At 45.1% G+C, this 144179-nt stretch overlaps 6 protein-coding genes across 6 annotated transcripts; 2 read left to right on the forward strand and 4 right to left on the reverse strand.

Annotated features, from left to right (window-relative positions):
• Nucleotides 1-13554: 13554 nt before the first annotated feature.
• LOC131289650 (integrator complex subunit 3 homolog) lies at nt 13555-18197 on the reverse strand. Its single transcript, XM_058318947.1, has 2 exons — nt 18104-18197; nt 13555-18016 (listed from the first exon to the last, which is right to left on the reverse strand). The coding sequence occupies exon 2, from the start codon at nt 17190-17192 to the stop codon at nt 13695-13697; it is 3498 nt and encodes a 1165-aa protein (XP_058174930.1). The 5' UTR covers nt 17193-18016; nt 18104-18197; the 3' UTR covers nt 13555-13694.
• Nucleotides 18198-19731: 1534 nt separating this feature from the next.
• Nucleotides 19732-21054, forward strand: LOC131287451 (vacuolar protein sorting-associated protein 37A). Its single transcript, XM_058316499.1, has 3 exons — nt 19732-19862; nt 19949-20141; nt 20199-21054. The coding sequence occupies exons 1-3, from the start codon at nt 19819-19821 to the stop codon at nt 20913-20915; spliced, it is 954 nt and encodes a 317-aa protein (XP_058172482.1). The 5' UTR covers nt 19732-19818; the 3' UTR covers nt 20916-21054.
• An 8476-nt stretch (nt 21055-29530) lies between these two features.
• On the forward strand, nt 29531-41969 carry LOC131284919 (uncharacterized). Its single transcript, XM_058313777.1, has 3 exons — nt 29531-29863; nt 41040-41733; nt 41812-41969. The coding sequence occupies exons 1-3, from the start codon at nt 29531-29533 to the stop codon at nt 41967-41969; spliced, it is 1185 nt and encodes a 394-aa protein (XP_058169760.1).
• Nucleotides 41970-43399: 1430 nt separating this feature from the next.
• LOC131287106 (serine/threonine-protein phosphatase Pgam5, mitochondrial) lies at nt 43400-44599 on the reverse strand. Its single transcript, XM_058316124.1, has 3 exons — nt 44418-44599; nt 43950-44346; nt 43400-43870 (listed from the first exon to the last, which is right to left on the reverse strand). Exons 1-3 carry the CDS (start codon nt 44597-44599, stop codon nt 43589-43591), a joined length of 861 nt encoding a protein of 286 aa, XP_058172107.1. The 3' UTR covers nt 43400-43588.
• Nucleotides 44600-46397: 1798 nt separating this feature from the next.
• On the reverse strand, nt 46398-65686 carry LOC131285652 (myophilin). The gene is made up of 3 exons (XM_058314509.1): nt 65506-65686; nt 65187-65404; nt 46398-47164 (listed from the first exon to the last, which is right to left on the reverse strand). The coding sequence occupies exons 2-3, from the start codon at nt 65238-65240 to the stop codon at nt 46652-46654; spliced, it is 567 nt and encodes a 188-aa protein (XP_058170492.1). The 5' UTR covers nt 65241-65404; nt 65506-65686; the 3' UTR covers nt 46398-46651.
• A 4440-nt stretch (nt 65687-70126) lies between these two features.
• On the reverse strand, nt 70127-112648 carry LOC131288598 (protein split ends). Its single transcript, XM_058317745.1, has 12 exons — nt 111937-112648; nt 86085-86141; nt 85520-85612; nt 84205-84598; nt 83988-84118; nt 82302-82472; nt 80406-80531; nt 78660-79169; nt 77015-77191; nt 74903-76212; nt 74150-74802; nt 70127-70251 (listed from the first exon to the last, which is right to left on the reverse strand). Exons 1-12 carry the CDS (start codon nt 112646-112648, stop codon nt 70227-70229), a joined length of 4359 nt encoding a protein of 1452 aa, XP_058173728.1. The 3' UTR covers nt 70127-70226.
• Nucleotides 112649-144179: the final 31531 nt, after the last annotated feature.

The raw sequence follows: 144179 nt of genomic DNA on the forward strand, positions 1-144179 counted from the left end.
AGTAAACCGTTGAAAATTAAAAAAGAAGAAGAATTTTTTCATTTTCAAGAAAACGGTTTGGGTAAATTTATAAGATTTAAAATGGTTCGAACTTGGTTGACAATGAAAATGCAGACTCCTCAACCGTCTCTAGGAGCACCGGAGATCCTGGAGCCAGAAACAACTACCATGTCTTAAAGCCAACAAGAAACTGAAATAATTGTTTCAACTTCAAATTTTGATTTTGAAACTGTTGCAACATGAAAACTAATCTTTTCCGATGTTTTTATTGACCACGTAATAAAAAAAAACTTGCAGATTATGGCAATATCAAGAGTTCTAAAACCTCTTTATAAAGATGAGGATGACGTTTACTGCAGAAAGTTCAATACAGAACATTTTTGACGAAAAAACCAACGGAGCATCAGAAGAAAGCACTTGGTTGTTATTTTCGGAAACTACCAAAGGTGTTAATTATTACCCTTGGATCAAAAGAACACATCACATCTATTTGTAAGTTGTACAAAAGGTTTAGTATACCGTATTTTATCGAGTATGGTTCGCAGACGAGTATAGTGCGCACCTAAACTAAAACAAAAGTATTGGGAAGTTCATCTTGGTTACTTGCTAATGCTAATAATCGATCTTTTATTTGAGAAAAAATGCGCACTATATTCGATAAAATACGGTAACCCAAACTAAAGACACAAAGTTAATAAATGAAAGGGGAAAGAAACACAATTATTGGAGAGAAGTACTAAGATCTTATAAAAAACTGAAAACAAGAAGTAAAAACACAATAATTATGGATATTGCAAACTGTAGAGCACAGTCATTTGACGTTGCAATATGTCTGCTAAATACCTTCGCGCAAGCATTAAGCGGAACAGTGCAGGTACTATGAGTGGAATATACCATGTGCAAATCACTCATAAAATTCAATTTTTAATTTTACAGCTACAAATTATAAGGCAACAGTGCAATTTTTTCAGCTAAAACGCATTTTTACCTCTTCAACTCATCGTTGGAAAATTGTAACAAAAAAAAAATTAAAAAGGAAAACAATCATTCAATGACTCGGTGGTCAACTAGAGTCGACGCGGTCTTAGCTTTAAAACCCGGGTTTGGAGAAATCAAAAATGCATTGCAAAAAATGTGTAACGGTAAAGATGAAAAAGCAATAACAATAGATGAAACAAACACGCTTTTCCATCAAATCAAAAATTGTTCACTCGTCCTTACTATTCAATTCCCGGAATTGCATCGCCCCACAACAGCACGGGTTTTGCCCTAAACGCTCAACCCCAACTAATCTACTCTCTTTTTCAACTTTTATTTCCACCAAATTTGAAGCCGGTTTACAAGTAGATGCAGTATATACTGATTTTAAAGCAGCATTTGACCGCATCCCTCATGCGCGTCTCCTTGATAAGCTGTCCAAGATGGGATTCAGCATATCCATTGTTGGATGGCTCTTTTATATGCAATCGTTCATTTCGCGTCAAACTAGGATCTCATCTCTCTCAACCTTTTTCCCCAGCAGCTGGGGTCCCTCAAGGAAGTGTATTAAGCCCTTTACTTTTCGTTTTATATATTAACGATATCAGTGCTGTCCTTCCCCCCGACTATTTACTTGTGTTACGCAGATGACATCAAGATTTTTATGCCAATATCATCTCTCAACGATTGCATGAGTTTGCAAAGGCATCTCAATCTTTTCAATGTATGGTGTGCAGAGAACAATCTGACCCTCTGTCCAGAAAAATGTAATGTTATATCCTTCTGCCGCTCTCGTTCCCCGATCCTTCATACGTACTACCTAGACAACAGTCAAGTTAGTCGGGTTAGTACGATTAAAGACCTGGGTGTGTTACTCGATAGTAGATTAACCTTTTCGGCACACATCGATGCCGTCATCACTTCGGCCCGCAGAGTTTTGGGCCTAATTAAACGTATGGCAAGTGATATCTCCGACCCACTTTGTCTCAAAACTTTATTCTGTTCGCTGGTGCGCTCAATTTTAGAATATTGTGCTGTTCTATGGGCCCCTACTACAAGATCTGGTATCGACAGGTTAGAGGCGATCCACCGATCGTTTTCTCGATTCGTGTTTCGTAGGGCGGGGAACACCTCCCCTTTGCCACCCTACGAATCCAGATGTCAAATGCTGGGTTTAACAACATTGGTTCTCTGCGTCTTTTCAATACTCATAGCCATTTGTTTGACTACCATATCACACTATCCTCCTTCAGAGCCTGCCTCCTGGAATCTCTTATATCCTAACCCACCCTTTACTCCTATTTGGAACCTTCTCCCCTGCGGAGTTCTAGCATAAGTAAGTTGTTAAGTCTGCTGGCGGACAACTTAAATACTGTAATAAACAAACAAACAAACAAACAAACAAACAAACAAACAAATGAGTAAATATGAGGTTGTTTTAATGGCCGTAATTTGGAACACGCTGCTTCAGAAAATAAATGCTACAAGCAAGACGCCTCATGAGGCATGTTTGATCAAACAGTTGAATGTGAACTATTGCAAGGATCAGTGTTGTTGCAATCGTTAGTAACATTCATCCAGAGTTTTCCCGCAGATTTTGCAAATGTAGGAGTAACAGCTAACGAGTCATCTTATAGTTCAGTTATTTCAGAAGAAAATCGTGTGCGTAAGCGAGACGAACACAAATTTTCTATCAATTAAGAATTTGTAATTAATACATTCTATGTCATTTGTGATAATGTAAAATCTCTAACATTACAAAGGGCTCAGAAATACGAGTCAGTTTTAAAACCATTTAAATATTATATAGAATCTGTCCCCTGATGATAGAAAGAAAATTTTAAAACTTTTGACTTAAATTTATAAAATGTCATTAATCACAGCATGCTTTAATTGCATAATGTTATATATTAAGGTACCTTGTAAATTATATGCAGCATGAACCAATGAGTTTGGCCGAAAAAATGAGTTTGAAACGGCGGCGCGCCCGCAGCGAGCGCAGCGAGCGGACTGCGCTAGGTCTACCGAAAAAGGGAGTTTGTTATAAATTTGTGAAATAAGTAAGTAATTGCATAAGTTTAGGTATATCATCGCACAAGAAAACGAAGGCAGGGGTCTCATTTATTCTTTCATCGATAAAAGTTTGACACGACACCTAATACAAACAATTCACATAACGGTATTTATATCACCCATTGTATACCTTTAGACTGCATTGTATACCCTTCGTCGCAGAATAGGTGTAGCTACAATCTAAACCAAGCCAAATCTGCCAAATGCTCCAAATGCAAAAAAAATTATCTCACCAATTAACTCCAGCATTCAAATGCAGCTTCTGCAAAAACGAGTGTCGCGAGGTTACCACTTGAGCATTCTACCGGGTACGCTCGAGCTACAAGGAGCATTCACTAGCCAATTCGAGCTCCTGGAAAATAACACTGTTGCCCCCTCACATATAACACCGTCCTATCACTAGAAAAATTATGTATGGAAACACATACCAACCTTATTTCTAATCCAAAACCGACAAACTAACTGCTACTATCACTCTACTACCATCAAAACAGACAAACTAACTACTACTATATATCTCCCAAAGGACGAACCCCTATATAGAACTTCGGACAGAGTCGGTACGCCTCTGAATACGTGAAAGTGAACATAGTGTTCGAATCAACGTAAGAGGATATACCCCGAATTTTGTTAATAGAAAATACTATTTGTGAAAAATGATTCTCTTGGATAGTTCGCAAATATGGTTTGGCGTGAAATATGATTTTGAAAACAAGGCTTTTAGCATTTAAGAAATGGGATAATATTGAGGAAAATGTTAGTTTGTAACGTAGTTGAAATATAATGTTGAATGTTGAATGCAATGTATGCTTTTGGGGCCTTCAACTTGTAGCTGCTTGAGGCCTCTAGAACACTTAATCCGCCTCTGCACACATGCCATATGACACGCCGAGAAGACGCCGAGCCAGCGGAACCACCGGGACGCGCACCACGGGTTGCCAGGGCCAGTTAGGGAATAATAAAGTCAGTTCAGTTTAAGCAACTCATGAGATAGGACGTAGTCAAGTAAGAAATAAAGATTATTATCTTTTTTTTTTAATTGAATTCCTCGTTCATAAATCATAATTATACATCTCTCCGAGACTTTACTTTGATACTGCAAAGATCAAAAACGACCTCGAAAATCTTTGTACTAGACTACAAACACCCTTTTTATATCTTAGGCGATTTAAACGTCTTAATCATCATGACCTGTGTGATAAGTTCAGACTATCCATGTTCAAAACCGGGGAACATACGAGAACAACATCACCCAGGGTTCCAGGTAGTGCCCTAGGTATATTCCTATGCCCTGGACACTCAATTGAAGGTCATCCAAGACCAATTCGGCAGCGAATTTGGAGGTCATTTAAGATTGCAATGCCGAAGGCTTCCCATCCAACCAATCCGACACTAATGACTCACGACCTAACATAAAACATAGACTGGGTCAAATGCGATAAACTTATGACCGAAAAGTTCAGTATCGCGTCTCCAAACTCCTCCCTAGCGGAAGATTGTAGATCCTTTGGAATAGTTGTAAACGTATGTGCAATTGCATTTCAAACAATTGAACAATCAACAAAAAATAATTTAACAATACCTTCTAACTCCCCGGTGGGACCTAGAGGAAGGAAATATTCTCAGCTAAAAATAGCTACTGGTCAAAAAGCTCCACATAAAAAGAACGGTTTGTTTTAGCTGTGAACGACTTATGATTTCTTATAAGGCGCACATTTCAAACACCGGCTATAATTACTTATGGATTATATATTGAAGTACTTTTAAGTTGGATTAATAAAGCAATGGTTCCAACCAAACGAACTCCACATAATCATATATAGAGAAATAATCCGTGGATATCATGACACCCACGAATAACATACCTGCTGTGCCTGCAACGGTTGTTGGTCCTGCTCTTGTTGCTCCTGGTGTGCTTGCAACAGTCGCTGGGTTTGCTCTTCTATTTGCTGCTGTTGTTGCTGAATCTGCTGCCATAGTAGCGTATGAGCCTTCTGCTGCATGCTGCGTTCTTGGAGTAGTTGTTCAATTTGGTGTTGTTTTTGAGCAACTTGTTGCAGCAGCTCTTGTTTTGTCAGCCGATGAGCCATTTGCTCTTCCAAAAGTTTCTGCTGCAGTATTTCCATTTGTTTCTCCTTTTCAGAAAGTTGTTTCTCCATCATTTTTATTTGTTTCTCCTGCTGTTCTTCTTTAGTGAGGCAGTGAAGCTGCTGCTTTTTAGTAGGCGAAGACCCTTGTGCGGCCGAAGTGGGCACTCGCTTCTGCTGTACATTGGGAATTTGTGAAGACATATCTTCTGAAAAGTAAAAAACATCATCAGAAATCCGCAAAGTGTTAAAACGTAAATTTAACAAGATAAATTTTAAGATGAAGCAACCTCGGGGGTTTAACAGATTTATGAAAAAAATTAAGGAAACATTATGAAGTTTTTAACAACACTAACGTAGGCTTAGAGTTCATTTAACTAAATTATTCATCTCGAGGGGTTTTCATTCCATTTTTCCCTCATACTACCCAAAGAATGAATTTAAAAATATTATGTACCCAAGTAATTTTTATGTTTTATCATGGTTCTAAAGATGCCGAATCACTTAGTATAATTTTAAGAGTAAACATTCTTATTAAAAGCTGTGATAAAACCTTTATAAAATGACCAAATATGGTGGTTGATCTGATACAGAATAAGGAACCTGACATCACCATAAAACTTAAAAAGGTTTTTCACACTTTAGTTGGTGCAAATCGGCCATAAAATGTTAAAAATGAAAAAAAAAACAAACGGAGAACCTTATTTACCAAAGAAAAACTCTTTAGTATACGAATTTAACTAATTCGTTTCTCGGTTTAGTACTTACAAACAACTTCCACGATAAAACATTTGTCTCAGTTACATGCTTTTACGAATTTTGATTCCGACAATCTTCCCGTTTAGGTATCCCGGATTATTCTCGGGCAGAGCTTTGAATGTTCATAGATAGCAAAATCGATTCAACTAATCACAACTTGAGTAACATTAGTAACGTTTCCCTACTCATACTATGATAGAATTGCTCTTTAAATCTATTAATGAAGCTCATAATAAGTTCGTCCCATTAATGCACGCTGATTATTATAACCTAATTCTTCTCAATGACATAAAAGCTAAAATTAAACTCAGAAACATGATAACAAGAAAATGGAAGAAACTTAGCTCCGAAAACCAGGCCAATAACTTCGCTAACAAAGTAAAAAATAGCATTAAAAAATCAAGGAATCTAGCATGGACAACAAACTGGAAGAAAAGGAACACTGACAAAAATAGCTGTAGAATTGTGAAGTTTACGAAAATAATCAAATACAACAACACAACTATCCCTACACTAATTTCAAATGATCGACCTCTCTTCATAGATAGCAAAACGTAGGACGTTTGTTAGAGCTGTAGCGGACGGACCATATGTTCGTTCGTAACCAAAACAGACAGGCGCGAACTTGAAAATTGAGAAAGGAATGAAGGAACTTGCAACGCTAGCAATGTGGAAAAAGGCCAGAGAATGAGGAAAGGATCAAACTTAAACAACGAAAGAAAGTTAGAAAGTAAAACATGAACAATTCCTTAGAAGTTAGAAAGTAAACCACGCATCATGGCACAGTTCTATGTTAAGTTCAACCCGCGAAAACTGTAAACTTTTGTAAACAGGTTTAAACAGGGATTGAACGTAACTCGCGAACGCGATAAAATACGGATTCTGGAACGAGATCTTCTTTCTCGCCCACACTTCTTAATCGATAGGAACAACTTAGGTATATAAGCCGACGAAATTATTGAATAAATCATCATCTCAACCTCGACACTTGTGAGCATGACACTTGTAGCAATCCGAAAATTTAGCGGTCCCAATCCCCTCCTTACCCAAAGGACTTAGGAAATTTTGAGAGCGTCCCCTCCGGCGTAGGCATAGTCGCGGCACTGACCAAACAATCGGAAGATCCGCAAGTTCAATTCCCAACCCGGTTGCGATTTCTCCGTTGTCGGCGTAGTCACGGCACGGACCGATCGGACCGAAACAACCTTCCTATCCCAGTCCGAAGGAGGAAAATTCTAGAGCGTCTCCTCCGGCGTCGGCATAGTCACGTCGCGGACCGAATTCTCGGTTATCTTCAAGTCCAGGTCTTAGCATCACACGTTGTTTTCTCCGGCGTCGGCATAGTCACGGCCCGGACCGAACACGTTGATACTAAAACCGAAGGAATTGAGTAGAGAGTAAAAGGTTTTCGCGTTGAAGACTACCGACGCACACGATCCAGACCACTACAACGGAAAACCAGCTCGTTACACGCGCGTAGCACGTTTTTAGGATGATATTTCGAGCTGCCTAGCGGGATCTTTTTATTATTCATCCTAAATTGCTGTTATAAAGTAAATTACTTTCCGGATGCATGGAGCAAAGCCAAAACAATACCTATTATACACTGTACGATATAGGTTCCCCATTGCGGAGCCCTATTTGAGGAGTGTCCAATCCTCGAAACTGCTGCTTTTTGCAATACACCGTAACGGACTTCATTGAAGCTGATGTTAATGTAATTTATGCTTACCTCCGTGATTTTCCGAGATCCACTGTATATTCGCTCTTCGAATCAACGAAAAATTGCTCGATCGATCACTGGTGATGATAATTAATTATCTTCAAAGAATCTGCTCGTTGGAGATTACTTCTGGTTTGGACATGGAGGGCCCACGGGCCCCCCTTATTTCACAAATTTATAACAAACTCCCTTTTTCGGTAGACCTAGCGCAGTCCGCTCGCTGCGCTCGCTGCGGGCGCGCCGCCGTTTCATACTCATTATTTCACTCCAAATCATTGGTTTATGCTGTCCATCTTGCCCAGTTCAACCGATTAGTTCAAATCATTACAGCTTCTAACGGAAATTCAACAGTTCAAATATTCAAACTGAATTGATGTGCCACCTACTACATTAATTCCACGCGCTAACATCGAAAAAATGATGACGATGCGGCGACTAGGGGGCCTCATTTGGGATTTTACCTTCAATTTAAATGAAATCTAGTATACCACGGTCTGGCAATAGCGCGTTAAGCGTTCTCTTAGTCTCGTTGAACCGACAGAGCCGTTTTTGTAGGGAAACCAGGTCCCAATGGGACCGGCAGGAAATTCATAAGGAATGTTTGAACATGCAAGCACTGCTCACTACCTACCGTCGATGGTCTATGACGAATTAACGACTTAACGGAAAGTAGTGAAAATGAACGGAGCGCTTAATGTGTTAATTCGGAATGTCCAGTTAGTTCACAACATAGATCGAAAGGCGTTAGAGACAACCTTTGACGAGAAAAACGAATCGTTCGATTGCATGAGTCTACCAATGAGATAGCAAAACTTGTGGCCAGACCTAGTTTTAAAGCTCAATCGGCAATTGATCAATTCTTCGTTTCAAAAACATTCGACAATAAGCAACGAAAAGGTGGAGCCACGAGCATTAACCACATAAAAAATGCAATACTGAGATGCAAACAAAGAATCTTGTTTCAACGATGAAATATGGTGAAAGTTCCGACATGGTTTGGAGGTGCATGAGTGCAGCAGGAGCGGTGCAGTTGCACTTCATTGATGGAGTAATGGATCACAAAACCTACGTTCAAATTTTGAAAGACAGTTGTATAAAAAGCGCCGAGAAGTTAGGATTTCAAGTAAGATTCCTATTCCAGCAAGATAACGAGCCTAAGCTCACAGCCGTAAATACCAAGTTGTGGCTTCGTTATAATGTCCCAAAACAACTCCATTCGCTTCCCACAGAGTCCAGATATGAACCTGGTAAAACACCTATGGAAGATTTTAGATGATTTCCTTCGTAAACGGACAATCTCCAAACACGCATGCAAGATGATTGGAACAGAATACAACCCACGGGCGGCACCGCGTGGCAAATTGTTAATAACTATTGATTCTTTCAACCGATTTTCACGATTGACCCCTTAAATGAAAGGTCTTTCAAGTTAGTTGTTAAAAGCTGATCTATTCGAAAATCCTCCTTTTGGAATTTTAGATTCCTGTCGTTTTTATTTAAAGTATGTTTGTGCCTATCGCACTTCAATTGTAGCCATTTTTCGTAGGAGGGCAGTTTTTTAAACAAATACTAGCTGATTAACCCGATTTCATCCGGGTAGAAGGAAATTCCAAACGAAAAAGTGTTTTCATTCAGTATCTTGAGTTTTGCAATCTTAAATTTAGCGTTTTGGGGATAGTGGTATTTTTTAGTATTACCTTTAGTCGACGAAACCATGTTAATATACATTTTGCATTCGCTATCTTATTGTGCTTCCACCTTGGTTCAACCATTTAAAATTAATCAATTGAAGCAAGTATGAGAAATACCCCAGTAAAATCGTCACCCCACGATATGCACTTTTTTTTTTAAATTCGTCGCATCCTTAGCAATGTGGCATTACATTGTTTTACTTAATTTCTATCGTCCAGATGATAGAAAGTTATAGGCAGGAAGGAGGCATTTCACACTTGAAAATTTGCCTTTCTTATGATTATGTTTAGTATAAATTGATTAGACCGATTTTGTGTGAATGAGAATATTTGTTACGTAAGAGAAGATAGAAGAAATCTGGGATGTCTGGGTTCGATTTAGTTCGAGAAAATGAGTTATACTCCAGCCAAGTTTGGCACAGATACACTTAGTAGATTTTTCGTTGCATACTTGTGATAAGAATTAACACTTTTCGTTTTGAGCTATGCTATTGATTTGCTGAAGATGAGGAGGAGGGTAGAGGGAGTTTGGGCTAAGATTGAACATTAATAGTGAGGTCATTCGATTTAGAAACCATAAATACTGCGAAATTGATACCCATATTGCATTTTAACCATTTTTAAGGTAGGGGGTAGTATGGGAGCCCCCCTTTCCCTTTCCCCTAGGAAGATGAAATTTTAAACCATGGTATGTCCCTATGTGAGCAGTATGTGTACTAATTTGTGTGAAAACTCGTTCAATAATTGTTGAACTATAATTGTTTTTCATTAATTTTAGAGGGGAGGTGTTCTGGAGGGGTAGGTATATATATACACAGACAACGGTGACTTTTCTATATCAGATTAATGTTTCTATTATGTAATAACGATGTTCAAAATTCCAAAGACTGGATAATGTATTCCTATCCATAGGATAGGATGGTAGTTATGGAATGGGTACACCAAGGAACCAAAGAACGGTTCATACAAATTATTGGTATAACGTGATGACTGTATTATTTGGTAAAACTTTACTGTGGTACCACATTTTTTTCTGTGTCGTGTGTGGTGCTGTGTGTGTGTTGGGTAGCACAGTAGCACACGACCCAATACTACATACCACCATTATAGGAGCAACCAACTCGGAAGAAATATACGATTTTTTAGTATATTTTTAATGTTAACACTTATAAATTACATCATATTGTTAGTTACTTACAAAGCGCACCACTATTGGTACCGTTACCCTTATTTAATCGTTCCACCCAGCGGGTGTTCACCGCATAACCCATTGAGTCGTCGCGGAAGACACATATGACCACATATTACAGTAAGCAATATAGATTAATTATATACGTTTTCCAAACGTTTTTCATACAAAAAAAAAACGAAAACTTAAACATTCCACACTTACCACAGGTTCCGAGAATGTGACTGTTGGTGCATCTTGGCACAATATCCCGTCTGGTACACTGCTTTCACTATTGTTTCAATTGCATTGCAAAGCATTCACCATTTGAGACATATTTACACCAATTAAACTTCACTTTGCTTTGAAAACGATTTACGTTATCGTAACGTTAACGTTCGTCTGCCAGACCACAATGGTTCGATTGTAAGAATGGCCTTTCAGGCGACAATTTTACGCTGTGATAGATGGTTTTGCGCTGTGCCAACGTGTTAAAGTTGGTAGCTTTGTTGAATGGCCAGGCTGGTGAATCGTCATTGTCGTGAAATTCATTCAGAAATTAAAGATTTCAAATTGAAACAACCAAGCTGCCTTATGAATGGCTGAAATAGCTAATTTGTTAATAACTTTTTAGTGGCTTGACCAATTTTAGCGCCAGACCCCTCAAATGAAAGGTCTTTTAAAGACTGATAACTCTGTGCAACAAAGACTCTTCCGTAGTTCTCAGTTTATGAAATTCTGAGGCGTAGGTGCAGAAACTTTGGTTGGTATTTTCTGCTGAAATAACCAATTTGCTAATAACTTTATAACTGCTGAACCGATTTGTACATGTGACCCCTTAAATGAAAGGTCTGCTCAAGACACACAATTTTGTGTAACGATAGATCGTTCAATATTGTCTAGTTTTTGAGAAAGTTTATTTTTCGAAAAGCTTCGGAAATCTCCGGAACAACGTACTCAATATTTCGAATAGCCATTTAGGCAAAAAGTTGCCAATTTGTTAATAACTTTTGATTCTTTGAACCGATTTTCACGATTGACCCCTCAAATGAAAGGTCTGCTCAAGACACACAACTTTAACGATAGTAAAATTTCCAGGCTACTTAGTTTTTGCAAAATGATTTTGTATGGGAAAATGGCCGAAACAGCCAATTTGCCAATAACTTTTGATTCTGTTGACCGATTTTTACGAAAGACCCCTCAAACGAAAGGTCTTTTGCAGACCAACAACTTTGTCGAAGTAAAAACTTATCCATCGTTTCCAGTTTTGGAGAAATTAATACTGCGACACATTGTAAACATGGCCCGGTCGACCGAAACTCTTCGAAAATATCAAAATGTCATTTTCATATAATCCCAGGAAAACCCAGTTCGAAATTAGCTCGATTTAGCCTTTGGATCAATTCAACCATTGATTGTACAATTGTTAAAGTAACAAATAATACGAAAAATCGGTAAATTTGGTAGGCACGCATGATATGATGGATTGGCACTCGGATTCGAAGATCCGGATCTCAGAATGGATTTGAATCGAAAGATTCGAATCTCTGTAGGGATTCAGTTTCCCCATCACTACTTCCTGACAACGCGCAAATGTGACAGGCGCTGCAAAAACATTTTGCATCAAAACAATAAGATGGAAACACCTTGGTCACAATTTGAAATAGTGGCGGAACCAGCTGAGTAGTTAATAACTTTTTAGAAACTTTACCGATTTGAACAATAGACCCCTCAAATGAAAGGTCGTTTCAAGACACGTATCTTTGTTCGGAACAAATTGTTACCATATTTTTTTGTTATTGAGAATCATACGCCAGATGAAAGTGTTTCGAAAATGTATCAAGTTCGAAACAAATCAAATTCGAATTTACAATCCTAGTTCACCCAAGGTTGCTAAATGACAAGTTGTAGCTAGAGCTTTTCATTCAAAATTAAGCGTTTTTCGTACTTGAAAGCTTAACCAAATCAAAAATTGTAGCAGTTTGTTGACATAAAGGTTAACAAAAACCGATACTACAATACATCAGACAGAATTTTACATCAATGTTCGCTTTATTTAATCTATAAACATTTTTTTTAGAAATACTATTACATATTTGACGCAATTTCTAAGTGTGTATATTCTTTTGTATCTGTGCTTCCCTTATTCTTCCTAAGATCTGCATACTTTTGGATACACGGATTTCCCTTCCCCTATTCATATCCCATTTCATAGCGGCCATCCAATTCCCGGCTCGCTTGGTCTAGGATATGCTTCCACAGCAACTCCAATAAAACAACACAAAAATGTACGATTTTGATTACACGGCGGCTTAAGAGTGAACACGGCTTTCATCCTCGTGCAGGTGAATTAAAATGAGTTCGCGCGCTATTACTATTAGTTGCCGCGTGATGATGGCTTAGGATGAAATCCGGCTCTCATCTACTCGATCACGGTTGCGCCACGCGTTGTGTCCCTGTTGCGTCGGCCGATTTTTTCGCTTGCTACCGACTACTGTCCTTATATTTCAATGTTCTCCTTGCAGCGACGTTCGAGTGGTTTCCTTTTCAAAACAAATTGAAACTAATTGAAACAAATATTCTAAGCCGTTTTCGTCCGTACCCAAACACATCACGTGAAAGCTTTTCCCCTTTCTTAAACACTACTTCCCCCCCTTGCCCCATGGTGGTCCAACGTGACACGGTTACCGATAATTGCCTATAACGATACTTTCTACAGTTTTTATTTTTTTCGTTTACCCCTCGCGCCATCGAAAAACGGCGATTTTCGGCCAAAAAGAAACTAACAAGCAGTTTCGCAAAATTAAAACATATCAAACAGAAATGAAGGGTACGGCGTGGAAAGAACAAAAAAAAACTTCGTTCAACAACAGTCCTCTCTAGGCGTAAGTCAAGCAAACGTTACGCGAATAAACGAATGACCAATGACCGGGATTGCGAGTGTAATGGGAAGCGGAACCCACCCAAGTGGCTCAAATAGCTGCGAAACTCATGTTTAACTTTGCTTAGAACAAAACTATTGATCTCAGTGCTTCCTTCCGGCCGAACACAATCCAGCAACGCAGTTCCCCGCCGCCGCTCCTCTCTGCCGCCATTTGTACGGCCATCCGATGGATACACATGGCATTGGCAATGGCCACAGCAAACTGTACAATACCGAAGGCTCCTGCTCCGGTGGTAGTGGCCGATGCCAGAAAAAAAACCAACGAACGGTGTCAATCGGAATCGCTAAGCGTTTTCCTTCGCTTCGAAGCTTTCTGCTTGGACCAGTCTTCGTCGCTCGAGTCGTCACTGTAGTAGTTGGAGGCGGCCTCGGCCGCTTTTTTACTGTTGTTGGCATGGGCGGCCGCCGCCGCTGCAGCCGCCTTCTCCGCGGCCGTTTCCTTCTTGTTCGACGGCGCTTTCCGGCCGCGACTACTCGTACCCCGCCGGCCCACGGTGGTGGACGTTTCGTCTTCCGCCGCGAGGGCAAACAGATCACTGAACTGCTTCCGCTGGCTCTCGGAACTGTGTGCGAATGCTTGCTGGAGGGCGCGCTGCATGTCGTTCTGCACGAACAGCCCCGTCCCGGTGCCGTTGCCGTGCCGGCAGCTGCGCCGGAAGTGCTCTAGGTGGTTCAGCAGGTGCTCGGATGTGGGGGCCGTGTTTTGCTGGGCGCTTTTCGAGGGCCGTTTGCGCTTGTTCGGCGAATTGGAGGGGTACTTCGAGGTGAGCAGGGCCGCTATCAGTTCCGAGAGCTTCTCCTCGAACTCCTGGCACCAGTAGCGCAGGACCGAGGTCACGAACGGGTCGCCCCGATGCTTCGTCTCCTCGCGACTGAGCAGCAGCCGGACGAGCTCGGTGGTGGGCTTTTCGCTGCGCAGCAACAGGAGGATCGCGGTCAGTGCTTCCGCGTGCGAACCCGACTCCAGCTCCGGGATCATCTCCTGGAACGTCTCCAGCGTGATGTCGTGCGCTTGTACCAGCTGCCAGATGCACACCTGCTCGAACGTTTCATACTCGAGGCTCTTCCGCAGGATGTCCCCGATGCCGTCCTCGTCGAAGATGATCAGTTTGCCCTGCGTGATGCTGTAGATGATGTCGCGAAGATTGGTCGCGTCGATGCAACCCACCAGCAGCCGCAGCACGGTCTCGTTGTTCAGCATTGACTGCTTGAACTCCCGGTACATGTCCGGCAGGATCCAGAGGAACATCTGCGTGTTGTGTTTCTCCAGCAGATTCAGGTCCTTCTCGATGCACTCGTCCACCGAATCGGGCTCATCGAGTGCCTCACAGAGCACGGTGTAGACGGACGCCTTGAAGGCAGTACTACCCGAGCCGGAACTTTCTTTCCGCCGACACTGCAGCTTGCCATGGACCTTGAGGAAGTAAAGCAGCATATAGCCGGCCACATTGATCCGGCTGACGATCGCCACCAGCAGCGCCATGACACGCTTCTTGCACGATTCCTCCTGCTGGTACAAAAGGCGGTAGGCCGCGAACAGCGGATAGTTGATGCTCGCCGTCAGGATCTCGTCCGTCTTCGACTCGGGAAAGTAGCTCCTATCCGGCAGTGTCTGCTTGATCACCGATATCACACTCTCCGTGAGGTAGTTTTCCTGCTCCTGGTTGAGCGCGGACTTCCCGCAACTGCCCAGCGCTTGCAGGACCGGCTCGAACGATTTGGCGCTCTTTTCCCGCAAAAACTCGTCCAAGTGCGCACTCAGTGCGTCCGGCAGGGCCACCTTCGCTATCGCCGGCTTCTCTAGCAGTCGTACCTTCGCCAGCGGCAGATCGTCGTCATCCGAGACGTCCTCGGTCAATTTTGACGTCGTTGCCGTTGGTTTCTGTCCGTCCGTGTCCTCTTCGTCGTCGCTGAATTTCGGCTCGTCGGCCGTGCCACTGTCGCCCTGTTCTGGCTTCACGAAACCTGGCATTCCTGCTGTGGTCGCTCCTTGTCCTCCTCCTCCACCACCACCTCTAGCGACACCTGCACCTTGTGCAAGCAGTCCAAGCCCAAGTCCGGTCCCTGGTGGCATCATGCCCATCATCCCAGGGGGGCCCCCTCTACCCAACCCACCGGGTCCTCCACTGTCGTGCGCTTTCCTGGAGGGATCCATCCGATTTAGCAACGTGACGTCTGTCTGGCCCGGGTGAAGTGTGTGCGGTGGATGACTAAGGTGAGCGGCATGCTCCACCATCCCGTCCATCCCAATTCCTCCGGGAGGATAGTGCATCATCATCATCGGTGCCATCGGTGCCGCATCCATCGGCATCGGGGGAACCTGTAACCCTTGCCCGGGGTACATACTGTTTGGTGGCACGCAAAACTCGCGGAAGTTTTCCCGCAGCATCGCCTTCAGCTCGCGATCGAGCTTCGGTGATTCGAACAGCGGGACCAAGTTGGGGATCACCTTCATGTCGAGAATCTTTCGCAGCGAATTGTAGATCCCGGTCCGTATACGATCTTCCCACTTGGGGTAGAAGTTTTTCATGATGCGACAGAGAAAGTCCAGCAGTGTGCAGCTAACGAGCGGGTGGTTTTTGATCGAGTGGTACATCACCAGAATACCCGGCTCCACGTTCATGATGTTGTCCTTCATCGGGTCAAAGAACAGCCAGTCGTAGAAGAGGGCCAGTTTCGCATTTGCCAACGTTACGCCGTTAGTGCAGGACGTCAGCAACCACCCGATGATGGCCCAACGCGGAATGATGTCCGAGCAGAGCATATCATTCGTCGGATGAATCGCACTGATGATGAACCGTATCAGGTCGCACCGGAGGCTCTGCGATTCCGGTGTGTTGAAGTACTTCTCCTGGAACCAATCCTGGTACCGCTTTTGATTGCCGAACTTGACGTTGCTCGTGAGAAAGTGTATCTTGCGCTCGATCTCCGGCGTCAGTCGACCGCGTAGAAACCGTCGGCTTGTGCGCGTTTGCAGCAGCTGCCACACGCCGGCAAAAGTAGGGCAGAGCGATTTCGGGTTGTACAGCATGTCCTTCCACAGCTGATCGAACTCCGGTATTCGCCCGATGTTCTGCAGCAGCCGCACAAACTCGCGCCCGAGCGGGATGATATCGTTGAAGCGATCCCTTATCAGCCCGATCACAAACTTCACTTCCCGGCTGCGCAGATGTACAAACTGTGGCCCGCAGTGATCCTCGATTAGCCGCACGAACGTGTACGCTACCGTACCGACCAGAAACTGGTCCTTCTCCAGCCATGTCCGATGCTCGATGAATATCTCCAGCAGGCCCTCGATAAGGGCGATGTTCTTCGGGCTGATGTCGCCACCGCTCGCTTGGCGCAAAATGTTCCACGCTAAGTTGTCCACGTTCAACACCTGGTTCTTGATCAGTTCGCGCAGTAACCAGAGCAACTGCTTGCGCCCGATGTCGGTCAGCTTCTGGTACTTTTCGGCCACCAGCATGGCCAGATTGTTGGTGACGAAACCGAGCCCATCGCGCGTCAGCAGCGTCAGATCACGGTACGTTTTGGGGGCCGCGATCGGATCGGTCAGTATGATGTACACCAGGGCGAGCGAAATCTCCTCATGCTGCTTCTCCTTGCTGACCAGCGCCGACAACAGATCGTGGAAGTCTTTATCACTCAGCCCGGCCGTAATCTCCTCGAAGCTGCGGTACGCCCGCATATACTTTTCCTCATTCTCATCCCGAATGTCGATCGTCTGGATGAAGAGCTTACCCTCGAAGGGTTTCACGCCCGCGTCCATCCGTAGCAGTACCGGGTGCCGTGCACGCTTGGCGGTGGCAACAATCACAAATCACTCCGCCACCAACGTACGGCGGACGGAAGTACGGGTTGCAGATGCAGTGGTCCCTTTAATCGCATCCACCTTTGGAAGCAGCAGCAGTACCGCGAGCGTTTGGAAGAGAGGGGGGGGGCGAGATTGAGCGAGCGAGAGAAAGCGAAACCGTGCAGCCCCAAACAGAGCAACAACGACGCGTCCGTGACACGCACGTCACAGTTTACTCGCGCCGCACACGTACACACTAACTCACACCGTCCCGCCAGACACGACCCCTCCGCGGAACGGCAGAGGTCGGTGCGGTGAGGTGAGGGAGGGTGGATGGACAACGGGACGACGACAGGTTGGTCAATCGTTCCCGTTCACGAGAGCTGTGTGCTCTTTTCTTTCTTGCCTGTGTACCTTCGCCGATCCGCTAAGCACCACTTTTGCCTTCTCGTTTGCTTTCTCACTCTCACGCGTATCGCTCACGCTCTGTTACTCGCAGCAAGTTGTCTCACCACTATCTGACTTCGATTCCGTGCAAACGGTCTTTCACCCATTCGCCACAGCACCACCGCCGCTGTCTTCGCTTCCACTATCACACCCCGCACACACCGGACCGAACAACCGACCGCTACTATTTCTTCTTCTCCAACACACACACTCCCTCCTTCTGCTACTGCTGTCAAAAGCAGCGCTTCGCACCGAAGCTGTCAAACGTCCGACCTAGATGTAGAGCGAGAGGGAAAGGATGACGAACGGTACTGGGCAGGAGTAGCAGCAGCAGAGAAATGCAAGTGAAAAACCTAAAACAAAACATACGATTAGGACCGCTGCACTAGGATTGCCGGCGTGCGTGGGCACCAGACTATCAATGGTGTCAACATTATTACCAAACGGGCACCAATGTGGGGCAAAAATTCTTCTTTTATTCGGAACGCGCCTCGAGCGTGCGTCCGCCTCGAGAGCACTCGGAATCGCACAACTCGCTGTTTTGACAATGTCGCGAAGACTGACGAAACTGCCGATCTGCACAATAGTGTTGACAGAATTCGGAAGATCCGCAAATTCGTTCCCTACACGGATTCCACCGATTCGAATCGCAGTTGACGGATTCTAAAAATTTGATTCTAATGAGATTTGCTTGGTACTCGATTTCATTCGTTTCTGACTTGATCTGAAGTTATTTGAATTCGATTTTGAGTCATTCTAGAGACAATGCAATTGATTTCCGTTTACTCAAATTGAGGTTTTCGCGCGATTTCCCTTAGGTTTGAGAAAAAGTCATGAATCTATTTTTAACAAGGAAACATAGTAGAACGTCGATTATCTGAGATGTTCTACCTTCACATTTAGCTCAGGGAGTAACAATGATCCAGACCAGGGCCTGATCTTCATTTTTACCGGATTTTGAATAAAAATATCACTCTCCATTGAGCATGTTTTTCAGCCAGTGTTACTCGGGGTCCACACTACAGCGCGACGTCGCCTGACAGAAGCTGAACTCCATATAAAAAAAACCTTGCGCGATGTCGCGCGAATCGCGCTAGGTTTTTTTAGCATGGAGTTCAGCGCCTGTCAGGCGACGTCGCGTTACGCGACGGTGCAGTCTGGAAAGCGTGTTACATCCAAAAATAACTGTGCCTGATTTTAAATGAATACGAAGAACATTGTGTCCATATGTTAGTTGATGTCTAAGATCAACAGAACTTCTTACAGCGGTGAACCTCAAAACGGAAATGTATGGTACATTTTTATAACGGAAAAAGCGAGTTATCAGTTGTAATTTGATGCCGATTTAGATAAGGATAAACGATTTCCTGACCGACACTGATTGGTTTGCTTTATCTAGCGACTTTTTTATGGATCGGGAATCGGTTTTCGAGTCCCTAGTAGGGATTGCATCAATTCAACAATTGATTGTCTAATTGATACTTTCAGAAATGGTATGAAAAAATGGCAAGTTAGGTAAGCACGCGTGATATGACGAATTGGGATTCGGATTCGAAGAACTGGATCTCAGAATGGATTCGAATCCCTCCAGGGATTTAATTTTCCCACCACTACTACACAGCACCTGAGGAGCTAGAATTTTGACAGCTTCACTGTGAAGTGCCGTGAGCAGCACACGTTTACAGTACCGAGTTTCCGACTCCACCTCTGTTGGTGAATTGAATATCAGTAGAGTTTGTTTCAGTTCACTCCCACTGAAGCTTAGAAAACCTAAAAAAAACCAAACCGCACTTGCACATAAAAGGTTCACTATAAATTTTAACGAAAAGCAACCACTGAAGCAAAAAAAAAAATTATAAAACTAAATCCCAACTCACCAACATTTCGAATGTTTCGAAGATAGTCTTTCGAAATATCACATTCTGACGTTTCGAGTACAAACAAGAGGAAGAAGTAGAACATGACCTCACAAACGTAACCAAAACAAACCAACTTCTCGCACGATAGCTACTGTAGGATTGTTTTACAACTTGCAAATCGAATTATCTATCGTCGATGGTATTATCATTGTAGGCCAAACTGGTTCTTCGGGGGTGCATCGTCGTCATCAACGTTAACAAGGATCACGGACGATCGAGTGTCGCCGCTGGGAACGATGCGTAAACGGCAAATTGATACGTTGAAAATTTTTAATCACAAGTAAGTATTTCTTAGCATGAGCAAGTCTGGCAAAATGCTATGTGTTTTGTAACCGGACGATTCTATAATTTGTTTTCATGCTACAGCGTGCAGGAAGTTGTAGAGAATGAGGAATATTTGGTAAACTTTGACTGTGGAGGCCGAGAAATCGCCATCAACATACTCCTTGGGAATGGGTTCCCAAACGAGAAGCCAAAGCTAATTGTCAGTCCAATTTTAAAGCACCCATGGGTTAATGCAACTACCGGTGAAATTGAAAATGCTCCTGGAATACTTAACGTAAGTTTGTACCTTGCGGGAAAAGAAAGAAAAATCATTAACCACATACTTTTACAGTACACCATCCATTCCGACCTGGGTCGCGTAGTGCAGGCAGTGGGAAGAGAGTTTGAAAAACATCCACCGATGTTCGTTAATGAAACATCATCAACACCGCAACATCATTCCCACCAACAATCATCTTCAATGCAGCAACAATGCCGAAACGGAAACATTCATGACTTCAATGCCGAGAGCCGCTCCGCCGTCCCGGCCCAGGCTACCCATGAGCAGGACCCGTTCGGTTTGCAAAATCTCACCACCGAAGAGCTGAACCAGCTCAATGCGGACGAAGACTATCTGGAAGATTTCGTCGAGAAACTTCCCTTCGTGCAGCATCAGAACGATGAGATGGACCAACTGATGGGGCGCATTGAATCGCTCGTTTTGGACAATCTGGCCCGCAAGGAGACGGTCGAGGAGCAGAAGCTAAAATTGGAATCGTTAGCGCTCGAGTTCAAGGAACTGGGCCAGCACTGGGATTCCATGAGTCAGCAGTATCAGCGAAAGGCGGAAGATTTCTCGCCCCAGCACATCAAGGAACTGCTGCAGATTGCCGTGTCAACGGCGGACGCAAAGAGCGATGACGAGGCGCAACGATTTCTGGCTGGCAATAGTGACGTTAGTACCTTTTTGCAAAACTTCATCGAAACACGCAAACTCTACACGCTGCGTAAGGCCAAAGAGGAACGGCTCGTAGAGCAGCTGACGGCACTGGAACGTGCCGCCTTTTGAAGCTGCTCGATGATGAATGCCGAAATGAGAAATGAAAAGTTGTGATAAACATGGATAATGCTGTATTCCTTATATTAGCCACGTACTATTGTAATAAAAAAATCCTGTCATCAGTAAATGAAAGAAGTGCTGTTGGACGTACTACAACCCGTGCTTTCCTTCCTACAACTCTTCTACAGCGCAGACTCGTTCCGCACAGCAGCGTTCGTTTTTCCTTCCCATACAAAGGAAGCTCAACTCGTGGTACAAACTTTAGCCACATGGCATTCCGCCGTACCAGCGCCACGGGGAGCGTACGCAACAGTGTTGTTGAACACGGTTATCCGCAGCGGATTACATCCGAGGACGAACACCAATGCGTTAGGCATGTTCGGTAATGTTAACAAACTTGTTCCCTGGTGAGAGCTACTCACGGTCAGTGGCACAATTGCGCCACTAAGCCAACCTTGCCCCCTCTGATGGAGTGTCATCATATCGCTGATCCAGTATGGAAGCAGATATTGCATTATTTAAGAAATATTATATGCCGTTTAATATGTATACATAAAAAAATGAATTTATTTATATAGCATGATTCAAGAAGAACTGCTAAAAATTTATAAACATAAGGAATCTTTCAAAAGGAAACAATGGAATAAAAAAAAAGTTTCAATTATATTTTTAGGGGATTTAATAAATTATCTTATATTTCACCTCGTTTTCAATCGTTCAAGATTTCTTTGCTTCGAATATTCCGCAAGATTCCAAAACCTTCTATCACCTCCCAGCCAGTAACGTCTCACTTTCAAGTGCTATTTCCAACGGCATTTTTACATCCTTCCACAACAATCTGTGGCTGCAGCCATGAGCCATGTCCCTAAGAACTTTCCGGCACCCCCAAGTGACCGCTAAGGCACGTACGTTACAGCTCAGCATGTGAACGAACCACCCACCGAGCCACAGGACTGTTGCCACCGGATACGATTTCCAGCTGAGCACGACTTGCAACGACGGTTTTCCCTCGGTTGAAGCTTTGATGCGAGAGAAAGCATGCTAGTGTGTGGGTGTGTGAGAATAAAGGATAGAAAACAAAGAGAAAAAGCGCGCAAGAGAGTGTGCGAGCATAAAAGAATCCTCGCAGCGCGTGGAAAGCTCACTGTGTCTGCCCCATGGGACTACTACTACGGGCGTTCGGGATAAAATCAACAGCCCCGTCTCGAAACGCGCTCATTCTCGGTGTAAAGTTCGTGTCGAGCAGTGGCAAAGTCGGGAGGTACCCCCATCCGGAAGCGAAACGGAATACTACTTGTGAGAAGGTTATCGCAAAGTGCAAGATTCCACCTGATGTCCTGTGCTAACATTTATGCAATAGCTTTCTAGTAAAAATGCACCAGCATTGTTGTTTCAGGACGTCACGAAACTCGTCGATAAAAAAAGACCCGAACCTACGCGAGTGTGTTGTTTAGTAGTGGCAGCAAATCTCAGTGTCAAGTGTGTTGACTTTGTTGGCCCTGGTGGAAAACGGAAGCTGAGCGATAGAAGAAAAAAAACAAGGAAAACGCGTCAAAAAAGACGATGGACTCATAATAAACTTGCCACAAAGCGAAGTGAGCATATGACCATCCTTGACGTTGTACAACAATGTGCTTAGTCCTGAGCAGACCTAACCTATACCACGTCAACAGGATACTCGTTGGGTCCCCCTTTGAAAAGAGTTAAAAAAGCAACGAAGAATATAAAAGACTAAACACAACAAGTATCCTACAGTACCAAAGCACAAAACAGGGTGGTGTTTCACGGCTTAGGTGGCACAGATTGTGCGGTGTTTCCGGTAGTGAAATCATTTGCACGCCACGTTCCCTAGTAGGCTTGGTAAATTGGTAAATAGAAAAACAGTGTTGAAACGATGGACACCAAAAAAGATACGACTGTTGTGAAGAATAACCATAAAAATGGTGAACCAAAAGCGATAACAGTGTGCCGTGCAACATAAAATAACCGTCTGTCTCTTCTTTCGCTTCACATAAAACAACTTAAATGCAACTTAGCCCAGCATCGCAGTGATGGAAAACATTCTTTCATGCTCATTTCCCGCGCAAAAACGACCGAAAAATCGTTTTTCGTTCCGTCGTTCCGTGGCGGAGCGCGAATCGTGGTAGTTTTATCTTGTTTTGCGTAAATGGGTGCATCCTTTTTTGCCCTCCCCCAGCGGCAGCGGGTCCCTCAAAATACAAACACAACAAGCGCACACCGCCGTTTTGGCAAGCTCAATTAGTCCCTCCTACCCCGAAGCCATTTCCCTATTCGGTGTTTTTGCCTTCGTTTTGGGACTATTCTTTCCTTTTTATCACCTCTTACACTTTCTCAAACACGCACGCATTGCTCTTCCGCCACAAATTTCAACGACAAAATAAAATCTTTTCCCACCCATCCGCCCACTTGGCTGCGGGGCGCTTTTCGGGACGAAACACTGTGGCAAACCTTTTTTCCACCGGATAAGCGGTTGTGAAGCGAAAAATACCATAACGGTCCCACCAAACCCGAACACGACGCCCTTGTTCCACCCACCCCCCCATGACTGTCGCCGTCCTTTTCGGGGGATTTTCTGAAGCGTAATCCCATCAACCACCCAGGGCATTCCAGCGGAATTTCTCCGGAACAGAAGGTTCCGACGGTGCTCTTTGTGTTCGCGCGAAAGGGCTCGGTTTGCCCGGACCAGATTGGGTTTCCCTCCCATTCCGCCGGTCTTCCGCCACCACCGTTGGAACCGCCCAACACTCGAGTTCGGGTTTCCCGTTTAAATTGTGATCATCCATCTCTAGCGCAAGGCAGCGTCATTGGTATTTTCAACAGCCTTGCCACTAGGTAGGATGCACAACCAATTTTCCCACCCACCCCCACCCAGCCGTTCGGGGCACTTGCAGAACAATTTGCTCATGTTGTCGCTTTCGAGTTGATTTGACTGAATTTCCTGTTCGTGGCAGCCTTTCGTGCTTCGGCACCAACGTTCACCCCGTTCGTGGAGCCAGGTGAAGTGTTTGCAAGAACACTTCCTTCCACACTTATACCCCCTTCGATGGAAGCTTTTGAAGGCGTTATTTCGATGCAGTCTAACTTTTCCCCGAACAACATCACGACGATGCTGGGTTAAAATCTTCATCATCGTTTAGAGAATTTATCAGAACGTCTGTAAGTTGAAACTCTTTAAAATGCACACAACGAAAACAAGGACCCGGGTAAGTGCGCACAGTTGTTTCCCCCCCTTTTTTCCAACATCTTCTTGCACTCAACCTGCGGTCGTAAAGATAAAGACCTCTATTTGGAAACGGGACATTAGCACTCGTTCGCCCTTTCGGTGCTGATTGTTATCTGTTGCGCGGTACCTTTCGAGTCCGTCCACAATTCTCGTGCCCTTTCTTGTTTCCGCGCTCCTGAAGATAACCGGGATTTTTTTCACGAAAAATAATAATAAAATAAGTTCAGCACATTCTGTTGCAGCTATTTGGTTAATTTTACGATAGCGAAACAACCTGAGAAACGCGTTTCGATTCACTTTAGAACCTTTGGAGATTTTGGTACGCTTTTTCCCCATTTCGACTTGCTTCCCATGGGGTGATCTTTTGTGCTCCATGATACTTTCATGTTAAATAGAAAAATCCGTTGCCTTAAGCAGGAGGAAGCCAAGCAAAATTCTGTTGAAGTTGAAGTAACTGGCGTTAGTGCCCCCCCCTGCTGTGGGAATCCAATTTAAACGACTCATGAAAAGAGAGTGGTTTTTTGTGATTGATGCTGACCGCTTTTTCCATCACTCGTTTCCCCCAAATGCCCTACGGTTGATGAAAGGATAGGATAAAACCCTTTCCCTTTTTGTGGGCGATAAGTTACTTCTTGAAATTGTCCGTTGCAATTACTCTCGCCGGTATGGATGACAAACGATTGCAAAGGAAAACGAGTTCGTCTGGGGAGTTTGTTTTTCTAATTTCTTCTTTTTTAGAGAAAAAAATCGAAAGAGTAACAATGGTCTTTTCAAGACTCAACACTTTTTTCACAGAAAAAGCTATAAAACTGGATGTCACAGAATCATAACATATTGAATTTGCCGAAATGTTTCCATCTTTTCACAACACCGACAATCAAATATTCTACGTTGTGTAGATATTACGTTGAAAAAAAAATCATTTTAAAAGTATAAAAAAAGTTTCGTAAAACCTTTTAACGCATATTTCTATACGGATTCAATAATTTAGATAAGTTAAATAGAATAACTAAATTTCGATTTAAGAAAACTCAAATTAAAGTGACACATATTAGGCAAGCAACAATTTCTTTCTTTTCGTAACGGTTCATCATTGCACAAATGGTACAAACTACTCCTGTAGCAAAAGAAACACACTCCAATGACCCCATTCCGTGTGACCGCACACGAAAGAGAAAGTCGTAGAAAAATCTGTCCGTTCCGTTACTTGCGCTCCGTTTATAGCATTCATAAATCGGAGGTTAGTTCCTTAACCCCCCTCCGACGAGTATGAGCTGTGTGTCCACATACCAGCTTCCAGACATGCTGCAACGTTCAGTTTTCATTTTTGCCATTCTTCTCCGTCGCTTCTGTTCACTCCATAAAACTCAATCACAGTTTACGCAGCCCATTGGACTTCCATCCATTATCGTGCTTTATTGGGGCTGCAATATTGCTGGTCTCGGCGGTCTAGAAGGAAAATGAACTCGCTAGAAAAAAAAAGTAGTAGAGGAAAATGTTCCCAGAAAACCATCATCATGTCGTCCCGCAGCCGTTACGATTTTCAGACCGAACAAAGCTGAACTTCATCATCCACCCTTGTCTGGCCGGTTACGCATAAATAGAAACCAGCGGCCAACCAGTTACCGCGTCCGAAATTCGAGCGACACGAACGAAAAGCCAAAAATCAAACACCTCCCCAACATGGCGTGTGCGTCGTTGCGCATCATGCTCTGCTCCCCCCCTTTTTTTTGCGACCCCCGGTATGAGGCCCACGTTGATTCCCCGTTTGTTTCCCCATCGGATTCCCCATTCTTCCGTCCTCAGCAAAGCCCTCGACATGTTAAGCCCCTTCCTGACCGTGATGATGGTAATGCCACTAAAGATTCATAATCAAACAACTTCCATTCACTCGAATTCAATGCGAACGCGCACCAGGAAGAGAGGGGTTGTGGACACTCGGGTCGGGGAAGGCGAACCGTGCACGGGATCGGTGTGAATTTTGATGTCAGCAGGAACAAAGTTTGATTACTTCCGCCATCGATCGGTGCGCACCAGTCGTCCAACCCGGGACCAACGGGGCAAAATCCCCCCCCGAAGAGCCACCTACTCGAGCACCAATCAACAGATCCTTCGGCGAACAAGGGATAAATGTCCAAATATGTCAACACGGTGCCGACGCGTCGATGAACCCCAAACCGGTGGACGGTGTGACTCGTTACAGGGAAGACAGGATATAAGCCCGCGCGGGTAGGTGGAGAGGGGGGCACATACGTGCAGCTCGAGCATGTTTGACAACACGTATCACGGTGAAGTCCTGCTTCCGTCGTTCCGGTCGGGTTCTTTGTCATACGGATTGACATATCGATCGCTGCGCAAGCAATAACTGGAATCGATGAAACGTCCCCAAACAGGGCACCACGCCGAACGTCTAGACGCACGTCCAAACGGGCACGTTTTGCACGCCGTGGCCAGAACACCCCAGAGCGAAACCGACGGACGAATTGGTGACAGTTTTATTAGCTTTATCAAGCCAGAGCATGGGGAAGGCAGAAGTATTCTTTCGCAAAACTGTGGTCGATTGAACGACGGTCCGACGAAACGGTTGACGTTCGAATGACTTTTCATACTAAGCAGGATTGGCATTTGATTTGCTTTCACTCTTGGGATGATGTCAAACACAAAGATCTTAAGTGGCGAAAAAACTATAATAAGGGATAAACAAATGTCTATGAGGAATCAGAAAATAAGAAAAAGTTGAAACTCGATCTAGAACGACCAAATACTTTATAGCCAAACATGTTCCAAGAAAGATGGAAAGATTATGATAAGTATAACCGAAACTTCGTTTCCTAAGGGAGTAATAAGCCGTACATCAAACGTATTCCTGCCTTCTTGGATGACGGCTTTATTCATGAAGCCCAATACACCTTCATGCACTTAACCCAATCGTTTCAATCACTGTCGTTCAAGTCCACCACTCAACCAATAACAAGTTTTCGAAAGCGGGAAAATGTGTTCCATTGAAAGGGAGGACAACGAAACAAAACAACACACTCGCACAAACACAATCTGGCACATTCCGCCCTCGAAAGGTTCACGAGGAAAGCAATTTTCCATTTTCCACGCTTGGGAGCCAACGACCGGATGCGCACGGATGCGGCGGATTCGTACGCCAGCTACCGTAAAAGCTACCGACGAAACGGTGAAAAGTCCCATGCTGCTCGGGTAAGAAAGTAGCATTACGTTTTTATCATATTAACCCACTTGGCAGGGGGAAGGGGGAGGGGGAGGAGAGCCGTGTACCGGGGCCGGGGGGAACTGTATCAACATTAAACTTTGCTTGTAAGAAACCGCCGGCACGGAAAAAAACGGACCAACGTAAGCAAATGGCAAACGGTGGTACACGACAGTGGCAGGCAAATTAAGAGTAAAACTTTCTTCCGACCTCAGATTTATGTTATTATGATTTACAACACAAAAGAGAAACAACGAATAGGGCTCGTCGGTGAACAATTGCAGATTTCGTCCATAATTCGTTCGTGGCTTAAAACAGATTTTGATTTCTTATTATATGCAAAAGCAAATGCTTCAGATCCTACAACTGAATTCGAAAGGCATGCTAATAAGACTAATTGAATCACAAATTTCCACGTAAAGGTTTATCTACATCGAAAAAACACGAACGCATCGAATCGTTGCAGCATCCACAGATTAAGCGAGGATGACTTTCGGGCCATGAACAACTGGGCGCCTCCATCGGGCAATCATTTTAAATTATATGGATTACGAAAGTTTTCCATCGCACTATTAATTGAATCCTTGGAAGCGTGAACGTTATTTTTCTACCATTTTCTAAATTTAAGGATTTTAAAAACGTTCGTGGGGAAAATTCAGCATTCCCGTACGAAGAGATAATTCGCAAATTATGGTGAAACAATAATGAGATAAATAATATAACTTTCAATCAAAACTAAGATTTTAAACTATTTTAACATTACTACAATCCCATGAGATAATGTGAATATTTAATATTTTTCCTTGGCAAACAAATAAAGAACAAATCGTGGACGTTAGACAACTGTCAAGGGATGCAACCGTGAATACTAAAATTGATTTAGCAATTTCCTTTAAATATTGACGATCGTTTAACCGATCCGATCTCGGAACAAATTCGATTCAGCATAAAGCCCAACGTAGAGAAAGTATACTGCAAGCAGATTGTGAATTTATCTCTTCCCATTGATACGTTTCACTATCGTTTTTACCATGTCTGTCTCTAGATCGACTTCATTGTGAAATAGTGCGCATTGTGCATCCATTTGAAGTAGAATCGTCTTCGTCCAAGCTCCCTACTATAAAACTAGGTCAATCGCATTCCCAAGTGAAGCAGACAATAGTGGAAAAGGCACAACGTTTTTGCCCATCAAGCTCCCCGGGGGCAAGAGAGGCATGAGAAGAAGGATGACGAACGCCTCCAAGGAAGAGTAATAAATCGTTTGATTGAATTTTCCATTCTAAATCAAACCAGGCAGAGACCCGTACTACGTGCGTGCGAGAAGATCCTGCGCACTACACTATCGTACTCCAACAAGAACTTTCCTTTCCGGCAACAGGAGCACAATCGATTCGTTTCAGCCCTTTTTTTCTGCAGTACGAATTAAATTGTGTTCGATGTAATCCGATTAGATGTGCCGTGATAAATGCGATTGACTGGTCAAATTGGCAACACAACTAGATGCTCACTAAATATTTGTCAACCGTTAATTTGTGCACTGATTTAACGACTTGCAATTAAGTCCACCAAACGGCGCTCGACAAACAACGGTACACGGTTTGGATTCATTAATTCATTAAGCTATGTGTTTTTTCTATTTCAGTGCATCATTGCAAAATTGGGCCCCACATCGTCCTGCCACCACCGATTAGAAACAAGCCTTGTAAATCTATACCGCCGCGGTACATCGGAACCACATAACCACGAACTGACAAACCAACGGAAAATCCAACCACAGCAAACCAATTTCCACTCGAAGCATATGATGTGTCAGAACAGAAACAAAGAGCTATATGTTCGAAAAGAGTCCACTTGCATTGGGGATGGGCGCTCGATAACATTTATCCACTATTATTTTTCCCACCCTTGAATAATGTCGATGAAAAGGAAACGGGTTTGTGAAATGGGAATGCAATTGGGGTTGGGGGGTCTCATATGATATGATCATCAGCGGAACTGACAGCCGCGATAATCGTTCCGTTGGCGATGACACAGTAATGTTGAATGAAATTATTTTATACCCTTTTTCTGCCTCTTTTTCTCTCTTCTCCACCATTTCCGTTTGGCTGTTTTCTTTCCTCTCCCTACAAATTGACCACTTGGTTATGGTGAAACAAATGTGACATGACCGCACCGAAACCCTCTCATCTCCATCATCACCTCATCCTTACCGCGCCGCGGCCCCGGGTCCGGTCAGAGGACGGCGGGTCCCGCTACTCCGCAGACGACTGCCAGGTAACGCCGGTCATCCACGTACTGCAGTATCCGGGCTGCGTACCGAAGCCCATCCCGTCGTTCGCCTGCATCGGCCGGTGCGCCAGCTACATCCAGGTGTCGGGCAGCAAGATCTGGCAGATGGAGCGCTCCTGCATGTGCTGCCAGGAGTCGGGCGAGCGGGAAGCGTCCGTGTCGCTCTTCTGCCCGAAGGCGAAAAATGGGGAGAAAAAGTTCCGCAAAGTATGCCGTCACAACCTGCCTCCTCCTTCCTCCGTCGCCCTCGTGGTTCCCTTGAGAGTGACTTGATTTTCCTCATCCCCATGCTTTGCTCGTTGGTGTGTTTGGTGTTTCCGCACGGTGGCCGAAGGGTTCGGCCCTGCTTTCGTGCACACGGCCGTGTGGCACTAACGCATGAATACGATTTTCGTCCGTCCAATGTGCCGTTTTATTTGTGTGTGCGTGGTTGTGTTCGTTCGCTGTGTGGTCTGTGAATTTTCCGTTCGTTGAGTTAATCCTTGCAGCTTTATGGTGATAAGATAAAACTTTGTGGCAAATACCATTACTCCCCCCCCTCCCCCCCCCCCTTTCCCCCCCTTTGGTCGACTCCAGCGACCCTTTCCTTCTTTTCCCCGAACTGACTTCCGTGTGTCAAACATTCGCCAAGCCGCTGGAAAATTCCCACATCGCCCAATCCCAACATTCCCAGCCGTCGTTGCTTCGTTGGGTGGCCTTCTGGGAACTTGTTTAATCCCCAATTAGGAACCGGAAGGCTGCCGGAAGCGGATGTTTTCCCGATGCCCGAAAAATTTTCCCACTGCACCATATGACCAAGCGAGTAAACTACGTCTAACTAACCTAGCGCACTTTAACTCTCTCTCTCTCTCTCTCTTTCTTGCTTCTCAAACGATGCAAACATTTTACATCCAATATAAACTATCTGTTTTTTAAATTGTTTTTTGTCGCATTCTTCTTTGGTGTTGGATGGGACCTTGATGCGATTGCTTCTTGTTTTTCTTTTGGAATTCTGCCTCCCATCCCACGGGAATGGGGGCTTGCCTGTCCGTTATCTGTATGCCGTGTTGGTGTGCGCCTCCCACCGATGGTGGACTTATTTTCGACCCAAAACAAAACTCATTAACTTTCGCTGCCTTTGCCGAAGGGGGAATCGCTTCCTGGTGCTTTCTGGCTGACTGCTGCTTTCCGTGTGCAATAATGCATAATTATCTTGTTTTGGAGTGCTGCTAACTAAAGGCATTAGTGATATGGAAATCGAGAGCTGCTGACTGGTGAACTATTTAGCTGAAACACTTTATTCGTTTTTTCAGTCAATTGAAATCTTTTTCCCAAAATACAACAGCAAGCAAGTGTGGAGGCGTAAAGTTCAACTAAAGCCTGTCTCATAGTAAATTGAGCCAAAGAAAGCGCGCTACTGCGGCGCCTCTAGTGGCGTCCGCCGGAAACTAATATTTTTAGTAGTATAAGTGAATAGTAACAATCAAGTTGTGCAAGTTTCAGATCTGTACTATTGTTTTTCGCTAAATGCCGTATAATGGAAATTGAACTACCCAAAATAAATCCGCACAAATAACTGGAGCGCCGGTGGACAGATTGACAAGGTCTGGAATCAATAATAAAAGCAAAGAAAAATTAAAAGTATTTTTCTTTTGTACAGTTATACATAAGGTTTGTTATAAAAATACGTTTTTACTTTTTGCGTGTTCCATGTTCTTATAAATTCACGTACTTTTTTTGGCCGATTTTTCGACCTGCCATTATTCCAAGGTTGTCTTGGAGTGGTACTGGGCCAATAAGATCACTTGGTACCAAAACCAAATTTCCCAGCGTTTCACCCCATCAAAAAAATCTGGGCAATCACAAAACTTCGTCTTAGACAAAGTGGTGAAACAGTTACAGATGTTCATGGGAAGAGGAAGTTAACGGAGGTTGCGAAAACGGTGTCCCATTCCACGACATGGGCGTTAATGCAGGAAACAAAAACAAAATACGTGAATTTAAAAGAACAGGGAACACGTAAAAAGTAAAAACATATTTTTATAACAAACCTTATGTAAAACTGTACAAAAGAAAAATACTTGTCATTTTTTTGTTTTTTATTTTAATGGGTTCCCGGTATATTCAATTTGCTCAGTTGCCTTGGTGGTACAGTATTTTGTGCGGATTTATTTTAGGTCGTTCAATTTCCATTATACGGCATTTAGCGAAAAACAATAGTAAAGGTCTGAAACTTTCACAACTTCATTGTTACTATTCACTAATACTACTAAAAATATTAGTTTTAGGCTGATGCTACTAGAGGCGCCACAGTAGCGCGCTTTCTTTGGCTCAATTTACTATGAGACAGGCTTTACATATTTCAAATGGTTACCTAATGCAAATAAGAAAGTAGATTAGATGCATTTGGGAACCATTTCAAGGAATACGTGGAGAATTTCAGACAGTATCCACCGATTGAGCAAAAAGCACGTTCCTAATTTCAGTAGAATTGCACAAAACATAGTGAAAAGGAGAAACATTGGATCTAAAATCGGGCACGTTAAAAAACGAGCACAGAATGGTTTTATCGAAACGTGATATTGAACATGTTTATTTTATTAAACCTTGCGAAACTGACTGTTATCTCAATTTCTCGTACACGGGGGAAGAAACAAACTGTTTGAATGTGAGGTGTGAGGAATCTTGGACGCGCAACGCGAAAATATATTTACACTCGCCAGGTGGCTTTTAGGGGTCACTGGCTGCTAGTCACCACATTCTTTGCGGTCGCAAATTTCTACAACAAACTGATAAAGACATTATGCAAATAATTTACTTAATGTCATATTTTTCTCCATATTTCAGATGGTTGCTTTTTGTAAGACATTTCAGATCGACAAATCGGACGGGTTGGGTTTCCATTTTTCATTAACACTCGTTAATCATCTCACATTGACGTCATTTATGGCACCGTAATTTACAACTATTTAGCTTTAACTATGGCTCGATCGACCATCAATAAAACGTCTGGTTAGCAAAAGATAAAACCGGTTGTAGGTCATATGGGTTCAAATACCATTCGTTGCGAGAAAAACCTTCCAAGGTGCCTATTGACAGCGTGATGTTTTGGTTACAAATTGGTCGTGAAGAAAAAAACAAACAGCCAAACCACCATCCATCGTTTAAATGGCACGTCTTGTCTGGGTAGAATACGCAAAACGAACAAGATAATGATGGAAAGGCAGCATATAAAGCCACAAACATGCGATTAGAACGCGTCACCCACCATCTATCGACTCAGGAAGTTGACGCCACCGATTCAACAACGTTTGCAGATCGACAAATTCCCCCCCCCCCCCCCCCCCCCCCCTGAGCGTTAGTCATTTGATAACAGCAAACCTGGGCATCCCCTTGGCGGCGGAGGGTGAACTACACACGCATCTTTCGGTGGCATCATGACACCAGTGGAACCATTTACACAAACCTGTTCCAACGTTGGAGCCAACCAGCCAGTCGTCAATCGACCACTGTGTGGAGCAAACGTGGGTCCACATCTTGGAGGTCGTGCATCGTCTGTCTGTCGGTCGGTTTGGAGTGTTCCAGTGTTATTTGTTTATTTGCATGTGCTTCATCAAAGATCTAACGCTAAGATTGGGGTTGCACAATTTTTGAAATCATATTTAACCCTTGTCTTCAATCAACAGATCTTTAGACATTCCCACAATCTAGATCCTTCTGCAGAGATTCCAACGCGATGTGGTGACTCTTTGGTGAACAAATTGTGTAAATTGCTTTGACTTTGGACACTGAGACGCCGCTTTAAGTCAAGTGAATGAAGGTTCTTTGCCACAAGCAAGAATTTTCCAGCCCATTGGCCACACGATATAACGCAAGCAATAGACGCCGATTTACGTTTTCTTCGTCAGTTAATGTAGCGCCGAGTTGTTCGTAGGTACCGAACAGGTGCACACACCATACCTAACGTCAAGAAGTTGCAAAGAAGAAGCTGGTGTCTAACGTCAACGCTTTGGAGAACATTTCCCCCGCACACGAGAACCCACAGGACACAACAACCTACGCTTTCTCGACATCATCAATCGTAATCATCGTTGAAAGCCACGGACCCCAGCACGCCACCCGTTCGGCTCCCCCCTTTTCCCACGCAGCACGCCACCACGGTCCCGGCAACACTACCAACACCATCACGGATTCTACGTAGGCTATACACCAAAAAAATCGTTTCAAGTTGGAAGGAAAAATCTTCTCGGCGGTGAACAACTTTCTCACTGCGTCGACCTTCGTCAAAGACATCAGACAGCTGATCATGGTGAGTAGGAAGAAACAAAAAAACAGTGGGGCTGGAAAAGGGAAAAGGAACTCCGAACACGTTCGGGGCCACCCTTCGGGGATGTGTCAACCAACGACCCGCATTTGGGGGGCGGTGTGTGTCAAAATGAGTGAAGAGTGATGGAAAATGAGCGAGAAACGATCTCGCCTATGCAAGCGCTATGTCGCTTCCGATCTCTTGTGCACATTGGGGCCATCCACCCAACGGTTGGTTGGTTGCCATTACCAAGCAAAGTTCTTAATATGATGAGAGCCTGCATAAATGGATTAGCTAGAGCATAAAAAAAAGCAATATTAAAAGGGTTTCAATGGCTTGAGTGACTCCATTACGGACCGGAAGAACGGAACGAAGCGTATGAAGAAATTATTTTTAATGTCACGAGGAACGTCACGACAGAGTAACGAGCTTATCATGCACAAATTGACACTTTTGGTAACACATAACGAAGTGTATTCCAATTTATTTCGTGTATCATATTTGAAACAATTTTTCTGTGAGGAAATTCTTTCGTTCATTCCTTGTGTCTCTAATCGGCTATTACTGGTTTTTGAAGAGTCAATGTCACTCAACAAACATTATTTATCGACAAGTTTTTGGAAAAGAAAAGTGAACAAAAACCCGTAGACACATAAATAACATATTGAAATCGGTCTAATCGGTGTATGTGAGTAAATTATGGAGTTAATTAAGTTTCTTCTCAAGAGAAACCAGATATCAATTACGACATTGATAGATCTTACGCTCCTGGAGAGAACATATCATGCGCATTTGATTTCGAGACATAAATTTACCTCTATCGCTTGGTAGAAAGGGTAAGAGCTTTAGGAGAAAATTAATTTAATCTCCAACCTGCACCAACGAAACCTCCGTCGTATCGTTAGTTTGCCCAAGCACAGAATCGTGTTGCAGCTCATCAACGGCCGCATGCCTTTCTCGAGCGAGCGCCAAACCGTGAAACACAAGCGACATCCGTGTGACAGGATCCCGATTAGCATCCGTCAACCGGGCCGGGAGGGCGATTCATTCGTTCCGCATTAGATTAGAAGGTCCGGGGAAGTTCAGCCTAATCTGCCATAAATTAATCCACCTAAACTGATTACCACCGACGTCGTGGCTCAACAATGCCTCGGCTCGGAAATGACGGGCTGGTCGCCTTTGTTTGTAGGCTTTCCCGGCCGGGCAATGGAACGTGGGTTGGAGGAAAACGCTTCCAGGCAGTCCCCGCTACACACAGGCCGGGCAAACAAAGCGTAATGATTTAATCATTAGCTCGCGAACGGACGAACTAACTACCCACCACTACTGGGGTCGGCTGTTCATTTTACCCTTCCCGGAATGTCTCAGGATATACCCACCCAACAACAAGGGGCGGATTTTCACCCCCGATAAGCGTCATACACGTTGTACTGCGATCTCCCCCGGGGAAAACAGTCCCTGAAGGTAAGCACTGCAGGCAGCGAAACTTAATCCCACCGCGTTTGATAAAGCCGCTCGCTCGGTTCGACTCTTCATCTAAATGTTAATATATTTACCTTCGTTAAACTTCGAACTCTCCCCCTCACATTTTGAAAGGAAGCCCCGGCTGGCTGACTAAGACGAAGTTTCCATCGCTCACACACGCGTGTCCACACCAACGAAGGGGTGAAAACTGGGAAAACAACGGTGAGGAAGTGATCAATAGCCTGGAGCCTTGACGGAGGCAGTTAAAATGCGTATCTCTCTGCTTCAGGAGCTTTTACAACTAAATACAAACTAACCATAATCGCATGGGTCTGTGTTTGAGGAAGATGAAGAAGGAATCCTTAGCTCTTGCTTGGCGAAAACTTTGCTTGCCAAAAATTTGTTTGAACGGAAATAGATCCCCTATGGCAAACGTATCCTAAGAGTGAATAAAGTTTTGAATACAAAATAGATTTTAATACCTGCCAGAGTTAGTTTACAACGTCTCCTTAAAAAAAAACCCATTTACAACATTTAGTGGTAGTTTTGGAAAGTTTTCCTTCGTTCAACACAACCAATAGCTTTACGATGCGGTGATTTTCTTTCTCGCTACCATTGAAACGATTAGCCCTCAGCAGGTGGAAGTTGCGTTTAAGTGGCTCACCTCCGCAACGGAACCGTACGGACATAAAGCCTGCCCCGCTTCACAGGCCAGATAGTGCCACGCGGGGAGGAAACATGTCCTTAAAAAACATTAATCTTTCACAACGGCCAACGCGCGTCGGCTAATGCGCACCCCACACCGTGGGTGGGGGCCCCCGGGGTCGACTGCCAACCTGAAGAAAGGACCAACCGTTACGGAAAAACACTATTTGCCCATTAGCTTTTATCGGCCAATCGTCTACGGTTGTGCGTCGCTCCAGCCTGTTCGACGTCGGGAAGTCGGAGAGGGCAATCCTAACGCAAGCAAATGCCAACACTTCGACCCCACATCCATCCACCCCGTGTTGTGAGGGCGATGTAGGGAGGCCCATTTCTCGACACCATCAGCGTACGACGACGCGTCGTGGCGGCAATGTCATATTTATGTAATAAAAGGACCCACCCACACTCGTGTGCTCTCGACGGGGCGGAAACATGCGTTTATTCATGCTTGGTCGTGCTTTTCTCAACGGGGCAGAGTAAAGAGGCTTCATGCCGCCATCCTTGCCACCGTCCAGCTGCCCCTTCCCGCCCTTATATGCTTATAGCTTTCAACCGCCCGTTGCGATTATGAAAACGGCGCTTGATTTCCACGAAGGAGCTTTCCTTTCATAACGACGCCGGCGGGAGACTTTTTGACCTTGCTCGGTTGTGTTAAGCTTACCCGAAACATCATGCTCAAAAGCGTCGGTGTTTCTATATCCTTTTTTGGCACGCCGAATTTCCCACGAGGTTCCAACAGGCCATACAGCATGAGACACACGTGAAACGGATTAAATTAATCTCTTAAAAAAAAAACGTTTCGAAAACGGAAACTCATTATGCGCCCGAGTGTCATTAGTTGCATCTTCATTCCTCAAAAAATTGATCCATCACGATGCAGTGCTCCTTTTCTCGGCGGCGCTGAGTTCATCTAATTTCGCATCCAAAACTTTCGCAATCGAGGCACGTCTCGGGGTACCGAATTTTAATGAGCTTTGCGAACGAAACGTGATCGCAAATTGTGATGCCATCAAATTAACTCCAGCCAAACGGCAGGCGGCAACGGTCGAGAAAACGGTCACACTCTGGAGGACATTAGCGAGTACGAGTGGGGAAAAAATAAAACATTGACTGCTTGTTGCTTTCCGCTGTAGTGCCACGGGTCACAGGGCCTGTTGCTAGCGCCTCGCAATGTGGCATAACGATAACAAGGTCCACCGAGCGGGTCGCCGAGCCCAGCGTAATGGCTGCCCTTTTCCTCTTGGCACAGTAGTAGGGGGGGAGTGGGGGAAAGGGGCGACATTGAACATTGTTGAATCCTGCCGTCACTTTCCTACGGTTCCACAGGGGAAATCGATTTTCATGATGAAACGGTACGCTTTCTTTTTTTTTATCCAGCTTAACGACCATAACGGAGCACGGCGACGGCTGTGGGTGGGTGGGTGTGTTTGCACACCCTCTTATCGCCTGCCAGATGGTGCCACACTGGGGGGGGAGATGGGAGAGGGAAAGAAAATACTATGTTTTAATTGGGTGGTAGAAGTACAATTTCGTTATTACTTTCTTACCGCCGCCAGCATGGGCGCAATTTTCCACCAACGTCATTTGATATCCTAAAATTCCCTTATTTATTGCATGCTTGTCCAGGCTAAGGTTGGATGACTTTAATACTTCCGCTCCGAGCGGCTTTGCCTGCCGGAGCTTGAAACATGATTTGTTCTTCTGTAAAATACAGGGTGTATGACGAATTTTTGTAGTAAAATTTAAACATTTTTTCCCTTTGCGTACCAATATTCACTTACGTTTGACAGACACTGGAAAGGTTATTGTGACAGGGGTCGGCAATGTCCGGCCCTCCAACTGGTTTTGTCCGGACCAATTTAAAAAGAAGAAAATTTTACGAAAAACCCATCTCAATTCTTAACGGACTTGTTTACGATGTCACACTTGTTTATTGCCCAAAAATGAAGTATGAAATTGTTTAATTAGGTATTTAATACCAGGTGATTTCCTAGTATACTTTTTGTTAGGCTTTATCGATCGTAATTGCATGATTGATCTTTTAAAATAATCTAGTCTCGTGCAAAGTCCAGCGGCAAAAACTCGTTTACTTTGCATTCCAAATAGTTACATTCAAAGAATACAAATTTCGACCGTAATACAAAATAAAATATGGCTCGCAACATTGACAACTTCTCGAAGCTGAGTGATTTTAATTACTGAGAGCTCGCCTGTAAAACATAGATATTGTAAATAATGAATAATTTGAATAGATGATAACTTTCAAGTACAATAAAAAAAATAATTAACAGCACAACAAACCAAAACTTTTATTTGTTGAAAAAGCTAAAAATTCATCAAAAATAAGTATACATATGCTTAAAAAAATATAACGATAATATTACAAATATTTGATCTTGCACCACTTTTTTTTTTAATTACTTTACTATTTAGAAAGCTCATACTCCATTCAAAACAATTTAATATTACTTAGGAAATATAAAATCATCGTTTAATGTATCCGGTCCCCGCTTTCGGGTTCTTTGTCATTATTTGGCCCTTTTATGGAAATATTTTTTCTAAAACTCATAATTCTTAACCTGATTTTCATCTATAAACATCTGAACAAACCTGTATCTAATCCTATGATTCACTAATGAAGTTTGAAAATATTTTTTCAGATTTTATCGATTTGGCACCAAGGTTTAACGACGCCCTCATGACTTTGGCTGTAGTTCGTTGTCAATAAGCTAAATTAACTTGTTTAAGCTCCGACCGATTAAAATCCTTGTTCAGGCGCAACATAATCACGGTAGCCAACCGATTGCTCTGCTTACCTTACCTTAACACAATAGCCTTTCGAGTGCAGTCAAATTTATATGAATATTGTGTCATAAAAATGAAAAACAATTTGTTAAATTTACAACAAAAAATCGTCACGTACCCTGTATATCTCCATGGTTGGGTTTGGACGATGTGCTTTAGCGAACGTTTAATTTCGTTAAAGTGCAAAAACCGAATCCAATTGAAATGAAAGAACAATAAACTCCACCGTTGACGAGAGATCTACAACCGAGCGAATCCATGATTAAATATCAGTGAGACCAAAAATATATCATCCATTCTCGCCGCCGGCGGATCATTTGCACATTGAAAAAGAAGGCGGACAGTAAAAACGTCTCCCACCGAAAGGGAGGTGGGGAAGGGGGGGTGGGGGAGGGATGGAATATCAAAAAGTCGTCAAATATTTGCAAACAATTCGCTTTGTAGCATACTGGGGCATACTTTTTCTTCGGCTGTCTTCTGTTGGCCACCCGCGCCGTGTGGCTGCAAGGATCGACGAAGCGGTATTTCGAAAAAGGCGAAAAATCCGCTGCGGAAACACACTTGGCATTGAAATACTTTGATGGAAAAATCAATACCATTTGAATGGGGGACTTTTTTTGGCCTTTTTTTTGCGACACGATTTGCTAATAATTCCAACCGTAGCGGTTTCACCTCCCCCCAGGTTTCCTTAGATTGTAAATTATATCGCCACTGTTTAACAGCCGGACGTTGGTCTCTGGGTTGACGTAGTAGGCCAAGGGGCACCATCAACTGTCACTGGCAAATATACCAATAGCTTCCCTTTGCCAAAGCATGCTGCCTTTGTGTCGGACCGCCCCGGGGGGAAAGCAATGGCCGCTGCTCTCGTTTTACTTCCATTTTGTAGCAAATCGTAAAATAAAAATTACCTTCCAATCAATCGACTCTACCTCCCACGGGAAGTTGCGGTGGGCGGTACTGTGTGCCGAGGGACGGTATCATTCATAAATAACTCACGCTTTTCCCGGGAAAGCACATCGTCAGCCCGTTCCGGACGCTGGTGAATGGAAGCGCAAAGAACCGAGTAATCACCCGAACAATTGGGTGAAAACAACGAAAAGCAGTAGCAATCCGAAGGGATCGAAGAATTGTACACCGGGCGCGTAATTCCCCTTCTTCCGTATCCTCCGGAACAAGTTGGCGTGTTTTCAAAAGGCTCCAACAATTTCGCTTTGGCTCTAACCGCTTCACGGTACACCGGATAACATGCCCGCTAAACAACCCGAAAGCTTTTCCACTTCATTGATAAAGTTCGGGTGAGGTTGGGCCGGCAAAAGGTGCCCACTTTGCGGTTTCGGTGCGGATAGACCGAACGAAGGCGGTACATTCTTTGGCACTTCTTGGCACAATATCGGGGACATTTTGACGACGAAATCGTTTTACTCAATTTTAGTCTTTCAACTCTTTCTTGAATGCTTCATCGAACATCGAAAGCTATGAATTGTTAAAGTGGTGTGTATTTCGATGATTGAATTTTCAAGGGAAATGCATTGCTTAAACAGCATTAGGAAGCAATTTCGGATATTGCCACATGATTGGAGACGCTTTTCCAACTGTAGTTTTGTTACGATTCAGTATGATTTTTTTTTAAATTACCCAGTTTGTAATTTATAATGATTCTTAAAAGATTCATAGAAATTTTTCAATATTTCGGAGGATTCAACCATGCTTTGAGTTTCGAATTCTTAAGGATTCGTGAATCAATCCGAATGAATCTTGAGTGAAACATTGACACGAAAGAATCATCCAAAAGATTCATAAGGGATAACTATAGGATGAAGTATTGACCATAGTAAAATTGTATTCTTACTTTATGGTATGCAGTGCGATTTACCTAAGACAAGTCAAAAATCGACCGAAATGTTGGATACGGAGCAATTGTTTGCTTTCAATAATCCTACTCAGTACAATCTTGAGGGAGAATATCCGGAAGGGTCTATTTCTGACATGATTTTGCTATTTATTTAGACGCTCTGTTCCAGTTTGAATCAAACCGTACCCCAAAAGATACGTGCACTATCGAACATTTTGCGTGTCCTAAATAAATATGCCGGTTTCTCCTTCCACCCCACAAATGTTTCCCAGACCCGACAGACAAACAGCGACCCTACGACTGAGGCGGGATCGAACCCGACAGGCCCTGGCAGTGACCCGCAACAGCAGCAGCAGCAGCAGCAACAGCCAAATCGCCCGGAATCGGTCAGTGGCCGGTCGAGCTCCCGGTCTCCGATCGACCCGTACCGGCAGGACAGCGTCAACCAACCGCCGAGCGATTGCTCCAGCCTGGACGGGAATGTCTTCGTCGACGGGGCAGGCGTGCCGGGCATGCAGAGCAAACAGCGCCGCTCGCAAACGACCGACTCGCTCACGTCCGGCACCAACATTAGCTACAGCCTAAACAAACGCTTCATCTCCAAGAACCAAATGAAGGAGTTCCGGGAGGCGTTCCGGTTGTTCGACAAGGACAACGACGGATCGATCACCAAGGAGGAGCTCGGCACGGTGATGCGCTCGCTCGGGCAGTTTGCGCGCGTCGAGGAGCTTCAGGAGATGCTGCTGGAGATTGACGTCGATGGCGATGGGAACGTCAGCTTCGAGGAGTTTGTCGACATCATGTCGAACATGACGGACACGGTAGCGGAAACGTCGGCCGACCAGGAGGAGCGCGAGCTGCGGGATGCGTTCCGCGTGTTCGACAAGCACAACCGGGGCTACATTACCGCGTCCGACTTGCGGGCGGTGTTGCAGTGTTTGGGGGAAGATCTGGACGAGGAGGAAAGTAAGCATCAATACGGTAAGGTCCGCTAAAAAAGCAATGCCTTTAACTGCTTGTTCGTTGCTATCTTCTTTCTGCCAGTTGAAGACATGATCAAAGAGGTAGACGTTGACGGGGACGGCCGGATCGATTTCTACGAGTTCGTTCACGCTCTCGGTGAGCCCGAAGATTCGCAAGAAAACGACGAAGATGACGAGATCGTGTCGCAACGTTCCCCGTCGTTCGATGTGCCGGTTTAAAGTTGCGAACCCAATCGAACAACAACATAAGCGTCGAAAAAAGCGAAACGATTGGAGAGGACGCTCTATTAAGCAGGCACTGGTGATCGACCGTACATTCAAATGCTTACTGCGATTACTTCTTGATCGTCGAATTGCACGATACGAAACCAGTTGAAGGCATATTTCGGGAGGAGGCATTTAAGATCCAATTCAATGTTCCGCAAAAATGCACAACGACACCCGCACTTCTACCAACAGTATTGCCAAATTTTTAAAACTCTTTTTCCAACGTATTTGCTGTTTCACAGAAATTTACAAATAAAAACATTACAAAAAAAGAAACTTACATAGCAAAAAGCAATTAACAAACACACAATTGATAGGACGAATAATGTTTAAGGCGAAGATAACTTAAAAGGCAAAGCGCACATCTGCCAACAAAAAAAAGTATTCGAAACCGATAGATTTCACGACGCATTCTTCTACCATGTTTAGTGTCATGGGGCCATGGTCATCCCTAATACGATGTTCGCACTGCGAGACAAACATATCAACCGGATGGATACCGGAGCAACAGCTTCCGGGGTATTTCCTCCCGGACGGTATGGTAGCGACCAACGAAACCATCGGTTGGTTAGATTTATTTTCTACATGCCTCCACCGGTGCCAACAGATCTGGCTGGCTTCATTTACATGGATTTATTTAAAATGCACCGATTAGAGCTGTTACCACTCTAAAGGAGAGGCATTCTTTACCACTCGGTTTAGCCTCATCCCACAATCAGGCATCGGTTTTGCCGATTAACTATTAGCTTAAAAGAGATGCGATACTATATGGAACAATCTTTGACAGGCGAACTCTTGACTATTATTGGAAGCGCATTTGTTTAATGATTTTGTACAAGGTTTTATAAGTTTACTGCAGCGAAAGTGTAGAAGGGTTATAATACAAATAATGTTTTAAAGTTGAAGAAAATTGTTGCATTAATTTCGCGCACAAACATGGATGGTTCCGGGAACGACGGTTGAAATCAAAACTACGACAAGGAAACTTATAAAACGCTATCTAATAATATCGTATTCACGCGTACACATACCAAACAATTAAAAGATAGAGCAACCAAAACAAAAAGAAAACGTTCGTTACCATATTTGCCCATGTACAATCTTGAGAGTAAATCTGAACATCAATAAATGCTAAGAAATTTTATGTATGTTTAAGAGTTGCTTTGCCGTGTCTTTTTGTTGTCCGTTGCCTGCCCAATCCATGTCCAACCACCCACCGACGTTAGTTGAAGTTTGTTATGAGTGGAAAATGCACTTACCCAGATCTCATCGTTAGCCGCTTCTATGAGGATTCACTTCTGTTTTCTACTTTCACCGAAAAACACTTCCGGCATAACTACGTTCTTTCCGTTAGGTAAATTATCGTCGAGCATCATTGGAACTGATATTTAATTATTGTTGTTTAAATGGGGGAGATTATAAGATCCAAGGAAAAGGAACGTTCTGCATATTCAATTAATTGCAGCACATTAATCAAATCACATAACGGATATTGCATACAATTGAATCGAACAAATAAAAGAAAGTCTTCAAATCACTGAAACGCGGGACGATTGAGGCCTTTTTCGTTGTTATCGCGTAAGCAACTCTTTCGGCATATGCCCACAATCACCTAGGGTACGCAGAGACACCCGGCCGTCCGCGTAGATGGAAACCCACGTAAGGGACGCATGTCCGAGAGAAATTCGTAGCCAACCCTCGGCCGGATATTGGAGTGCACGACACACGAAATACCGTATCACATTCGCGTGGCAAACTATGATCGTGTACGAATCCGTCTTCTGGGCCGGATCCGCCCGGTAGAAATATTTTCGAAATGCACTCTCAATGCGAGCACCGTCCTGGAAGAACTGCTAAAATGATAAATCATAATCAAACGCAACGGTTAGTGTGACACATTCACAATGCATTCCACCCAGCACCCTTCATTACCGAAGCTTCAGGACGCCAATGGCCGACCGGTGGTTCGGGGGGGATCGGTGATCCTTCTTCCAGCAGACAACAGTCTATCAGCTTCAAATGTGGCAGTGACTCGCCGATAATCTGTGCCGTCTCCTGGGCACGGGTCATCGTCGAGCGAACGATTTCGGCGTACGGCAGATCGAGAGCCTTCAGTCTTTTGCCACTTACCGTGGCCTGTTTACGACCAAGAGCCGTTAGGGTACGTTCAGCATCCGTTGCACCGTCAAGGTTGTACTGACCGTGGCGTACAAGGATGAGGTGCCGTGTGGCACGACCTTTCACCAGCTCTACCGCTTTGTTGTAAGCATTCTGTGCTTCCGGATCATCAACCTTTTTCAAAGGCTTCACCAAGCTTTTTGGATCCCGACTAGAAGGGGATAAAGCAAACGTAAGTATCGACCCGGCATTTTCTACAGCGAGTTTGCACTGTCCACGTACTGATCCCAGTTCCAGTCCCACTGCGCGCAGGGCGACGGTTCGTAGTTGGTGGTGAACGAGTTGAACACCGTCTGCCGGTCGATCGTTTTCGTAACGAGCCATAAACCGGCTGCCCCACCAACCACACCAACCACAGTGCCTGAGACGAACTTTTTCGTCATAAACCTACTCCAAACACCCATCGTTGAACGGTGCAACTAGTACAGAATGCCTGGAAACATTACAACGCAATTTGAGGTTAGAACAGCCGGCATACAACATTCGCTTTTGCAGCGACGTTTTTTACCTCTAAAATTAAATTTATCCTCCAAATTGCACAGATTTTGAATAATCGAATAGCTTCACTTTAAAGTTTTAAGAATACTATGAACAACAACACTTTAAGTACAACAAACAGGGGAAATTTTGTGCCGCTTCACCGTGAAGACTTCACGGTTCACTTGAAGACGGAAAAACACAACAAAAGTTTCGGAATAGTTGTTGACAGTTCTCGCCGATCACGTTTACATAGGAGAGTTGCATCTGGTTCAGTTGCATCTTTCGCACTGTTGAATTTAATTTGAATCCCCTTTTCAAACTAGCTTCAACCGGATTCATCATCTGTCCATCTCGCTCTACTTCGATATAGCTTTCCCGTTCACCCATACTACACAAAATGCTTGATGGGGAACCACAGCAGCCGTTAAATTAAAAACATAATTTTAGAATTTCATGCTCCTTTTACCGTTTGTTCTCTGGTTTATTAGACAATAACTTATCATTTTACAATTACATTAAACAAAAGAAATATTTATGTATACTGTCAATAATTTACGACTTTTCGCATTGTAAATGATCTCAGAAAACAAAAACGACATGTGATTCAAAAGCACAAACTTAGGGCATAACGGAACAAATATCAGGCATAGAATAAAACATATCTCGGAAAATATACCTCGATTATAATTTTTCGCTTGGACGTTGGGCGCTGAATACTTTTCAATGCGCTGTAGAATTGCTCATGTTACAACGATGCCAAATTCTGATCGATTGCAAAACGTTTGTCTAATTTCTAGGTCCATATCCATTAACAACACTACTTCCGACTACGAGGGATAAGGCCACCTATTGCTAGATCATTATTGAGAACCAGAAAAACAGGACCTTTTGCTATTCCAACAAGCTGCCATTTGAGAAGAACGCTTGGCTGTGCGCCGCCTTGTTTGTTGCGATAATCGTCTTGGAGTAAACAAACCCAACAAGGGAAGCAATAATAACTATCACCCGCTGCAGTGGGTTTTATCTAGGATTGGGACCGGGTCCTTAACCTATCCTTTCGTTGTGTTTATCTCCTTATTTTCTTGCCGTCGGTGACGAGCGATAGCATAATCCAACTATGTTTTTCTTTTATCATCAAATGGCACCAACGTTCTTCATCGACCTTCTTGGGTCATTAGGCTCTAAAGGTTCACTACATCGGCTGCGGTCCACCTGGTATGAGAATGGTTCCACATCGACCATAAAGTCTAATTATTGGCCAAACTTGTTGCTAGTCGGTATGATTCGTAACGTACTATGGAATGTGTAAGTTGTGGGTGAACAATATTTCGGTTTGGCTCCTAATTCATACGATATTGTTGGAATGATAACAGGGACCAGGGGCAGGAGGGAAAATATGCGTTACAAACGGGGGGAAATATCAAAGTTGTGCTTGTGGTAAATATTTCTCTGCTTCCACTTCGACTATGCCAATTCAAAGTCTCTCATTTTCTAAGGCGCTATCGTATTCCGATATTAAAAAGGTACGTTATTTCGTAATTGTTTAATTTTTCTCTCGCCCTACTCTTTATTTTTCTCGTCCGAAATGCACTTTCTGGAAAATTGTCGTCATTGATCTAATGAATAAGTTGCTTCAGCGTTTGGCCTCCGGATGGGAAGACGGTCAAAGTTAAGGTTGCTTGGAAGCTAAAAGTTTGTTCTGTTGTTTGTTGTTTTTTTCCCTTTTCACCCTCGCTTCCTTGTGCTTGCACAGGTCGTGTTTCCGGCGCACGTACGTAACTGGTTTACGTAAACATACTGCCGACTACCGGACGAAGATATGCAACGATTTCCTCGACTCTACGCTACAACTGAGTTCTGCTTACGATGCTAAGAAACACACGCGAATGTTACACGAAACAGACATCCGCCCGGGCGCAGCAACCGCCCGCACCATGTCCGCTCCAGGGTATGCCATCTTCCCGCGCAGCTCACGTTTACATGTGCCGAGTGTTGCCAAAGTTGATGCCACTCTGGGTGGCTCCCTTGTTCGAGCCATACTGCAGCGAGATGACGGTTTGGCCGGCCCGCAGCTGCTCGTCACTGAACTGGCGTTCGTTCTTGTCCGCCTCCTTCGGGCCGATCGAGGGCTTGCCGTACTTGGCCATTTTGCGCCCAAGCGACTGCAGGCAGATGACGACCGAGTTGAGATTCTGTCGCTCCCACAGGTCCACGCTCTGGAACGTTTCCTGCGGCGGTACGCCAAACTTGATCGCAGCCTCCAGGAAGGCGGAAATGTTCTCCATGCACTTGAACGCCATCTTGCTGGTGTTGACCTTCTTCACCGTGCCGGCCTCGATCGCGTTGACCAGCGTGCAGAGGACGGTGCCGTCCTTTAGCACCTCGAAGAAGTTATCCATATCGCCGGACGTGTTGATCGGCTCGCCGGTTACCTCCTTGATCCATTCCAGACATTCGGCGGCCAGCTCTTCGCTGTACTTTGAGTTGATCTGTGTAAGAAAGAGTGGGTGAGAAATGGGAAAACCTCATTAATGTCGATTGATTTTTGTGTGAAAGACGGCCGAAAACGGTGATGGATATGTTCCAGACGGCCCCGCCGGTTTTGGAGGTATCGCAGACACATAAAATACCACAGTTTCATATTTACCCCCTACTGTGTGCACCACCCGCTGGCCAACACAACCCACCATCTTCCCGGTACACCTTGACCCTGATCCGCGGGGTGTGCATTGCACAAACACATCTCCGACCATCATCATCGCAATCGGTAGACGGTCAAGGCACAATCGCTTGAGCAAGGCGCACGCACACAAAGTGCATCGGCAAACGAAGGAAGTGGCCCAGTCAAGGACATTACTGAGAGAAGATAGTAACAACCAGTAAAAACTGGAAGATAAGCAGCTCGTAGTTAAATCCCCCAACGGGCTCAGTGCATCCTTGAATTGGAGGTAGCAAAAAGTGAACTCGAGGAGTATAGCCATGCCTTCACCGGACAGCCTTTAAGCCGCCTTCTACGGTTGCAGGTGCTGGTGGCGAGTCACAGTAACCCAGAACGGAACTGGAATTTTCCTCATTCTATATCGGGACCGTGTCCCCGTGGGGCTGCACCACAATGATTGACAAGGAGAGTTCTTTTTTCCCCGACAAACGTTCATTGCAAATGTCTACCATAGCTGTTGTAGGACGTTCGTGCATAATTTACGTGGAGACTAATGGGAGGTCGGTGTGGGGACTACCAATAAGCATAATCATTTAATTAAGGTTTCAATTGAGTCTAGTTCAGCTTCACCCTGGAGGATAGGATTGGTTCACATTTTATTCCAAAAAAGAATTTCTATTAAATAGGGCTTTCTTCAATGTATCTTGCTTGCAGTAATCCTCAACCTCTGTCCGAACATACGACTTCGCGCCGCAATTAATCAACATTTTCTCTCAAGTCCCATCTTCTAATCTGAATAATTTCTTTGAACATCATACCGATGCCCTTCTTTAGCTCGTTTCATTCAAAATACAAATGATTTACAAAACTGTATGTATTGTTTTATTTTATTTCGACAATAATACTTTTAAAAAATGATTTGAACCAACATCCTTCATCATCTGGTCATCCATCTGCCAGAGCCGACCGGCACGAGGCTGATGTCATTGCAAACATATTGTCTCCTCCACGCCATACTGCATCACCATCCGGGACAAGCAGGCAGATGATGCTGCCGGCAGATTTATTTTACTTTAACAAACAACTTTGCAACGCAAATTCATTCCGGTGCAGCACGTCATAAGCATGCTTTAAAAACACTTCCAGCAACGCACATAAAAAGGGGTTTAACATTTTCATCGTGTGGAACACCGGCGTGAAAAATGGCTACATAATTCATCCGATAGAGCCGACCAAGGGAATTGTACCAGATGGAGCAGATAAAGACATGCCTCAAATGGCCTATTGTCGGGAACCGGTATGTCAAAAGCCCGGGCGAAAGCGAAAGCACACGTTAATACGGTATAAACAAAAACCTGGCATGCAAATTAGATGCACTTTTAATGGCGCAAAATAACCTCTCCCGCATCGAGCGTGCTGTGAAACGTTTCGTGTCGTGTTCAAATCCAAATTAACGTCCAATGTGCTACCAAAGCAGGCCTAGGTTTTGAACAACAAAAAACGGATTTGCGATCCATGAAAACTTCGTCTCTCTAAAAGTAAAAATAAAGGCACGCATATCGCTTTCGCTTTGGTCGGGAAGCGAAAAGAGCGTTAATTAATTCCTGCAATTAGCTAGAGTGCGCACACATGTCGCCTCAATTGCATGCCGATGATGATAGTCGATCATTTCGCACGCCACGTTCCGAAGCGCCACTTGCAGGGAAATCTCGAACTGAGATCGAAACTTCCTCACCCCGTGGCATACGGACCGGTGTGCATTATGGCTGGATGGGTCTTGGGACTGGATGCAACCGTGCCTGCTTTTGCCTCTTTTTAACCTCACTTTCCACAAGTACGGACATACACGGAGACAAGATTGTCTCTCGCTGATTGAGACACGACGACGTCGGCCAGCCATCGAACAAGCGACACCAGATGACTAATTGTGCGACACACTCGAAGTCGAAGTTGCCATCATCGTAGACACACGCACACACGGAATACGACTTTAAGCCTCGCAGAGTCAGCAAACCAGCTGACCACCTCCTTGTGCCGTAGGGGGAGGCCGAGGTGTTTGTATCGCCTTTTAAGTTCATCGTTTGCCTGCGACCATGTGTCTCTAGTCGGAGCACTAGCGCTCGAGATGACCTCCTGGCAATCCACCTCCACCTTCACCCGCTGGATCCCCTCTCCCTCCATCGGGAGAGGTGGCGTCTGAATCGCAAATGAAGCTGAACCGGGGAGGACAAATTAGGCGAAACGTTTGCTCGTTTGTCAAACGAACGAACGAATCTTTTCTCTTTGCCGAACACGGAGACACAGAGCTAGTGGCCTGTGGCAACTAGTTGGCGTTCCCCGTGCGTCGTCGTTGCCATCTTTGGCCACAATCACAAAACCGTTTGTGTTACTCCAGACAACCGGCTGTTGCTGGTGAGACGATGGCTGGCCGTACTGCTTATCTTTCTCGTCTTCCCCTGCTCAGGGGGGAGCTAGCGACTTTCGCCGAACTTCTTTAACCGAGACATGAAGAGGCCAAATTGTACAAGGGATTTCCCAAAATGGCAACGGTAAGATACCCGAAACCACCGCTTCCAGACATCTCTATGGTGTGCACGCATTCCAGAGACAACCCACCGCTGGGTCGAAGATATCTATTGATCGGAGTTTGGACGAGAACTAATTCCAAATGCCAAATAATTCGCTTCGATCACTTTATTCCCGAGTGCCGGGAAGCAAAATGAACAGTGAATGTTAATGGCCGCCCGCCATAGGACGTGCCCCGTCGGATTTGTCGGGGTCTGACGTAAGCGCAGGACGTGTGTCGAATAATTGAATCAGCAGATGCCGGTACTGAAAGGGAATTTTTATGGCTCTTTTTGAGCTCGGTACGGATCAATACGAACGAAAGCGATCAAACGTACGCTAATGAAGTGATTGTACGGGGCAGAGCATTAGCAGTTAGGTAGCATTCAAAGGTGTCTTCATCTAGACCGGACGTGGGGAAGGTCTGATCTACATACCTTACATGACAGAAGGGTGATCGTTGATGCACCATAAGCCAGTAGTGGCCAATGGTGTTTTTTCCGAAATGGATTTTGTGGAATTTCAAGTGAAGGTCTAGCCACGAAAGTACACTGTTACATCGATAAAGATGTAGTTTAAATTCAAAGTTCAAAGGTTTGAAGCGAACACCCTACGAGGGAAGTGATGCTAACCGAGATGTGCCTCCGGACCTTACCTCCTTGCCAAACCCGTATGCGTAACCTTCGGCCGACTCGGCACAACGTTCAATTGAAAACTCACCCTTGACTGGATGTCGTCTGTGGTGGTATAGGCGACGCACCGTTTGCGTATGTTCCGTTTAAAGATTCTTCCATATTTGGATTTAAAAAAGGCCTCTCGCGCGGCGGGTGCATATAGCAACAACTTGTTTCGCCACCATTAAAAACACAACAACAACAAGCCCTGGTAGCCCCGGTACAGCAGTATACGATGGAGGACGACCTGCAGCAGGGTGGTGTCTGGTCCAAAATCGTCCCCGTGAAAGTCCTTGCCGTGGTATAGGTGCGCGCTCGGGCAAATATGTTTGCTCAGCAAGTTGGTGTGTAGGTTGCACACCTCACACCGGCAAGATCGTGCGGGTTAAGCCAGATTTCTCCAAAACGTGCGCCCGAGTGAGAATTAAAGTGTCAGACTTGTTTGATTTTTAATCCTGCCTTTGCTATTCTACACTCCTTCCAGACTCCCAGGGGTTTAATAAATGATTATCAGAATTGCGTCAACTCGAAGATATTTTCATTTTCCTTTTCTACACGATTCACCAGGGTTTTTTGGCAAAGAATACTCGATGTCTAGAAGCGCCTAGAAACCAACCAACGACCTGCGAGCGCTGTTGCTTTGCTCTGTCTAAATATGGCCATACAGATCGAATGAATCAATGCTTAACGTGGTTCGCATTCAACAACCTCCGCTCTCCACCCTGGTGGAGCTGTCAGATATATGCCATCATGGCGAACGCGAGTCATCGGCCAAGGTCTGCCCTTCCGAAAATGGCGTTTTCGACACGATCGAAGGACGTACCCGGTTCGTCACTTGAGAGCTATTCAAATATTTCGCCAATGACTCTATATTTGGCTCCATCTCCATCGGACTGTACGCCCCGAAAGTACCTCCCTTTACTCAACGTTCCGAACGCCATGCCGGTGCGTTTCATCCACATGTTTTGAGTATGGCTTAAAAGTTGTGCAGGTTGATCAATGTGAGTGATTCAACTCAAAATAGATGCCACAACCACGCGTTGTAATATTTTTTTTCACAAAGCAAGCGGAAGGGAAATATTTCAAAAATGACGTTACACCTAACAAATGACAGTCACCGTCTGGCCACTTCCGAATCGGTTTTTATCGGTATTAGCAAATCAAAATGCTTACGCATTGAACCGATCGGAAGTGATGGTGGTTAAAATTTGGTAATCGCCACTTCCATTGATTCATAGCTCGCACCATTTTGGGGCAGCTTTCTGTCTGTCTGTCATCGGATAGGCCCTCGGCTTACTTATCGCTTACTCATAAGAACGGCTCACCGGATGGCGCGGTTTCGTAAAGAAGTTCAACCACATGGTATCTGTTTTTTTTTCTGTTGTCTTTTTTCCCCGTGGATCGGTTTTTGTGACCTCCTTTCGAATGGCTCTAGTATAAAAGGGACCAACACATTATTGCACCCCTGCGGAAGTAAGTGTAAGTGTTGAAAAGGGTTCTTAATCGAAGCGTGATTGAAGGGGTTTCTGGGGAACTGTGAAAACAGATTACGATCAAGAGGAAATCTAAGATTGATGAAGATGAAATTTAATTTAGAACACGTTTTCTTCAAATTCTCCCCAACTATGGAGCGTCACGGAATGTGCGCACTGGGTTCCCTTAGTTTGTTTCTCACCAAAACGGCGCAGTACACCGAACAGATGGTTTTACCATATGCAACTGGCTCGGCTGATAGCCGGCTCATAAACAGCTCGTTAAACAACTTCAGTTCGACCAACAAAAAAGTTCAACCAATGCCTTTCCCTTGGGCCCGCTACCACCCGTTTCCTCGACATTGCTATCAACTTTTGCAGCTGAACAACATCGTGGTCGAAAACCGAAGCGCTACACAAAAAAGGAAATGCCAAACCGTGTCCGCGGCGCGACTCGTATTTGACCGAGTTATTTCGTACCACGATCCGGGTCAGCCGATCTCGAAGGGGGGACAACCGCCGTTGGGCCGTCCGGTACACACGGACTCTATCGGTTTCGGTCGGTTGGCAGTTTTGCGGAGGGTTACGGCTGCTTGGCGTCTAGGTCGCACACTATGGGAAGATGTTTAGGTCAGCAGTACGCCACCAAGCAAGCCGCGGATTGGTGGCACGATGTACTGGCGCACAACTACTGGCGGGCGAAACACACCGGCCTGAGACCCGCATGAAATCCTGGTCGTTCCGAGTGGCGACAGTTGTTGTTTCTTTTTTTTTCGTTCGCTACAAGATCTCCGATGACTTCTCGGGAGGTCCTATGACTCGTTAACGGCTGCATTCATCATCATATATGGGCATTATGTTGTGGCACTATAGGGTGTAATTTGAAGACCCTACGCCACCCTCGGCGGATCGCCTGCACCCTTACGGTATGGGTAATTTCTACGTTGATAAAACCAGAAATCCTCACGTTAGCGCTAAGTGAGCTAAATAATCACAACCAGTTCCCTTTAATACGAAGAAGTACCGTTGAGAGGGATCGTATTGCAGCACAAAAACTGCACACAACTACGCTAAGGAAGAGAATACAACTTCTGGATAGAAATGCACCCGCCAAACCACACCAAAGTAGCTGCCAAACCACAACGCATTAGCTCCAACTCCAGCGTGGCGACTAGTGCAGGCTTAAGGAAGTCTCTCCCAGTCGACGATCACAGTAGATCAACTTTCCAGCCTCAGGTGTACAAAGGCAGAGACGATCAAACCCTTTCGTTGGCGAATCTGCAACCTTGAGGCTTACAAGCAGTTGCGTAGTGACTTTTGCCACCATTGTTTCGATGCATTTACTTGAAGAGCTTTTATCTAAAATAATTGTTTTGGCTAGGCTAAAAACGTATAGTTATTTTTAAGTAACATGGGAGAAAATAAAGAATCGAACCATATTATATCAAAGAATTTCTTGTTGATCAAAGAGAGATCAAATGTTTTTTTCGTTTTTCTGGCACAAAAACATGTCAACGTATCACAAAAGTTTTTGTGGAAAAGAAAAACCTTGAATAGGTGTTTGTGGTTCACTTAGCAGATACGTTTATTTTGTTTGTGTTTTGTTTTCCCTATATTATCGCATTTAGAAGAAAATATATTATAAAAATTTCTTTTGGAATAGTTAAGACGTCAAACTAAAACTTTGCATTCTGAAAATGATATTTTTAACTAAATAAGTTTTTCCTAGATTACTTTATAAAAATATAATATATATAAGACATTTCGCCTCGGTTCTTACAATGTTTTTTTTTTCCTCGGCCAAAACGTTCGTTACATCAAAACACACGTTTGATAATCAGTCCAAAGAAAGCGACTCATCCTAGTAAAACAAAACAATAACGAGTCCCATATCTAAACGAGCGTCAGTTTTTACTGTCCTTACATAATTGAAAAAGAAGGAAACTCAATTACCCTCGAATGGCACTCCAATGCTCAACAATGTTATCCCGTGCGATCTCAATGCGAATCGATACCGTTTGAGCCTCGGCAACAAATCATCTAAGTCAACAATGCGCGCAAACCAATGGGGACGAGGACGTAATTGTCCCAGCAAAACTGGCCAATCGCTTATACCTACCATGTGCTTAGTTCACTCGGTTACTTCCCCCCATCTGGAGTATCACACTTAAGGTGGTCGGTCCATAGCGTTGAAATGCACCCAGCAGATAGCCATAATTTTATTGATCAACTTTTATTGCCATCGCAAGCTGTCCCCCGGGGCTCGGTTCGAAGGGACACATTTATCCGTCTCTCTCAGTCTGGATCATTTTCAAGTACATTCTTCACTTGTGTTATCATCTTCCAATACGGTTTTCGATAGCCATTAATGGTTTTACGATCGTACGGGTCGTCCTCCTCCTCCTCCTCCTCCTTGGGGTCAGCATCGCCTTTGCGTATGATGTACTTTGAGCCGGGGGTTGGCTTTTATGTTCATTTAATCGTTTCATTCCATATTGGTTTGCCTTCCCCCACCGTTTCTATCATGCATGCCCGATAGGGACGAGACAATCGTTTTCAATTTCCTCCGATTGTCGCCACGATTGAGTCGGACGCCAGGAGCACACAAGAGGACCTGGATGCATATCACTTGGCCTCGGTGACATTATTTGCATCGATCGAATGATTTATTTTGGAAAAGCAATCGAAACCAGCATGATGGCACGCTGGACACAGTAAGTGCATCTAGCACGCTATCGGTCATCTTGAAATTGCTGAAAGAAAACGGTACAATCAATTACAAGTACCATCGCATCGGTACCATTCTACCCCGAATGAGTGCCACAAAAAGGCCTGTTGGTTTCATGTTTATCAGTTACAGATTTTGCTACCGATTGAAGTGATCGATCGTTACAGTGCTTTCTTTTTTTTAGGAACTGTGAAATGGCCTTTTCCATCATCAAAACTTGCTTCGGCACAAACATTCTGCAAGCCGTATCTCCGTAGGTTATTAAAGGACCACAACAACAGGTTCGGGCCGGCTTCAGCCCGCTTCGAACCGGTTTTCTATGATCGACGTAAGACGACGAGAACGCAGCGAAAGCTCCCGACGGCGTGGTGCCCCATTTCTGGATCGTCGTCGTTGAGTTGAAGCTATCCCTGACGATTGCCAGTGAAAAAGCGTCGATTGTTCGGGCCAGACCACCATCCCACTAGGCGACCGTCTACTGAGATCCCTGACTTACCAGGATCGCCGTAACATCAGCTTGAGCTCCCCTCGAGACTGAACCTTGTGCGCTTTTCCCGTCGGTGAAAACGTGGAGAAACCACAGCCCAAAATCAAATGGGTCAAATAACTTGTTTTACTTTCGGATTCGGAGTTTTTCGATTGTCGATTTATGCTACCAATTCTACCCCTGGGCCCATTTCAAAGTGACAGCGCCCCGCCTCCAAGAGTGACCCCCCGTCGATGGTTCAGTACACGTAAATGTACTCAACGTTGATCAAATGGTGTGGTGAAATTTCGAAACGATTATCTAAAGTGAACATTCCGTTGAGCGTGATTTCGGCTGACGAATGGCCGATGCTTAGACATCTTTACATCTTTACCGCCCGCTCGTTATCATCACCATCGTCATCGTCATCATCACATCATAATCATCATCATCCTCATCAACACGAAAACGAAAACGTGATGAGCGTAAATAAAGCACCCATTTTCTGGGTCACTTCTACCACCCACGGTGCACCGGGCGAAAAGAGGAAAATTAAATGGATACGCGCTTATCTAGAAACTCGCGCTGTTGTCGTCTGCTTCGTGTGATGATTTTGCCGCTATGGGCTGATTAAGCAGGAGGAGGGGGCCCATGTGTTTGTACCAAACATCCGACGAGGTGTTGATAATGGGACGAAGGTTGGCTGGTATGTCTGGTCCGGGATCTGCTTCCTTGTTAGGATAAAGCCGTGTAACCACGTTCATCGATCGATGATCACGTTAACGTTCATGAAAAGAACTTCGCGCGTTTCCATGGCAAATCGACACACACTCTCACACAGTGCCTAAGGCTGCTTGACGTCTTTTATTCTCAGAACCTCTGCAAAGTCGTGAGTAACACCTTCAAGGCGCTATGGTTAGCTTCGCGTTACCACGCAACGGTTCCGTGATGATCTTTCTTCGCTGCCTTCGCAAATAAAAAATAAAAACGCAGAATGATTATTCACTCACAACAACAAAGGCTCACGAAGATTTGCTACTCTTTGAGCTGTCAGAATTTTGACAAAAATTATCAGCCCAAATCGTTTATCAAGTCGCTCGATCGGTTCGGCTTAGATGATGGACGACGCCGGAAGAACTGGAACTTCTATTCTCTCAGGTTTCAAAGCAACTTTGGGTTACAAGAACTGTTCCCTTCGAGCGTCTCCTTCGTACGTTTGCAGAACCATTCCAGAATGGGGAAACGTACAGAGAACGCTAAATCATTGCATTTGATTAGATTTAGGGTGATTCTAACCTTTTTTCGGAGGTTTTGGAAGAATGCTGAGAAAAAAATGAAAATCATCTCTTTCACAGGTTCCTAACAAACAAACAAACAAACAAACAAAAAAACAAGCAAACGAACCAAAAACTATGACTATATTTTTCAAACCAAGTTGCGTAAGGTTGTTCAGTGAATATCAAGGTCATGGAACACGTACCCGATAACCTAAAACGTTATTAAAATAATTACTCCCAAAACCTCGATGACGTACTACCCAAAACTACTTCTCTCGACGAAGCCACCGTATTTTAATCGCATTTGTCTTCATTCGACTGCTCGATGAGCAATAATGCTCACAATGTACCTTCTTCTACTAGAAACAACTTGACGTATTCTCAGAGAATCTCACGATTAAACAATATTGACAAACAGTTATGGTAAATGATTCACGGTCCATTGTAGAATGTATGACCACAGACCCACTGCACTAGATGACGCTAGGTGGATACAGCACCAGCGTCTTCGAGACGTACCGGAAAAATGGACGATCGCGCCACAGTTTACGTGGACCATGACGCAATTGCTTGTTTTCAATAAACATGTTTACACCTTATCACTCGTCAATAAGGGGGTGTTCGTGTGGTGATATCGCAGATTTATCCAACACATTGAAGGGATTCTTTTCTATACGGAAAGAGTAATTTTCTATATCTCATGGGTTTTTCAATAAATTCTACAAATTATGAGAAAAAAAAACCGTGTGAAATAAGTGGAGTCTAGGCAGTTGCCCATATTCATATTCTGTAGCCGGACACTGGGCGAAACATTCAACTTCTAATCAAAGCCAATGTAAGCATGAGTACAAATAAGTGCTCCCCATTACATCCACCACCTCGGTTATTCAAGCTTGCGCAAAACCACTAATTGATGACTTGGGCGATGACTTCACCACTCAGCATCGACACTTCGAGTACATCCAGCTGAAGCGGGGCCAGTTGCATTGAAAGTAACAGCTTATTTTTTTTATTGCACTACCCTGTACGGGGATCTCAAACAACTCACGTAGCGTAGTATATAACAACTCAGTAAGTGAGGCAACAACTATTCTTCCAAAACAATTAAACACTCTATGTCCTCCGCTTATCGCCAACGCTGAGGACATTACAAGATTGCTACCAGTGTAACAACGTGTCCCGCACGGTGGGTCAAATAAGCTACGGCTAAGCTTATCTATGATGTAGTTTGCCCTAGCCGACGCTCCATTTAGCGTGGTAATGAAATCCCTAACCTCCTTCAGTCGAGAATCGCCTCAAGTATCCTCCACTACCGGAGGGGCCACGAATGCCGGGTCGGCGGTAGAAAACGAATCCTTGTCAGTCGCCAGACGTAGTGAAACCTTCCAACGGATTTGCTCAATTTACCGTTGTCGATGGCCATTTTACGAGCCGAAGGGAACATGACCGTAGATATGGGATTTCCAAGTGACACTCGGACAAGTGGGTGAGTGAACACAAATTGACGACAATTCTAATACTAAACATGTGCTAATGGAGATAGAGAGAGTGTGCGTATGTGTCCCTATCTTAAATGTGTTTGCCAATGTGAACACCCTCCCTTTGAAAGGCCGATTTCAAGTTTGCCTCAGCCCGCTGGAGACGTCAGGCGTAGACAAGCGTTGCGTTCAAATATAATCATGTTGATTGATTGGACTCCATCCATCGCACTTTTCGGCGGGTTCCACACGAATTGCGGTGGAAAAATTCATCCGTCCCAAAATATGGATGACTTCAACAACAATCGTACGGTGGGTAGAGAAGGAGAGATAGAATAGAGCGACAGTTCGCTTCATGCCAGTATGATCTCATCGTGATCATCGTTGAAGTTCACGTCGCGACCATTAGTTTTCATAAGCGAAAACACTCCACACGCTTATCACGGGCTCGTCTCCAAGGGCCAACGGATGCAACCGGAACGATCGACGTCATTTAAAACAACCCGATTGTCGTTCGTTTCGAATACGCACATGGAGAAATAAAAAACTGCCTAAGGTAGTGCACCAGTCCGTATACAGACGCACCAACGGCAGACAACTCCAATGAAAGTTTCACAAAAACCAGTCCAGTCACTAGCAACCCGCCTTTCAAGCAGACATGGGTGTTCAGGCCCGTGTGGATTTAGTGTTTTTTGTTGTTGTTGTTGTTCCACCAACCGCATTGCCTGCGGAAGGAAGTCTCTGGTTAAACAAACCCAGACCATCGTTGATTGATGTGACATCGAACTGGGTGCGTTCCGGTTGGAACCGGGGACTAGAATAAGCCGAGCTCAACTCAAAAAGGGAAGCAGCGGTTTGACGGCGCGAGTGAGAGACAGTGTTAACCAAATCATCACAACAACATCACTTCAGCTCGTGAAGAATCGTACGCGGACAGGAAAAGCGTCATCCAATGCGAGCAACTCTATCGTACTTCCAAGTCACTCTGAGTTGTCTGCCCCCGATTGTGCACGTGTTATCTACTAACCCCGTAGGAGTTGGTGATTCGATTCGATTGAAACGAGAATGGGGGAGTTGTGGGCGAAAGGAAAGCTATCAGTTCCTAATGGTGGCATTTCCCGCGTACCGCGTTCGCGTCAGTTCTTCACGTAGCACCGTAGTGTGCCACCCGCTTGATAACGCTATCGGTACAAACATTCCACTAGAGACGTCGAATGAAAGCCGTGATTCAATGTCGGCCTGTGTCTTCCATTATCGGTCGACGGGAAAATATGGCTTAAAAGTCTCAGCCAATGACTAACTGATCGGCTTAGCGGTTAACTCCTCCGATGGGGAGACAATAGCGCTTAAATATGTCTGACTTTGCCTATCTCTCTATCTCTCTCTGTCTCCACAAATCCTACATGGTACAAAATAACGTATTAAAATGGCTTTCTTTCTTCCCGACCCTCAAGCGGTACAGTGGGTTCCTTGCGACGAGGGTGAAATGGAACCGGAAACCGTTCGACGAGACCTTTGGCCACAATCGGCACAATGTTCCTCCCTCTAGGTCAAAGCAGGCCGACTCCTGAAACCTCTTCAGATGGTGTGATTTATACGTCTGGATAAACCTAAAACAAAACTTATCGACGATCTGTAACACTTAAAAACCAACGGTGCCAACCAAGGAATATAATTAAACCATCAAATCCGCCAATTCCGCCAATTTCGTGACGTTTACTGGCTGCCACTCCGGGGCGAGAAGCAATTAATCATATTCCGGCTAACGGAACCGCACTTCTTCCGATTGAGCTTTCCAATTTTTCCGTTCGCAAAAATAAATATATTGTAGCCAGCACGCCCCAACTATCGATGCTGATGATTACCGCTATTCTCAGGGCTCGGCCAAGTTAGGGCAATCCCACAGCCCCCACGGGGTGTTTGGAAATGTTTTACTTTCGTGGCATAATTAAACGCTCGCCGATCGGGAGATAATTAATGGCTACATGCGTATAGCCGCAGGTAGATGCTAAGATTAACAGCCGTAAGCAAATACTAGGACACGCTCCACAATTGCCAAAAGTTCAACAACTGCCAATTCCTGGGAAGGTGAGAGCCCAGCATTCCTGCTGAGAGTAATTTGGGTAAGTAAAAAATCACAGTCAGATTAACGCTGCCCAGCGGGTCGTTTACATCCTCCGTTCGTCGAAATCTTGGACACCGTGTAAATAGAACTAAATCATGGAATTCAAATCCACAAATCAAAACACTTGTCTGTTTCCGTTCCATTGCGTTCGCGTACACAAAGATCACTGGGCAGATAAGCGTGGATCCAATTAAGAACCATACGGGGTCGTTGAAGCGTCCCATAGGCGGCACTGCACCAAACCAAACACCGGTCGACTTTAGTCCGGTGCGATTCCGGAAAAGTGGTGCACTTCGGTGCGACCCGTTTGCTTGTCGCATTCTCCGTCGGGCGGAAGTGCTTTCACGTGTGTGGGATTGGCGATAAGAAAACGATGAAAGATAACAGCGGACGATGGACGTTGTTCTTTAAACATTCCTTGAAGAAGAACAATGTTACCAAGTGTTTCGAACGGATTGCGACTCAGAAGATTTCGAAAACCAAAAAACCAAAGAAGCTTTATATCGCCATCATAAAAAGATCCGTACGGTTCGTAAACGGGAACGGGATCGAACGATCACACCCGAGCGGAGATCGGTACCACTGTTCCTTCTGCAAACACTGACACACGGAATAAATACAATCCGTTCGCGTCCCCCCAAAATATCTGAAGAAATTGGATGGATTGGAGGTACCCGAGGAGTGGTGTCGAGATTGAGGCTGAGGGTATGTTATGTGTGGTACATTCCGGAAAAATTCCGCCTTCTTCTTAATCTAACGGCATCGAACGACACGCATGAATGCATTGTTTACGTTTTGGATGCCCGGCATGTGCCCCAAGTCGCCGTGTCATATATTCCGTATGTACTCTCATAACCGCTGAGAACTTAGGTTACGCGCCCGTGCGTTGACTTGACTACTGATGACTTGGTCATATCCGGTCGTAGCTGAAAACTGTCCGGCACTGCTGCAGCGGGGTTGTACGGACAAAAAGTACCACCAACCATCCGTTGTACCGTTGTTTGGCCATAACTGTTTTCGGTAGAAGATATGCACTTCATGAAAGACAATTTTGTTGCAAGAATTTCTTCTGACATATAATGATAATTCTTCAAGTTATCTGACGAGTTTCATCGAAATCTAACTTTCATAAAACGACCCAAAAGCCTTTGGACTAATGAGAGAAAAATATACCGGTATGTGAAAAGCTAATCCACATTAGGTCTCATCGTCTGCATACCTCACTGACAGCTGAATACCCTTTTATACCGACGTTTTGCACATGACCGGCATCGGTTCCCTGGGATGGTTTGACAGTTAATGGCCTTTTCGTGTCAAGTTCAGCGGGTACAAAGGGTTTTGATCACCCATTCTGGGCATTGTGTGGTCCGCCCTCTGAAGAATTCTGGCTCGTAAAATTTCTAGCAACGTCTTATTCATCTGCAGGTAGGCGCATATTAACGGAGCGTAACGAAATGCGGCGCCACACCCTCACCGGTGGCCCATCCTCGGCTGTGCCAAAACCTTGGACAGCTCCACTTCAGCAAACGTGGTAGCTTCTTGAGCAGAGTGTCTCTTAAAAACGCCTCCAACTCCAAGGCTCCCCAAGGCGAACGAGCAAGGCCTTTCCTAGGCTAGCAAAGTAACGTAAAGTAATGCAATGTGCCACCCGTGCTGGAGTTAAGCTAAAAATGAAGTCAAGGTTTCTGGGTTTCTTCGCACTGAAACGAAGTAGAAAAAATAAATAAACGCCACCACAACAAGACCGGGTAAACATTGGCTCCCCCGCCTGGAACTCATCAGAAATTCTATCTCGAAGTACCACACTTTTCTTGCTTTCATTCATTACGCTTCCCGGAATAGGGGCGCTGTCCTTGGAAGCAGCCGCACTCGAGATAAATTATCCCACGCTGGCTGCTTTCTGTGGCCGGGCGAGCCCCACAGTATCCGATCTGTTTTCCACCATCGCAACCCTTCCTTTCCCTCCGCCCCCCAACCTATCCAAAAGCGCGAACGTACATTTATCGCCGTCAGTCAAAATGGTGCTGAACCACCGAACGAGTGGATCTTCGTTAAATGTGCCAAAAAGTCAAGTGGAAGCGCAAAGTGCGAGTAAACACACGCGTCCATAGGCGTGCTTGGAACGATTATGCAAGCGGTAAGTATCATTCGTTCATTTGTCAGAAGTCCAGCAGCTAGAAGTCTCAACACATCGTTTCGGATGGAATTTGCGTGAGTCACCGTTAACGGACGTTGAACGTGGCGTGTAGCGCAAACGTTTGAATTTGAATTTAAATTTCAACAACACAAACGCTCTTCAGCGACCAAATTGGGAAGCGCGGGATGAAGCGCGTTGAGCTGTTTCTTTTTTCGTAAGATGTTTCTCGCTCCCCATGGCAACAACGGGATACGTTTTTGCGCCGATGAAGTACGTGCTTCAAATCAGGTTTCCATAGGGACCAACATCGGTTAAAAGGAATAAGGCCAGATTTTTTATATAGTTTCTTGCAATAAAAAAGTAATGGAGTTTTTCATCAGAGAATGCGTTTGTCAATTTTTTTCGTTTAGTTCCTACAGCAGACGCGGCCGAATTAATTCGTAATGTTCACCTGGCGAATTAGGGGATGTATAACTATCGTTTTTATTCTCCTTTTTGTTGCTACCCCTTTTACTTTATATTTTAACCATGTCTCTCGGTCGGAACGAACACGAGGTGCTCATAAAAAAAACGAGAAGGGTGCGCTGTTTTGGGACATGACTTTTATGTTTTCCGCGAGACAGGAACAAGGACGCCAAACATCCGGCTGGCGTGGTCGCCTGTTTGAACACCTCGAAGGTGCCGAGAAAAAAGAAATGAACATTACACGGACAAACCTGTACGCAAGCGGACGTACAGCCCTCGGAGGGATGGCACGGAGGAAGGAAACCGCAATCCGAATGGTCTCTGACGAGAACCAGCCCGAGCCCGTTCGTAAGGATGACATCATCGGTCACTTTGCAGGGAAGGAATCTTCTTTTTCATTTGCCTGTTACTTTCGCTGATTTCGTTTACGGCAAAGGCGCGGCTGCAAATACGATAAATGTGGATCCTCCGCCACCCTCCGTGAACACATCCCGAATGGCAGTGAACCATCGAGTTTGAAGCGATACGAAACGGTGCTATCCGGCGCAACTCTTTCAACGAATCCGAGTCAGCAAGGATTGACTTTCTACAGACCACGGGGTGGCTTCTCATTCGCAACATTCGCTACTCAACTGAGCCTTCCGTTTTTCTCTACACAAAACAACACTATAAAAAAAATTGCCAAAAATTCACAGTGAACAAAAATAAATGCGAGGAACCACAGCCGAAAAACAAGCCCTAATAATTTAATCCAGACATGAACAATGCAATGGCAAGTTGCAGTTTCCGTGGGGTCAGCGGCTCTTTGCTTCATTTTCGTAAGGAGCACAAACGTGGCCGCGCCTTAGACTGTAACTTAGAGCAGATGCGTCTGCCCCGGGTCTTTAATTGCGAATTAATTACAGACACGTGCAATGTGCTCGATTGGGGAACGTTTAGCGCGCTTAATCAACGTAATCAAAAAGGCATTAGGAGAAAAGGAAACGCTTCGAAAAAAGAGGCTAAAGGAGTTCCATGGAGGATAATTTTTCGGCAAACTTTCAATCAAGCTTCTACAACAACAATATCAAGGGTAGATATTTCGAAATTTTAAAATGACCCATATCAACTTAACGTATACAGTGTTTAAAGTCTACCACTTGTTTCGACCTGGTCGATGGTATCTAAAATAAACACAATTATCAACCAGCTTCACGGCGAAGTTCTTCAGCGTGGGGAAGGAAGAACTCTACATTGAAGGGTGCGCGCGATCGATTTACTTCGACATGGTTGATGTATTTTTTTTTGCTCTCCCTTTTGGCAGTCCCACCTCGCAGGTCAGCGTGGCGTGATTGCGAACAAAATTGTCCTCCAACATTTATGGCATAGGTGTGGTATAGGACACCATTGACGTTGGAGTTTTGATTGATTGCTTCGCATGAGTAAGCGATTTCTGCTTCCAAGAATCAGCAGTTTCCCGTAAGTATTATAAAGTGGTTGCCCGTTTCTTTTATGGTTAGGGAAAATTTGAAAACATATTGCAATAAAAAATGGGTAATACCCTTCTCTAGAAAAGAAGTATATTTAGTACAAAATTGTGTTGTTTGTGGTGCTGATAAACGCGCTAAAAATAGGACAAAAATAAGTCACTCATTTAAACTTTTCCTATTTTTAGACAGTAACACAAAACATAACACAAGTTTGCCGGTAACATGTTTTTTAGCTCCTTTCCGTTGTTGCCCAAAGATAATGCGCGCACCGCTAAATAATAACGAAACCAAAGGCGCACGAGCACCGCGGGAAAAACGGGTCAACCAGGCATAAGAGCAGGCAACAGCAAATAAAAAGGAACACGAAAACACGCCAGGCAGCAAACCCCAAAGCTGGCCAACAAACGTGAACGAAAGAAAAAGGAAACGGTTCGCCGTTCGGTTGGCACTCAGTCAACAACATCTTGTTGGCTGCGGGGTAACCAGGAGAAAGGCGGGTGCACAGGAAGCATTCCATTCCCGATTCCTGATGGTTCACTCTTTGCTTTATCCCTCTTATCCTCTGGCGGCCAGGTTTTCTGCCTTCAAAACCCTCCACATACCGTCGAACCGAAACGGACATCGTGCCGATGGTTCTTCCCGTTTCCTTTAAAGTTTGTCCCATGCAGTACCAGGGATCCCCACACGACGGGGAAGCGATGAGATGCAGATTGACCGGCCAAATTCCACCACACACAGCACTCCGGGACGAAGGTCGTGGTGTGTGGGTTTGTCGTCGGAGTTGAAGAGAAAGCATCGAGTGGAGGGTTCCCTGGCACCGGCCACCCGTGTCTGGAATGCATCGCTGCAGCAGTACTTGCTCCCACGCACCAACGGGATTTATCCCGAAAGAGGGAGAGGCAAAAAAACGGGTGTCCCGTTTTTGACACCCGCCCCCGGGGAGAAGGGCAGAGAACCGCGGAGAGGGCAGCCAACAAAAGAGCCCCAAAAACTTACCTTTCGCTGGGCTTCGGCGGCGAAACCAGATTTCGGTGCACGGTTGGTCGACATCGTTGGTACGTTGCTTTCGGTGTGTTTTGCTTTTAAATCGATTTCGTTTATCCTCGTCTGATTTTTTTTCTTTTTTGGGGCCGCTTTTCTCGGTTCACAAGATGCTGCAACGAGATCGCAACAGTTGGAGCCTTATAATCCGATGGCCGAACGCCGAATTGACACTAACAACAAAGCCGTGTGAACTATAGGAGCGGGGAAGCGGCGACCGACAAACAAACCAATTGCCGGGGGTTATACTACACGGGCTGATAAACACACTTACAGGTGCTGGAAACGGTGATAAGCTGCGTTTCTAAAACGGCGCAAAAAGGGCTAGCCGAAATGGAGCAACTTGGTCGGTGGAGCAAAAGACAACGGTCGAGTAAATGCAAAGGCACGGACGTCCGGACGCGAACACGGCACTTGAAGAACTGACGGAACGCACAACACAAACAGCGGTCGATTCTCCCGTCGCTTGATGACCCGCGGCGGGGACGGTTCATTACGACCGGTGCTCCGTCCCCTGCCCCAGTGCCGTTGTCGCATCGATCTTTGGAACCGGATTGCATGCTGGAGTCAGTGTGCGTGATATTGCTGGAACAAGGTAGTTATACACTCCAGACAGAGAGAGAAAGAGAGGGAGCGTATAGTAACCTTGCTGCTGGAACCCGTTTGGTATAGTGATGAGATAATCTGCTCCCATCGGAGAATCGCTCCGGCCACTTCAGATCGCACTTGGAATCGACACTTGAAATCCAATTTGAAATTCGCTTCTACTGAAAACAATTGGGAAATACACAAATTTTAATGTTGTTAATAAATAGTTAGTTCAGTCTAACCTATATTTTTGATTACCAAACACAGGAATTGTGTGAATAGTTTAAAAGTAATTTATGAATATTCTTTGAAAAAAATCACTCTAGAACATTTAAAAGCTATAAAAAACCAACCAATGTTTCAAGCATATTGCTCCATCCAAGGATCCCGACCATCCGATCCGGATTTTATTTTCCAACACTACACTTTGGGTTCACGTTTCACGCGAGACAAACTGATAATTTTTATACATTCCAATGGGAAAGTTCTTATAATCAATAATATACTTGGTGTTTTATGTGGTTACAAACATTTGAGTGTAATTTTGACTTTCTTAACGAAAGAGATCGCTTTTTATAATTTTTCTGTGAATCACAAAATTGCATACAAGGCAGATGTTGTATGAGATGTTGTTCGAATGGTAAAATTGCTTGCAATAATTTCAAACATTTTAAACGTCCGGAGGAGCAACGTGGTTCGGAAACAGCATGAGCAACACGGAAACAATGCTCTTTGTTAAATAGAATTTTTATTTAATTTTCATATACCTTCGGTTGATGTAAAAGCGTTTATTACAAGCGATTATATGGTTCCTATTGGTTTTGTTGCTTCAGTTGAATTTCATCCATCATTAAATGAACATTTCTCATCCTCCTTGCCCCATCAAACATTATTTTTTTATCGCCGTTCTCCATAAAGCACAGGATCTCACAGCTGCCCAATGAACTTTGGAATATTATTTCCAGTTTCCCAACAATCGTCCTAACCATGCCGTGCCATCGTTAAGATTTGCACCGGAGTGCAAATAACATTCGTTCGACTATAGGATTTAAATATGGTTTAGCATGACCATTATTAAAAAGCATTTAGTAACCTTTTAGTGTCATGTCCAATGTGTACCGAAGCCTGATTAGGCAGTCGGTTCAGAAGATTGTTCGACATGATTACTCCCTCGCACGAAGAGGTAAGTGCGTTTGGTAAACGTGCCAATGCGTAGATGTGTAATGAAGCAAATATAGTTTCACTGTATGCATTACTTGGTAACTACACGGTTGATTGTACACTCCTAAGTTCGGTCGTCGCTCGAATGTAAAAACTACAAACGATGCCAAAAGAACGTTTATGAGGCAACAAAAACAAAAATATCGTAAGTATCTTAAATTAAAAAAAAAAACATATACAAAGCTATAAAGACAACACAAAGCAAACAATCAAAAATTCCTGGTACTATTCTTCTGGTTTTATTGCAAAAAAGAATAAGATAAAGAAAAAAAACATTATCATTGGAAAACATACAATTGAATAATTTAATTTTACTCTCTCTCTTTTTTCGCTTGGCAGCTAGCTACTAGTACCTCTACCACAACTGTTCTGACCGGTAGTGAGCTCTATTCTCACTCTCCTATGGTCGATCTCGTCTTTTCCATACATTTTCCGAAACGATCGAACTTGAATTTACTAATCTTCGTCCTGACTGTTTTCTGCCCCCTCTGTAACTAAAACCGTTCCAGTACACATTTTCTTATCCGCTCGATAAACCCTATACATTGTTTCTCTTTTCCGGCCTAACCTGTCTTGACTTTGCGCCGATCGCCGCTCACAATCGTTCGCTCGGATCACCTGTGTCAGTGTATTTTCTTTGCAACCTTGTTTCAGCCGAGCTGCCGCGCTACGCCCAAGAAGAGATAAAACGTCTTCGTGATACATTAATTAACACATTTATGTATAGGGTTTAGTTTAAGGTAGACGTGTGTGTGTGTAGGTATTGTAAGGTGTAATTGTGTTCCATGCTAATGTACGTGTACGTGTTGTTAGTATTGTTTCGTTATGTTTCCCCCTTCGATGCTCTTTGCATCGTTAGTTGATCGTGTTTCCGCCTTATCGCAAGATTTGAATTTCAATCTCATCCCACACTCGTCGTCTTTGACGAACGTCTTTCTTTCCGTCCTTTCTTTAGTCATTTATGTGTGTATGTGTGTTTACAAAGACACTTATCCTCACAATTGTTTTGTTTTATACATAATTTAACAGATTAGAATACTAGGATTATCGATCTCGCACATTCCTTCATCTTTCTACGCATCCGCATTCATGCTATTTATATTCAGAGTAGTGTTGTGTGTCAGCGTTCCACTGTCCGTGGGGGACCGAGCCCCTGCTATCATCATCATCATCATTATTATTATATTCTTTAACTCGTGTTTGAAGCAAGAAAAAGCAGCGAGTAACTGTTGACGCATCATTATTTAGTCCTGTATTGCACCACATTTTGCTGTTCTTCATTTTTTTCCCCTATTCATCTTACTTCCTCCGGATCGCCTTGTCGCACTCTCGCTTTTCGCGTTGCATATCCTTGATAAATGGTACAGGTTGAGGCGCGTGGGTTTGACAATAAGATGTATGTAATCAGTAGATTATTAATAGTCAATCAAACAGGTATATATAGAAGAATTTTTCATTCTAAATAATTTCATTGCGCTACCTTCCTCGATGTCGCCACGGTTCCTGTTTCGTGTTGAACTCCACTTGTTACACTACTGTCCTTCAGTTCGCCTTTTGATTTCGCCGTTGATTGGGGCCATCCGTTTTTGGATGTTGAAGTCGTACACATTGTGCTACGCTTTTGATTAGCTCAAAACCTCCTACTGTCATATTACCTCTGATCATTTGATACTTAGCGCCCGATTTCCGGTTTAAATTCTTCAAGAATTGATATCTCTTTCCAAATCGTCAATTGTCCTTTAGAACAAAAAAAATTAAGCTAACTTTTCCATGTTTTCCATCAAATTTGATTTTTTATTCACAAAAAAAACCATACAGGTTGGTGTGAATTGCATGTGATTCAACATTACCATCGAAACATAATAACACAATAAGAGTGTCCAGCTAGCAGGGGATATTCAATGAAGATTAAATTATATTTTCACAAAAGGATAATTTTATGTATTAGTTTTTATCTCATGGGATGTATTTGCTGTATTGGCAAAGTACAATATAGGACATAAACCATGGAAAAGAAACATAAATTTGCTACAAAGAATTTAATAAATTATGTTACAAATTAACAGGATTACACAGAATGTTTCTAGAGCTAAACACAAAGAAAACGATCATACGTTGCAGCAAAAGTGCAATACATGAGGATTCCATAAAATAAAGGTTCATGACGTAAGCTTTCGCAACAGTATACGCAAAATGTTTTCTTATAGCTTTAAAGAGCTTTAAACATAACGCGCGTAAAATTGAAATAAGACAATTTTGACCAAACAAACGTATGAAGTGGTTTGATAAAAATATATACGAAAAGTTGACAATACACAAAGCACCTTTGGTGGTAAAGGTGACGATAGTATCATTAGAAAGAGGCAAAAATACATTATTGAACCGATTGTTTCTCTAAAATATGCTCCAAAATAGCTTCTAAAAGCCATACCGTCGTTTTCCATTGATTTCGCGGACTGTCCTTCTGTGTTCCAGTCAGAGTTTACCTTCATTCAATGTGCGTGACTTACGTTCCAGCAACGTTCACCCTACATTTTGGTATGTTATTAACTGTTTACATAACCCCCAGGGGATAAAGAAACCCCCGCTGTTCCGTTTCTCTTTCCTTGCACTAAACCTCCCTGTATCCTACCAATTAACACATTTTGATTAATCTTTGTTACCTATCCTAATTGCGAAACAGAAACCTAGTGGCAAAGACACACTTTCCTCTTCCGTAAGCTGACCATTGCGCGACAGCGTTCGTTCTTTAGTTAGGTGATTTTTGTAATGTTTTGTTTTTGCTTAGCTATGGTTGACTATCGTTAAAAAACACATAATGCTTGTAGCAGCATGCGAAGCATCAGCACGCATGTCGTAGCCCGGTCGTCGGCTGCCTACCGTTTTCCATTTAGGTGCAATCTGTTCGTTTGCTTTTCCCCCAGGATGCCATACGCCTTTTTCCAGACATAGTTAGTCCAATAAGTTAGGGGTTTACTTTGCCTTGGCATAAACGATCGGTTGATCTTGCGGTGTCCCACTGGCGATGTGCACCGTCAATGTTCCATTGGCCTCGGTAGAACGTCGGCACGAAACGTGCACTGCTGCTGCTGTTACTGCTGCTGCTGGCCACGTGGATGTACAATCTTTCTTTGCCATCGGATCGAGTAGCAACTTCTTAGGGCGTGCATTTATCCTATAAACACATTACTCGTTCACAAGAGCGACAAGTCTAAACGACGGGTATGGCAGCAGGAAACGGAAGGATTTACGCGGGAGAGAGAAAAAAGAAATGTATTAATAAACCTCCCAAGGCGCTGGTACGTTTAATTTTATACAGAAAAAAGACAAAAGCTAACCAAACGCGTGCATATTTTACGAACAAGAGAAAGGTTTATGGAGAATATTAGCAATAATTTGACACCAATAAAAGCTACATTCTGGGAGTGACAACACCCCATTATAATTCTTTAATATGGTGCAAGTATCTTTACAGTTCAAACTTTTCTGTAATATTTAATGAAATAACACATTTTACAGACTTGACTGGTTTGTCCAATATGTCGTTAAGAATCGATAAAACAACTAAACAAACCGAGGTAAGTAAAACATAAAAAAATCACTTCAAGCTTCACAATGCCAAATAATCGGTCAAAGTATAAACGTAACCAGATTTGATTTAATACCACAACATCCCTTAATGAGACTAGGGTATATTATAGATACTTCGACGGTATATTATTGATCAGTGGTCAGCCGTGCGTAATACCAGAACATTTCAATCAACATAAAAATTAGATAGAGAATAGAATAAGTGGTTCGTTCAAACCATCAGGATAAAGATTACCCCACGGTACAACAGGATTGGGGAAACACATTCTTTGTATCGAAATGTTTAACAATCAAGGGATTGGTTAAACACGGTAAAAAAAATTAAATGCGATACTGACCACTCATGCAACCAGAATCAGAAAAGAAAACCGTCAAACGATAGTCAAACGGATTCAATCACGAGTGTTTCCAGCCACTTCAAACTCCTGGCCCAAGATAGCTTTACCGGCTGGAGCTGACGGTATCCTGCCGCAGCAACATAGCCACAAGTACAGGCCGCAATGTGCGACAAGTGTACACAACATCAGCGCCACCGTTCGGCACCGGGGCCGGCGTGGTCGAGGCAATGGAGATCGGCGCAGCCGGTAGTAGAGGCGGAAGAAGATGGTCTTCCAGCTAGCTTCAGTTGCATGCCAGTACGTTGGCCGTATTTTAGTGTCGTTGTATGGTACAGTGAGTGTGGTGTGGTTTGGCCAGATTCGGAGCGATATACATTGAGGTGAGTGGAAAGTAAAAATAAAGAAAAACAAGAACGTACATAAAGGATGTGACAATGTCGTTGCTGTCGTGTTACAACAAACGATACGAGTGAAGGCAAACATTTCTTCAAACGAACTACGAAACAAACAAGCACTTGTTGTACACTACCACTTTTCAAAATTAAAATATAACTGTGGAGGAAGAGATTAATCGAAACAAGCACAAATTTAAAGTGAAGCTTATTGATGGTGATACCAGCAAACCGAAAAACAAGAAGGACACATCCCGCGGGGTGCATATGTGACCGACGTAAAATAACACACAACACGTGGAACACAAAATAGCCAACACCAACACAAAAAAACAAATATACATGACGAAGGTTTCCGTATGTGTCCGGAATATGGAAGAACCAAATGTTGCTTTCAAGACATACAATGGGGTGCAGACGTGAGAAATGGATTCAAAAGGAAAGAAGCGGTCCACCCGGCTCCGTGGTACTTCCGCGACGATTATTTACCTCGATTCTCTTGACCGTCGGATGCTGCCGAAACTAGCCACGGAGTGTTTGGTGTGGTGTTATTATTGTTAAAAAAGTGACTACTGGTGGCGGTTGGGAAAGTAGAGGAGGTTGTGGTAGTCGTAGCATTACTATCAAGGGCTAGATCGAAGATGACCGCATTGGCTCCGTTGCCACTGGTGGCGTCATCTCCGTTGCTTCCGTCAAAGCGTGCGGCTGGATGGGCGAGTTCCGCCGATGGTTCAGACGCATCGAAAAGGTTAATACTATTGTTGTTCGATAGGTTATGGTAATGCTGTTGCTGCTGCTGCTGGTGCATTGTTGAATCGGTGCCAAACGATGTGAGGGGGTTAAAGTTGGCATCATTGCTGGCGCCATTCGTGGCTTCGGCAAACGGGTTAGTGTGGCCACCCGATGGAAGCGATTGTCCCGCTTCGTCGTTAGTAGAAAAGCTGGCAAAATCGATCAGCTGATCGGCAGCGTTAGCCGCGGCCATCATCGCATCGCCCCCGATAGTGACGGTGGTTGTGTCCGTGGTCGTGGTTGAGGATGTGACTGAAGAATCGAACGAAGATTGCTGCTGTTCGCCAGCGTTGGTAACGTCGTTATGAGGGGAAAAGCTATCACCGTTGCCACCGTTCAGGTGACCAGTGTGCTGGGAGTTCTTCGAGGAAATATGGAAATCATTGAATCCAAACGGGGCGGCGGCATCGGTTGCAGCAGCAGCAGCCTGGTCTTCAGGGAGGATGGACGAATGCCGCTTCTCTGACGCATGCTCGTCACTGCACATAGCAGCATCAAACGAAAAAGGGGGGCGAAAACAGGGATAAAGATCACACAAAGGGTTTGGAAAAAGTGAATGAAGACAAATAAAAAAACCGACGATCATTGACAAAAGGATCGTGTTACCAAAAGGACTATGGACACAAAGAGCGCAACAATATAAATCCCAAGAGTGCAAAAAAGGAATCCTTCATTATCAAATTATAGAACAATGTCGATTGTAAGATCAGAAAACTATGTAACAAATAACACAGTGGAACGCATGCAAAATAGAATCGAAACGTATTTTCAGTATAAACAAAATTAACACTATCAAAAACCATACACTGCATCGGTGGAACAATTTCTTCGTTTTTAAGTAATTTTGATGTTAAGTTTTGGTGTTAAAACGTATGATGGTGTTCATGTTTAGCAGGTGGTTGTAAAATGGCCTTCCATTAGTTAACAGTTCTTTCCATCCAGTTGCCAGTTGAAGTGCACAGTGTTACGACACGAAGAGACAAATTATAACAATTCTAGCATTGAAACAATTCAATTGCCGATTAAGGCAAAAAACATGAGCAACCACTTGTGGCGATTGCAAACAACAAAACACAGCACAACTATTGGAACGTGGGTTGCATATCTAAGTGGCGAAACACGAATGCTCTAACCATCAAGAAACCTGAGCGAAACGGTACCTCGTTCCATTCTCGAACTGAATGGCCCACACGATTGGACTAAACTATCGTGTCGCTGCTGCAGAAGATGTGAACGTGGAGGGCTCTTTTTCATTACTCGGAAGGTTGTTATAGGGACGATGATGGATATCACACCCATGGTTGGCAGGCAGGGTGGTGGAAGGTAGGCAAACGTTTAATCCCAGTTTCGGGAGATCGATATGCTTAAGGAAAGGAAAATATTCTCAGCTTCCCCGGCTATGGCGGAACCGATCACACGCCGCGGTATTAACATCTTTAGAATCAGATGTCGGAAACGCGCGGAAATCTAGGGAAAAAGGGAAAATTATAGATAATGAAAGTAGATTTCGGTCTACAACACGAAACTCTAAGCGGTAAAATGAACAACATATTGGTTTCTGCGTTTGTCCGAACATCATGTCAACAAAGCTAGCAAAAGCAACAAAGCTTTCCACATGTTCTTTTCCCAGAAGAACATTCCGTTATCGTTTCTGCATTTTGGAAGCCATCTTCACTGCTCCCAAAGAGGCAGCAATAGGTCGAGCAAATAATATTCCGAAATGTTCCGACTATTTTTGGTTTTGGATACATTTTCCTTACAACAGGATTTGTTTCCCCAACACCATATATCAGCGAAGCTTCGCACACACGAACACACAAATACACAGACAAGGGCCTGTGTGCACGAACGATTATAATTTTACGATTAATTTTTCGAAAGGCTTGTGTATGAACAACATTTGGCGCTCGAGTCAAACGATCTCGATCGAATGTGTTCGAGTAGAACACAATACTGAAAAAATGCGAAAACACAAAAAGGAAACGCTTCTACTTACAACACATTGTCAATGGTGCCGTTCTTGTGTCCGTTGGTTTGGCCCATCAGCGCATCCTCGATGATCAGATCCGAGGTGCTGTTGGCGGTGGTGTTGCTACCATTGCTGCTTGGCAGTTGCTGCTGCTGATCCGCTTTGCCGTTTGTGGTGGCCACGTTAGCGGAACCATTCGTGCCGTCCGTGCCTCCGACAACGACCTCACCATCGACCCCAGCAGGGGCCACCGTGCCATTGCTTGCACTACCATTGTTGAGATTGTTGTTTACGATGGCCGGTGCGCCGGCGCGTAGCAACAGGTTCTCTTTCTCGGTGACGGACCGGTCAAACTCGCTGCTACCGTTGTTGTTATTGTTGTTGAGGGAGCCACTGTGGGCGAGCGTTTCACTGCTACTGCTGCTGTTGCTACTGCTGCTGTTGGTGTTGTTGATGTTGTTGTTGCTCAGCGAGAGCGACTCCATGGCCTTCTCAAGCGATTGTTCCTGCTGCTGGCTTTGTTGCTGCTGCTCTTGCCGGATTTCGGACGCAATGAACGAATCGGTCATCGATATGGTGGACGCGGACATGGCAGTGCCGGTCGGAAGGGTTGCGGCTGGTGTGGACGAAAGTACGATCTGACTCTTGGACATGGCGTTTTCCTTGTCGTCTTCGTTGTTCTAAAAAAATAAACATTTCATTCATTTAGTATTCATTTTATATAAAACTAATGCGGTACGACGATCACTTTTTGTACACATTTTACGACAAATTCCCTACCTTCGTAGGCGTATTATTGGCCGCCCCTTTTGCCCGGGTTCGCAACATAATAGCTTCCACGCGCTTCCTTCGCTCTTCACGTTCCTTCTCTTCCTTCTTCAGGCGCTCGGCCATCTCGACGCGCTGACGTTCGGCCTCTTCGCGTGCCTTCCGTTCCGCCTCCTCCCGTTCCACCTTCTGGCGGGCTTCCTCTTCGCGGCGCTTACGTTCCTCCTCGTCGCGCCGGCGTGCCTCTTCGATGGCCTGCTGTAGCCGCTCCTCTTCCATGCGTCGCTGCTCCTCGGCCAGTCGGATCGTTTCCTCCTCGAGTTTGCGCAGACGTTCCTCTTCTTCGGCGATGCGCTGGCGTTCGGCTTGCTCCTCCGCCTCGATGCGCTTCCGCTCCAGTTCGGCCTGACGTTCTGCTTCCTCGCGCGCCAACCGGCGTCGCTCGGCCAGCGCCGCCTTGGCTTCCTCCTCCGTGTTGATGCGCTTCGCAATCATGGAAGCGGTCATCGAATCACCGCCTAACGCTCCGACGCCGTCCACGGTCAGACTGGTGTTGTTCGCTTCGTTCACTTCCGCCACCGGAGCAACTGTAGTCTCGGGGGCAGTGTCACGCTGTGTTGAGTCTGGCTGGGGTTGGGGCTGCTGCTCAGGCTGCTTCTCCACCGTCGGTTCTTCGGAGACCTCCACGAAGACTGGCTTTGGTTCGACGCGGTCCGCCGACACTACGTCCAGGGCGGAGGCTGTGACTTCCTGTTGTACAGGAGGTGCCACCTCCTCGTATTGTGCTGCCTCCTGTTGCTGCTCTTGCTGTGCCACTGGCTGCTCAACCACTGGAGCGACCGTGCTATCCTGCTCTTGAAGCTTTTCCTCTTCGACAATCGATTCCTCCATCTTGTGAGCAACTTCTTGCTTCTTCTCGGAAACCGGTGCCGTATCGACCGGTGCTGCCTTCGGTGTCGCTTGCTTTGGGCCCGGTTTGTCCTCCGCCGAAGCCTTCTTGCTCGCAACATCCACCACCGCCGGAGCGACGGACATCTTCTTCAACGAATCGTGCAGATTACGGGAAGCCTTTTCCGGTCCCGGCGATTGTAGCGGAGTCGAGGATGCCTTCGGTGTGGCTCCACGGGAACTCGCCACCCGCTGCTTATCGGCTGACGGCGGTGCGCTTACTTTCTTCGTTGGCGTTTCCGTGCCGGCGGAGGATTTTGCGGGCGTCGTGTGAATGCTACCGGACCCGGCACTCGAGAGGCGATGCTTGCTGCTGGCGCTGGTTAGACCGGTCGCCGCAACGGACGGTCCTGTCTTTGGAAGTGGGGGCTTCTCTGTAGGGGTACAACAAACGGATAAATAGTAATCAGTGAATGTAAAAGGATTTGTTACTGAAAGACCGCGATTTCACGGAAAAATACACCACCACCGGGGAATCTTCCATTGGAAACCGTTCCATGGTTCCAACAGAAAGTATTAGTGAATTATTATTAAGCAAAATTTCAACCAGAGCGACAAAAGAAGACAAAAGCTTCGATCAAATTTTGAAGGTCCGAGTAAAAGTAGACTTTTGTAACTTTCTTGCAAAATATAAGAAAAAACTATGCTTATGAAAGCCAGCAACATTCGTGGAATTTATATTCATATTTTTGAAGCCACCTTAAGCCAAAATCAATTGGTTTTACGATACGGAAATTCAAAGTACAGAAAAAGTGTCCGTGACTGTGAAATAATGGTTTATGGTGTAAATAGCATATTTAAAAAAAAATGAATGATGTTACAGTATCAATAATATCAACGATAAGCATTTGTCACACTAAATAAAATAAATAAATCAAAGAAATTAGGTACTCTTCAATATTTAGCACAATGTTCAAGTATAGCACAGGTGAATTTACAATTTACATAATGCCTGATCAATTTATCGATGGATCATCAACTTGAATGCTTTTTATTTTATGTACATGTAGGAAACATTGTGCATTTTCAACCAACCGGACATCGGGACGAAGAGCATTACAACAAAAAGATCGTGTGCCTAAACGCCGTGGAAAATACGTTGCAGTACGAAGAAACGGAGCTAAAAGTTAAGAAGGAGATTTTCTAAAAATAAACTGAACAAAAAAACACACAAACCTTCCTTCAACCCGGAGGCCGAGACCCCCGTGACGGCAATACTAGCCGGACGTGGTTTACGTTGCGCTGGCAGGGATCGCCGGTACACGATACCGGATGCGGTCGTCGAGCTGGACATTGCACTTCCGGGTCGCGAAGTGTTCAGACTGGTGGGCGTCATTTCGCCGGAACGGAGCCCTGTGTGTTTGACGAAGAAACGCGCGCAAAGCCGCAGATGATACCGTCAATCCGATGTTCCAAACGTCGAAGGAAACGGGATGCCGTCGGGATGTGCCACACCAGATCAAATAATGTACCATACACACACACACGCACACAGACAGTGCATACAAAGAGACGAACAACACAACGAAGCGTACGCAGATTAGGACGCAATTGGGTCGCAGCAGGACAAACATCGGGAACAGACACCAAAACCAGACGTATCAGGATATGCATATTTGCGTACGGTAACAGGAATATATTTTACATAGGGAAGATCGTTCGAACATTTTCAAGCGATTGTACGAGGATTGTGGGATCAGATTCATTAACCGGTACAGCGCGCAATATTCAATAGTTTCGTGATTCGATTCCAATCATATTTTGCAGAGCAATTTTAAAGGGAGAGAAAAAGGGATAATGAAAAGAAAAAGAGAGAGAGAAAACATCGAATAGTCAGATGATGGTCATGGTGTGTAGAAATGTGTTGATTGTACAGTTTATGTATAAATATAGTGTTGGTTTAGAGGGGTAGCTTGTTTAAAAAAAACCTTTTTACAGAAACCATAGTCATAACAATTGCAGTAGCAGCATCTCTAGAAAGTAGCATTGTTATGTATATACAACGGAAGCAACAAAACCAAGGCGAAAGAATAACACTTCATCCAACGCAGTAATGGGATAAGAGATAATAGAGTAAAGGCAAACGCATATACCAACGGTGATGAGCGAATGAGATGGGATGAAGATGGGCATTCCGTGCCACTAGCAGTACATTACATAAATTCAAAAAGCATATAAAATGGATTAGCATGTTTTGCATGAGTGTATGATGTGTATCGGTGTTATTCGCAGATATTACAGTATTATTTATAACCAAATGGCAGTCCCAAAAACTATATTTGTATTACTTCCGGACCATTATCATTAGCTAATGGTGAGTTAATTAGTAGTAGATTGAAGAGTTAGGAGCAATAGTACATTCGTTGTAAAATTTCAGTACATAAGTTATTGTGAGATACCAGGTGTTGGTTGTCAGTTTAACCGATGCCCCAATAACCATTTGTTGAATGGTTTTTACGTAGCGGCGTTCTTTCTAAAATACACTCAATTATAAAATCAGTAGTGTTTTCCACAACCTTTAGAGATGCGAGTATGACGAATGAAAAAATCGGCGTAAGAATTATATCACAGTGTGCGTAAGTATTACCCGACTTCCCAAAAAGTCTACTGCTCACCAAGTTAGGTGCAACTGTGCAACGGGTCAATGAAAACGGAGAAAAGTTCAAAGTCGACCCGCATTACTCCCAAATTGAAGTTAAGGGATAAGAAAGAGCTTTTCTCGTTGAAGCAAGGCAGCGAAGGCCCAGTCAACGTAAGCTTGTTCGAAGCATTAGAACCTAAGTGGACACCGCAAACCCGCAACGAGACGCTAGAGACCCACCGTTCGTCACCAGATGCTGATTTTGAAGTTGTTGCTGCTGTTGATGCTGCTGGTGCTGCTGCTGCTGGTGATGGTACTGCTGGCGCAGACGCTCCGTTTTGGTCATGCGACCTGCACCGCCGACGGAAAGTACCGTGTTCAGCTGCGACATACTTTTCGACGTGTCGTTGCGGCGCATCGGCGAGGTGCTGCCACTGTTAATGGACGTGTTGAACGACGATTTGCGTCCACCGCCGAAGCCGGGGCTGCGGCCCGAGTTTGAGTCCTGCGACTGGTTGCGATACTTGGCCCCGCTGCCGGCCAGCTGTGACATGCTACGCGACATACGCTTGCTATTGGCGCCCCCACTGCCGGTCGGTGACGAACGGGACGACGAAAGGGACAGGCGGGTCAGGTTCTCCAGCTCCAGGGCCTGGCGGCGCTCGCGCTCCAGTATTGCGCTTATGTGCTCGCCGTTGCGCCGACGCGGCTGCGCCAGCTGATCCAGGCGGGTCATCGAGAATGCTCGGCCTTTCGTTGGTAAGGTGGTGGGGGAGGAGGTAGGTGTAGCGTTGGTTTTCCAGTTTGGTTCGTGTTTGGGTCGTTTATAAGCGTTGGTGGAAAAAAAAACCACGTTCCGGGTAGGACGATCAGGTTTGCACCAAAGGACGAAGGTAGTGACCAATCATATCATTTGTGTAAATGTCAGTGTGTTTGTATGTGAACATGAGTGTTTAGTGGCATTATTTTGTGTGTAAGTGTTACGGGGTGGCAGCCATCATCAATCATGCAGAGGACGAGCAATGTATAAGTATTCAAAAGAACATTGTATCGAGTCAAAGTGAAAAAGGATAAAGAAAGAAAAGCAAATAAAAAACACCAATCAATAAAACGAGTCATTTGGTATACACGAGTGTAGTGGCAAACACGGTTCAATTCTGATGATTCGTTCATTACACTGTAACATTTTGTCTACCATACACTGTTCTGCACTTGGTGAAACGGTACTAATATGGAATGAGAGCGAATGAGCATGAGAATGGAATAACTAAGCAAATGCATCGGAGCAGTGGGCATGATCCATACCAAACTACCACGCTATAGCCCAGAAATAACGAGCCCACGGACGTAGGTTGGTGCATACAATAACACGACTAAAGATGTTCTACAGCGTCATGCAGTACTCAACCGAAAAGGTACGACAATTAGAACGCAATGAATGCAACGAAGGCTTATCCCTAACAATCTATCCGTAACATTCATACAGCCGTACTGATGTAGTATCAAAAAACGAACGGAAGAAACGTTCAGGCAAAAGCAAACTTAAGTTACTAAACATCCGAGAGTGATACTACAAATGTGAATTCTCCTCTGCTAACATCTTGACGTGATGTGTCGAGTAGAGTGTGAAAACGATATAAATTCCCATAGCATTGCGTTTTTCGTTCATAAACTTAACATTCAAGCCAATATTTTAATGTGTAAGTAGATAAACCAATAAATAAGTAAATAAATAAATAAATAAATAAATAAATAAAACATAAGAATAGCTAGCCTTTGTATACAAGCAAAAATATGCATGTAAATATAGATAAATAAATTGAAAAAAATGATAAGCTAACGAGCGTTCCAGGCATTAGACGAAATAACGAGACGAGACAACAGAACAAAACGAAACAAAAGAAGAACGAAACAGAGCAAAAACAAACGAACTAAACTAATTTAAAAAAAACAGTAGACGCGTACGCAAAAGCAATAAAATACTACCTGGTGTTCTGGGAGTGTGTGTACCGAGAGACGATCTAGAGCTATCGCGAGGACTAGGAATGGTAGGCATTAGATCGGTCTTTCGACGATTGACAGTGCGCTGATAGTTCATTTCTGCTGTATCGTCTGCAGGAGAAACAGAGAGAAAGTGATAGATAGATAGGAGGAGAAGAGAAAGAGACAGGAGTAGAAGTGGGATTTATGGAGTAAGGGGGGATAAATGAAAGATATTGGAACGTAAAGAGCCACCGTGACGGAGAAAGTATTGAATGACAGATAGACACAAATGTTATCATCACAATAACCATTGTAAGGAATAAAAAAAACGTTGGAAAAAGAAACGAAAGAAAGAAAATAGTAAAGTATGAATTCCCAAAAAAGCATGATTTTGATAACCACCCACCGGAAGAAGAGTTTCGCCCAAAAGATGTTGGTTTTTATCAGTTACGGTTGCACATGATGTAAAACACACGAGGTGGCGTAGAGAAGGAAAAAGGATGACACAGAAATGAATAGATAACATAAAGAAACGGAAACATAGAAAGAGAAAAGAAAAAAGATAGAAAAAGACAAAAATGAATTTAATATTATGTAAACAAATTGCGTTAAAGATTCATTGGTTAGTCACCGGAAAATGTTGTTTGCTTTGTTTTTACATTATTAATTTGGATTCAATAAATTGGAGCAGAAACTTGTTAACACAATAGAATTCAAATGTCGAGACATATCTATCAACGTTCAACGGAGATGTACATTCAGTTAAACACAACATGCTTGTCAAAGAAAAGGATTTTTGTGTTAGACATTTTTCTACGAAGAAAGTAAAGAATTTGGATACCAGGACATACTTTATCGCAGAAAAAGAAAAACTACAAATATAACATGCACAAATAACAACAAATAGAACAGAAATAAGCTTAAGAGAAACAAACAGAAGAGAACATAAAAGGAAAACAAGAAGATATACAATCGAAGGAAACGAAACGCTCTACATTTTATACTTCATTGTCTCTACGAAAAATTAATGGAAAATTAATTTTAAAATCAATTATCATAACAACGACAGTCAATATGCCTTCGTCAAACCTGTACAAGTATCGATTGAACAGATGTTTATTAAAATGTACAAATTTGTTCATTCGGCCTAATTGAGTCTGTAACATTCCATTCCATTGTCGCTGAGGGTTTATGTAAACAGAACTTGCAATACACTCATAAGCAAACAAAAAAGCATCGTAGAACGATTAATAAAACGAGAGTAAAATTGATAATTGTATATGAAACAGAAGCCGACCAACAAGCCACAACCGAGCGAACCACTGGGAAGTCCAACGACAGGGGGACAGATACCCGTTAACGATAACTTATGAGAGTTGAACTAGCTAGAAACTTATTTTACACTCGCAACAATCGAAGCGAAGCGCCAAGATGCTTACGTAAAGAAAAACAACATCAACAGCAACAAAGAAGGACGATCGAAGAAGGGATTACTACTGTTCATGGGATTTGGCAAACGGTACATAGTTAACAAGTCGATAGATAAGAATCCCTTGAGTAGAGGTGTGTGGAGAATATGTTATTGAAACAACCAAGTGAAAAAGATAATCAAATAATCAGAAACCGAATGCGAATGTATGTAACAGTGCGGAAAAGGATACAAAATAAACTGGATAGTATGTAAGGCTGGGGAACAAATGCGGCCGCAGCAATCAAAGACAAATGTACAACGAAACATAGCCGAATTGGTTAAATTAGATAAAACCAAAACAAAAGTGTGCACACCCAAAGGAAAGATGTAAACAAACAAAAAAAATGCAAGAGAAGGCAGTAATAAAAAAAAAGAAGGCGTAAATATTCTTCGCTAAGCGGGAAGAACACGCAAAACGATGGCTTTACCCTTGCCGCTAGCGTAACTACGGGAGACGGCCGGTTGGTAGTCGGCTGCCGTCGGAGGATCGTCGATGTTGATGCCGGTCCCGGCAAGCGAGAAGGTAAGCTTTCTCGGGCACTCGCTAGTGCTGGTCCAGTTGAACACCTCGTACATCGAGCTGGACATTCGTCGTTGGTCTGTTGTGTGTCGGTCCGCATCCATTCGGACAGTGTTGTGGGCGTAGGGTGTACAACGCACGTATGGGGTTTCGTTTTCGTATCATCGTTTGTTACGGAATATGCAAGGTGCCGGTGAAGAGTCAACCAATTTCACAGGATAAGCCGGTAGGCAGAGCGACGATCAGGCCGAAATCGCAATTGGGAATTCGACGAGTGCATCGAGCGTGCGGTTGCAGATGTTGGGAGTGTTGGTGGAACGTGGCAGCGTCGGTAAGTGCATCAGCGTGCGTCCCGGTTGATTCGAGTTCAGCAAAGCATTGGTTTGAAACGGTACACGTAGGAGGGATGAACATAAAGGTGGTGGATTTTATCGTCGGAAATTGTTTTTTTTTTATTCGGGAAAGTCACCACGCAAACCAAGCATCAATTAAGCAACCAAGAACGCCCCCGTCCAGCGACAGAAGAGCAACGGTAGATTGAAATAGAGCGTCAATAATAACCCATCGTCATTTCCAGCGGAACAGAATTAGCCAATTTGAAGATAGATGCGCGATCGTACGAAGTGTTATGTTGAAGCGGGTCGTGTGGAATAAAAACCAATGGGCGAAAGAAAAGAGGAATAGAGATTAACAATTTTGGCTGCTAAGGATAGTTGTAAGAGAGACGGAACGGAAGGATGTGAAGTATAGTATGTATTACTAACAATGCACGAGGAGTGAGTGAACTAATAAAGTCGAGCCAATTGAATTATCACAGCACATTGAGTAAACTTATAAAGTGTCCGAAAAAACGCATGAATAAAATTAAAACGACACATGACGAGAAGAAACAAACAAGTTTGCCCTCATTGCAGAGCAGGAACGCAGAAATACTAGCAAAATTGAACACTAGGTAGGAACTAAATTTGCCACTAGCTTTAACTTGGTACAAGAAACCAAACGACCAAGCAAATCACGTCCAACGTAAAGTCACTAATGCTCATAAAGGCAGACTTAAAATTTACGATACTCAGTCTGCAAGACGTATAAATATTGAGTAGACGTCACGCGTGCTCATATAACCAAACTCGTTCGACTAAAGAAAGTTTCACTAAAAAGCTTGAGAATGCGTAAAACAGCAAATATTTCAATTATTTCAGCAAGTCCTTAACAGTACGATGGATGGAATCTCGAATGATAACTCGAATCTATGCGATAGATTAAAACCCACTATAAAATGCCATACATTCGGTGAATACGATGCTCTACGAGAAGAATCTAAACAAAAATCCTAATGCGAACTCCTCCCCCGATTAACCTAAGATCAGGGCAACGTAGAGCGCTATGAGGCGGAAATTTCCAGCCCTTTGTTCTATAAGAGGAGGATGACGCTGATGAGAGTATGAATCAAAGAGTTCGAAGTGAAGTTGTATGTGGATGTGAATTATCCTTCTTGTGCGGAGCGACGGAACTCCGGCGTTGAGATATGGTTTCGCGCGAAACTACCCGCAACGGTACTGGTTTCCCGCGACGTGTCAAACCTTCGGATACGTACCGTCTGTCGATCGGTCGAGACCACTGGCGGAGGTAGCTCGCTTCTTCGCCGCACCGTCGGTAAGTTCGCGCTCCGAGCTGCGCCTCGTCAGTGCCGCCCCCGTGTACGCTACGTTCGTGATTGATGTTGCTCTAAAAATGTACAAGCATTCGGTTTAGATGAATTCGACAAAACCCGCGCGACAGAGAAGAACTGCCGAACCCCGGTGGGTACCCACCTCCGGTGCGCCCAGAACGAGCTGCACATGCCACTGTCACTGGTGTCGATCATGCGGGGCGTCGACGAGCCGAAAGCGAACTGGATCGAGCCGCGATCATTGCGTCGCTTCGTCTCCATGCGCTGGTCGCGCTCCTGGTTCTTGCGCAGTATGTACTCCCGCCGCTCGTTGTCCGCCTCGATGATGGCCCGTCGGCGCTCCTCGACCTGTGACCGCCGGTCGTTTTCCCGCCTCCGCAGGTCGTCCATCCGGCGGCGCCGTTCTTCCTCCTTCTGCTCGCGGAACTTTTGCGCCGCCAGCGCTTGTGCCTTCAGCTCCTCGAGCTTCTTCTGTCGCTCCTCGTTCTGTCGTTCCTTCATCTGTTTTATTCGCTCCTCGCGCTCTTTTTGCAGTTCTGATGTGGGAGTCAAACGTCCATAGAGAACGGATGGAAGGAAAGAAAGTAACATATTAGTGGATGGATAAACAGTAGCGTCGTTAAAAAACAAACTGGAAAACCGCTCGACTTAGCAGTTCGCATGTGATCGATAACGTGCAGGACAAGGCAGCGGGGAATTGGGACCAAAAATGCTTATTAAGGCATCATCAGCAAACATTGTGGAGTCAAGTCGTTGGGCTGGTAGGTTTTATTCGTTTTCTGACGTACTATTGAACAGTGGATCACACGGGAGACTCCGGGAAGCTTACAATACGAAAACTGGGATACGATATAAAATTTAAATGCTGTTAGTGTGTTGAATTGAACGAAGTCTACTTCTTGAAAACCATGCATTTTTAAGGCCATGTTGAAAGGCATAGATACACAAGAGCACATTCACAGATTATAAATAAACAAAGTTATACTTTTACTTCTTCCAAAAACATTGTCAAGCTAGGGTAAGTGGTAAATGTCCATAATCGTACAGTCAATATGCGCTTTTAAACAATTTCTTGTTCAATCGTACTATCCTGACTGCACTTGACGACAAAAGAGCTTGCACAAGTAACTTTGGATACGTGCGGTTAGTGGACTCCAAGGAGTCGAAGGGGATGCGCAATTAGTTGGGCAACTGAGAGCGATTATTCAGCACGGTTATAATGTTATAATTATGCGCGCGTGGACAACCACACACTGTGCGTTATACACACAAGCACACACTAAAAAGAAAACGGACTCAACGGACTCAACCACAGCAGCATAGTAGAGGGAAGGCGCTGGCCCACAGGGTACGCATGCACCGTTGACGATCGATGGACTCGACCCTAAGGGCACTGCGCTTCACGGCTGTTGCTGCTGCTGCTGGCCCGATTGTGCGGTCAGTCGTGTCCAATGTACCTTCTGTGTTTCTACCGTTATCGGCACTATCGTCGCCGACGCAGGCAAACCAATGAAGTGTGTGCGCGACCGAGTGCTGATCATGCAGTCGATCTGGGCCGGGTGCAAATTTTCCGCCGGACCACAATCCGGGTGTCGCGGATGGGAGTTGTAAAGAGATGGAACGACGAAAAAATACAACGAGTTAGTGACCGGTTAATTTGTCAGCTTTGTACCGCCAACGGACTCAGAGGCCTTGACGATGGGATGTGGGTCCCATTCAGGACCTGATAGGCAGGCGCGCATGGCGGGTCCGTGAGAACCGTTCAACATCGTGGACACCTGAACACGGAACGTCACATTATCTCTCCACCGAACCTGCAACGTGAGTTCATCCCGCTTCCGACGGAATTTGATTCCGTAGAACGTGCTCTGGGTCTTCTGTGTCGCTGCAACTTCTCCGGTGAGAAATTCGCGATCACGTTCTTCTCCTCGATTTCACTGCCGTTCTGCCCGCGCCTCCACGAGTGAGTGTGTGTGTGTGTTTGGAAGTGTGTTTTGGAGCGGGCCATATTTGGTCACTTACCTCTATTAGCTGAAGACGGCCTTGACTGTTTTTGTACGGTCGCATCTCTGTTGCCGGCTGTGGAAGAGACATGGAAAAAGATGCCACAATCAGCTCATTGAACTTCCTTTGACGATAGAATGGGCCGCCGTCACAGGAGTGTCACGCACGGCACATCGACCCGAGTTACAAGCAGAAACAAGCCCAACATCATGGGACACGCGAGAGAGAAAAAAAAGGCACACTGGCGAATGTTGTCAATACCGATTAACATCGATTCGAAATTCACCGCACGTAGCTGAAGTGGGAATTGTTCGAAGGATGATCGTACTCGCTGGCCGAAAGACGGTTTGAAGAATAATGATAGTCGGATGAATATCGGCGGGGTGCGGAGGGAAAAGCCGCTGGTTGCAAATTATCATAAATGGTGTAAGTGGCTCACCCTCGAGTAAGCCTGAGCAGGTGGATTACAAAGTCATAGCCTCTGCCTAGAGCATGTATCTGACGCAATCGGTATAAAAATATTCTATTATGAAAGCGAAGATTTTTTATACTTTTACAATCGTGAGTAAAACATGTTTTATTCTGGCAATCAAACATCCACCCTAACACAGATTTGCCACAAATAATTTTAGCCCCGAAGTCATCCCCGGTCCCTCCTCCACCGGTCGACCCCGGCCTTACCTAAGCTAAATTGGACATGGCGCGACTTCCGCGCCCCGAGCAGCTGCTGCTGGTCGGTAAGGCTGAGATTCTCGCGGGACAATGACTTGACCAGTATGCCGCGCAGTACCGCCAGCGTCGTGCTCGGAATGCGATCACTTTCTTCGGTCAGCATGATGGAGGTGGTGCTTGAGGTCGGCTCATGGAGACTGTCATCATCGATCAACATCATTGTTATGTATCACAAACGACACACGCGCGCACAAACAAACACACTCGCATGCGCATACGTTCTCACTGCTGATTGAACCACCGAAGCTCCACCGTGACGGATCGCAGGGCACATTCCCCTGGACCAACGATCACAAGCACTTGACTTTCAAACTCCACACGGAATTATTATTTATATTTCGAGAGTCTCCTGAGGAGAAAAGCAAAGCTATATTAAAGCTAGAGTGTTGTCATACACAGCACGCACTTCCGCCAAGTAAGAAAAACAATCAAAACTCTTCAAGAAATAGCAATGGAGAGTGATAGATGGGCTTTGGACGAATCCGATTAATAATCCCAATTTAGTTTCCCGAATAAACACCAAAAACTGTAACAATTATTTTCTCCCCAAACAGGTGCGAGATGTAACGCCGAGCTGGGGTTGTGTCAAAACACGCTGCTACTACACGAGCACCATATGCGAAACATCAGAATAGAGGTGTTGACAGTTGGCAAGTTGGGAGGATCTCGACGTAGGCCGATCATAATACTAACACTCTTAAAAGGGCACATCTCGTTTCGCCCCGGGCCGGACATTCTCCGTATGCTAAACAGCCGGACAAATTCAATCTGCCAGACACTAATACCTATTGAAGGCACGTTGTTTGCATCAAAGATGCTGACATTGAGAGATGTTTATGGTCATTCACGGTTTCGGTCGAGCCAGCAGCTCTTGATAATGTCGTTCCAATCGTGAGTCCGGTCCGTGCAAGGTCCACCGGGCAATAAATCATTTCTAACCAATTCGCAACACTACGCTCGCACATCCCTACCCTCCCTTTCGTCAACTTGTAATATGGGAATGTCACCTCACCGATTCTTGTAGCAGTATAAGGTTTCTTCACAGGTCATCCCGATCGCAATCGATAACATGGAATTTTAGAAGATCAACCAACCGTTTGGGATACATTCTAAATCCAACCGATCATCCCCACATCCTCCGTCTCGAGGTTCTCGATAACCTTGGATGATTTATTTCCACAGGTCCAGAATTCCGTGATAATTATCAGCACTGTAATTTGATAAGTACCCAAGGCTTGGTTGCTCAACAGTGACACACTGGCGAATACACTCTTCAGTGGTGCGTTGCGAAAGAAACTTGATACGGGGCGCCTGATCATCCGTTGCTGACTCACTGCGCGACCCGAACACGATTACTAACGCATCTTCAAGGAACGAACTTCTCTCTATCGCAAACATTCACACGAACAGGCCCCACGGGGACAGCAACTCGGATGTTCGCTTGTCACTCTGTCAACATTAGATCAGCGCCATTGATCATCCCATTTTTGGCGAGCATCATTGAATATTTACTCTGCATTTGTAAGCATTTTAGGATCGGGTTTTGCATCGAAATTTCATCAGCCACAGCCCGAGCTCATTTGGCCGAGTTATGGGAGTCTCGGTGAACTTTTTCGGACAAAGGTCGTGCCTCGGGGATTGACGTGATGATGTGTTTGAATAAGTAGTGTGATTATTTGTCCAATATATTCAACCTTTCAACAACCTATTAATTGTTTACGTAACCTTATAACAAGAGTACAGTATTGCACTCCAAAATGCATGGCATATCAGAGTTCCTTTAATTCATCGTGATTTCTAGAATATTTCTTTCTTCATCCCAAACGCTCCAGGAGATATTTGGGTGTTGCGACATAACAACACCGTTGTTGTGTGGAGGCGAACCACATAAAAAAACCACAACAATCTTCTCCTCTTCGGAGTCACTGAAATGAAAGTCAGTGGTTATTCGAAACAAAGACAACCTCATTAGCCAACACACGCCAGCTTCCACGGTGTGGCTGCCCGTGGCGTAGTTGTTTCTTCTGGATCACACAAAGCATACAACGCGGCAGGGGAAGAAGACACGGTAAACGGTCCGATTGCCCCACTATTCTCTTGTGGTTAATTTTCATGCTACGATTATTAAACTTCAGTTCTCTGCCACGAGAAGTGGCGCAAGGGATCAGCGCCGAGCGAAACTGACGTAATCGTCAGCGGCATCAAAGAAAAGCGAAAGGTCATCGATGTGATGTTGTCTTGTAACCGAACCACTCCAGACATGCTTTGTATTTTGGGTAGCAGTTACACATTACATTCTAATGGTGATTATGACCGGGAAATGCCGCCTATAGTTGCATTTCATCTCAGACTTAGGAGTTAAACCGTACAGGCACTCGAGCAGGGAACTGCGGTACAACTGTACAAGACCTGACCCTAAATTGATCGGCAACACCTTCACAAATGCCTACAGAGCTATGCATGGAATCTGACGCCCTCCGGACACAAAGTCGGCAAATGGTTAGTATTTACGCTACAAAACTGCACCATTAGCAGACCGCCAAAGCATGTACCAACAACAAGACTACCTACTTGTACCACTTGAAAACAGTTCTTCACACCATGCTAATGGAACAAAGAATGTTTAACCTTACTTGCCAGTACTGGCACAACCCACGGTAGCCTAAACTCATACTACTCCTTCGCCTCCTAAGGTTGGCAAGTTGGCACCGAATCGTTTACTACGTTCCTTTGACTGTACCGCGCGAGTTCCGCACGTGGGCGTAATATTACGCACCCGCCACCTTACATTCGCTTGCTCGTGGTGGTGGTGGTGGTGGTAGTTGATCGTGCATCGCACCAAACCTGAACTAAGCCACAACCCCCGAGACGAGTTTATCGTCAACACGGACCGCGAGACCAATTAGCATGCTCGGAAACAACTCGCAACCCGCCGTCCGTCACAAGTCTACCACCATTTACGGCGTTATATAGCAATGGTTTTCCCGCCGGCGACACCGGAAGCGAAACGAAACGGGCGACATAGGGTTCGATTCGCTTACTGCAAGTGCAGTTGCAGTTGCACAATTCGAGAACCCATCACTACGAACGAACGCAATCGTCTATTCCTGGCGCAGAGGCATTTTGAACCCGGTACATCGAACGGGGTAGAAAGTTTGTTCGCGACACGACTTCACAAAACTGTTACCAGCAACTGCAGGGGGAACTCATGAGGGATCGACTCATGTCCGCCCAGTTCGATAGTTTTCTCCATCAATCGGCAAAGGGTGTCCGGTGACATCTCCCTGGGTGAATGTCAAGCAACAATATAAACATATACAGAGCCTCGAGGCAGAAGGCGTATGAATCTCATTTGCATCTCAGCCAACACCAACACGTGAAGTCAGCGGCCCACACCAACACCGAACGTACAACCCGAATGTCGACGCTGAAGGCAAAAGCAAGCCTCCATCTCCTCAATGGCAACGTTTAGCTCGCTGGACAAGAATCCGATCACCTCCATCAAGGTCGTGGCCGCATGCCCGAAGTCACAAGAGGAAACACAAAAACTTGAACTTCCACCAATGCATGAATCTTCAAGGCGCGATTTTCATTCAGTAGAAAGACCAACTTCACGGGCGTCGGAGTAGAGGAAGATCTTTCAGGAAATCGACGATGCGTGAACGTGATGTAATTGACACCCACCTAGCGAGGTGGGAAACAGGGGTGGTGTGCGTGTGCCGGGTACCGTACGGCACCACCCGAATGAGGTGTTTGATCAACTCTGGTAACATCATCTGCGTCAGTCGAAGAACAAGCCAGGTTAATATACGGAGGCCGTAGATCGAGCAAGAAAAAGTATTGACTCCCGCCAAAGGAGACGAAACTTTGGTGAAACGTATATACTTCAAAATGATTCTTCGGAGTCAACCGAACTCAAGTTGGTATTCTTCTTCCACCATCACATGAACCAGCGTTCAGTGAACTGTAAAACTGATCGGACACTTCCGCTGCGAGACATTCGATGCAGAGTGTGTTTTAGGTTACAAACAACAAACCCGAACTTCGAATGGCATCGACTAGAGACTTCCAAAAATGAGAAATCAAACAACCTCAGTCTGTATAGGAATCGTTTCCGCCCGGCGAGAAAGAGATCATTAAAGGGCCCCGCAGAAGAGGTCAGCCCTCGGTCAGGGGTATGATAACTAATGGGTAAATATTGAACCTTTAACACCTGTTTGCTGAACGTAAAGGCCATGGTCTCCGGGCGATAAGGTGGTGCCTGCGAGAGAGTTCACACAAAACTCGCCGAGGTCCGTAACCATTTGTGGACATAAGAATTTGGTATTACCTGGGGTGTGATCATCGGCTGAAGCTTGAACACAACGTACCCCATAATTTTCTTCCCCGAGCTTGACGTTGTCCTCCATTTCTCTCGATCTCGATCGTAGGCGCTAGACGTGGCCGTGTGATCGATCAGGTAGGTATCAGCGAATCGTTTGTGGTGTGCAATCGATAATCGATTTTAAAGCCCCCGCGCGATCGTTTTCAGCCTAGCTTTCAGAAATGGAGCAATTGGTTGGAGCTGGCACCGCAAACACTCCAGCAACGGCGTGCCGTTACGCAGGTACTACACTAAGTCCAAACGAAACAACCATGCCGCAAGGTATCAGCAAAACCATGAATGGAGATAACAAGGTTAACCAAGGTTTGAGCCTTGGTACCAGTAACCAATAGAAAAAGCTTGGTAAAGCTAGTTGGACGAATGGGAGATAGATAGAGAGAGAACTATAGCAAGAACTAACGGAGACGAAAGGAACGACCACATCATAAATCGCTACCGCACGCGCAAAAATTTGATGGGAAAACGATTTTCAAGGGTTTGCGCGACGGTGCTAAACACGTTTTTACATCGTGTGAACGAACCTTCAAGCAACCATTTATGTTGATGGCTTATTTCTCTCGAAGAATCCTGTTTCCAATGTGCGCTTTTGATGTGTTAATCTTATTCTCCTGACATGCCATGTGCTCTTCAAACATGAACTTTCGTTTAAATCAGTCAACTTTTTACGAATCAAACATAACATAAGGTCTAAAAGTATCGCATGAAAATCCTGCCCACATATACCATAGAGTGTGGCTATAAAACCCCCTTTCTAAACGGTTCCTAGCGCCAAAACGTCCTTGCAGAAGATTGATGTAGGCTTGCCAGGTAGTAAACCACCGGGTGCGGTTTACGTGACCTCGGCAAAGACGAGCCGGCGCACGAGAAGTGTCGAATCACACCAGCTGTTTTTGAGTACCCTTATTCTGACATTTCACGCTAGAGACCCTTCTCATGTGAGGCAATCCCTTATCCCCACGGCGCACCCCAAAAACACCTTTATCAACAGGTTACGCCGTTTCGCGAACCAAAGTTCGCTAAAAAAAATAAAATAAACCTCGTTCTTGTATTGGTAGGCAGAAACAAAAAGCATCGAAACATACAACACACCACCGCGAACTGAGCCCTATCTTATCGCAAGAATGGAATTCGCCACGAAACAAACTTCCGAGCGTGCACGAATTGCAAAGGCTTCTTTTGGTCTGACTTCATCGCCTTTAAATTAACTCATAGCTAGGGGTAACAATGATCGTCATCATCATCAACATCATCATCATCCTCGCCGTCACCATAATCACGCAGGTCCCTCACCAACCACGCAGCGTTTAAGGCATTCACTTTGCAAATAATTGTCGTAAACTTGTCAAACACGAAATCGCATCAAATCACACAAAACTCCATGCGCTATTCTTGAACGAAGCCGCGTCACGATTATTTTGAGCCTTTGATTTTCTTAGGTTTTCCTTCCTTTTGCTTGATTCAGTGAGTCGATTTTGCTGCTGATGGTGGAACAAACCCCCATTCGGTGAGGAGAAGAAACAAAAACGTCAACATAAAAACACGACACACACTAGCACGACCGTTCTAGCCGACAGCCAGTCACGGAACAAACGCAAACCCACACTTGCAGCAGGCACAGAAGGCAGTATCAGCCAGCAGAAGTAGCAGACGGCGGTGGCCAAACCTTTCGGGAGGCTGTTCACTTCTTTGACAGGTCCAACGGCGAACCTTATAATGAGAAGCACGCGCGCGCGATCGCGATCTTCTCGCGCAGAGTAACCTTCGGCGTCGTGCGTTTTAAGGGCGCACGGTGTGCCTCCACAAACAACGTCGTCGTGGACGTCTCGATCGTCGTCGTCGTCGTACCGGGTCCACTGGAAGTCGGAGACTGTCGACCAAAAGCCAGCCGCAAACGTGCCGGAGTCGACGGCGCGAGTCGAGCAATCGCGTAGGGCGTTCGCCGTTCAGTTCTGGCCACAACGAATACGACGACGTCGGTTGTTTCCGCGGTGGCGTTTACATCTACAGACGAGCCCGCGCCAAGACGCTCTCGAAAAAGGCGGCCCACGATGACAACGCAGCGCCAACCACTTCTCCATCGTCCCAGGCCCGCTTCTTGGGTGTCTAATAATGCGCGAGAGAGCAACCCGAGACGACCACGTTGCCTTTGCTCGGAGAGAACACGCGGCCAGGAGAGGGGGGAGCTACACTGGCAGGCGTAGATTTAAGCACGGCTCAAGCGGATCCGCATGGAGCACAATTCAAATGCAGCCCATTTTACGACGAGCCTTAGGGGAGAAGGTTTTTTTTTTCTAGTGTCTGAGGTTTATTATTTCGCCTTTTTGTTCATCAATAAAACCATTGATTACAGTTAGCGCATAAATTAAAAGGGGAATAAAAACGGCGGGTCCATGACCGATGCCGTTTAAAACAGATTGGGTATGGGCGTGTTTAGCAGAAAAAGGAAAGATATATAATGTGAACCTACTATTTTATAAAATGTTCCTACCAACTAATCAACAAAAAAGCAAAACTGTCATGAATATACCAGTAAAATCAAATATGGAAATTGTAAAGTGAACACCTCAGCTGGAATTATTCTTCATGACTATACCGGGAAAATCAACTAAAAATGGAAGACAAGATCGTGTCACAGACTTGCTGCGAAACTAAAATAACATATGGTTTTGTTGATCGGTTTAATTTCGTGAACACTAGGCGAACTAGTTGCGATAGGAAAGCGTTGGAGTCTAGCTTAGTTTTATATACGGAACGGAAAGAAAAATAAATACCAACAACCAAGTGCATGTGCAATGGCATCAAATGATTGCGCAATGGGAAGAAAGGGGGAACGGAGAGAACACCATTGCATTACACCATTAACGATGCATGGGGCGAGTTCGGGCGGCATTCCCAGCAATAGGAAATTCCAGAAATACTTTCTCCGAAACAGAACGCACCGAAGTGCTGGGTACATATGAGCGACAGAGTGTAAAGAACCAGCATGAATGATCGTGGGGCGTCTGTCTGTTCCGTTCCGTTTTCTATTTGAAGAACATCACCGAGACGTGCTCTGCTGGGCACACGGTTTTATATTTCAATGTTCCAATTAGTTTGGAGTTATTTTGAAACGAACGATCAAATAACATAAAGCGATGTTAACCAATTTACTAAAGGTCATTGTGGGTACTCTCCTCGTCGAGGTGCTGTGAACCGGTAAAGGAAAACAAAATTGTTCCGGAGGTATATGCTTATAAAAGCGAACCGTTTTCAGCACGAAGAACACACTGGGTTTTCCATTTATTGAAACCTGATTTAATTAAGACAAAAAGTTTTCAGATTAGATTGCATGATATCCATATCCTCCAATTAGCAACGTGCATAGGTTAGCACAACGTTGAAGAGCAACATCCATAACGGACGTGAACAGCTGATATTCAAGTGCTATCCCGCCTGAAGGTAGACTACAGGCGATGCACCAAACACACGGCAGATCATCTTCGACCGTTATTTAAACCGACGCAACAGTTTGATTACTCACTGTTTTCCCTTTTTTTTAATCCATCTCAAATGCGGATACTACTGAAAACCAAGCACCACTACTAGAGGGCTGTTGTGAAAGCCGTTAAAATGGCAACTAAAAACAAATTAACCTCATCCAATCGGGTCGATTTTGGGGCGGACGGGTCGCGCGAAGTGCCGTGAAATTCGGTAACAATCTCGCCACACCGGGGGTGATCGAAAAGAAAGAAGAATGATGGATGGCGATGTTGTATTGAGCTCGTTAAAAGCGAAGTGCTACCACAAGCAGCCAATCCATCTTTCCCTCATCATTTAGACTTTTAAGATGTTTCGAAGAGAGAATCGAAATAGAAAATAACCAAACGACACGACATTGGCGAGGCACGCTTCCTGGAGCATAGAAGCCACGAAAGGCAGGATGAATTTTTTAGGTTAAAGATGTTGAACTGGATTAAGCTTCATGATCTGTGGCTTTTCTGCAACAAACCTCTACGCTTCGGAATCGCAACACACCAACGTCTGGGTAGACGATCATCACAGGTGATGAAGTCATCATCAATCCAGCTTTCACGACGTCATCGTTACCAGTGGGTAGCAATATCTTCCTCAAAAAAGGCGGAACTATTGCTTACGCCAGGTTAAAACTGAGTCTCAAGGAACAAAGCCAGGCACACTACTAACCGAAAAGTCGTGAAGCACCTCCTTCAAAAAATCCTAACGATCAAAATCAGGAGGCCCCCCCGGCAAAGTTCGGTTTCGTGACGTGACAAGCTAATGACAACTTTGCTCTTGCCAGCTTCTCCAGCCAACGAGGAATCCGATTAACACTATCCTGGTTGTTTCGACCGAAACAAGGAAAAAGATAGACTCAACGCGACGACTGACGTAACGGACGACTTGAGCTTGGATCTGTGCTGGATGAAAAGGATGTCCATCTGCGCGAAGAGAGGCGCACACGGCCAGTGCGAAGTGCCACAACAGGCGCTATCTTCATCCACTTATCAAACCAAACCGAAACGTAACCCGATGCAACCCCAAAAAAGGGCCTCCATACTCCATCAAAAAGCTGAAACGCAGATGACATGAAGACCTTTTCAGATCCTCCTTCAACAGCGAGCCTCACGATCGTCGGCTAAGGGTCAGCATTCGCGCTGAAGTGATTGAAGAAAGTGCCATCGAGTGTCGGGCCACGATAAATGTCGAAGAGGCTCAAGTGTAAACTCGCAACGAAAACGTCGTAATGTAGCCACCTTCCACCCCACCCCGGCGGGGTTAGTGAGGGTTACCTGCTAATGTACAGAGGGCAATGGCTTAATAAAAATGCAATCAGTAGATTATTTGCTGATCAACGACAAAAGGAAAACGATCTACCGACCAAGTCACGGCAACGGTTATTCACGATCCGCGCACAACCCGGCTAGCGGAATGACGTTGGTTGATTAGTGCGGGCTTGAAATTTACACACCGGCGCGAAAATTGCAGTGCACCGGAGCGTGGCGTAAAAGAGTGTCGCTCTTTTTTTTTCCACTCGTGTCACTTGCCGGCTAATCCTACTTCATTAGACGCACTTCAAAAGTTCGGCCCAGTCCTCTGCGACGGGTAACGAGACGATGATGATGATGATGATGATGCCTTAATCAACTGGCCGATCGGAACACCGCTGGAACCGGAACGTGTGGTTTTGCTACCGTTTCTGCTGGCCGGATCGAAATACACACACACACCCGGGGGCTGAAGATTACATGTTCGCGTGGGACACACAATCGTAACAATAGCAGAATGAGCCACCTGAAGGATTGCTGCCAAAAACTAACCAAAAACTCAAACAACTGTCTCAAGTAATTGCTGGATTTTTATTGAACGTAAGAGAAGAAAATAAAAAAAACACCCTCAAACACACACACAATTTCCCACAAATCAGTTCTGGTTTTACTTTCACTTTCCGAAGCTCCCCCACAGTTTCGTTGTGCAGTTTCATTACCTTCAAAAGCAGGATCTGCGCCTTCGGACACCCCAAGTCGTACCGGTCATATTGACTCTCCAGCAGGATCTGCCGGACCCGCAGCAGCCTTCCCCACCCTCCCCCATCCAGGCGGAAGTAACACTTTCAAGGCGCGTTATAATATGATCGCATAATAAAATGAGCAAGAAATTGCATCATAATGGACGCCATTTATACTTCCACCCTTGCCACCACCGACGACCACGAGAAGAGTGGAGGAAAATAAAGATTTCCATCGATTCGCACTCCATCTCGGTAACACTCGGAATGTGCTTGAACTATTGACACACGCGAAGAACTCTCTGTGTTTGAAGCAGGAAAGCTGCATACAAACATTGGGACTCCGTAATAGCGATGCACGCTACGGAAAAGGCGCCCACAGTTGATCATATTACATTTATTTACGTCTGGTGCGGAACAAAGATCCTCCCCACAGGGAGTAGGTACGAACGTTAACTTACCATTGACCCTTTCACTGGGGGGAAGGATGAAGGGGGTACGTGCATCATAAAGCGTTATAGCGGCACAACAAGATGCAGATGATGATGACCAACGGAAAATGAACGTACGGATGGTGGTGTATAGACCGTTGGTGCCTGCTTGAACCTTCGACCGCGGGAATTAATGAACGTCGAAAAGTTGTTTCCCTTTTCCAAAGTTCGCCCTTTTGCGATATCAATCTCTCAGTACTCACCCTCGTCCCTCGCGGCTCGATGATCACGTGGGTCAAAGGAACCAAACAACGGTTTCACTTTCGTTCCTTGCTTACAAATAAACCTCCTCACTGGAGGTCATATTTTACGCGGCTGCCTACTCGTCGGCCACAGTTAACTGGCGAGCGTGTAAGGTGCAGGGGTAACTGTGCCCTTTTCTACCCCCAGCATCCGACCTAAAGGCGGCCACCTACCGCATGCTCCGGAGGTTATTTAATTTTTACCTTTGAGTTATTACCATATTAACCCAGCCCGGGAGGCTAAACCGCACAGCGCCAGGGTGTCAGGTTTCATAACACCTCGCTGTCCGATCTCACCCACCGGGAGAAATCGGCTCACTTCGACACACACACACACGACACCCTAGGGAGGGAAAACCACAATCGGGATGTCTTCTCAATCACCAGCGCTCCCAATAACGAGGCTTCTGATTAAAGTTGACTCGGGACGTCAGGTCAAAGCTAACCGTTGGACAAAGGTGCCGACACCACGGTGGACTCAGGGACCACCGGGCATCACAATTCGTTAGCGGCGCTAGCTTTCCATGATTAACACCGAAAGGGTGACGATGGTGATGATAAAGATGGCGAAGTCAGTTGCCGCTTTATATACACAAAGCATAACCAGCGAGATGAGTGACTTCTTATTGATCCTTTTCAAATAGTGCCTCCGGCAAACAATAAAATGCACGTTTCGTAACGGTTTATGATCCGGAATGTCCTAACAACCTTGCTCCATCAACACCTGCCGCCACGGACGGCACCCGGTGTTGTTGCGACTTTCTTCCCGCGAGGGTTTTTAATTTTCCCATTCGCATTTTTATCCCCACCCGGGCGGTCGGGATCGCGCCCCTTTCGAGAGTCCTTCCGCGGGCGGATGGCGGAGAAAGCCATCGGCTCGTGCCTCCCTCCCGCGCCAACACACAAACCGACGCGACGACAAATACACGCGCGCAGAGTTGTAATTAACAAATCAATAGTTAATTAATTATGATCCCGAGTCGAGATCGGACGAGGATGATTAAGAAATTGCTAGGTCGTGAGCGAATAGACACGCGGTAGACGTTGCTAACGTAAAACTGGTTGGTAGGAAAATCTTCTCGCTGGAATCGGTACGAAACCTTCGCTATTTCACCATAGGACGCAGTGTTTCGCAACTTGACGTTTGACGTATTTTAAGGGAGATTGTTGATTTGAAAATATATTGTAGAACCATGGTAAGGGTGGACCCATAATGGAAATTTATGATTCATTTCACATTTCACTACCGCACGTTTAGGTTATCAACAAGTTATTTACAACAATCGTTAAGCAGGCTATTTGGCGGCAAGTCGTTATTCGAGAAACGAAAATCATGGTTAGAAGGAGGTATGAGAAGGTTGACAAAAAGATTTATTCATTACAAAAATAGAAAATAAAATAAAGATTAGGATTTCAAAAGTAAATGTCTGTTTACTTGCTTTAACCTAAATTTCACTCTAGAAAATTACATGCAAAGGCTATACGATGGAAGATCACCACCTGTCTAAAACTAGCTAAACACCACCAGGGTTTAAATACACCGTTATACCAGCTTCTAGCTTTATAAACATCGCTTTGCAAAATTCATTTCGCACGTAAATTAAAATCTACTGAGTGCATTTTCTCAACACCAGCATTAAAAGACCGTTACCGGATCCACCTGTGTCTCTGAGGGGGGGGAGAGCTGCATTTATTTGCACAACCCCTCGTTAGGGTTCGCGCACAGCCCTGCAGGGACTCTTTATGCCTCTCATGTTACAGCAATCTAATCGATTGATTATCTGAAACCCTTTAAGCTCGTGTCGCTCCGTTCTGCTCCACTGAACCCCGCTGGCGCCGAGAAAAGAAACCGGGTATGTTGGAGAAATAAAAGATGGATAAACACTCTCGGGACACACGCCCTGGCAGACCAGCGATCGAAATTGCTTATGGCACACAGTTATTCGCACTATGTTATTAAACACCGACGCCACCACCTTGGGAACTGAGTGTTGGCGTGGACAGGGGCAGCGGTCCGACTCGGGTGATAAAATTCCTGTAATTTCAACACTTGCACCCCGGTACATCGATGAGTTTGCTACCAGTAACAATCCAGGTGGGGTGATCGCTACCCGACGCTAATGGTACCATTCGATGGCCTTAAAACAAGTATTGGACGTAGGCAAATGATAGAGTTACATCGATTGCATCGGCTTGATATCCGGCGAGCAGGAGGCGGCGTCTCGTCGTCGCTGGCCAGACTTCAAACGGGACCCTCCACTGGGACTCGCCTGGGAAAACTCTCCCGGGAAACGGGGTTGGAGAAAACGGCCGGATGGTATTCAGATAAACCATCCGCGCTCCGGAACGATCGCGTCACTCGATCGCGGAATTTGAAATGGAAAGCGTTTCGAATGTTTTACACTTTTGCTGCTTCGGTCCGCGATCTGCGCCGACCGAAAACGTAGATATAAAAGGCGAAGGGTAGAAGCGGGTTAGGGAAAGCAATTCCGCGTCCCGTGTATCGAGAAGAGGATGCAGTTTCATAATGCCACGCTTGATTTTGTTTAGCTTCCGTGCGTTTGAATGACCACAACTTCTTCCCCGAAGTGTGGCATAAGGGTTGGGTTTACTGATATATCTGCCGATTTCTACTTATTTTTCGGTCCCTTAGCAAAACATATCGATTGAAGATAGCACGGATGGAGAAGAAAAGAGGGAAAAAACCTTCCAATATACATTCAACATTTGTCGGATTCAAGATGAGTTTTTTGCCAAATCGAATTGCGCGAGACGGTGTTACCTTCCTCAGCGCCGTTCGTTAGTCCAAGAGCCGGGCGGGTCCGATATGTGGGTAGTTTTGGTAAACGAAGCAAGCGTTCAGAAGTACGTACCACCATAAGACCATCCGCTTTCCACCACCGGAGATGTATAAATGCTCGCACAAGAGGCAGATAGGCGTAGGCGAAAATTTGCAGCTTTTGCGCCAACCCGCCAACACAGTCGCAACAGCGAATACGAACCGGAAGGATACGATCCCCGTGCGATGGTGCAAATGCTTAATTATGACTTCTTGCCGGGATGGCTTCAACCTCTGAGGCTGAGCCTGTGTGCAGAAAAGCCTGTTTTATGCTTCCACTTTAAAGCCATCGAATTGAAAGGTTCCTCGATGGCGTCGGGATGTCGATGTGGTCTTGCAGGATCGGCCACTCCCTAGGAAGACTGCGAGAGCGCACGGAAATCGGACCGAGATTTGTCAGACACATCCGCGATGAGTTATGCACGGTGTACGCCAGGGGTTCCAACCTACGTCATCGTGTGCACCCAAGGCTTCTTCTTCTAGCCGCCGTCTGGGTCGCCTTCTCCCTCGAGCTCACCACCGTAACGCTCACCCCGTAACGTCGTTTGGCGAAGGCGCATCATCATCTGCATCCTCAACGTAACACCATTTGGCTCTGACGCTCATTTCCCTAATCGTTCGCTCACTATCGCGAATCGGATGCATTAAAACAGGGTGCTGGTGTATCCGCAAGGCGCTGATGGATCCGACAGACAGACGGGTTTGGAGAAAAAGTGAAAACGTAAAAGCGTTGCAAATTTATCGAAATGAACTTTTAATGAAGCGACGAAGCTTTTCGCAGGACCGCGTTAGAGTGTGAGTACCCCCATTTTCATGACAAACCCCATGATTTTCCCGAAGGCAGATATTTGTGTATCCTCTTCATTCCGGGAGTGTTTCTGCGATGCCGGATTTTGATACAATGTAAATAAAAATAATTGTTAGAAACACTTTCGTTCGTAACGCCAGCTGTCAATTTGACTCAGAAAAAATAGCCCGACGATAGCTATCACGGTTGATAATGTAAACGTAAAAAGGGGAATTTCAACGATCAGCTGACTGGTCGCCGATCGACACCGGGTCGAAGTTGTAAAAAGGGCAGTACGAATAAAAGACTCAATTTTTGATTCGCTCTACTCTAAGCGCCCTCAAACTACTTTCGGTCCTTTTTTATTCGCGCTCGTTTGGACGAATCCTAGCAATGATAGTGTCAAAAAATTGTGTTCATTAATTTCTAGTATTTTGACGTATCACATTTTATTTCCGGAGTACGGACTGGCAAATCTCTAACAAACATCTCTCGCGCTCTCGGTTGGACAGCACGTTCGACAGAAGTAAGTAATTAATTAAGCCGTTCTCAACCTCGTAGGCTGGGCGTGATTTATTTGACGAACCGTAACAGGCCGACTTCCTTCTTGAATCTACAAGCAGGGCTAACAACGCTGCAAACCCCTGCGGGCAAACTGTTTGACATCGTTGCGTGGTCCATGCAGCCTGCACCGTGCCTCACTGATGCGTCTCGCCCTTCCGAACACACACACTTTCTCCAAACGATGTGAAGCTCCAACGAATGACTTGGCATTAATCAGCAGTGCAAACAGGCAGACACACACATACCGAGGCACACGTCCGATGATGGCCAGAGCGGTGAAGAAAGTGACAAACGACCGTTTAGTTAGGAAGCAGTGAACAGCGACTCGCCGACTCTTCCGAACCGATGCCCAGTTCCGCCGGATAAACTTCGGGGCTTGGGAAAGTGTCACCCGCGGTCACAGTCACTTTGCATCACGTGGCGCAGAGGTTCACAGCGAAATTGATCTGCATCTGCATCGCCGATGGAATGTCTCCGCCGGTCAGTCGTGATACTGGGAAGCTCAACATCTGGTCGCACGCCACGAAAAGGTCACGCGGTGTTCGGCGGCGTCGGTTTCAATGACCCCGATGACAGATGTTACGCATGTTCTGCATACGCGGTGTGATTAATGTTGCGAAAGTGTAGTTAGCTGCCGCCGGTTCCCAGAGGGAATCCGGTTCGGTTGCCTGTAAACATTTTGCTAGACAACCCCTTCTACATAAAGCGACCGAGAGTAGCGAGTACGAGCAGTGTGTGCAGGAGAGTAATCGAGGGTTGTCCAATATTAAACATTAAACAACTTAGGAAACGGGTGTCCGGGCTTCCGCTGGAAACCATTTAACCTTGTCAATGTCTCAAATAACTTTTTTATGGTGGATAAACGATTCCTTCGCTCTCTTCCACCTTACACGATGTACCTAACCCGGCATGAGGTGGGGTGGTTAGGGTGCTCAGAAGGAACCGAACAAGAGCAAACCCAGACGCCAATGTCAGACAACAATGGACTTCCCCGAGCGTCTTTATAGGGTGACGCGGAGAGTTTGTTCGGTATCGTCTTACGGTGTAAGAGTGGTTCGCTTAGTGGACCCATCTCTCAGCCCAGCCCAGACGGCGAGACTTGACATACAATGATGATGAGGAACAAATTGACAACTTAACACCGCCAACATGCCCTCCCTCTTCCGAGTCCGTTCTCGAGGTGGGTGGAGTAAGTTTCTGCCGCTTTCATCTCCGGACCGGTCGCGCGATAAAAGCATCGTATATGAAATATTTTTCCTCAACGGACGTAGACCCACCGGGGTGGCTTTTGTATGCATCGAGTGAGTGGACTATGGAGTGAATTACTTTATCCTTTCAGAGCATGCTTTGGATGTTTACCAAGTCTGTGACAAACAAATACTTAAAACAACAGTAAGTTATACGACGCCTTTGCCTATTCATATTCATGTTGGTTCACATTGGCTAGAGATTTTTGTTTTGGAATAAATAATAGGGTGAATCAAGGCATTGGAACTATTTCGCACAGAAACGATGCCCGCATCTGTTCAGGTCTTGCCCCGGAAAAATAATAACAATAAAAACAATCTATGGTTAAAAGCCTCCATTCGAAATGAGGAAGATAATGGGTCTGTCTGTTCTTGAGCATCCTGCGATGAAGCTGCATCTTCATCGTAAGAACGTCGCGGGCAGCAACAAAGCAGGGCCAGCAAAGCTTAAGAATGGCCACCCACGCCACGCCATCTCAAGCGCCTGTCACTGGCGGCGAACGATTTCTGAGAAGTAAACGACCGTTTCGTCGATTTTTCCCATGCCGCGAAGAAAGAACGCGCTGACGCAAAGAGCACCCACACGAACCATATACATTCTGTGTGAATCCAACTCGGTTTGGTATCCCTTCATCCCACCCAAGTCCGAAGCCTGAGTGTCGAGGTTCAATAGCCTACCGGCTATACCCGCCTTACCCAACATTCGTATCGGCGAATATTGGAGGATTCGTTATGTTGAACCACAATGATTGGTGTGAAAACCTCTTCCCTATTTCTCTTCTGAATGCTTCTAACAGACAGTAATTCCTTCTGTGTTCGAGATCGGCGCGGTAAAAGTAACACCGGAGATTAGTTGCTCCATTTCGCACGCGAACGTCACAGGGACGGTAAATAACGGATGAGTCCTAAGGTGGCGAATTCTGGAATTGCCTAACGTTACTATAATAATTAGCTAACAGCATGTAGTCGGTTAGGACAGAAAAAAAAACGAACTTCACCCTAGAGAGAAGAAAAAACGAAGGGTAAAGTGAACCAAACCAGCCCTTAAGTCCGGTCTTACGAACGAACCCGTCCGCCTCTGCAAAAACTTCACTTTCATTCTGACCTCCTGAAGGGAGTCCCGTTAGGTGGCCTGGAAAGTCAGCCAGCCAGTCAGGCTGACTGGCGCAATTACGCATCGCATGAGCCACAAGTCCCACACCCAGTCCTTTTTATTTCCGGACCAGAGGAAGCAGCCACCACCAGCTTCTCATCTTCTTGCACAAGAAGTCATGCGAACTCCTACGTGCACGTGGTTGTCTGGAAGCCTACGGAAGTACGCAGTCTTCACCAAGCCAAGCCCAAATTAGGTGGCACAAACGAAGCTACGACGAGCGGATCTAACGCAAACTCTTCCAATAGGCTTCATCCATCGATACCGTTGTCTACAAGACGCGAACGAAAAGAAATTGCGGAGGAGCATAACAGACACCAAATCATCGACCTTAAAACGAGGTAAAATCGCCAAAATAATCATCAAGAAGAAACCGAATGTGTAGCAGACATTGCAGATTTTAGAAACAGTGATGGTTTTGTAAAATCTGTAACTTTTTAGAGACACGTTATAAAACTTGGTTAAGTCACATGTTTAGAACACTTCATCCCTAGCATGTTTAAACAATAATTTCTGTTTCTTCAGCTATATGGCCCAGAAGAAACAGCTTCCACTCAGAACATAACCGTACAGAACCTTACGTAAGACGTATCTTCAAACGCATCCCTTGAACAATTTGCAACAGATGGAAGGCGTGAGCATGTATGAGAGCATCTATCCAACCCACCAACCAACCGCCGGCCGGCTGGTTCCCGTTAAAAGTGATGCATTTTAGGTCATCGGAGGGCTTTTTTCGTCCGCCAATTCTAATATCTTATACTTACTTCCTCGTGGAATTTTTACCCAAGGCAAAAAAAGGGGTTTGTAGCTTTCGGTAAGGGGTACTGTTTCAGTCCGTACCGGTCGCATCTTAAAGATGGTTGGAGAACGCCAGTAAGCAACTAGCAATTTCGTTCCAAATCTTTTTTTTTTTTTCAACACAATCCGCATTGAACCACCCAAGAGAGATGATGGGTTTCAATCTTGTTCGAGAAAAGAAAAATATGTAAACACTTATTCCTCAACCAAATTGAAAACGGTAAATAGTAAGACGGAACGGAGAAACTATGACCTACAAAAACAAAACCACGTGATTCTACCACCGAACGCAGCCCGCAAATAGGGCGTAAGTAGCGATTGCAATGAAGGGACGCGAGTCAATGCGATATACAGAGAACGTCGCGACGAAGCGCCCTTGCGACGGCTGCCCACGTCTCCATCGTTTGAGACACAAATATCCTCTTTACTTTTAAAATCTCCACTCCCTACCGCAGTAGCAGATGATTTATGGCCACGTGGTGCGCTCGGGCAGCACAACGAAAGCACAATGCAAACACAACAACTTTCTAACACATTCTCTTCACAAGTTCTTTTTGCCAAACAGTTCCATCCATCAACGCAACAGATCTCTCCCAAAGTTCCAAATTCCACAACACTTCAACATCCCACACCAGGGCGGTTTATCAAGTACCGTTTGCCTGCCGCGGCAGCAGCAAAAGGGTATTGTACCGACACCCATCAAATAAAATTCAAATTACTGTTTCATTAGACCTACCGACGCAATTTGATGGTACCATATTCGGTGGTTACGGTGGTCATCGCATCAATCTGATATTAACAGGAGGACCCCGGCTGCATGCATGAGTAAAGAAGTTTTGATTGAATTTCTGTGCTACGACGGCGTGGGTTTTGCTTGGCAAACAATTCGAAGAATTCGATCTCATACAAAATTCGTCAGCTTCTCATGTACGGTCGGCCTTCGGCGTTATCCTTCAAACGATCTGCCGGCGATAACCTCATTTGGAATTGATTTCTTGTACCCATCCCTTCGGGTTGTTCTCGGGAGGGTGGAGGGCTGCTTAAACCTGCACCGCCCCAATGTTCAGGGTCGTAAAAAAGAAAAAGTCAGTTCCCCCAGCTAACGAGGCTATCTGCAGGTGGGAATCTCGCCAGAATCGTTCGACGGCTTCTTGGACCTTCGGCGGCTCCGTACCGAACTTTTGCCGCAGAACCTTGGCTTCCTTGGGGCCGGCCATTTGTTTGCTTCGATACGCAAAGTACTACGCCCGGGCGCAAAAGGGGGAAGCGATGGCCGAAATAAAAAACCCCTTTCCCGGCAGCACAACAACAGTTATGCCACTCGCTCGCGAGCGCGCGCGCCCCCCAGACAAAATGGGGGCAACAGCTTTTTAACCGCCTCGGCACACCACCGGTTCAAGTCTACACAAAAAAAATGGAAGAATCCGATGTGACCCTCAAACCGTAAACCCAGCACCACGAGGAGGGAAAAAAAAACTCCTAAATAAACCCTTCGGCAGGCACCCATCCAGACATAATAAATGAGCTGCCGAATAGAGTACCGCAAATAATGTTCCTTCGGGTTTTTTTGTTGTTAACTTTTGGGTTAATTCACCCATTTGGAATTGGTTTCCCATTTTGCGCATTTCCCGCTAGGCAGCCTTATTCTGCCAACATGCGTTTATTTAGCTCCTCTCTTGCGCTTCATCCAAATAACCATTTAGGAAAATGCAAAGTCGATCCGCCGATACGCGTTTACTACTTTAAAATGTGTTCCCCTCCCTCCTCCCCCCAAAAAACACTCCCGAGAAGATTCCCTCGGAGCAACGGTTAATGTTTAATGGAAAACAGAATCGCTAGACATCTTGTGCTTCAAATAAAACAAAAGGCAGAGCACACGTTCACGAGCCAATTGGTTCAAGAACAGTTAAGTTCGGACGCACAAGATCGACACTTACGTGCAGGAAAGGAAAAAAAAATTGCGGCTCGCATGTGATATTCCCAACATTGGCGGCACAAGGCTTTTTTTATTATTTCTTCACCAAAAACTCTTTTTTTATAAGCTTCTGTGGTGATCAGAGAGAAAGGGAACGTAGGCCATGGTAGGCTCAATATGGAGGGATCCAGCAATGCGGCGCGCGAACAAGCGGACCGGTTTAATTAAATACCATGGGATTGAATTTTTATCTTCATTATGCTTTCATACCCTCCATATGCAAAGAACTGCACAAGGGACCGGCGAAGAATGCGCGAATACATGTGTGTGTGTGGTTGCGATTTGCGTGTTTGCTCGGAGCCACCAGGTTTGCCTCATCTTCCCATTAGGGTGAATGGTGCAAACAATTGCCAGATTGTTGCGGAGGGCGCCCGAATCGCCCGATCGCGAAGAAATCGTTCGTTTAAGTCGAATTTAGCGCTATTAGATATCATTCAGCTCGAGCCTTCCTTGTTTGGTCGTGGTTCCCATGATTTTCGACCGATTCAAAGTATCAATAAAATAGAACTATGTCGCGGTTACCGTGAGAAGTACTTTAATGGGATTCCAATTTACGCCTTACTTCCTTGATTTACAATGAAAATACAAAGTTGTACTATGGCATTTCGTCACAAACTTTTATAGACCGCACTCAACACATTCGTGAAGGATGAAAACTACTACTTTAATGTTGTTTCTGAACGAAAAAAAATGCCGTTTATAAGTCGTTCGATCTTTTCTACAAGAGTTTAATGTAATAGCTCTTTTCGATGCTCTTTGTCAATACATTGCCAAAATAAGTCATCAACATAATTATAGTTTCAAAAGTTTAACCTCCATTCGACCGCTGATGAAGATGGAAACACAAAGCACAACCCTATTTTTTAACAATCATCCTTTAAATAACGTTAATTGCTGTTCTTATGTTGTTTCACGGGACTTCTTTCACTCGGTTTATGTTTTGTTTGGAGGAAAAACGAATCGGTAGAAGACGACACGAGAAATGGTACAAATGTTATGTTCCGGAAAAGCCAACATAAGTATCACTTCGATAGCATCCAACAACGAACGACGACGTCTTGTTCACTTCCTATCCCCGCACCAATCCTTCGCCGTGTTGCTACCATGAACCCGTACCAACTCTCTCGCCACAACCAACAATTGCTGCTGGTAGTCGTCGGCGCGCTGTTCGTCGCGTCGGTAACCCCGTTTCTACGATCGAACGATCATGTTCATCAAAACGTATCAACAACTTCACCCGTTTGTTTGTTTGATTTCTACTCCTCGTCTCTTGGCATCCCCCCGCAAACGCTTCGCTCGCGCTTTTGCAGCATAATTTTCTTCCACTCTTTCTTTCGGTTCCTTTCCGGTTCCATCTGGGTGAGAACTTGATGGGAAGAAATTTTCTCTCGGAATCAATTCGAGCCACCAGTCAAACCACAGCAAACCGTTTGGAGTTTGTTATTGATTCTTTCCCCCTCTTGTTTAACCACATGCGAAAAAGATCGGAGACCGAAACCGTAGTGCAATCAACAAAGGCTTGTACCCAGAATAGTATAAGATTCTGGACCTCTAACGAGGATTGAATCAACGTAAATCGGAAACATTCAACTCTGTAAAAGGACGATGTGTTTTGTTTCATCCTCCAAATGATTCTCTTCAAACAAATTAAATCAGTGTAAGGAAACAGAAGAACATAAAATTTTACACGTCGTTTCAGAATGACAACAGTGTTAAACATGCTCATTGTTTTCCACTCTACAGTTTCATCTTCCTTACGCTAATTAGGTCCAGATTCCGGTAGAATGTAACATAACCACTTCCACGAGATATGGAGCACACGAAACAGTTGAAATCAGTGGCCAAAGTATAGTTTGTTTTTTTGGCAAAAATGGTTATGTTGAGACAGCAATAAAAAAAGGAGGCCAACGTATCATCCACGTACCATTTGTACTCCTAAACTGGTTCCACTGCAAATTACACGTATGTCATAATTAAAAGCCCATTTGCGCCAGCTTTTGGGCAGCCGACATTGGTAGCATTTTTTGTCGGCAGTATTTTTTTGAGGATTGCAAAATTGGAACGAAACACGAAACCGACACACGACCGAAGAGATTCTTTCACGGTGTCTCGTCGTGTGTATCTGCAAGCGGCCTAGTGATATCGCTAGGGCGGCCAAAAATTGCAATCAATCATAAACCCGATCTAATGAACCCGGAGCGATGGGGGATCACAATCATTTATTATCCGAACACACACACAGACACACACATCTCCAGCTGAGCTAATGCTGCATTCCAAACGGTAGAGAGGCGTTCAGCAATTTCAGCCCCATCTCACATTACCTTGACACCGAACGAGCCCTTGCTCTTCTTCAAAATTTTGCCATCCCGATTAGCCTCCGTTTCCGCCGAAGATTACTTACCTAGAAGGAAATAAGAAAAGAGTTGAAAGAAAACATTAAAACATGAACATTTTGTCGATTTCATAAAATGCATTATATTTGACCATGGGGAAATGTAAGTGACTGGAAAGAAATATTGATCAACATCGAAGTGTGGTGTGGAAGAAGGATATCTTTGCCATTTGTTTCAACAGTTATGCAAATTTTCAGGTTGAACGATCCAATTTCGAAGCATAAGAATACCAGAGCCATTCCATTTCATATGGATGATCACTCAGAAGTTGGTTTGGAAAAGCGTTTTTGAAACACAATAAAAACTTCATCAACGACAACAAACGATTTTAACAAAAGCAGATCTGACCCTGATTCAAAGCACGCAAATTATTTTCGAAAGTTTTACTTTTCAAGTGACGTCTTCTTTAGCGGGTCATTAAGAAACTGCAGGGCCAACGAAAGTGATCATCATCTTGTTTGCCCGAAAGGCGTGAAAGTGATGCCAATTTGATGCTCCCAAGGCGAACAACGAAGACATATTACGGGCACGGTGTACACGACAAATAAAAACAGTTTTTTTTTTGTAACATAAAATTATTTTAAAAAAGCTACCGACATGGTCCAAAGATTGCTTACAGTCGAGTCGACGTCGTTCGCGCGGGTCGCAGAGTTTCACTCCCTTTTTCACTGCGCATCTTCGTCGCCAAGGGCTTCCCTTTCAAGTGGTTAAATTACACGTCTTTACAAGACCGAGCGCTACAACTGAAGGCCATTGGTGTACGTCGCGGTGGTGGCGAATAAAACCGGAAACAACCATTTAACCGAAAGTGGACAGCAGAAAGTACATGTGCAGCGCTGCGTGACACACAGCGGGGCGAAGATGACCATTCTGAGACACAATTTTGTTTGCTTCAGCCAGTGGGATGTTTTGGTACACTTTCTTCGGCTTGCATCGATCAGCTGGTTCCGTGGGGTGGCAAAAGAGTTCCGCCATACTGGGCTTGGGTGTACTAGCAAAAACCAAACACGGAAACATCCGGCAGGGATGGGCGCAATGCCAGCACTAATATAGTTAAACCAGACGGGAAATCTGGATTCAATCCTCCGCAAAGCTTCGTGGGGTCGATGGGAGAAGCAGATACCATATGGAGAGCACGTATAGCATAAGGGAGGGTTTGCGCATGTGCCAACACTAACTCTGCTTTCCCGCCTTGGAATCATAAAATAAACTTGTCGGGTTGATTTTGGATCGAACTCCGCGTTGTACCGAAGAGAAATTCAAGTGAGGACATAACGTACTTCTACAATAGCTCTGTTTCTGTTTTTCCAACTGCTTTAGGAAACAAAATATCCGAAAATTTCCGAAACAAGCTACGATCTCTCAACTCTTCAAGCTACGAACCAAAATCAATATAGTTTTTGATACGCAAAATTAAGTTGAAAATCCCTCCAAAAACCTTCAACAATCCAACCCGATGCCATTCGTAGCGACGTGAGAAATTTAGCGAAAAAATCACACAATCTCCTAACATTATCGATGACCGCAATTGATATGATTTGGGGTAGTCTATCGTAAAACGTTTTACAACCTTTTGAAAAACGATGTTGAGGGACGTTTTCCATCGGATTTCATGGCGGATTGTTCGCTCCTTAAACACTTCTGATGAAATAAACCATCCCGCAATAATGCCTGCTTCTCAGGGGGCAGAGAGTACGGCGAGATGAGGAAATTTGGTTCTGTTTTATGATTGCAGCAGCGATAATTTTACGACTCCACTCGATATTTCGGCACGGCCCGGAGCATCGGAGAGATTACGGTCGGCATCATCTCGCTCGGATGCGATTCTCGGTTTCGGGAGCGCATAAATCTGCGCTTTACGAAACGACCGAATGTTGGCTTATGAAACTTGACCAGTCGTATCGTTAAGCCTAGGGGCCAACCATCTCATAATGCGCAAGCGATCGCAATAAAAGCAAGTTGCAAGCTTATCGTTAAAGATCACCTGACTCGGTTTCAATTTGCACAGGAGTTGTGTCCAACAAACAAACAAACATCGAGTAGGGGTGGCTGGGGTAATATGCACCCCAAAACGCACCTTTTTCAATATCTTGTGAAAAACAAGATTAAATTGCGGAAAAGGTAATCACCCTGCAAGAGACGAACTAAAACATGGGTTTGGTTTTATACATGGCATACATAGTTATGTGAATTATAACCAGAACTTGAAACTGCACATAAAAAACTTTGTAAGTATGCAGATTTACTCGTATTTTAAATAAAAGGTCCGTAGAGGTAAGTATAAATTTTTCATGAATTTCAGTTACTTCCTGTCAAATCACAAAAAAAAATTTTAAACTTTTCCATAGATCCAAGTTTGGTTACTTGAGGAGAGGTGCATTTTGCCTCACTGTTTTGCTGCGTATTGCCTCACTGTTTTGGTGCGTATTGCCCCTTTGTTGTTCTGCGCAATTTATTATAAGGGCAATTTTGTGGTGCATTTTACCCCAGCACAGGTTCGTTGTTTGCCTTAACCAGATACACATCTATAAAAAATTGAGCTTGATCAAAATTGAAGTTTCATTAATTTTTTTTAACAATAAAGGTCGAAACTCCTCGACACGTTTAATCCTTAATGAACCGAATGAATTACTAGCAAAAACTCAATACTTTTCCTTAAGGAGTGCTTATTGCCCCAGGAGCCCCTATCCAATTTCAAAACGCACCACAAAGAAATGGTTGTCTACCACGACGATCGCAAAACCCATCGCCGCACTTACATTGCCAAACGTTGTAGTTTGCAGCCCGCGGCCCCTCCTCCAGGATCTTGATGTCGAAGTCGTACGCGGCGAGGTCCTTGCGCAGATTGGACGCCTTGTCTGAGGTGAGGGCGCAGGTCGGCAGCAGGAACAGGCTGTCGAACTCGTAGATGTCCCGTATCTTCGGGTTGACGCTGGCCGTGCTCACACCGTAGCCCCCGTTGCTGCTGCTGTAGTAGAGACTGCCGCCGTTCGTGATGATCGAGCAGCCGCTTCCGGTGCCGGACCACGAGGACGCTCCCGTCGGTCGGTTAAAGTGTCCACTGCCCACCTGCCCGGACGCTGCTGGCGTTCCGTTCGACAGACCGTTCGAGACGTAGCCGCCGTTCGTAAAGCTATGGCTGTGCTGCTGAGACCGGCCGCTATCCGACCCGAGGCCTCCGATGGTGAGCTGATTGCGGCTTCGAATGAGCCGGTTGTTGTTGGCGGAAGTGGTTCGAGGAGTCGCCGTCGTAGTCGTCGGTGTCGTTACCGTCGGAGTGGCAGAAGGTAGAACACCGGTCGACGAGCCGTTCTGCAGGCTGTGCAGCTGATGGTTGTGGTGATGCTGATGCTGCGGTTGGTGCGACTGCTGCTGATGGTGGTGTTGATGATGGTGGTGGTGATGATGGTGATGGTGGTGGTGGTGGGCGCTTGGATGGCTCGCAACACTAGGTCGTTTCACTGATATCATAGCTCTAGCACTTCTGTAAGCGAACGCGGGAGGTAACGGGGTGTTCTCTCGTCGATGGCCAACAACTTTGACATCCACGCGCAGAGGATCATACACTCAAACCGGGACGCACAAACACGCGGAGCTTTTTCGCGCCTTCGCGTGGCGTTAACCTACTCTGCTAACATGCACGGGGACGCTTTCACCTATTTCTCCTTACGTTGAACGAGACGACTTAGGCGAAGATTCGCTGAAGATCGATATTCTCTCGTGGCACCAAAATACCAAACCGAGCAGGACGCACAGAGCAACTACACAAATTCATGAAGAATCTCACCGTTGCTCGTCACATTACAGAAAGCGGGCGGCAAGCAATGTGGGTTTACGAAGAGCCGGAACTAGACGCCTCCGGTTCTGTCTTGCACGGTTGAAATCTCGAATTTTTCTTTTATCACAGACATTTAAGCACTAACGGTGTATAGAACGTATCACGTGCCCTCTCGTTGCAGTAGAAGTCGATCTTCTATTCATCACTTTCTCTTTTCTTTTCAGTGTTCGATCATCTTCAAAATTAGGGAAACAAGTTGAAAAATCAAAAATGACTAACACGTCATAAATAAGTTAAAAATAAAATCCCCGAAACACACAACCATAACGATAAACTGCAGCGCAACTGTAGAAAAGTCTTAAGAAGAAGATACTGCCCCAGAACGACCGCCCGCTAGTGCTCCAAATATTACACGACCATGCTAATTAGAGATCTGAGCAACCGCAACACGCAACACGAGCGATGACCCGTGGTACACAAAAGACGAACAAAAAAAACATGCGAACAAAAATGTATAACATCCGTGATTAGTTGAAGAAAAAACGAAACCTCCTGAGGTCCATCCAGTCGGGGTCTAACAACTCGCGGTTGCCGTTGTTGCGTGCTTCATTTCTTGGGTGGTCAGTGGCCCTCCCGGGACGACGGCACCTTAAAAACACAGAATGCGCGACACTCGGATTTTTGTTTTTTCGTTGTAGGATAATTTATGGATAATGAGCACCGTTGGGCGCCGGATGAAATGAAGCACGATAAATCCAGAGAGAAAAACCGGCCACCATCCATCGGCATGGTGATTCACCCCGCACAGTAGGATACATGGTAGAACAATCAATACATTCCAATGTTTTTAGTAATTTCGAAACGATTTTGATTGTTTTCAAACCAAAACTGATTTAAAAACATCAATCAATCAAAAGTGAATTTTTCCATTGCAAATCCAGATGGTTCCACTTTAGTATGAACAAGGCTTGGAACTACAAATGTAAACAATCAAATGGCGTATTACAACAGTTGAATGCGATATTTGAAAAGCGTATGTCTCTTTTTGACGCTCCTTTTTAATTAATTGGTACGAAGTTTGTAAACTTTGAGTTTTCTGCATTTTAAAGCTTGTAGGAATGCAAGGAAGGCATAGCACAGATATAACATTTAGCAATTTATTGAATTGATACCACGGCCTTTTCTTCGTCAACTATCTGGCCATCATTTAAGCTTGTTTCCTTTAACATATGATCACTTTAATTTTTCACAAAATGATCGCATCTTATCCCACCGTGCGCCTGACCACCGAAACGCAAAGAAGACGAAGAAATGCTCCACCGAACAGGCAAAACAAATGAACTACTACTGTAACCACCCCGTAAAAGAAAACAACGCTTGCAACACTTTGGTATGTGGTTCATTTTGTTATTTTTTGGTCGGTACTCCAAACTCCTCGGCTTAACTGCGATCCCGGCATGTCATGTATGTTTCGAACCCAACTCGGCTTGTTCCACTTTTATTTTCCTTTTCCCTCTCGGGGTGCTGTTGTTTTCTTCGCTCACAATTGAGTTTTCACTTTCTTCTCCAAAATTACCAACCACCATTGGGCGCGTGCGTGCGCACGCACGCATGGAGAGCCGCCAACGGAAAATTTTTCCAACCGGTGAGAAAAAGCAAAACGCATGTGCCACCAGTATGTTTTACTTTTTTCACGCCCTTGTGCGCGCCACCGTTTCCACTTTGCCTTCGCAGCCAAAAAGGAATGGAAACGAAGGAGGGAATATCAAACTGGCGTCCAAAATCGTTCCGCTATCGGCTCACCGATGACACAGATTTTGGGAAGCAGCATCATCGACGGAAATGGTACGCATCGAGCGGGACGGGAGGGAGACAGGCAGAGAGAGAGAGAGCAGCGGACTAGGGAACAACAATCGGAAGAAGATTTTGTGGTGGAGATGCGGACAAACAAATGATTCAGCGATGCCTTCTCTTCATCACCATCTCTACACGGGCAGCGTAGATTATTTTTCCAACTCTAAAAAGCGAAAATTAACCCGATCCACGGTGGGAAAAAGAGAATCGATTTCGTTTCCCAGCCGAAATAACAAATAACCCCCACATATCACAAGAAAAGTTTCACCGATGGTAAATAGAATCCCAAAGTTTAAAAGGTAGCGTTTCGTGAAACTCTAGTCACAGAGAAGGCTTCTTGCAGCTCACTAGATCCACGACCATACCTCGCTTCTTCTTTTCCGCACAAAATCTGGCGATCTTGATCCGCGAGAAAGTAAACAATAAATAATCGTGGGCCAATTTCGGAACGAAACCGATTCTACCGGCTGGCGAGCCGAAAGTAAAGGAAAGGAGAGACTCGAATGATTCACAACACTTTGTTTTTCTTTTACAGCAGCATGACGTCGGACTCTATCTCGCGAGTTCGTCGATCTGATCAATCAAATATCGATCGATCGTGGCCCAAGGCGATTTGATGTTTGGGTACAGCAAATATTTACCCCTGGCTGTGTAGAAAAAAAAAGTCCGAGAAAGAGCTGACACGCTAATTGAAAAATAAGAAAGGCTTCGGACGAAGATAAAATTGAAACGTACGAAACTAACACGATTTTGGCGACTTGCAGATTTTCACCGTCCGTCCAGAGATTGGGAAATAATGTAGTTCTAAGCCAGGCAACGGACTCCGGGGCGTTGCGTTCTATCTGGTCCGGATGTTACTTAATTACTAATGGCAGAAGACGTAGACAAACGATGTGATCATATGCCGGTTGCTTCTCACAACGGTAATCCAACGATTCAATGTAGGCAACATCGTTCAGGTACCGTTTTTCAAACTGGGCTTCCAACCCACGATCGAAGGCACACATCAATCATTCAGAATGTTGGCAAATATTAGGAAATTAAATGTACCACCGCACAACAAACTGAACGGTATTCTGTGTACTCAGCGATGATGATTTCGTAAGCCAAACGTTTGCTTTCCTTCCGTTTGAAGTTCTAGAGGTTTCTGATATACCCGGAATGTGGAGCACCGGCACGAAAACTAGGTTTCCGCGATCCAGTTGAAATAGACCTCATCTATCTCCGTTTCTCCCTCAGCATCAGCTTTGTACCGTTACAGCAGTGTGGTCTCAGGCAGGTGTTTTAAGTCGTGTCCAATGAAAAACAATTCCACTTCCACTTAGAACAGACATCCGTGTCCACCGTCGTTCAGACTTTCACTTTTGTAGCCGCAACACGGCAAAATGGAAACACGCCAGCACAAAAAAGAAGGCAGCTAGCTAATCAATTAACCGACCCCCGACACTTGACTTTGTGTAATGGCGGTAAAAATGAAAAGTGAAAAGCAACCATGAAGTAGTCCACAAAGGTTGTGGACCCGAGCGACCACACCCATGTCGCAAGGGTCACAACAACAGGATTTTTCGCATTACAAGTTTCCCCCCAAAGAGCACCTTCCAACACCAAAGGAAAAACGGAAAGAAGTTGTGTGGGTCAAATAAAGCGAAAAAGCGAAAATACTACCCGAACCTAAGAAAGGGAAAACAGAGACTAAAGGGAAGTTAATGTCGACCGACCGGCCAGTGTCTATGTCGCACGAACTGAGGTTCCGCGGTTACAACCGTTTTGTTCGGAGTTACTCAATTTCTATACATCTATTTTACCTAACTTCCCCCAGGCTGTTTTTCAACCTGCTGGAGAGGAAAAGCGCTACATCGATGATGACTGGGCTACCCGATAAACCGCAAATATGGCACACGGGATCCCGCCAAGTTCTCCAGTTCCAGTCCACGTGATGCAAGGTGAGTTTGCGCACGGGTGCTCCAGGAACTGTCCGGGATCAACAAGCACGCGGTGCAAAGGGGTGTTGATGGAGATCGGGTGGTGCTAATCTGTACTGTACCCCCACCAACCCAGTCGTATTTTTACCCCGGACAAAAAAAAGGGCAACTGACAGTGGACAGTGGCTAAAGGTTGCACTCGGATAGATTTCCCAATGGTGGCAAAGCGAACCGCGGAAGGTGAAAAACAAGTACCATTTCTTTTCGAAGGCACCCGCTTCGAACCGATGCAGGAAATCTTATATCTTCCATCGGAGAGAATCGATTCGCCTCACGTGAAAAAACCACCTCGCGGAAAGCGATTGTTGTCGCGCGCGTTGTAGCGCGACTACTGACCACCGGACAGGCCGAAGGTGATCAAGCCAGAACGTCGCGCAATGTCGAACGAAATCTCACCTCGGATAGTCTGGCCTGGGTCCTGAGTACGAAAGGGGTACACGTACGTTTTGAAAACGTTGTCCGAAGGCACGGAAAGAGACGTTGAAAGTGATTTAATGTCGTAATAAATAATAAGTGAGCGCAGTGTGACTGCCTTCGGGCACTTCTGCACGTGGCACTTCCTCGGACAGTCCCCACATCCCAGTGTTTAGTAGCGTCGGACAACGGAACCGAACCGCGGTGCACACGGAAGATACAACCGGATCAACACCCGGGGCCACAATTCTCGCTACTGGTAATCGGCGCCACAGTGCACAACATTTGCTACCAGATATCGGAACTACCTGGCCACAGCCACCAGGCTAAGAGCAACCAATTATGGGCTATTACAGCTCAATTGTCTCGATGGAAAGTGCTTAGTGGCTTTTTTTATTTGGCAATTTTTTTATCAGTTCCTCCCGCAAAGACATCTAAAGGCAGAAAATACGAGAGGTGGTTATGCCGTTCCTCAATCCATATTCACTTTGCTGTAAATGTATAAAAAGACCTGAGGCGTTAACATTTTGTTGGCGGGCGCTTGTTGCCCAAAACATGCTGCTGTCGCCAGCTCCTTCGATGCGCCACACATTATGACGGACATATCCATGTGTCCTGTCAACAAGCTGATAATAATGCCCAATACAGTGCTGTTGCATACCAAACTCTCGCCCTCTAGCCAAAAGATTGTGCCACCGTGCTCTTTTTCATTCCCTCCCCCCCATCAATAAAACTCTACAGCCAGTAAACCGCTGACGCAGAGGTTCGCCGGGCACTTGTGGTTTCATGTGGTTGCAGGTTTGTGATCTTTACGATTTCGAATCAACATTTCCATCTCCCCCAGCCGTGCCTTGAATCGCGGCCACCGATTGTTGCATGGAATAACCACGCGCTCGTGGATAGACCTCATCTCATATGCTGGACCACCGCCGCAAACCTTCGGTCAGCGTCCAATATCATCACTTTATCTCCCTCACTCACCAGCCTGCTGCGCTAGGCTGTTTTGTATATCACTCGCGTGTTTCACTTTTGATTGATATATCGATGGATGTGGATGGTTTGATGCACTTTCACTTTTGTACGATTATTGCGCGCGAAGCTCAGCTGCTGCCCGGCACCGTCCTTCCCTCTGAGACTATTCAAACTTATAAACCCGCAGAGGTTTACTTCCCGCAGCCTTAACTATTGACAATAAACAGAGCGACTCACAAAGAGATGGTCCATATTTCACGAAGCGGCTAGAGTTTGGTGCACAAATCCAATCAGCTCAAGTCCTCCAAGCTCTAATGCAACTCCTGACGAACCGCAACTTCGTCTTATGCGCTAAGCTTCCGAACACTCTCGTTGCACCTTTCCTTCCAATCATCTTTATTTACTCTACTTAGCACCCACTGGATGCTTCGTTTACTTAAAAGTGCAATTTCTTCCCACCCCACAGGCAGGGGGGAGGACGTCTGCGAGCATGTGAAACAACAAAAGGGGTGGTGGAAAATGGCACTACTGGTTCGTTTGTATGATAGCGGAATGGAACGATAATAATGGTAGCAGGAAGTAACGTCTTTTCAGAAGCACCCATTTTAAGGCCGCCCTGATAGACGATTACGTTTTCTTCAATTTACACTCTCTCGCTCGTGCAGCAACGGGAGCAATATTAATGCGCTATAATAAGGGTTTCCTCACGATTTCGTAATTTATTGAATTTTCTTACAGCCGAGCCGAGAAAGGACGTTGTTTCTTACACTGCCAACCCTTAGCTACCAGTAAATCACCGCCGTGGCAACGTCGTGGCAGAGAAGAAACAATTCGGGTGAATGTTGCCCGGTAATAGTTATGTCTATTTCTTCTAACTGCAAAGCACAACATTGTTTGCTTACTGCGAGGAGTGAAATGTAATATTTGTTGGAATAAGGTATAGACCATTAAAATTCATTTGCTTAACCACAAACTTTGTTTGTTTTGCTAAATTTTCTTACCCTTGCAACATTTTGCAGAGTTGCAGGGAGTAGTCAGTATGACGTTGATTTTACTACACTGAAATGCAAATGAACCCAGGGGAAGAAAGCGATAAGAACCATCGGAAGTATTATCACCGCTACGAGTCACAATCGTGCACGTAGAACGCTTATCGCTAGTCTGGGCTAAATCACCTGCATTCCGCAAAATACTTATCTACAGGAATTCCTCCCATATGCCGGGCTCGGTGAGGGGAGCCTATAACCAAAACCGAGGCCACACACTATATTTTTGGAGTGTGGTTTACCTGCTCATTTCCTATTTAATGAGCGGTACCGATACTGTTCGAAAAATGTGTGTTAGCAAATTGACTGTTCAGTTATCAATTGGGAAAAAAGGAAACGAGATAACTTGCTCCCCATCGGCTTAAGACACCCTCCTCCCGAATTAAACGCAACATTTGTTCATCGTTTCCGCTGACGCCGGTTTCCGGCACACATGTACGTTTAAACTCTCTTATAACCGCGACCACATAACTGGAAGACTAAGTAGCACCTAATGCGCAGCAGCAAACGTGAAACGATTCAGTTCCCAACCGGAACGAAGGAGGAAGGCCTCTGTCTGGGGCGTTTCTTCCAACAACGGTGTGAGTGATGTTGATCAAAGCAACGAGCGGTCGTATTTAAACAAACAACGCGCGCGTGCACATCACCACTTACTAATTCCAACCAGTGGGACAAGCAAGAAAACGATACGATGTTCCGATAATGAGAAACGGTTTAACTAGAGCAAGTCAGTCACAATTAGATGCGGTCGGTCATCATCATCATCATCGTCTTCACCGAGCAAAGATCTGTCGTCCTAGGCGCTGACGTTTCGGTACTCGATCGGGGATCACTACCGGTTAGGTTTCCAGTTGCGTACACGTTGGACCATTTCTTCCACGAAACAAGGCCCTTCTCTCTTGAGCAAAGTTTATTAAGGTAGTTCACTTCACACTCTGTTAGGCTTGTTGGGAAAATGAGCTTCTCTCGTTGGGTACCAAAGGTAGGTTCATTTGATCAACGCTTTGGATTTATTTAGAGACAGAATCAAAGCATGCCGACAATCCGACATATGAACCATTTTCAGGCGTTAAGTCCGTCAACAAATCATTCGATTAGGGATCGGTTATACTCCTTTAGCTGATAGAGAGTGGACAGTCGCCACTGTTGACATCGGTTTTGAAACGTTACAAAATCGGTTTCTTGTTTCTCTTTCGTCGTCAGCTTTGATTGTCACTGACAGATATGACAGTATGAAGTCGATCTATTGACAACAATCCACACAAAACGTTAGACTTATGCGGGCGACAGGCGAAGCTTTGATGTCGCTCTGTTCTGCACGATTTATCAACCGAACCAAACGTGAATCGATTTTCAATTTTTGTCAATTAGTGAAGTGACCCGGTTTTTCGTGGTTCCCTTGCCACCCCGCCCGCGCCACTCCAACTTTCATCAAGTCCATCGATTTCTTCGCTTATGTCCCTGGTACGCCAGAAGAACAGTGAGTACACCTCCTTTCTCTCTGGGTATGCGGTATTATCCAATTAGGCTACCGAAAATAACCTTTCGTACCAATCCTCCCCGAGGGCAAAGTCTGGGTAGAGTTTAGCCTTCCTCTTCCCCCGGGCTTTGCCGGGGTATGATCCACGAATTGGCAAAAGCCTCGAGAGACGGTAACGCAATGGTCTGCACACATCGGGCAGAATGGTGTGTGCACATCTATGGATGGCAATAGCCAGGACGATAATCCTTACATAAGCCGTTTGGAACCTTTTTCGTGCCTGGCTGACCTCCGTGTGGCAACGGTAGCCTTTTCGCGAGGTTGACGAATGTTCGCTGACCGGGCGAACGTTGGCGACTGGCGAGAAACCATCACCTTCTTATATCCCTATTATGCCATTCTAGTCGGCGTGAGCCTCAAGAAAGTTTCGTAAGACTGTTTTATTTGCCTGTAAGTAACATGTGCTGTGGAGGTGTTTAAGGTCAGCGTTAGATCTATCGAACACTTCGCCGGCTCTGTATGCAATCCCACCACGGCCTAAGTCCTCCACAATATACTCAAGAGTGTTGCTTCATATTCACAGCGAAACGAGATTCACTGAACTTTTATTTTTTACAAACCATCTGAAAGTTGCAAACCGTTACTAGGTTCGTTTGTTTTGCCGTTGCCTAAGAACAGCGCGCTAAACAGGGGCCTCTCCTCCTGGGGACATCTAAACACGATCATCCGATCTGGAGTCCGTTCATTTGTGGACGCCAGGCGCAAACCAATCAACTCTAACGACCGTCACACCACAAAGGCACTCCAATCAGAACCTAATCAATGATTCCAATTTTCCGCTGCACTCTCGCTGAATGATCAATTTCGATTACAATGCGCATTGGAAACGAAAATTGGACGACGGACGCGGCCTGCATGCCGCTTGCTGTTGTTGCATAACCAGCGGTGGAGCGATCCTACCGAACGGCTGCTGTTGTATCGTGCCCCTGTGGTGGTCTCTCTCCCGAGGGACAAATTCGAGATTCGAAGCGAAACATTGAAAATTTGTCCCAAACGCTTGCATGCGCAACGAATGGTTTGCGACGAATTTCTTGCTCGATTTCGAATGATCGAAACCGTGCTACTTCAGAGCTGTTTTCTCGTGAGAAAATAGTGCAACTGCATGCTACCTTTATTTGTACCTGCAGAAGTACAGTAAAGCGTTTAAAAAATACAAACTGTTAGAAACACTTTCGTTATAAAAAAACCCATCTGTCAATTCGGCTCAGCAAAGATAACCCGACGACAATCAGCCCGATCGATAATGTAAACGCCAAAAAGGAGAACTTCAGCGATCAGCAACATCGAAGGATCGTTAACCCATGAGGTCTGCCATCGACACCAGGTCGAAATTATAAATAGGGTGTGTGAGAGCAAAATCAGGCAGTTCTGATCGAACGTACCAAAAAAGACTACATTTTTGGCTCGCTCGAGTCAGCGTTCCCAGGCATTTCTTGTAGTAACTTTTTATTCGCGCTCTTTAGAACCGAATCCTAAGATATTCATTCAAAGTATGTCCAAGTGACAACTCTTGCATTATTTGGTACAAGGTGGAGTCCAATTCATCCTCTTCTCTTTGTTACCGGTTTGTATTTGTGGCTGGCCATCGGAATTTGTTTTCCTTTGTCTTAAATGTAAATTAATTTACTTCTTCTTGTGCTCTTTTAGAGATACAGCTGAAATATAATATCAAGGGTATTGTTAAGATCGACAATTCTGTTCCTTTCAAGATATAAAGGATCAAATTCATAGGTTTCCTTTTGTTTTTTCATGTGCCAAATTATAAGTGAACCTTTTGCAGCTCATAACATATCCCAAACGCTCGAACTTCACACACCGTAATGGGTATTGAAGATAAAAAGGTTATGTTATTACAACCAAACTAGGAAACCCCGTTTTCTCGTTCGTGCTGCAAAGTTATGCGGTAAACGTGAAAGACTAATTTTCAATTATCTACCGAAACTCTCTGCCCTAATGATACCCTCTGTGTCTGTCTTGTGCACCGTGCGTTTCTCTCCCGGCAATCCGGTGCCATTCCCCACGAGGGTTGTATCTCGACGCGTGGCCCATCTTCTAAACGCAACCATCCCCTCACTCAAGTGGAAGACAAACTCCCGAACACACAAGCACACTGTTTCGATAGACCGCGGCCATAGCTGTACACAAATGTGTCCCCATTCCAAATTCGTTCGCCTGCCGGTCAAATCAGCCCGGAAGAGGATAATTGTGGATAATTACATGTATCATTTGCTATCTGGTCAGAAATGACATAAAAAAGCGTCCACCGTGTAACATGAGCGACGGCACAGGGAACGAGGTACCAGCGGATCAGCGGCCGTATGCAAATGGGGTGCGTGTGGACAGATCTCTTGTGGTTCCTTGTCAGGTGGGAATTCGTTTTCCTTGAGCTGTCACAGAAGGTGCCATGAAGATTCAAATTACGAGAACCGACGGCGAATGTCGCAGCTGGTCGAAATATTACACCACAAGGTAAAATTGGAACACTTCCAAAATGCTTATTGTATCGAAGGGTTAAACGATTTACGGGAAAGTTATGTCTTGCCTATGGCATGTTACAGCAGATTCAAATAAATGTTTTGAATTGCACACGATGCCCAAAGATTGAGCAATTGGTAACAGATCGATAAATTTTCAACCATTCTAATAGGGTAATTTTACCAAAAAATCTAACCGGTAAGAGAACTCAACCTCGCGTAAAGTCGATGGCCTCCGCTACACTTTTTATTATGAGTGGGAAACAAACCACACATAAACTGATTGATAAGTGTGATTGATAACCTTCCGCTACCTAAATTACAGTAGAAGAAAACCCGTCGGAGTTCGCATTGGAAAGAGCTTGTCCAAACACATGGAGTATCGCCCTTCTAACTGCTGCCATCGTCTCTTCAGCAAACATACCTCTGCCCTTGGTGGAAGAATGTTTTAACAATCGACCGTCGGCTAAAGTTTAGTTTATCAAGGCTTGGAGTTCCTTCTATCACGCGCGCACGCAGTGGTGGTCTGTGTTCACGCACGCCAGAAAATATACCGTTGAACCAAAGAACGCAAGAAAATGCTATCAACAAAACCTCACGCACGCATAGCAAAGTGGATACCTCGTTAAATTTGTATAGCTGCTACACATAATTGCCGCTCGGTTGATAACTAAAATATGGGACAGATTTTTTTGAAATTTGTTTTTCCCGAAACCCCAACCGGCGCTTCGGTATTTTGTGAGGTAGACACTTCGCTGACACACATCCACAGCGCACCTTGCCCGAAAGGAAAGATAAAATCATGCAGAAGAAAAGGCGTAGCGAGGGGGGAAAAAGGGTTTTATGAACCACAATTACCGCCGAACGCCGCCCCCTATAAACCCGAAAGTAACTGGAAACTTCCGAAACCTGCTGCTCGGAACCTGTGCGCGGAAGTTTTGGGGTCAGACCGAGGCCAGGCTTTGGAGTCAGGCAGGAAAAAACGGCTGGTCATCGCACACAGCAAAGCGGGCTGGCCCGGGTGGAACCACCAAATCCAACCTGTCGTCGTCGTCGACGTCGTCGTCTGTTTCTTTTTGCCGGTTCGCGCCACAAGCTGATGATATGATGGCGGCCACCGGTCCGGGTCGACGACTATCGGTCAATCAATTTGCATACGCCGGCACCGAAAAAGGAGGAGGAGGTCACACCGACCGCCTTTCGTGCTCGAGGTCGGCATGCGAATGACCTACTACTTCCACCAGGCTCACCCAACTCTCCGCGCCGCCGTCGTGTGTGCGGGGCCGAATGAGGGTGAACCCACTGTAGACCTCCCCCAACCCCCGCCCCTTTCGTAGCCCTTTCGGACGACGAAGAAATAAAATCCCTACAAAAGGGATGTTGAGCGACATGCCAACACAGGGTCGGAACCACTCGGCGTACCGATCGGTAGGCTCGGGGGACGGAACTATTTTTTTTTAACGCACAGATTGAAGGGAAGAAAAACCAAGAGGCAACAAGGGCGACATTCCAAGCCGGGCGCGACGCGACGGACGCCATTAGGCAGGGTTTTTTAATGGTTACACGCGCCCGTAGCGTTCTTCTTCTGTGCGATAGGGGAGGCGCCCCCGACGAGGAGGAGCTTGAAAGAAACACGCTCGTAACCGATTTGATTATTCGGCTTAATTCTTCAATTGTGACCAACCTTTCATCGACCGGCGGCACTGGCACTTTCTTTCGGGCGACATCGTCGAGCATAAGACGAGGCCCTTTGTCGTTCGTAATCGATTGAACCTTTTGCCTAAAAGTCTCGCCAGGGCAGAGCGCGACGGAGGTGTTAATAATCGGTTAGCTATAGCTCCATCGAAGAAAGTAAGCACTCTTTTTTTCCCTTGAGTGACCATTGTCCAACGTCTAACATTCCTCTAATGGTTGGCTGATGTAAATGGGCGCAGGTGAACAAAAAATAAATACAAAGCCGAGTAAAAACACAAGAAAACTGTCACATTTTATTTGCCCTCGTTCAGACTCGCTGGAAGTAAGTTATCGACCAGTGCGGTCCATGTCGCATGCGCCATGAACTGCCATCGAGTCGATATAAACAATCAAGAACTAAACGTGTCGTGAAGTGCTGTAATAACAATCAGAGTCCGTCTACCTTCCCTTTGGACTAGGTTCCGGCTCCGCAATAAGGTGCCTTCTTTTGGACCCCGCCACTAAGGACCACAACAATCCGGCAATGCAGGACCTCGATAGTCCTCCGGTTGCGTGGACAGAGCCATTTTCGTTGCGTTCATGGAAAACCGTTGCGCTAAAATTCTACATTCCATACATTCTATGAGCTTAGTCTGGCCTAGTAACAGTGGGAGCGCCCGGTAATAGCCCGGTTTACGGCAGTACGGCCTTGGATGGGAAAGAAAAACAGAAATTTTGGGGAAACCGGCAATATCCAACCCACAGGGTAAGATTATAATAAATTCAAATACAACCGTCTGGCCCGGTTTATTGTCAACCATTGATCTGATGGGTTTCTTTTGGGGATTCTCAGTCTAGAACTTGATCTTAAGAGCAATCAGCTGCATGCATAAACATTGCTTGGGGCAGAAGTTCGAATGCCGGTCAATCACTACACCTCGGCAAACGACTCTGAACGCCGCCAATGGACTCCGAGCAATTTGGGACCGAACAAAATAATTTTTTTTATAAAACAAATAGCAAGAAAATGGGAGGTAAACACCCTTCTGAACAAGAAGACGTGGTCTCCTTCAGGCTTCATTGCGCACGCAATCGCGCTAATTACTTGGAAGCCATTAGTTGCACGCGCGTCGTGTCTGTGCCCGGTCGCTTCCTACAATTGCGGCCAAGCGCGAGAAAGGATCGTTTGGGGGAGCATTCATTTTTGTGGAAAGTGGAAAATGTATCGTTTTGTACGTGGACGCACTGGACGAGTCACTGCGGTGGTTCCACCACGCAAGGTTAGGATGGACTCATTAATGTTTTACCTTGGAAAATAATTGCTTGGAGTTAATCACTCAAGGAAAATATTTTATTTTGCTCCAGATATTGATACAATTTGGAGCAACTATTTTCGGTGGATCAAATAGGAGAGAGTGATTATCCCAACAAACCTATTTGATCTCGAGTGCCGACAACCGCCAATTATATCTGAGTGTCAGGGAGAGAAATGATAACGTCCAGGTTCCTAAAGCCATTCTTCCATCATTCATCGTACCGCAAATAGACTCGTTTGCGTTTGCACCCATCGATCTTGGCTGGTTGTACACTTTCCAGTAACTTTCTACTAAAAACAAACCAAGGTTTATCGCCCAATTTTGGCACATTTTGGGGGCCTTTTCATGGACGGAAACTGTAATACACTTTATGGGACTGAGACAGTAAATACCTCATCCCACCAAGTCAATATCTTGGTGAATGCCAACTTTCATAATTGAGCGGCAATAATAGAGACTGGCGACCTAACCTAGCCACGACAGATTCACCACCATATCGCCAATCTCCCAAAAAAGTTGAGGCGTCAACAATAAAACAAGAAGCTAACTACAACAAAAAACCTTCTTCTAAACAAACAAACAATCCGCGACGAAGTTGCCGGTTGTCTGAGACGAGAGAATAACAAAAACTTGAAGTAGGAAGAGGGAGAAGAAGAAAAGGAATGGCAAAACTTCGTCAACCATAAACTTTTATTATTTGCGCCTCCGACAAACTCAATGTCAAACGGACAATTTTCGAGTCCGCAAAAGCACAACAGGGCACATAAAATCACCAGCCTTCAAACGAGTTCTTGGTTCGGGTTGAGCCGTTCGAGTGCAATAATTACCCGGCATCAATCAAAACGATCTATTGTCGACGAGGATCGGTATGGCAGCCCTTCTGGATACCTCCTCCTACGATTCAGTAAGGTTTGTCGCATTCCTGGGAACAATCGAAATCTGCTATCTTCCATCTGTCCTTGACTCTGTGGTTGAGTTCAACTCGTGAATTACCTCGACCCTTTGCTTACCCAAGATTCCGAGCCAGTTAGACGAGACCTATAATCAGCTGAAGAGCTTGAAGCCTTCACTGTTATATACCAACTAGGCGAACCGAGGTACAGTGCTGACAAATTTTACCAACCTTAAGCCGACTACAGACCGAACTATACTAAGTGAAAATGCCACCAGCACCCAATTGAAGAGTTCATTGTTTAGTCTCACTTCACCAGTCGGTCATCAGCAATTGTCGAACTCGTAAAACATTCAATTTAACAACACCACGCCAGTATACAGTTTGGAAGGTGGAAGGTTTTCTTTCACCGTTTGTCTCATAGTAATGATGAAATTAAAACCATCCGCGGTACCATAAGAAACTGTTGAAGATGTGCAGCGAGTGGCGGCGAGTGCTAAGCAACGATAGCGAATAATGAAGCAACATTGTTGATACCGTCCTGACCTCAATGATCCGACGGGATGGTGGGGGGCTGCGCGCCCAGTGGACAATAAACGCCTGCTCAACGTGCAGCGGCGAAAATATGGACTCAATTTTATTGCACATCTCCGGCTCGCGATCTCTCATCCGGGCAAGGAGGTTTAGTGAGCCGTAAAGGCTCGAAACTGTGCCAACCAATTCGATAGAAATATGCCTCGAAACGCACCGTAAACCACAGTAACCATTCCGATACCGTGCAGCGGCAAAAGGCAGGTGCCCACTCTCGCCTGGCCTCTTTATAAGGCAATTGATCCCAAACGGCGCGGTTCACAGATGGGAATATGCCGCAAACCATATGAAAGCCCGCGTGCTCCAGCGGTTACTTCCAGATAGGGGAGAAAACCTTAAGCATGGAGCGGTATTAATATTTGCGCAAAATTCCTCAAATGTGTGGCCCACAGAAACCACCTCTCGTCTGCTTCTCCCTCCACGGAATATGGGCTTGCCGGTCGGTTGTTGAAGCCTGCTCTATTAATAATCACCTGAAAGTTGGTAACACCCATCCACATGGGAGTTGTTTCGCACGGGCAATAAACTAAGTGACCGGCCCATGTCAATGCTTTCATAAAGCATCATATTTCAAACCGTCCACCGTCGTACAATGTTGTGGCCATATCGCTAGCATCCATCGCCGGAGTCACGTCGATTTTGACACACGAGCGCTTCATACTGCGAACCCCACCGGGTGACTCAATTTTTGGACCTCATTTTGCGCGTGTTCCGTGCAAACAATTACAAAGGTACAATACATCCCAGCGAGCTCTGGTGGGTTGTTGGTAAACCTAAATGACTCCGTGAATTGCTTGTCCAAGCCGGCGGCAGCTCCGACAGGTGGGTCCCTCGGATATACTTTCATAACAGCGAGTGCACGTACGCTGGTTACTAATTTTGCGAGAAACCATCGCGCGCGACTTTGTGCACGCTGGGAGTGTGGCTTCGTCGAAATACGCTTGTCACTTCCACCGAAAATGACAATGAATCTTCAGCGACACTAGCCCCTCGCGAGATATGATGCACAATGGAAGAGGGCCGCTTAAAGAGCGGCACCTTAGACTTAGTTCAACCATCCACAAAAACTTTGGTAAAACGAAGAACCCACATCATTGTAGTCGCTTAGAACTACTCAACCACAAACGCGTGGTGGCTTCCGTGTTCGCATCTTTATAGGCGCGTTCCACCCAGTTGGGCGCAGCGTAGTCTTCTTCCGGGAGTTCACGTCTATGGGTACTAATTGAAAATAACTAATGCGCATATCTTCTGCACAAGGACGTAAAGCAAAAGTATGCTTAAATAGTAGTTCCACACAAAAACCACAAAATAGCCGCCACTACTGCAATCCAGTGATTGCCGAACTTTCATTTCCTTCTGTTAGACGTTGGTTGGACTTGCCCAGAACTACAACATTGAGCGGCGGGGTACGTGCGCCTCCTTCTTTTCGGTCGCCTCAACACATTTAGTTTTTGCTTCCCCGGTTGGGTGATTTCAGTGCTCCTGAAGACGTTTATAGCTTCATGCCGATAGACACAAATTTGCGAACACCGAATTTGTAGCCGAAAAAGTTTATCCCGCCAATTTTATGCGGGCTTTGCTCCGTTTATTACAACAATTTGCAGAATAATTTCACACCCCGGTACATTCCTGGTTCTTTTTTGTTACGAAGCAACACTAACTTCCTATATTAAACATTCCTTCAAGACTCGTTGGACTTTTTGAACAGAACTAAGGTACATGCCATTTAATAATTGCAAATGTCTTATTTTGGTGTTTCTGGATCAGGAGTTTTTGGGACCAATTCTATCAATGTAAAGGCAGCAGATGCGTAGAAACTCAAATTAAAATATTAAATCCCTATTAACCCACCGAAGTAAACAACTTTTTGACGCCAAACTTTCCCTTTTCTACAACTTGTGAATACAATTAGCGCGCATTCAAATCGCACGTCCACGTTAACCCGTCTCGTTAGTCTAGGCAACCAGATTACAATTGTTTACCCTAACGTAACCGGCTTTAATTTGCCCTATTAATTTAACCCCACAATTAGCGCCAACTTAGCCCCCGAGGCGCAGGTTAACCTACGCACCATTCTGTTCGTGCTGTCCGGGCAGCAAAACGAGTGTAGAAGAGAAAATTATGACACATTTAACGCGCCTTTTTCGGCACCCCCCTTCAGAAAGCCGGATGGGTGCGAGGGACAGTTAGGTAAGTGATTTTTCACCACGCCACGCCGGTCACCGCTCGGATGTAAATCAACCCGAACGCATTTCGTACTGGCTGAGCGAGGGTTGAAATTAATAATAACAACTGCACAGAGCCCGAAACTCGGCTTATGCGCCCGAAGCACCCGGCACATTTACGTCACACCGCACGAGTTGGTCCCGATTTGTGGTTTAAATCGTCGTTGGCAGCGTCCACAGCCACCCGGGGACGGCTGAAGTTGCGGAAATAAATCACGCCCCAAAAAGTTTAGACGAGCTCTTCTCATAGCTCACAAAGCTCCCCGGGTACGAATTTATAAAGTTGAGGTTTCTTTCGCTCGGCGTCCCGAGACTTTCATTAATTGAATTAAAACGCTAGCAGCTGTGACACTGCGAATGTTGGGTCCGTCTATAATACCATGTCTCCCATTTCAGGATGTCATGCGGTGATATGTGCTTCCAGGGCACAAAACCTCCCACAATAGGAGTTGAGACGGTTCGGATTTTCTCTCTGAGTTTGCCAGCCAGCTTCATCAACTGCAAACCGGCAGTTTGGCGACGACAAGACAGCAGGATATCGTCTGGAATGAGAGCGTGCCATAAAATGTCCACCTCAATCCAATGGTGTACAATTTGCTCGATCAAGTTTTTGGGTAAACAACAACTTTTATGGATGAACCCCTTTTCCTTGGAAGTAGCAAACATAACATCAAGACGGGATCATATTAAGGTCCGACTTTCGATACGTTTCAGGTAAGGCGTATGATTATCGTGTGTAGCCGCTCAATGTCTATGCGTAGAACCAGTCTTCAGGAGACCTTCGATTCACCGGAGAAACTCAACCACTATGTGGTGGCTCTGCAAAACCGACCGAAAACCTTGACTTTTCCATACCACCCGGGCTCGAGAGCCGGGCGAGATCTTCGTCGAATTTGGCTGAAAATCCTGTAACAGCCACAGAAAGGCCGATGAAAAAGGTGAAGCATCGTCGCTAGCAGAGACTTGGGCGTTTCTCCAATGGCAGGTTGATGGATTTATGGCCAAAGCGAAGGCTACGGTTTTGCGTACCGCCATATCGTTGTGTTGTGACGGATGGAAATTCGCGAGATGCACCAAAACGCTCTCTCCAATCCTGGGGCGCAACGAAAGCGAGCGCGATTCCAATCAATTACCCAAAATGCATTTTACCAGATGGCCGAGAAGGAAGGTTCCCGCAGACAACCGGCCGGCATTGGGCCGTAGATCTTGACGGAGGCATCATTATAGTCCTTAACAGTGAGAGCTACAGCCGGTCACGGTACTTTTCATTTTTGCATATGTTCTGAATATTTATCTTAACAACTTTTAAACAAATGCTATACTAAGATTACGTATCTAAAACATGGTTTAGTAAACAAGTGTTATACTCTTTGCTTACATTGTATACTGCAGCGATAAGAACGAAAAATAAACTTGTTTATTCGTTTTAGCGATCGCAAAAACGGTGCAACACATATTTGAAAAGGTCGATATATGTATTTCGATGATGAATTATCAAACGAAATTCGATTGCCCTCGAACGAGCGAAATCCACCAACTTCCGAGCTGATAAGAAATGTAGTGATACACAGCAACTCTCCGTCTCTGCACGGTTATCGTTATGGTTGTCGATCGGGGGGTTTTCTCGCCTGGCTTACATCTTAATTCCGCCGTGTAACTGATTGGTTTTTATTATGTAAAAATAAATATTTCATTCTTATCACTTTGACACACGGTTTTTTTGATTAACATTCGTTCGGGGTCGATAACAAGAGCACTGACACACGCACACACACCAACGCTTTTTGCCACATTTTGACAAGAAAATCCACACCAGCTCAGTTCAGTCCATGCGACACTTTGGATGCGAGCCAATTTCGAGCAGATTTTGAGTTAATAAAAAGACGCACTATGCACAAAAACTTTTCATTTTTCATTTGGATAACTGAATATACGTTGACCAAGGTCTGTATGTCGAGAATTGAGCAAAATTTATCATCCACCAAACATGTGGAATATTTTCCACAGTTCCGTGAAAAACCCGCAGCAGCTACCAGATGCGTGTCCACAATGTTTATGGATGATGTTGTTTGGAGAAACTCCAAGAAGCTCTCGACATGGCGGTGGGCACACAAACATACTGTGCTCACAGAGACGATCCCAAACGTACAGGAGAGACGGATAAAACATAAATTCATCAATTAACGGCATAAACCACAAACAACCATCGTCCAGTGGTGGCAACAAAGTTTTCCATGATTCGTTTTTCCGCTGCGGCGAAGTGCCCGGGGAAGCAACGATAGAAAAATCGCCAGCCAGCGGAATACACAGACTCCACACGCTGGTGGTGCATTAGCAGCTTCGCGGTGTCGTCGCTTCTTTGGCTCGTCGCGAAAGTGCAATTCCACCGTCTTCCATCGTGGGCCGGCTTTTGCCTCTATCTGGGCCGATTTTCCAAGCGCATATGTTTTCACTCGACAAAACAGTGTAACAGGCAGCACCCCAAGGCAAATTTGCACGGCGTAAACACGCAGTGCAATATATTTTGCAATCATTTATCTACGTGCCCCCCTGCCACACCCGGGAGCAAAGCTGCACGAGATGATAAAGCGAATGCTTTGAAGAAAATAATGAAGATATGCATTGCCACAGTGTGCGGTACGTGCCTGCGTCGAATTTTATCACGCAAAATCGGGCTACAGCTTCGAACGAGCTAATGGGCTTTTTTCTCCCAATTAGTTCATCCCATACTGTGTGTGATGTATTGGTTATTGCGCTGCAGGTGTGTTTCAGAGCTTTGAAAACGTTTGCACACAAGACAAAGGATCATTCAATACAACTTGCAAAGGCGATGCTTTCAACAACAGTAGCGTTTTCGTTCGAGACACCTGAGCGAAGCAGTTTGGCAGTTCAATTTATTTTCGTCTCACATCGAATGACCACCCATCGATGCACATGTCTCGCACATTTCTTGGCACCTGTGTGTACTACATCCGATTGGCATTTGTAATGACATTGTTACAATGAGCACCAAGTTGTCTACAGAAGCAAATCCCAATTGCCACGGCGAAACAAATTAACGATGGAACACCGGTCGTCCTCTCCCGCGGTAAGGGGTTTCACATTTCATCACACGGAATCACGGAATGCGATATTGCAAATTCAACCGACTGAGTCACGGACAGTCACCATGGCGTGTGCGTCTGGTTTCACCCACACACAAAACTACAGATATTACGAGAAAAAAGCAGTTCGTTCCCCCACGCGATGGGACGCACCGATCCCGGAATATTTTACGCCGAAAAGTACGCCATCGCCGTCGCCACTGCATAATTGGTGTCAATTCACGCAATCGCTTTAATTAATGCACTCGCACTACCAGGACGCGTTGTCGGATTGCATTCACACTGCGGACAGCCGGAGCTGTATTGTCCCGGTTTGGTGAATGGCGAGCAATAACCCGGCAATCCAGGCCAGACCAGATGGGACAAGAATGCAAATGCGGTAAACTACGACAGTCGGGTATCGGCTTATCAGCCGTGTAAGGGAAAGGCAATGGGTAGGCATCAACAGGTTGATTTTTCCTTGCCCCACAAGCACGAACCTACACCATGACAACGGGCTGCAAAACACCGCACAACAACACACGGTCCACGCGTACGCTTATCACTGCTGCCGAGCGACAACTAACCGCGAAACGATCCGCGAAACCGCGCGATACTGCCCCACGGTTGCCACGATCACACGGTGTGTATGAGAGAGTGATTGTGAGATCACCGGCGGACGGTTTAAGGGGGGCCCCCATGCCGTGACAGAGAAGACATCCCCATCGATCTCACACACGCGCGCTGTCGATCAGTTGTGTTGTTGGTGATGGCGGAGAACACGCGAACGTGGAAAAGGAACCACTTTCGAGACTCACGCTTATTCGCTTGCGCGCCCCCTCGTGGAGGAAGACTCCACCGAAAACTACCAAACAATCGAAACGTCTTCACACGGCGGTGTCGCCACCGTACTGAACGGAGTGGCCAACCGTCGGCCCCGCGAAGAAGCTCGCGTGCCGGTCGCGAGAAGCATCCACTGTAGTTCGGGCGTGCGCGACGTGCTTCGCGTCGGCCGTGAGTATCCCGCGAGCTCCCACCGCGAGCTTTCATCTTGTTGATTTAGCGGTTTTTATTTCTAAAAAAGCCACGGGAGAAAGCGAGCTTGCACTCGCGAGAGAAATCTACGAGACCGCGATGAGCGCGAACACGCGATGAAAGCCGTTTTGTTCAAGCATCATCCACCAATCCATACTGACGTGCAAGTGTGTGCTTGAACCGAACACAAAATCTCAACGAATGAAAACATCTTCTTATAGTCATCTACAACTCCTCTGAAGAGGGCGAGAAAGAGAGAATGGAAAAAAGAGAAATCATTGCTTAAAAACGGATGAGGAACAGATTTTCGCGCTTTCGTGGAACTCATCTGCCGCGGTTTTCACTCGGGCTCGCTTTCTTCCGCGTGTTTATTCTCATCTGTGAGCTGCTTCGATTTTTCTCACCATGCGCGGATCCACCTCGCGGAAAATTGAGAAGAACTCACGTGAAAGCTCCAACGATATTGGTAACCCATTTCTGCTGGGCGGGGTGGTTCCGAGAATCGAACTTTATAGCCCTGAGCGAAAGCTTTACGGGTGGAAAATTTACTCACAGCAGTTTGGAAAAACGTCAGCGGAATAAAAAAAACAAACTCCCTCCAGTGAGAGTCCAGAACGGAGGAACTTTTTATTTCCCTGACCTACACCACTGCAAAATGACACATGCCAAACATTCCGACATTCCTCACCCGACATGGGCAGGCATTAATCCTCTAGTGAGGTGCATTATGTCACCCGCCGTTTTTCCCAACTTTTAAAAGCGTTGCATTCATACGCGCGACGACGGCGACAACGGCGACGAAGGAAATGCACTCGCCCCGAAGCATGACATCATCTTCGAAGCCGCCGTTTCCAAGCGCAGCTCAAAGGCAGCACCACACTACAAAGTACTGCTTAATGTACCGTTCTGGCGCAATAAAATAATTGATCGAACCCAACACGATTGTGCGCTGCACGGAAAACGGAATTGCACGACAGAATAAGGTGGTACGGTGACGTCGTACGTCGGTGGACTTTGTGGTGCCAAATAAATCCCTGCTTACAGATGATGATCAATGGCATTAAGTTTTCCAGTCACTTACTTGCCACACTCGTCGAGATTTTCTTTGATTTCAAACAAGCCTTACCTGCAAAAGAATGAAAGAAGAAAGTTGTTTAAAACACATCATAAAACCCATAAAATAAATAAATCCATCCTAAGGCATGTGAAATTTAATTTTTGTTACGAAAGTAAGGAGGTCAGGAGCAGTTTACGCAATGAAACTATTAACTCCAATTGGTCAACGTCACCACAAATGAGTAAGCCAACGTGACAGCAGCTTGCCACCGCACCCGTAAGCAAAGTTCCCTCCACTGTGTCCTCTGGGAATGTAGCCCGAGTGTCCCGTTCGTTACCGGTGGCAATGCACTTAGAGGGACGTTAAACAGTAATTATTGTTAGCCGCTGTTTTAAGCGCTCGATGTACAGAAATGGCACACAGAGAAAACAGTCAAACGATGGCAACGAACTCAAAGGACGCTCAATGGAACGAACCGTGGTCGATCATGTGGAAGATAAAAAGGCTTTTATCAACAGCCTTTACAGGAAAAAAAGGAAACAAACCACTGACGGCTATCGGGGTGAGGGTAGAACGTGAGCTATCTGACATTCCTGTGCGCGTCAGGGTAGGTAAAAAGTAAAAATTCTCTACCCCACTGAAGTGAAGCTGAAAAGAATATTGTACAATTATTGCTTCCTTCCTTCGTTCGGTCCTCGCAACCCTTTTCTTCAAATGTTATCCGATCGACGCATTAAGAATCGTCTATGAACATTCCTTGCACTTGCCGAGACAGCAAGCAAGAGCGTCATGATTGGTCCTCTCGTAGTGCGTCACCTTTCAATTCGCACGCATATCCAACATTCTAAACGCGTCAGCTACAGAGTTCTGTTCCTAAAGAACTGTGTCTCTGGGCTTCACCACCATCAACACAACAAACATCGATGACGTTCACAACAATCGTCCGAACACTTTCTTAGGAAAAAAACATTTGCAACAGCGGATCGATTCGACGTGCCATTTATTTTCTCTGAGGCGAAAAATTCCCCTGCGAGAAGGAAAACGACGATAATTGTGCTGCAAAAAAGTAATGCACTTACACATCGTTCACGGAACATGCATTGCTCTTGCCAATATCTGGCAGCTTCTGTTGCTACAACAGGGCAGCAGCAATGCGTTGCCCATTTGGCGAAGAGGAGAACTGAGTGAAGTCAATCAACATCAACGCACACACACAATACACCACACCCCTCACAAAGCTAACGAAATAATTGCCAACAGTGCAAAAGATGTCGACAGTTGACGAATGGGGTGAAGTTTTGAGGATGAGGTTGCCATCTTCCATCATCCAGTTTCGCATGTGAATTGTTCGCAAGATGCACTTTTCCAGGGAACCTCCTTAAGCTGCTAGCTTCAGTTATATGATATAGTGTAGAACGATAGAAGTCCAAGAGGAAAGTTTAGTGCATACCGAGAAATAATTTATGAATCATTAAAATACTAAAAAGAAGTTTGATGTGTAAATAATGAAAGAAATAGAAAGTTATGAATCATCTTGAAGTTTAAATTTTATTTAAAATGCACACAAGTAATTTTTTTTTAATTCAATACAAAATCTTGGCGCATTGAAATGGAAAGCACACAAGCCCGAAGAACATATTCCATTCGCCTTCTTCGCCTTTCGACACACGCTATTAGGCCAAACTCAATCAAGCCCGGTGTAAGACAACACCACTCGTGCCCATTGTGTTGGCCAATTTGCTCAAAGAACTTAGTTAACCATTTTAAACCCACCCGAGTAAGCACACAAAGTCACACAACATGCCGGCCTGTTCCCGAGAGACACATTGGTATGACAAATTGGCCTGTAGCGAAGGATAGGTGAGGGCATCAGCATCAGCACCGGCAATCCGCCGCAGACAAAGTGGATAGGCAAGTTGCACACAAACATACACACACGCCATGCATCGGAGCGAACGTGATTTTATGTTGAGATCATTATGCTAACGGTTCGACGGGAGACGGCCGTTTACAAGCACGCGGCTCACATTATCCTTTCCCGGGCCGTTCGGTGGAATGCTGCCTCTGAGGTGATCCGCGCGAAACGTAAGCCCAGCGTCGCAATGTGGCAGCATTAAAAACATTGCGAACATTGAACACCGGGGCGGACAGGTCGACACTCGACGCGCGGGGACAAATTAAACTCCAACTCGTTCGCCATAGCATAGGATCGTCGTGCTGCGACGAACACACACTGGAATCATGCAGCCTCCAAAACGAGGATGCATTGGGGTCTCCGGGGTACACACACATGCTGGTTCGGCCACCGGTGGGGCTTGTGGAAATGGGTGAAAAGTATTGAATCATAATTGCGACAAATTATTCGAACCGAAGAAAACACCGGCGGTGGTGCGATGATGGGCTTACAGTAATACCGTGGCAGGACAACGCCAATACGTGGGGGGAAAACTTTTATGCTGCCTGCAAACGATTTCCATCCGAACGGCCGGGGATGCGATTATTGGATTCAACATGAGCCACCCGATCGTCTGTGTGTGTGCGAGTGTGTGTTATCTAAGACGCTCGCTGCTAATAACAACCATTCCAATTGCCGATGCCTATGCTGACAATTATGTGCGGACGCAATTGGTCACTGGACTGTACCAGACTTCGCGCCATGTTCTCGCCACGTGTTACGAAACGGGCCAAAATCGTTACGATGATTATTATGGGAATTTCGCCTGCCGAAGTGTGATGCAATCTCTGTGTGTGTGTGCTTATGTTTTTCGATTTCCAATGATCTCCGCGCCGATCTCATGAGACACCGTTGGTTTTAGACATCGCTAATATTCTCTCTCAACAAACCGAACGAAAAATACTTATTTGCTTGGTGGAGACATTGGAGGGAATAAATGGAATGGCCCAATTAGAAATGCATAACTGCCAATGAAATTTGTTTTGTGTGGCCAATTTTCAACAGTGGACAGGTGTTATGCAGCCAACGCAATCTTAAAAATGGTAGTTTGAATAAAATTCTGGTGACAAAGTGCACAAAAACTATTACATAGGGTCCTATTCTCATAGTCGAGCATCACTCAGTAATGACTTTCACTGTCGATTAAAATCGAAAACCTTATTCCCGTAGGTGAGTTTGTCAAAAGCAGATTTTCGAAAATGATTCTCTGCGGTAATGAACTTTTTTTTAAAACAATCGTTGGTTTCAAGTATGTTTGAAAGTAAATAACAACCTATTTTGAGTTCTTTTACATTTTTCGTGTATCTAATTGTGGTTTATTGTTCATTAAAATCGTTTTAACTCGACATCGCAAGAAAAAATTATACTCGACAGGTTTTATAAATTTTTTACAGTCGCCTTAGTCCTCGAAAACGCAGACATGAGCGTCGAGCTCTTGTGATCCTAAGATAATAAGATAATCATAATAAGAAAACGACTCTGTCGAGCAAAGTGGTACTAGACTCGACAATGGGAATAGGCCCTATAAAATATGTGTCTGACATTCCGTTGAGAGATGTTCCTTACATCTTCGAGAACGAAGGTCACGAAGAACACGTGCCTTAGCGCGTTGTTAAATGTGTTTTAAAATAATAAAGAATGAGATAATAAGCTTGTATATCCCATGACGATATTCAGTAGGCAAAAAATTATTTCTGTCGTGATTAGCAGAGACACGCCCGGAGCAATCCGTGACTCTGTGACACAACACGGGGTGTACTGGAGGAAGTTGATTGCGGTGCCCCCTGGCGATATTTCAATTTAGCCTTTCCCCGGGTTGAGCTGGATCCAACTTTGAAGGCCTTGATGACTACACCCTTTGGACAACTTTATCCCAACTGCGGCGTTCAAATGCCTCTGTGCCAACATTACGCAGGGATGTTCGAGTGCATGTCTGCCTGTGCTGGCGCAAATTAATACAACCCTTGTGTTGGACGCGAATGAACGATGTCGGTGTCGCGACATCGTCCACTCCTCAAGGTCGCTGGCCTCCACCCCGTTCACTGTCCAGCGCGGTCAACCGTCAACAAGACGAATATGCCGTCGCCCGCTGAAACCGAAAACCCATCCTTCACGGATTCAGATTTTAATTAAACGCAGTTGCTTCAGCCACACTACCCTTCCTCTGGCGGTATGCGTTTGGCGCGGGCGTGCGGGGAATACCTTCACGCGCATTCCAATCCGCGATCGTGGGCAATTTCAAAACACGCGCTGCGTCCATCGCGTACACTTTGTCACTTGTGAAGGGATGATGGAGCGTGGGGCAGAAAACTTTTTTTCAAATACTTCGATTACCACAAAGACCTCGGCAGAATCTTTCAACGAGTCGATGGACAAACTGAAGAAACCGAGAGTGTTGGGTAAAGGTTGCATCAAACGCATATGATGTCTACATTTACGCTTCGAATGACGGTTGGATTGAAAGTTACAAGCAAACCGTTCAACATCCGTTAGCTTAGGCAACAATATCAGCCGTGTTTTTACACAGCTTTATAGGGGCATTGTGGAGACAGTCCATTGCGTAATCGCGTGACCTCTGGAGGATGGTGAATTATGGTCAAAAACAGGCGCGATGAACGGGCACAAATGACCGAATGAACGAAATGTTTATATCAATCATAAAGATAACAATCTTGCTAGCCACAGGATGATGTCGGTTTCAATTTAGTAAATGCCGCAATGATGCGCTACGCTTAAACCTTTACGAGCACGATAGGTAAACAATGCGATTTCTTTTTTCCCAAAAAGACAAGATCATTCACATGATATGTGCATAAGATTGTATAGTTTATGCCATTATGTCAAGTCTATGACAGAAATCAAAGTGTAAAAAGAAAACAACTAATTACCCGGGACAGGTAAAAAATTAGATTCAACATGAAAAATGATGGTAGGATAAAACGAGTTAAATGAAATAATAAACATAGGACTAAACCTTTTTTATGCTTAGAAGAACAAATGCGTAACTTACGTTGTCGAACATCGACAACAAAAAACAGATTTTGATTAATAATAGTTTCGATACCAAAATGAAGTGATTTAAATGTACAGTTACGTCCAAACGTATCTTTTCCGATGATCGATTCTACTCGGCAGATTGCCAACTCGGAGCCGTCGGTGTTTCATTTCCCGATTGCGATTGCATAAAAAGGCTGTACTCCACACTAAAATGACGAGTCGAATGCGAATAAAATAATCCAATCCGCCAAACGACGGTCAAACAACGCGAGCTTCACACTACGAAGGAACGAACTGTTAAAACTAAAAGACGCACTTGCTAACAAATGACAACTGTTTGCTTTTCTTTCCCGCCGATACGTGACTGCACCACGATCCAAGATCGGTAGAGCAGGATGCAGCGGAAAATGCATTTTCTCCTACCCTTGTCTTTTTTTTATCTTTAAATCGATCACCCTCGCTTTAGCAAATTGACGCTTGCATTGTCGATTGACAATATGTGCCACGCCATCATCGATGTTAAGACTCGGTTGGCAGCTAGCAAACGAATGCAATGAGGAAGCTCTCGATCGAATGAATGAACAAGAGTTAAGACCGCATGACTTAAGCGGCTTCCTTTCCCTTTGTCGTGCAATAGGACAATACCATGAAGGAGTTGTTGGTGCTGCATCGACACTGTTTCAAAGTCGGTAAATCAAGGAATCAATTACACAACGAACGAAAATACTGAGAAGGGTACATAGCAGGTAAATATTGTGTACGTTCGTGTACTTTAGTGACAAACCGTGTAAGATGCCTCAAGAAAAAAAAATTATCAAACAGTCAAGGCTTGCAGTAAAAGACAATTCCAACTGCACCTGAAAGAAGAAACACACAAAAATCGGTTTTATTAGAAGGAGGAAACTAGGCCAGTGAATCCGGGATTATCAAATATGAACTCCTTCATAAGTGCTTTCTCGTGAAAATATGCGGCCATAACAAATTAACTCTCGCTGTTTGATTTTTCAAACCATTAAGATCGTGGCAAACATCAGGTCGTACAATCATTATAAAACGTCGTTATTTCGCAATCGCAAAACAAATATTTTGCAACCCACCTTTGACCAAGTTTGATTTAATTTGAAAACCGCTTAATCTTTCCACACGGTAACAACCAATCACTGCTACTGTGGCCATGGTGAAACATTCAATTTGCAACTACCAGGCGAACACAGGGAAGGTTTGAAGGTTCGCCGCAGGCTGGATTCAAATTGAGAAAACATTTGATTATCAGCGGAAGAAGGGCTAAAGTTGAGAAACCTAAGCAAGTCGAAATACCATTGAAATGCTTCGGGCACTGGACGATGGTAAATGTTTAAGCAAACAATCATCACTAAATTACGTTTACTTATCATTACGAGCCCCTATCGTGGTGGATTAGTTTTGATTTCTCATTCAAGAAGTTGAAGAAAGTTGCATCACATAAAAGTAATAACTTAACGTTAAATAATTCGTCAAACCTGAAATACTTTAGGGGTTTTTAAAAGAACGTAGCTTCATGTTTCACAAACAATATGTAAATCATTGATGAACTAAAGTTTAAATAGTAAAAATCTTATGCAAATATGTGACATGATACATAACAGTTAGGCAAATCCCTAAAACGGACGTGGATGAATCATAGTTATCGTGTACTAATAATTTGTAACTCATATCACTCAATTCGACTCCAGTGTCAGAAGCCTCTACTTTCGTGGCATCGATAACAGACAGCACTTTCACCATCCATCACCGGTGACCAACACCATCTGCACCATATATCGCCAGGAGCCCCAAACAGCCAGCGAGCAGAAAAAGGCATATTTTAATGGTTCGCTAATTTTGTGCCTAGGGAAACAAATTACGGACGCTTTTCCGCACGAACAGCAGCGGTAGCAAAAGGGATACGATGGAGGAACCGTTGCATCCGGAACCGTTTCCCCTGCAAACGTCTTCACGAGGGTGGTGGGTGAGCAGTTGAACCGCAACCATCAATGGCACGGACGTGCCAAAAATGGGAAATTAATGACCCTGCGTATGGGCTCCTTTCGTTCCTCCGTTGCAACTTTACGTGAACGATCGTTTCTCGCCGATTGCAATCCCGCGATCGTACGGAACCGACAAACAAACAGTGTCGCCGGGTGCTGTAAGATTTTCCGATTTTTAAATACCAAATGATGGACACATGATAAATCAGCTATTCCGATGGCGCGATGACGAGACGCGCTTCTCCTCGACTCTTACTTTTTACACCATTTACATTTAATGAATCGTTGTTTCTTTCTTTTTGAGGAAAAATTTCGGCCAAACAAATTAGCAAAACCGACCGCAGCAAAAGTGCCAGTTTTCCCCTCCCGTGTCGCACGCACCCTCCACACTACCCTGGTATAATCGATGCAGAAAGCGTATCTTACCCGATGTTATGGTGGTTTTCTGACAAGATACAGTCTTCGGCGGACACGTGATTGAGTGATTAAGTTTAATTTTCCCACTCGACCATCGATTGCGTCACCATTTGGTATACTTTTCCACGCCATTATCATCATTATCACCGTCAATCAAAAAAGGGACCCGGCGAGGGGGAAGGGGGATACCTTGCCGCCAAAAAGGTGAAAAACGGATCGCGCCAAAACGCGAGCGATGCGCTGGAAGATTACCGGTAGGTTTTAATGTTGATGTTGATGTTGAAAAATTGCTTCCTGCCGCGTTACTGCGGAGCAGGTAAGGCGAGACGAGTTCGACTCGAAGCAACATTAAACTGTACAATTTTCAACCACAACTTGTGATTTACAGAAAAGTAAATGTATGCAATCGAAAGTAAAAACATAACTTCAATTTTGCAACGGGCTCTCCGTCGGACATTCACTCCGGTAAAACACTCTCTTACGGGGGCAGCATAATTTCGTTGCATCATTTCGATAACATGGGGGTCCTTCTCCAGTGACAATAATATTCGCCCGCAAAACTAACGAATAGCATGGCAAATGGCCAAAAACAAATTAAAAGCGTTACGGTAATGGTGACGGTAGCCACGCTAATGAGTGACAAAGTGTACTAAATTGGATACACCTATTTACTATGGAGGCTTAAGTGAAGGATAGGGAAGTACCATAAACCTCACTACGCCACGGTACGTTAAGCCTTTAATGTCAATAAAAGTGGATTTATGTTGCGAAAAAAAAGGTCCAGAAGTGACATTATTTCATACAACGTTATGTAACATGTGATTGCATGCAGCCGATTGTCTTTTAAATGTAAAAATGGCCATATTTAGACAACAATTAATGCTGCTATTAATTTCGTTTTAAACAATATATTATTTTTTTTTTAATAGGATGTCACAATCTCCAACAATAAAGTACTATCAGCTGCGATTATTTTGATTATGCTGGTGATGTACTGCACTTGCTGTTTGTTTGTTACAATTTCAAATCGACGCCTCTGCTTGATACCTAAATAAAGACGGGCAAGATTCCCGCTGCCTCCGCACAAGCGGAAGCGAGCATAAATAATGTTTAGTGTACGGCAGCATAAAACCAACCGGCAGCCACCCATTGCTATCGATATAAAAACCGCACGATTCGTTCCACCACCTCCACGGCAATGGCGCGCCCAGTCCGAAAGCTGCGTGCCGCTTCCTCGACTAATAGACTCCCGGGCTCCGAAGCTATTTAATAGTGGAGCGACTGCATGCTGCTTAATTAGCCCGTGTGCAGCAGCACGGCCGAATTCCGGGCGAAACCTGCAGCGTTGCACAGCGCAGCATATATGATGGAAGTTATTAGCATGATGATGAACGCATACCGCACAGCTGGAAAACTACACCAACACAACGCCTTCTTTCTAAAATGAACAAACGAAGGGAGGTAGGTAGGTGGTACAGTTGATGGAAGTGGCGACTGCATAATTTACCGCCTCCTCCGAAGACGTGTGCTCTATGAGTTGAGCTAAACAAAAAACAAACCCCCACCGACACACACAAAAAACATATCCTGTTCCGCCAGCACACAAAGTGTACCGAACCTTACGGTTGCTGCAGGAGTAGCTAGAGAATTAACTCGTTTTTAATTACGCCCAACTGTGGGAGACCGAATTTAGCG

The sequence above is a fragment of the Anopheles ziemanni genome, chromosome 3, assembly GCF_943734765.1.
Source record: "Anopheles ziemanni chromosome 3, idAnoZiCoDA_A2_x.2, whole genome shotgun sequence".
In the NCBI taxonomy this organism is placed as follows: Eukaryota; Metazoa; Arthropoda; class Insecta; order Diptera; family Culicidae; genus Anopheles; species Anopheles ziemanni.

Excerpts from the sequence above, each read along its gene's own strand:
- LOC131287106 (XM_058316124.1), bottom strand. The coding sequence starts at position 44,599 with ATGGGTGTTTGGAGTAGGTTTATGACGAAAAAGTTCGTCTCAGGCACT. Across the intron at positions 44,347-44,417 it reads TGGGACTGGAACTGGGATCA|TCGGGATCCAAAAAGCTTGG; the intron begins GTACGTGGACAG and ends ATCCCCTTCTAG. Across the intron at positions 43,871-43,949 it reads ATTGGCGTCCTGAAGCTTCG|CAGTTCTTCCAGGACGGTGC; the intron begins GTAATGAAGGGT and ends TTATCATTTTAG.
- LOC131288598 (XM_058317745.1), bottom strand. The coding sequence starts at position 112,648 with ATGATATCAGTGAAACGACCTAGTGTTGCGAGCCATCCAAGCGCCCAC. Across the intron at positions 84,119-84,204 it reads TCGTTCTGGGCGCACCGGAG|AGCAACATCAATCACGAACG; the intron begins GTGGGTACCCAC and ends GTACATTTTTAG. Across the intron at positions 82,473-83,987 it reads TCTCGACCGATCGACAGACG|ACCAACGACGAATGTCCAGC; the intron begins GTACGTATCCGA and ends GACACACAACAG.
- LOC131287451 (XM_058316499.1), top strand. The coding sequence starts at position 19,819 with ATGCGTAAACGGCAAATTGATACGTTGAAAATTTTTAATCACAA. Across the intron at positions 19,863-19,948 it reads TTGAAAATTTTTAATCACAA|CGTGCAGGAAGTTGTAGAGA; the intron begins GTAAGTATTTCT and ends TTCATGCTACAG. Across the intron at positions 20,142-20,198 it reads ATGCTCCTGGAATACTTAAC|TACACCATCCATTCCGACCT; the intron begins GTAAGTTTGTAC and ends ATACTTTTACAG.
- LOC131284919 (XM_058313777.1), top strand. The coding sequence starts at position 29,531 with ATGACCGCACCGAAACCCTCTCATCTCCATCATCACCTCATCCTTACC. Across the intron at positions 29,864-41,039 it reads GGGAGAAAAAGTTCCGCAAA|ACCCGACAGACAAACAGCGA; the intron begins GTATGCCGTCAC and ends AATGTTTCCCAG. Across the intron at positions 41,734-41,811 it reads AGATCTGGACGAGGAGGAAA|TTGAAGACATGATCAAAGAG; the intron begins GTAAGCATCAAT and ends TCTTTCTGCCAG.
- LOC131289650 (XM_058318947.1), bottom strand. The coding sequence starts at position 17,192 with ATGGACGCGGGCGTGAAACCCTTCGAGGGTAAGCTCTTCATCCAGACG.
- LOC131285652 (XM_058314509.1), bottom strand. The coding sequence starts at position 65,240 with ATGTCGACCAACCGTGCACCGAAATCTGGTTTCGCCGCCGAAGCCCAG. Across the intron at positions 47,165-65,186 it reads CCGCCGAAGCCCAGCGAAAG|ATCAACTCAAAGTACAGCGA; the intron begins GTAAGTTTTTGG and ends TTTCTTACACAG.